We start from the raw sequence: 121896 nt of genomic DNA, 5'->3' as shown, positions 1-121896 counted from the left end.
ATAGCACTTAGCCTTTGGCTTCATGACCCGTGTGTTATTGATAGTTATTTGTGATATTGCTCAATCTTCACGTCAGTCGGCTTGACGTGTATCTGTGTATTAACATAAAATGACAGGCGATTGTGGCATTGGTATTGAGACGCCACGATTATGAGGCGGGGATTCATCCCAAGGTGTTGCTATGGTGACACGGCTTCTGATCCATAGAGTCGAGGCCGCGACACATTTGTCACACTTTACCCTTACAAAAGATCTGTTTGCGTCTTTAATAAGCGAGTGCGACATTCCTGTATTGAGCCTTTGCGGAAAGCCGTGAAATTGGGAGTTTAAATTGAATTCACGCCTTTCGGCACCGTTTGCAATACCGAGGATCTTGCCTAGTTGTCACCTCACCTTTTCCATCCACTACTGCTTAAAATTTTGTCTGAACACCTAATGACCGTCATACATTTAAAGATTATTGTGTTTCTCTTGACTACGAAGAAAATACCTGGGCGAAAGCTACAACTGCCGCACAAAGGATATGACAGAAAGTGGATTTGGCAAAATTATTCGTTGTCATAGGAGCAGATTCTTCTATGCCAGTGGTGTTATACAAAGAGATGTTTCACAAATTATCGCTGAAAAAAACAAAACGGAAAAGCAGGGCCTCTGTCTCCGCATTTACAATACCCAGCATTCATCCTATGTATTGATTCTATCTTGATATGTTTTGTCTTTGTTAATTTTTTCATTTGACAAATTAAAACATCTTGCGGCAGCAAATATTTTCAGACACCTTGGCGGTTTTCTGTGGCCCTTTTATCTCGTTGGTGAGGCAGTGTCGTTGCTAGCCAAACGCGAACCCGTCGTTATGTTTTTTCTTTGTGAGTTGTTTATGAGGAAGACTTTCAGACCACCCAAGAAGGTTTGTACGCATGCGTGATATATTTTTTTATCGTAAAATTTATATATAATAGTTCAAGAGAAGGGGGGCGATGGCGACCGTGTGAGTTAACGTGATTAAAGACCCTTTCCAAAATGTGACGCAAAATGGCGACATTGTCGTTGAAGAGGCACTTAGCGGTACCGGATCAGTTTCCAACGATCGCTTCACGACTTAAACCAACATCTCAGTAGATTGAACATAATTAGTAATAGTGTATCATGACAAGAGAACGTGCCGTTTCACATGAAGAGGAAAGTGTCGCGTGTATACAGATGAATGAAAAAAATCGGGTGTAAGCAGAGGGATGGGCGTGCGACTTCACAAACACCACGCACTCGCAGTGTTTTCAAGAGCGACGGTAGTAAGCCTATCCTGATCTTGAGAAGTACACATATGCTAACCCAGGAATAGCTACAACGATAATGACGACAACGCTAACAACAGCAACAGCAGCAGCAACAACAACAACAACAACAACAACAACAACAATAATAATAATAATAATAATAATAATAATAATAATAATAATGCATATATTACTGATGATAGTGGTGACAGAGACGATGTTGATAATATATTAAATAATCATAACGATATATTTGCTGGTTAGAAGAGGTACTCCACGCCTCCCTGGTTGAGTCCGATGTATTCGATAAGCCCAAGAATTTTACCATTTACTCCATAGTAACTGTGACGCTGAGGAAGTTTGCGGGTGGCATGGTTGAGCGTCAAGGCTAAAGAATCTAACGATCTAACATGAATTGTTAGCCAACGCCGAGTTGCTTTAAAGTTTCCAATATGAAAGAAGTGGCCGCAGTGTTTAGTGTCCTCAACCTGTATCATAAAAACCATGCTAATCAGTGGCAATCTGTCTCAGTATTTGACTTTAGCGGGATAAGAGTCACGGCCATGCTTTGTTTCTCTACTGTAAGTTTCTTCAACGTCAGAATATAATCACCTGTACACTATATGTATACAGAAACAAATACTACAGGAACGAAGGTATATGTATTCATGATTATGACAGCAACTAGACTTTGAACAATGTAGAACAAATATTTTTAAAGTGACTGGCCTTGCTCGCCAAGGCACGCATACAGTTTTAGACATGACATGGGAGATTGACGGTTTGTACGAGTTATTGACGATAGATCGGTTAAAAATACACTCAGCTCACGATCCCACCGGCCACAACTCAGAATTAAGGAGAAAAAGCACCTAAATAAAACAACCTTGAAGAGAGTGTACTTCCAGCCAGCTCGTAGAACGTCTGACGAATTTGAAGAACACCTTAGACTTCCGTTGTTATCGTGTTAGCGATTATCCATTGTATTCTCATTATTCATAGCTATGTTAAATCAAAGGTATGACCGACTTGTCTAGTACGTCATCTGTTGGAAAAGTTTAGATGTCTGACACTGGATGGCACTTTACTGTTTGATTGCGAAGAAAACATTTCCTGTAAAATGTGTGTTTTTCACCGTGTTGGGAGTTTCCGTGCCAGAGACATCGGGCGCCATATCGACATGTAGGTCTACTTGTTGTGCGGACAGGGACTTATCTGTTATTTCGCAAATGCATTTATCTTGCTTGTGTCGTAAACAAATGTCAAGGTCAAAGCTTCGACAGAGCCCTGGATTCAGTTTGCCAACGCTTCCAGAATTTCCAAAGTATCTCTGAAAATGGTTAGACTCCGTAATGATTCGACTAAATCCTTAAGAGTAAGGCATGATAACGCAGGTGTGCCGATTAATAATCTCGAGGTGATATATTGTGAATTTTTTGACTCCATGGATAAACGGAATGTGGTAGAAATCTCTAAATTATGGGAATTATCTGACATCGCGCCCTGAATTATGATTTATATACCTATTGAATTCTTTTAAAATCTTTCATATAATCATATGATGTTTTAATGTATAATGAAGTTGCAAAAAAACATAATAGTAATGAAGATCAAATTATCATTCAAACTACGAATATGGCAACCAGAATGAATGAATTAATAATGAGGAAATTAATAAACGAATGAATGAACCATCATCACCACCATCGTCGTCGTCGTCGTCGTCGTCATCATCATCATCATCATCAGCAGCAGCAGCAGCAGCCGCAACAGCAACAACAACACCATTTCTTCCTTCTCATTCCACTATTCATTCACCAGCTTCTACCATTGACCTCTGTTTTTCTCAGAACATATAGGACCCATGAGGTCTTGAGAATCGGTGGATGCTCGGCACTTCATCTGATATCAGGCAGTCTGTGGGCTCGAAGGATACAATAGAAGTGGCATTGCGTCGAGATCTAAGATAGTTTTCATGTTATCGATACTTGAGACTCGTTCATCAAGCTCATGGTATACGTGCTTATAGATTGAACGCTGTCTGCAAGCTTACGTATTCGTATAGGTATAATGTCAATACATAGAAGTCTATAAAATGCATTCTGTTAAAATAACAACGCATATAATCCAGACTGCGTTGACTCACTTAATAATATCAATCTCGAAATGTTAGTATAGAGCAAGGCAAGAGAGTGTTCACCAAACGGGTTTTTTTTCAAGGTCAATAATAAGCTTATTACAAAATCTATGGAAAAACGAATAAAAAATCACGCTCAACTGTTACTTGTAAGGAGTCTCCTAAGAAAACACGAACGGGTAATCACGATCTCTCGGAGAAATCATGTATTCATCTCCTGTTGAATATTCATTTATTTATGACTCGAGGAATACAAATGCCAGGCAACGAATCGAGAAAGTATTAAAAAAAAATATTGAAAAGCTGGAGTGCAGAATTTGCGCGGCGCTTTAACTGTCATGACTATTGTCCTCAGAATTAAATGACTATTAAAACCTTTTTATGTGGTCTGTCACAGCAATGGTCGAACTAGTTGAATTACACTTGCGTAGGATCACAAAAAAAACCTCATTCCTGACACAAGCATAAAAAAGTCATGTGAGAGCGAATTGATTCGCAAGAAGGAGAGCGCGAGAGATTGTCAGCCGTCATAGAATGCCATATATCATCTGCTATACTAATCATTTTATCAGTGCCATGAAACTCGGGGGTGTCAATTTCAATGGTAAACCATTATGCAGCCCAATCCACACACTGCGTTTCTGACGTCCTTTTGCTAGGAGAAAATCAAATGACCGTTAAAAAGCCGGGCGACGGTAACAACATCTGAATGCTTCGAACCTGGTTGGAGGTAAGAATGTGATTTTGCGCTCATCGCATGATGTCCGTAAACTTTCCATGAAAGGAGCAAGACTGGCGCCGCACCTAAAAAGAGCAATAGTTTATATTATGATCTTTCGTTCCTATCGATGTGACATAAAACTATAGTATTCGTTGTCAAGGCAACGAATTGTCACTGCAAAGTGTCTTTAGCCTGCGATGGCGCGCAAAAAAAATCCTCCATCATATTTTATGAAGCTGGCATGTTCAGACTAATCATTTCTATCATTTCTCGTTTTATCGAGCACACGTGTTTGCGCAGCTAAACCGATTAGTTTTCGAGAGGATGATTAATTTCCATTAGGATGTTTGATGTACATTACAAACTCAAAGTTCGATCACCTAGCTTGTTGTCAAGGCCCTGCAATTCTTTTTTTAGGCTTTTGACCTTTTAAACGCATCATCTTAGCGTGATTTCTGTTTTCCCGTATGGTTTGGACCAGAGGGACTCGGGAGGGGGGACTAGAATTGTTGAGGTGTGTGGTACACTTCAATAAGCCGCCAGTGAAGTTCAAAATCGTCCTGCGAGTCATGGCTATGTGAATTAAATGAATGAGAACGAAAGCGAGAAATAATACCCATGTTTGCATCATTTTGGGACCACGTCTGTCTGATGCATCAAGTTTCACAAAGGACTCGACTTGCAGAAACAATTATCATACCAAGACGACATCGACGAACGAAAACCTAGTACATGTACTCTAGATAGACAAGCCGGATTTTGCTGTGACGATTATGCACAGTGGACAATGATGAAACCGATAATCGTGGATAGCGTACACTGACATAATCTTTTTAACATTTGTATGATCACAAAGTAATTAACATTTGTGGTTCTCTCTCAAAACAGTATTCTGAAAAATATCTCTCCGTACTCAAAACTCAACCCTCAGAGAGTCGGTAGTTGGGCCGCCAATCTCACGGCCCCCAATTATTGAAAAACGCACGGAAACGATGAACAAGACTTCCTTTTTGTTCTCAGTTTGCTCTGTCTCGAAAAAAAATCGTAAGTATTTCCAATTCCCTCTTTTTTGCGCATTAAACTTGTAACTTGAAGCGGAAAATAACTACCACAGATTTTAACGAAATTGGGAACCCATAATGGATTCGTGGCCTATCAAGTGATTTTTTCCTTGTTACAGAGTTGACACATGCACGGCACTTCTGAGAGAGAGGCATTTCCCTTGGGCTGGAAACGCTAAAGTAGAGATCACGAACTTACGATCTTTGGTTACCAGCATAATGGATTTCGGGGGTTAAACGAGCAAACATGACTCGATCGACGAGTTGAGGAAGTGACAACTGACTTGCATTGTGCGTGTAATAGAAACAGCGACACCCGAGGCCAATTCTCTTCCCACTTTGTGACTGATCTCCGGGTCATTAGCGCACAACACAACACATAGGCGAAAAGACCATCTTTGTACAAACTTAGGATGACTATTGGCCGAGGAAAAAAAACATATAATGGACTCTTATGACCTAATGATGTACTTTAAAGAACAACGCTTCAAAACATATGTCAGTTTGTCATGTATATTGCAGGCTAACTAAAGCTCGGTTTGTTTTTTGAATAGATCTCTACAGTAGTGCCGGTGGCGTACTCTCATCAACCACCTGAAACGTGACACGTTTACGAAGTTTGCCGGGCATTTTAATGTGATGGTCACCATAGTAACGCTCAAACAAAGTTTTCTATACCTTATACTCGGAGCATAGATGTACAATTCACATTCCCCTACATCCCGTCTCTTCACTCTGATGCAATTGTTATGTAAGTCATTCTAGTGATTGCAAAAAGCGGAGATATTCTTATACCTGTAAGAGCATTTCCTTGTTCATCGCTTGTGTCTGCCTGGCAGTGTGAACAAAGGTGTCGAACTCCAATGTATTCCTCAAAGGCGATTCTTGCATTAGTAGCACTTGCCTAAAGAAGTAATTGTTCTTCGAGAAGTTCCTCATTTGCTGCGAAAGTGTCCATTGTGATAGCTTTGTTGCCTTTTAAAATCCCCTCTATCGAAATTACACCTTAAAAAGTATGAACTTATAACGGTATTTACAATTCAGTGAGTCTGAGTGAATGATACAATAAAACCCTCGTCATCTCTCCTTTATGATAGTATTTTGAATATGATAACGTCTGCTTGACGCCTCATATATGTATTTGTGTACCACATATATATTTTCGTCACAAACACATACATACATACATACATACATACATACATACATACATACATACATACATACATACATACATACATACATACATACATACATACATACATACATACATACATACATACATACATACATACATACATACATACATACATACATACATACATACATACATACATACATACATACATACATACATACATACATATATACATACATTCATGCGATTTAAAGGTATTCGGCCCTTTTTCCTGCACATATGTGATAACATGGTCAATATCAGTAACGAAGGTAGGCCTTGATACCTTATCTTAGGTTCTAGATACTGTGAGTAGATTGCAAATCATTCAACAGCTGAAGAGGAAATGGTATATCTGCCTAACGATGCTTCAATCCCGTCAATCTGTTAACAGCTTTAAGAAGAATAGAGGCTTTTTTGCACTACAATGCATTTCCCCGTGGCTTTGTTGTTCGGTGGGTGGCAATAAAATTTTGCAATATTGTATTGACGTCCCATCATAAGTATGAGTAACCCGACCTCGTTTATCATTTATGTGTGGTTTATTTAAGTATATCACGACTAGGTCTTAAAACTGTATATAATCTTAAAAAGCACTAATATATATATATATATATATATATATATATATATATATATATATATATATATATATATATATATATTCGCGCAAATTATTGAAGTGCGCATACTACATTATAATAAATATATTTTCGCAACCGTATTACGCTGTGGCAAAGATAATGTCGTTGTCTTGGGTTTAGTTTCATGGTGCTTTTCCTTGTCTTGAATCCTCTGTGTGACCTTTGTGAACCATGTGATTTTTCTCACGAGACCTACAAAGAACCTTACGCTTTCTGAATCACACAACGCAAACAGAGAAAAAAAATTATGGTATAAACAAATTTATGGATGGCGTCGGTCCTATCGCGCTCTGTAAATGTCTCTTTTTCTACAAAGCAGTTGTTGTAGCGACACGGGTATGTTGTTGTGGTTGCCACAGCAACATGTCAGGGCTTTCAAGTTTTGCACACGGCACCAGAGAGTGATGCACGATCGTCATTGTCGGAAACGCGACTTGAGTCGGGACCGAATAAGGCTTTTGGATCGCAATTTTTACATATTTATATTCATTTCTGAAAGATTTAACTTAATTGGAACACACAGTCTGACTTAAACAAACATGCCTTAGCGGCTAAATACAATTAGGCCTACACTTTCTTCAACGGTTCACAGTAAAATAATTGACGGAAATCAAGACAAGGTATACCTGCGAGGGGGGAAACATCGAAAACGATGCTGTAGGATGCTATAGATAGCGGAAGTATTGTTAATCGACTGGCTTAATTTACAACATTTAGTTTTGACGCCAAGCGATCGTTGTCTGCAGCTGGCATGGACATTGAGGGAATTGACGGATAAAAATCAAACACATCCGCCGAAGAGATCAACAAATGTCATAACGCACAACAGCTCTGAACAAAGTACAACGTCAAACGCATGATAAAAATTAGATAAAACATTCCTTCTTGGGAAGGAATCTGATCTAGTGGCCTGAATCTGAGAATGCAATCAAATAAAATGTTTAGTTCATGATTTTTATAGTTGCCAGGTTTTACTCAGAAATAACCGTAGGATATTAGTGGTAGTATAGACCTTGGGTAACTAAAAAGAAACATCGCTGAACCTCAGAAAAAAAATACCCCCGATGATGAAAGGAAGCGAGATCTTATCACATTTTGATTGAGGAGAAGTGAAAGAAATCTTATTTTTTTCAAGCAGGATCGAATTGAGTTGGATGAGGTACATGTATTTATCGTTCACGCGATGTTCTACTCGCTAAGCCTTGATATCGACAGGCCGCAATCACTATGTTTACGCTAAACTAGATCACCCCCTACAAACAACATACTGTCATTGACTTAGTTAAAGTTCACGGACAATTCTCTGAAAATTAGTATTTCTTCATACAAATCACAAACATTTCGGTCGATTTTCTTTTTCCTTGACGATAATGACGCGTCAAAACTAAACAAACTTTCTTTCAAAGCAAAGCAGTCTCATTTCTCGTCTACGAAATCCCAGTCATGACAAAAGTCCACTTGTCAACAATAACAATGCAAACTACACAATGCACAGGCTGAGTTGGCAAGTTACATACTGTGTATATCAATATGCTTTGGGGAGAAGTACACGAAACTGTAGTTGACATTAATAAATTAGAAAATTCATCATAAATTGTTAGCTGCTCTCCCTTTAAAAAGATTTGCCTTCATGGCCTACCAAACAGTGTCTTTGTTGTACAAAATACAAATGTTATTTAAGGACCAGCAGCTGCCGTGAATTCATTTCAGGAACTTCTATGTATTTTTTGTGCGTGAAATACACTATTCGTTGAAATGTATTAAATATATACCCAATCGAGCGTAAAGAAGTCACTGATGTTGGAAACCACACGTACGATTTGCAGGCATATGGAACTATGTTGGTAAAAAAGGGACAGTTGGGAAATGCCAATATGCTCGTAAAAATGACTGTTGGTAAAAGCCAATATGCTGGTAAAACGACTGTTGGTCTAGCCTTTAACATCGCGATTGACGAGTCAACAAGAACATACCGTTGTGCTTGAACGTACACAGTGGATGTGTTTACACGGATAGTCCTGGACATTTCTGTTTTGTTTTGGCGAGAGGAACAGTAAGTCAACAGTTGGGAGCATATGGTAAAATTGATGACAAAAATGATTGACTAGCATGACAGTTGCTGATAGTCTCAACAAAAATTTAAGAAATGCAGAGAGTCCCGGGCGGTCAGCACCTGTAACACGAAAACAGTCTGTTTGTCTGCTCCAATCCCACTTGTATTCGGATGATGAGTTGTTTTACAGTTCCACTGACCTCAATTATATGCCAACTGGTACTCTCACACTCACACCTCTCCCGTCGGGAGACACAGTCGCCATTTTAAAGGCCAAATGAGCCGCCGAGAGTCTATTCCTTTGGCTTTCACCACATTCTAGTGATTATTGGGAGTATGTAGGCGACTGGTGAACGTTGGCAGACATCACGTGAAACTAGACAAACGACACAAACACACACACAGGCACACACACACACACACACACACTTACCGAACACTGTACGTACTCAGGGTGAGACGCTGCACGCAAGAAATTGGACGTCTGGCGGGCTAGACAGGTTTGTGGGTGACTGCACAGGCTCAGAATTAGAAGCTAAGCAACAAGAAATAATCTTACGAAACTAGCCAAACATTTCTTCTCGACACTGCGCTGTATTCGTTAGGTGACGTACAAAATAGCAACCTTGGCGTATTTACTTGTTTTGTCTACAGTACATTACGTCTCAGAATGTTCCATCGATTTTTTCCGATGATGAAATGCGCAAGGCGTTCTATAAACAGCATAATTGTGTGCAACCGCTGCGACATTTATCTCAGTCATTGCTAGCTAATGGTTTGTGTGTTTGTGTAGCTGATTACTCGGACGCTTGATTGATTGGGTGTTCGATCGATCACTCGATTTGACTTCTTGTCTGATATGACGGATTCAGGAAGATAGGCGGATAAGCGTGAGCTAAAATCTGATAACGTATTTTTTCAACGGAGTTCTCCCCTGTATATTGTCAGGAGTTGATTTCGACAAGACGGGAGCCAGAGGGATTCCGCGGATACAAACGCCTGGGCGCCACCTATCACTAAATGGGAGAAGAATCTCCTTTGACGGACTGCGACAGAATAGAAGAGATAGTCTGTATACGAAGTTCAGTCAAGGAGAGCAATAGTTGATGATGACAGAAAGATAGACGCGATTACACTATTGTACATAAGCAATTAGATTGTGACATCATACACTTCAAGCAAACATGCTTGTTCGGTTACAAAACGACTTCCAAGGAGCAAAAAAGACAAGCGCATTTTGTCAACAATGCAGGTTCTACAATTTCCATTCATCCCCATGGCAACGACACTCGAGAGATTAAAAACAAATAAAAATAAGACAACAACTGACAATGGTCATTTTTTTTAATATAGAGAACAGTAAATTGCTTTTCAATGCATCATTAGTACCAACAATATTATATTTCTTCTTCAATTTTTGGACGACGCAGGACCAAGCATTGATCATGACAGACAACAAAACAACAATTTTCTTTCATCGAGACGTTAGAGTTCAGTTTGTCAAAATGCGCAACAAACATTTTTAAAACTCGTTTCTTTAATGTGAACGATGAAGCGTCAAGCGATCCGAGTTCATTGCTATGGCAACAGCCAGCCTATGAAAACGACACATTGTTATGCAAGTATGATGGTTACATCAAATATAGAGAGAGAGACACTCATTCACGTTAATGCCATGGGTTATTGTCAGAATCATATCAATTCCACATGATCTACCTAGACTATGCTCACTTGAAAATGTATGGCGGCTAAACAGCGATCACGTAATGAAAACAGATTACGCAGATGTTAATTCTCCTGCAAGGAAATTTAACGTTAATATATTCCAGGAATCTAGATTGCTCATTCGCCATGTTTTTTGCTAATTACCATTGATCGATTGATAAATCTATCGGGTATTTTACCTGATACCTCAATCACATCGATGTTTCCCCAGCGGTTTGTTTGCGGACTGACCAGAATCCGTTGTGTCTCCCAAAAAACAACGATGATGAGGTGGAGGAGGATTCCGGGCATTTCAATATTGATGACAAGCTCCTGCCGGTGCGCCAGTTGAAAAACAGGTGTGTGTGGTATGAAAGGCTCCGGTAAACCAATTAAGAAAAATTCGTTTGACAGTAATATTTGTGTCTCTACGGCTACCAATGTTTTGTATCTCTATTTTCCGAAGCGTGCAACTCTACCTGAGCAAAAAAAGTGCTGAAAATGGAATGTCAATCTCGTCACCAAGATGGTTGCAACTGCAGAAACGCAAATGTCACTAGTGCCGCGGGGAAGACACGCGCACTGCAAACATCCTATGCAAAATATCGTCAATTACTCGTGTAACGTACACTCCAAGAAATTGCAATTTATGAAGGAGTAAAACTCGCAAGAATTACTCGCATTTACTTCCCCCGACGAATGAATGTTATAATTGTTGAATTTGCGTGGGCAGTGTTCATGGATTCTGTTACCATGGCTACGACAATACTTTGAAACTGAATGTATTTTGAGTAACATTCTAGGCGTTTTAGAGAAGGAGCATTTCGACGCTAGCTAACATCGGGAAAATTTTCGCGACATCACGTCAGGAAATATTGGACTGTTATTATCAGCTTTGCCTTTGGGTGAAATATTGCTATAAACCTGTCACGTTAAAGGTAAAACAGTAAAGTATTTCAGGGTTTTACTGATGTACAGGAAGTAGAATTTTCAATCTGCAGGTCAATGGACTGTATAGGAGATATACCGGACGCCATATTTGAAAACAAGTTCTATGCGATAAAACGCCTCTTAATGGTTGATGAGCAGGATTAAAATGATTAAAGCATTGTTTCTTGACCTTCGCAACGATTGCACAAATTTACACGTCTCTAAATTTCCGGGAAAATGTCACAGTATCGATGAGAAAAAAATGTAGAAACAAAAATCAATAAATTCTGAGCAAACGTCACTGGTGCATTAAACGCGTAGGCAACAGGCATTTGAAGTAAGTAAACACCTTTACAAAGGAGCCGTGACGACAAGGAAAGAGAAACTGTATCCGTCACGATTGAGGCGACGACGGCGACGATGACGACGACGATGATGATGATTATGAGGATGATGGAGATGATGAATATGATAATGATCATGCTTTAAGGTGATGATGGTATTAATATTTCATATGACAAACAAGAACAGGCTATTGTTTCTGACCTGTCCACTATCACCGTTTTTTCACATCATTTATATCGCTCATTTACACGTTTGTCACGATTTTTTATGAATGCATGACTAGTTGGTAGGTGTACCAATATTTTCATGAGATGCACTCTGTCCCTTTCTATCCGTTGGCATGAGGGTTGAAACAGAGAACGACTAACTCAAACACTTTATGAGGTAGCAAAGTCTGGTGAATTCAGTGCAACCTATCTTCAAGAACAATCATATAAACCGGTTTTAAAATTCATTCATTTGTGAGGAAAATGTTATATGTGTAAAGAGTGCGACTTAAAGGAACGGTTAGCAAAATTGTAAATTGTGAACATCTCTAAATACAGGTCCCTTTAACTTCTATTCTCTATTGAGTTAGAGCAACTGAACCTGTGAAATAGTTGCCAAGTTTGGATTTAAAAACCCTTAAATCTACGATAAGCTTTGTTAATTATTTCTACTGTACACATAAATGAGGTTATTCATGGTGACCCTAGGCATGAAATTCAACTTAATATTTATCTCTACTTGATATTCATCCCATTCTGCATAGTACAGCGATTTTGGAAAAAAGAAGACAAGACGTCTCTACCCGTTGTATCGTTACTTTTTCAAGAAAGGCACTACCAAATAATCCGAATGCGTTACTCTAATGACGCGTACCGTCAACTGATTATCTTATTGTGCTATAAAGTCATGAGAGTGTCAGACCTGGGCGACTATGCGTAGTGATGACGTCATGCCACAGACTTCATTTTGCTTGAAGGCCAAAAAAGAGGGATTGTTTCTGGTCAATGCGCGCACGTCAACTTTTTATTACTGTTTCTATGGAGCTGAGACCGATGATGAAGAAAATGAAGTATGTATTAAAGTCGCAAGATGCAGTGCTTTTATACAAACTGCCTCTTCCCTGGCATTATAACCAGAATTCAATACAGCACATAAGAGTTGACAATTAACAGCATGTTTGGGAAGCAGGCTGACTTACCGGAACAAAAAAAATATGCAAATAAAAACAAAATGCACTTGGTCGGCACATTTGGAAGGAAACCATGGCCAGAATCAATTCTCTTTTTTGGCCATGACAGTCGTTATTCATTCACAACTTTCCTTCAGAGGAAGTCCATCAAAATATTAAATATACCGTTTAAGAACGAGAAGATTACACCATATGTACAGAACGACAGTCAGATTTCGAGTTTGTTACACTAAGATCTCATAGAAAGATTAATATGAAACCGGCAGTTGCGCGATGACCCCGGACGGGAGAGTTAACATTGTCAAGATTATTGGTCCGCACTTTCAATGATGTTATTTGATGAACGTTTGATGAATTTTCCACTATTTTTGTTTCTTACGTCAATCGATAATTTCTACGCCCAAAGCATGTTGAAACACTCACTGTTTAGCCTGCAACGACAATGTAAAATACACTGTTATCGTTTGCATTTGCATTTTAGTCAACACTAACAATGCATTTTATACATGTACAAGCTGAGTTGACAAACTGAATACTATATTTCAACACGCTCTTGGGAGTAGAACAAGAAACAGATAGTAACATATAAAAAGATGATTGGAACTAATTTTGGATAATTGAATGGTGAAGTAATGTCTGTATAATCTGCAAATGTAAGCTCATTTGCTTTTCTTTTACTTGTTTTATGAGTAATTTGCAATATTGCGACATTCAGCTACAGGGCACCTAACATTTTTGAGAAATTTGAAAAATATCAAGATCAAATTATCCCAAATCAGTTCCAATCGTCTTCAAAACGAAAATAGTGAAAAAAAAAACCACATTTAAAGTTACAGCTAAGAATCAGCAAACTGCGCTCGCTTAAATCGAAGATAGGTCGTGGAAAATTTGGCACAAATCCGACACATAAGAATTTTTCTCCGTATATATATACAGTAGTCTCTCCAAAGCTTCTGCCCGTCTAAGACTACCTTTCTCCGTTGGTCAGGCCACCTACCTGTCCATTATAATCTGGTCCACGGAGAAAAGCATGTGAATAGTATATCGTGAGGTGTTGACCGACTGATTCAACTCCCTGAGAATGTCAACACGGTAGCTCTCATTAGGCAGCGTTTTTGTACGAATGCATGATGAATTTCAAACCCAAAAAAGCGTTTTTGGACTAACAACAGTGTGGGGTCAAGTCATCAGACACTGCTAAATAAAGATAGAGGAAACCGTTTACTGATGCAGATATCATCAAAAAGATGTTTGAATCTTCGCTATTTTCCCTATGCGTGATTATACCATCTTTCCACCTTGTGCAGTCTTCAAACTTTTATTTTTTACTGAGTGATGACAGAAAATTCTGTTCATGTGTGACATATAAAAACGAACAACATGTACTTTTGTCCGGAAATCTATTTTCGTTGGTGGAAGTACCCAAGGTAATATCCTGGAAACCAGAGCCATTTTCTACATTTTAAAACCCAATAGAGGCACATTTTCAATTAAATATTTCTATTTCTGTTCCTACAGTAGACTCACGTCTGGTACAGAGGCTATGAAAAAGGTCAAACATGGATTCCTTTTAGAAGATGGTCTCTTGCCTCCATGCTCATGAGTCTGACGACTGATATTTTCTGAAGCACGTTTATTTACTGAGGCCGAGATGACATCAGTCTATGGAGCACTATGCTATCATGCATTTGTACAAGGAAGAAGTTATCTAATGAGATTTACAATGGTCATCGGCAAACTGAAGTGAACTATAAATTTCAGGCTGAAATTAACTCTGTTATTAAATATGCTAAAACAGACCTGATTGATCGATGGTCGTTCCGGTAATTACAAAGTACATTTTGCAACGTGTCTGTTGCATTTTCCATTCAACACTTTCTGTTTTGCAGTCTCTAAGATTTGAGAATCTGCAGCGTTCAATGTCTTCCCTGCTGTTCAAGTCAGCTTTTTTTTTAATCGTCATAACTCTCTATAGGTATCGTATTGAAAGGCGTGCGCAGCGGTGAGACCATTGACGTGCTGACGTAGCCGCTCGACCTGCAGGTTACAAAACCGCGTGACACACGGCATCATTAAATCACTTCGCTTCAGTGGACACTGAGCACAGCTACATTCTGTGAAGTTCGACTTCTTCCAGTCTATCGTAGCTCAATTGCCTCTAAAATTCCACCGGGTTCCGCTACTCTGGGCAGTGAAGAATAGATCGAGAGCAATTTCAATTGTCGGGCGCTTGGATTGCAACTTGCAGGCATAACACGCAACGCTAATGCACCGAGGATATTATTGTTAGGCTCAAAATGAGAAGATCAACAAACTGCGGTTATATGTTTTGTGAGCTCTGAATCACCGTACATTTGTACAGCATTTAATTTCCTGTAAGTCTTTACTGACCTTTCGCATGGTAAAAGAATTGCTCAACTGGTGAATGATGTGCCGCCTCTACTGTCGTCTTTATGTTGATCATTCTATAGTGCTGATTTCGATAACAGATGGAATTTTTGTTTTTGTTTTTTGCACAATACTCGATAGTATGATATGGCCCTCCTCTGCAAATTACAAAATCATCTGCATTATGTTCTGATGACATGTCGCCTGTAGTCATGAAGCTAGCCTTATTACTGAGCGTATTTTTTATCACCATTTGCAACCAGGTTGTGTAGTCTGTGACGTCAGAGTGTCCTTTTCCTGAATGCCTTCATCGCTTTCAAATGAAAATGAATGCGAGAATGCGCACGACGGCATGGCAGGTTGGATTGAAACGTGACATTTGTTTATGAGTGAACATCGTGGCACGTGCAGACAACAAAATTGCACATTGTAATTCCTACACGGAAAAGTTAGAGTCGGGTGTTCAGGGCTTGCGGCAGCGCCCAAGCACGTTGCAGTACTGCACTTAGAAAATAAAAATAAAATTCAATTGAAAACAAAAGAATAGCTCTGAATTATAGGGGTTCAAAGCCAATGAAGTCGTCTTAGTATTTGAAAACAGTTCATGATGTTCACAAGCGGGCTGCTTCTAAGAGTTTTTTTAATGAATATTGATTCCTTTTTTGGGGAAAATCAATCAGTGCGTCGGGTTCATAACTCTGCTTGTCCCAACATTGAGCCAACGCTCAGAAACAGATATTCAGTCGTGGTAAACCAAAAGCTTCCTTTGCGCCAGGACGTCACAGTGTGGAAAGAGAGAAAAGTCGAGGAGTAAAGATCGAAAACTGTACTTTTCCGAAAATTGGCCTATTTTCCAAAGATGTCACTGTCACCGCACTTTCTGGTGTCATATGATATTAGCAATAACTGTATAATAGTAACTTTTCTCTACAATACATGCCACCAGTTCTTTGTGCCAAGTAGAATAAAGGAACAACAAATATATTGAGTGAAAGGGTCCAGTGTGAACAAACACCAAAAACAATTCGATGGTATAATATTACACGGAAGTTGGTAGCTTGGTTGGTTTCTTTCACAAACGTACAATGCAAACATTTGCCAATGTTGAGACTAACGGTCGATATTTCGCTTGCTACAGATTGTTCAATGTTTAATAAATAATACTAATTTAGCATACTCTTTATTCTCAAAGAGAACTATCGGGGCAACTTATCCAAATAAAACTGGAATTCACTTTCCACCTTCGAGTAATCGTGTGTACATTCTTCATTTCCTCTGTAGCGGCTCCATATTGCTCTCTTTTCAGTATCAAGCCAATGTAAACAATACGGACAGTTGTTGATGCTGAGCACTATCTTCGCGGATGTATACTAAATTCTTCCTCGACAAAGTGGGACTTTGGTTCGTTAAAGCCAGTTATATGACCACGTCGTTTTGTGTGTGTTGTTTTAGTTCTCACAAAACCATTTTTTACATGCTACACCTGAACTGCGCTGGATCGCTGAATAGCCATGTGTGAATAGAATAGTCCTCTCTGAGCTGGTTACTAATAGTTTTGTCATCCCCTCTTCTTGCATGATATACATGGGAATCCATTTAATGTCACCGACCGGTATTTGACACTCTTTCGCAATCTCATTGTCCTGTATTATGAATAACCCAAGTCCCCCTCAAGGTTCAGCGTCTAAAGCGCGAAGTTTTTGCAGAAATTGACAATACCTTTGTCGTCTTATGCTAAAAATAAATACAAAATAGGCCCATATTAAAAACCTCAGCACAGAGTACGCTGAGAATGAAAGGAGGCTGGAGGCCACATATCCCCTCATCACATAAGATGGCTCTAGTCCGTGTCTCGCTCATCTGAAATTAATGTATTTTATTCACTGCCGAGTTTGCCGACAGAAATTTGACAACGGTCACGTGATTTGTCTGTTAGTTGGTAAGATGGTTTCTTCAGGCAACTGTTTGTGATTGGATTGGACTTTATATCCTTTCTTTACACATTTGTGGCAATGATGATGAAATACAGCACGGTCGGAACATGCGAGAGCTTTTAGCGAGAGAAAAATTCCTATTTTGATGTTTCAAGCCAGAATTTCAACCTTCTTTCATGAAATAATAACAATGGACCACCTCAGCAACCGTTTACGGCTTTACAACTCGGTTTTGACAAATTCACTCTATATATGCCCTCGTTATGGCATATGTCATGAACTGGTCAACATCTCATGGTATACCGACACTGGGTGTGCTGTAAAGCATACATACAATAATAATAAAATTCAACGACACATCAAATAATCTATTCGTCACAAGATACACCGAAATTTCTAATAAGTTGATTTATTTAGGGGATGTGTTTGAGCTGAAACGTTCTTGGGATTTAAAGGTTGTGTACAAATGTACCTAGCTGAGGCGGCGGTTGATCATCACTGGGAATAGAACTGCAACAACAGTCTAATGAAAAATTCAACGTGGCATGTCGGTTCTTGGATAGTCACACCTCTGGAGATACACCCAACCCATAAAACACGTTCCTTGCTAACCCCAGCTCCAACCACGGTCACGTGGGTGACCGTGCTCCAGCTGATTGGTGGGAAGCATACAGGCATCAAATATCATTGAAGTGATGTCCTGTTACCGACGATGTGTAATGATCTTTTGATGCATTTGTATAATTTTCACCATTAACATGACTTGACCTTGCAATGATCGGAAACTTCGAGGCGGTATAGGCAAACTGTTCAGCAGTTCACCACCCCTATATTCCCTGTAAACGGGTCCACAATCACCATTGATAACACTGGGGTTTGGGCAAAACCATGGTGATGAAAGGGTTAAAGCAGGGTAGGGGAAGCAATAAAAAAAGGAAAATAGAATGTTTCTTCCTTGTCATATAGCGTTTATTGAATCAACGTTCTTTGCAACAGAAAATATCTTAGTTAATTTTCATCAAAAAAGGTAAAAACCCCTTCCGATCCACGGGACGTAATTCTAAATCTTAAATATTTTGGCGGCTGTCCGTCATGTCCGATACCCAATTATTACAAATCCACTGAAGATGATACTAGCGTTTAGCAGAAATTGATGTTCAAATTTACAAGTAATTTGACATAACGATACATATCAGTCGATACTAGATACAACGCAGAACCTACAAAACTATCAGCGGTTGCTCTTTTCAGTGGAAAAATAGACCTCAAGTGTAAGTCAGGACGAACAGAAAGCTAGGACGACTCTGTACCGGATTCTTAAGATTTAAGAAAATGCTTTATGAAAGGATTAAATCTCTAATTTCTTTTAACGTTTATTTTCATCACAAGGTACCTTAAAGAAAGGAACGGCAAAACAAGGAAACACGCAATACGCTCTCTCTCTCTCTCTCTCTCTCTCTCTCTCTCTCTCTCTCTCTCTCTCTCTCTCTCTCTCTCTCTCTCTCTCTCTCTCTCTCATTGTTTGCATATACATAAATTTACACATGCATATACACATATATAAACACACATCACACATATATATCTCTCTATACATACATACATACGTACATACATACATACATACATACATACATACATACATACATACATACATACATACATACATACATACATACATACATACATACATACATACATACATACATACATACATACATACATACATACATACATACATACATACATACATACATACATACATACATACATACATACATACATACATACATACATACATATATGTGCATATATTTTTACACACATACAACACATATCACACATGCATGCAGCCATGCATCCCATGAATTCTTCCATCCATCCATCTATCGATACATATCTACATACATACACGTACATACATACGTGCGCACACATGTATTCTAGTTTGAAAAAAATGGACGTGATGATAGTAATAAGACGTAATCCGAAATGTTTCACAAACATTCAAAGGTATCTCTTAAAATTGCCTAAAACAGTTGAAAAAGCTGTTTTTTATATGTATATATTATGACGTTCGCAATGTTGAAGCCATACATTCTCACGCAGAGGGACAGGAGGTCAGAGGTCGAAAAATACAATATTCACGATATTTCAGCAAAATTTGATATAAAAGAGAGTTTATAAATATCCAACAAACGCGGAGAGATTGAACGATTGTGTAAGTTTAATTTGTCCTAGCAGTGGAGATAGATGGTCTCCATGGCAACATGACATCAATTGCAACTACGTTTTTGGATAAAAAATAAGACGAAAAATGTAGGCTTCAAAAATACCCGGCTGGGCCAATTACATCTATTGTCATTTTGTTGCGATGATATCTGCGGCTGCGGCTTCGCAAACTAAAAACCCAGCATTTAATTTGCTGATCAAACTATATTTTAAATATTGCTATCTGTATTTCTTTGAGTGAGCGTTTACATCCACAGATGCCTGACGCAGCTTCCAAGTTAATTGCTTCTTTTTCTGTTTTCGTTTTTTTAGTTAAGAAGAGAGAAAAAACATCCGTGTCAATTGCCATGTGAATATCGTTCATTCTCTAGCTTGAAAGGACAGACAAAAAATTTATGCTATGTACAGAGACAAATTATGCAATATTTGAAAAGATATACGCCATTATAATCTTTTTCTTTTATACATTCCCAGAGGAGAGTATTTACAGAATGTCACAACAAATAAACATTTTTAGAAAGCTCGAAACAAATCTAGCCGAACTATAACTAAGACAAAAAATTCATGCTAAACCGTAAATCCAAATTTACTACTGGCGTTTGCTTCTTAAAGGAGAATCCTTAGCAATATTTCAGGAAAAACTGAACACCACCAAAAGTGACTGAGTAAATTTCCGTTGCATTCCATAAAAATTGGAACGCATTTTCGACAAAATTTAAATATTCATGAATACTGTACAAAGAAGAGCTGTAAAGAATATATATATATATATATATATATATATATATATATATATATATATATATATATATATATATATATATAATAAACAAACTACTTCAAGTACAAAGTAATTGTATCTGTTACTTAAGTTTCATGTATCCTACAATCATCAGATAGATATAATTACTTTGTACTTGAAGTAATTTGTATTATTATTTATAACCCTCTGCTTTTAGCATCGAGCACTGTATTGTATATATATATATATATATATATATATATATATATATATATATATATATATATATATATATATATATATATATGTATATATATATTTTCTCAATGAAAGTAATTTCCAACTTGGAAAGAAAGAATTGTCATTTTCAGGAACGTATATAAAAATAAGCCCTTTTGCATGAATTCCTTGTAGGACTTTCCGCAGAGACATAAAGCACTGTAAACTGTGGATTTCTAAAAGTCTTAGCGCTATTGAGGTATGACTCAACGATAGAAATATTGCCGGTAATTACATAGGTAACTACATATGATCTATTCTACTCTAACCATAATGATACCTGACATTCATTATTCGCTCTTCCTTTTTTTATCCATGGTGTCCATCACTTATCATTCCCTCACTAAAGAATACAATTGCATAGCTTTTTTTGATCGACATTTCGAAACGAATCATAGACGTTCTCTCGTACACTGTATGAAATGAACATCGAGCATCTGCTACGAAGTATGTAATCATTCGACAAGAACACCACTGTTCAGAAAAAAAATTGTAATAGTCCCTGTAAAATTTCAGTAGCTGTAGTCGTGCTTAGAAAGAAGTAAATTTTATAAGGTGCACTTTCGAATTGGACGTTTTTTGTGTCTTGTGTGCTCACTTGCAAGATATCGTCCAATTTGACTCGGCTGATCCCTTCCCTCAAGGCATGGATTTCAGAGAGTCAAGATTGGCGACATTGGCACATTATATATGCAATACTGGTGGTGCCTGTACAACCCAGCCGTGGGTTCAGCACCGGCTCCAAGGCCATGCCATCTTGATCGAACATGGCGAATGTTATTTCGGTGACTCTGCGACCAGACAGTGACCGTCTCATGTAAATGGCGCCCGAGACGACGTCTCGGACCGAACAAGGGTCGGACATCTGGGATATCACTCGCGATGGGACACCTGACTCCAAAGATATGTACAAAACACCATATAGGAGTGACTCCCTTGCATTTATCTTTCGCGCGAAGTCTGAGATATACTGTCACTTCTTCCAAGTCACATTCACTTCTCCGTTTCTTGCAGTTTGTTATCGAGCATAGCAAGCGCTCCCACTCCCTGCGACAGTCCGCCGTTTCGATGGTGATGGCCCATTCCCCGATTCTGCGAAGTTTCGTAAAGCTGTTTTTGCATGACGGCCAACGAAACCTTATTGGCGGCCAAGAAGTCTTTCATGGAGATCATTTCTCCGGACATCCTCCTACCGTCCGTGTCGCTGTCGTAGGTAGAGTCAACGTCGGTCACCTCGACGTTCTTGTCCTTTTTCGGCGCGCCGCCGGGCTGCCTCTGTCTCTGTTGCAAGTGTCCCGGTGTTATTGCGTTTCGTCTCGGCCGTGGTTTCCTTCGAACGCAGCAGCGACAGTCTAGCTTTTTGATGCACCAATTGAGAAATTGCTTGATGATAATTGAAAGCACGTTGAACATTGAGTAAATGCAGAGCACGCCTAGCAACAGGGAGAGAAAATTGCCGATTCTGTAGAGAGGCTGTAAGGGATAGGCAGGTTCCTGACTTGGGACGTAGTCGCCGAATCCTATCGTGCTAAAGGCAACAAAGCAAAAATAAATGGCATCAAGGTATCTCCAGTCCTCCACCGACGAGTACATAGCAGACGCGCAACATGCTATGACCACCGCCGATATCGTCAGAATAACCATGACATAATAAACGGAAGGCTTCCAATTGTCTAGGTTGTCCTCGGAGCCTTGGGAGCCCCTCCTGTCTGTCTTTCCCGCTCCCCCGTTTGCACCTTGTTTTTTCTTCAACTGTCTCATGTGCCAAGATCTCATCACAAAGGCGAGAAACGTAATGAGGCGCTCCAAGAAGATATTGAAATACAGGATAGTGGCACCACTCCCAATGAGGCCGTAACAGATAAGAACGCATTTCCCCAAATCCGTCGAAGGTGACGTCATACCAAAACCTGAAACGAAAAAGCAGGAAAAAAAACAAAGTCAGAAGAAGCGGTTGTGCAAAGGAAATTAATATTTCTGTTGTTCAACATAACTTGTATGTACGTGGGATAGTGATCTGGCAGTGTTACTGTTGTAATACGAGAAAATTGCTAAAAACACTCCGGGGCAAAAAGCACGCTGCTGGAATAATCAATCCTTCTGTTCAGAGTATTTTTTCCTTCAAAGCCGCGTGAAGCTCGACGCTCGTTGATGCATTTGTCCTTTCAGAGATTGGCAAGTGTATACAATCTATCTTCATTGTATAATGAACGTTTCTTCAGACGGTGACAGACGTACTCGCTTGATTTGTTTCAATGTAGATGGTGTCGACGAAATGGTATCAAGGAGAATTTAACGCCACTAAGTATTGCTAAGAACAAACTATTCTCCATTTCATCATAAATTAAAATCGTAAATGACAAAACTAAAATAACACACACTATAACACCGAAAAATGAGATTGCAATTTAGAAATGTTATAACATTTGTCGTGAATATATCCTTATTAAACCAATATGGCGCCTGCCTTTGTTGCGATGCCGTCCCCGACACTTTAACTTAAGCGGTGCAACTGAAATTGCATGAACCGTTGTGAACTCCAAGTATGGGGTTATTATTGAAATTAGAAAAAGTAGATGGAACTGGATTTACAAAGTCAGGTTGGTCTATTAACCGTGCAGACGAGCTCCAAACCGTGAACACTGCTCGAATAATTGAATATTTTCTGGAAAATTGGGGCATTCTCGGATTCAATGGAAATGGCATTTTGTTCACAATCCGTCATGCATTGCGATGAACAGATACGTACATGCAACCTGTCACGTTCACGTGTGAATAATGTTCTCCCGGCAAACAAATCCTCGTTTAACATTTAAAAACGACAGGAAAAGCAGACAAGTTTAATGCAAGTGTCTAATTATTCTCAGCCATGGTGAGCGTATTTCCCGCTGACCAGTCGAAGAATTAAAATAGCGTATAATTACGATAAAAACCCCAACGAAATGGTGATATCATATTCTTTGTCACGAAAATATAATCGGTAAATGTGCCTTATCGGGCCTTTAAATCCTCATCGTATGATTTTCAACTTTCTGAAAGAAAAAGCTGTATGCGTCCGCACTTTTGACATGTATAGTCATATCATTAACTTAAATAATCGACTTTATTAAGCCCTATGTATTCCGCACATGGGCAGCACAACAACCGTTGCCATGACACCCAAACACCAGCGGCTTTGTCTGTAGTTTCCCCGTGCGGACAAGACCGCCCATACAAGAAGAACAATTGAGTTCCGTATACAATGATACACCAATTTACCTTATTATATTTCAAAGGAAATTGATTCAAATGGAGTTATATATATTTCATGTAAAAATCGTAGCTACGTAAAGTCAGACGACAAAAATTGAAACCCTTGATTGAAAGCGACGATAATTTTCTCCCTGAGCGTCACCATTCTGACAAAGAGTCTCCTGTGCAGTTTTCCCTCCTGTTTGTCATGGATAATATTCACACAAGGAAAGCGTTGCTTGTAGAGTTAACTCCCAATTTGGTGACAAGATGATTTTTTTTATTCGTCTAACCGTCCTCATCTCTCCAACTTTAACTGTCTTTGTCTGTCTGGTTTTCATCTCACGCATTTCCATATGAAATTGGGGCCATTATAAAATCTCAATCGAGCTGAATTCGATTATGGTACGTGAATGTTCGATCCAGTGGGATACTGTTCACGTATAGCATAGCATTCCCGACACGACACTACTGAGTCAAGTGTTTTGAATTTTTCATGTTTTTTCCTCTGGGTAAAAATTGACGACGGTTATTGAACACATCATCGACGCAACGAAATGAATACATGCGGGCAAGATGAACTCTTTCCAATCGCATGTTACTGTCGTTACGGCTGGTTGTCAAGGCGACCACTCAGCCGGCTATGAAGACCCAGGTCACACAAATTACTTTGTGAACAGTCGCACTGCACCGAGCATGTCACCATAATTAAGTTCTCGTAGGTTTCTTAATATCACATGAAATCTATTGAAAGCATCGAATGTAAAAAACTAAATTGGCAGCCATATATTAGCATGCGAATACATGGAGCTCTAATGGATACGTCTCTTAGTAACAATGACCAAATATGTCCTTAGTTTCCTCAATATTTTATAAAGCTGACTGAGAAAGAAATTTCAATATTCAATATTCTTCCCGCCACTTCCCATCACACACACAGCAAATTGGGAACGTCCGGTTCTTTCAGTGAAACTTGATCACACATGAGACATTCCATTTTAATGCTAGGGATGGAAACCGAAATCTCCCCAGCTAAGAGTAACGGGAGAATGTTAGGCCTACAATTTCGAAGATAACTTTTTTAGAGTTACAGACGAATAAATGGTTCATCTTGTTGGGGGATTTGGTATGAGCCAGTGAAAGAGATGCTGAAAGACGAGAGTGCGAGATATATCGAAGATGACGCATGAGCAGATGGGTATAGAACAACCATGGCGGATGGAGTTCGCACAGACGCAAAGAAACAACATTTCACTAATTGTAAATGGCCGTAGATGCCTTGATTTGAGTCTCTTTCTGACAGATTTTCCTTGAATTTCGCGGGTTTCTTTCTAGTGTGAAACTCTGGCGTTTAGCGATTTCCAATACGTTTTTCGTTCAGTTTTGCGTCCAACCATCACTTCAAGATTTACGAGTTGTCAACATAACATTATGGACGCATCGACATCTATGGACATGGGACTGTGTTTTTGTTTGCTCTCCAGTATCAGTTGATTTCGACACGAAGATGCTGACAATTTGTATTTTGACATTCTTGCAAGAATCAGGTTCAGTCTACTTTGTTTAATTTAGGGTTGCTACTTGCTAGATGCATGTCGAGACATCGGCTCACGTTACATACGAACGAAAAAGCTGTGACCTAACTTTATACCTCACCATCCGCTACTGAGAGGTAGTTTCTTATTTCCAAAGAGAAATACTCATTCGGTAAGCGCAGATGACGGGATCTTCAAAGTAACGACCGCACACAAAGACATATAAAGTTCGTTGCAAACTACATAGACATTATTTCAGGCAAGCTATTAGACGCCATCATCCAAGATACAGCTTCGCTCATGTCTCGTGTGTCTTGTCGCAAAACCAGGGAGCGAGACAAGGATAGCAAGATAGTTGAAGGATGGGAGTTTGAACAATGGCTAAAAGGTGTAGCCTTTATTATACAGACATGAATTACAGCTTCTGAAGTGATCATAGGAGCTACTATTTGCATGTAACGAATAGTTATTCCAAACCAACACGTTACAAACGCACCACGTGGAATTCTCTTCATTGTTCTTAATACAATTCAGGCATTGTGTTGTTTGTCAATTTTTCTAATTTAGTGAAACATATGTTGTTTTCGTCAACGTTATACTAAATATGAACTATTGGAACTTTAATTAATCAATGGCCGAACTGAAATGTCTCGTCAATATGGAGTCAACAGCCGCCAAGTGTATGAACCTCCATTTAAGATATTCTGAAAGTCTTGGGAATTATCTCTGTAACAGTTCTGTTTGTTTGTGAGTAGCATATACTCACAAACAAACAGTACTATGTTGTTTTAAAGATACAAGTGGTAAAAGCGGGCACAGTGTAAAGGCTGTTCCTGGAACAATAGTATAAATTATCTGTCATGTCGTTTTTATCATCCGTTTATTTCCAACGTGCTCAACAACACGTATTACTGTTTATTTGTTAGTAACAGTACTATGTGTTGTTGAACACGTTGGAAATAAACGGATGATAAAAACGACATGACAGATAATTTACACTATTGCTCCAGGAACAGCCTCTACATTGTGTCCACATTGACCACTTGTAGTACTGTTTACACACGGCATTACACGGGCTCTCATAATCCATGGGCGATCATATACACACCACACACCAGACTGCGACATCGGTGCGATGTTGAAAGTACATTTAAAAACACAGTTTAGCCTTTGTTTGTCTCATGACCTGTTATTTTGTGAAGTAATACCGTAGCCTCGATTTCAAGCACATTTAAAAGGTACAAGACATTAGTCTCGGATATCGTAAAAATCCAGTCATCTGTAACTGTTTGACAACATTATAGCACATATTTATAATTTACTAAAATCGCCTTGAAACGAGTTATTTACCGTTGAATAGACTTAAAAGACTGTACAAATGATTGCTTTTGTCATATTGCCAATATTATTCGATCACTACAGTGAGTATCAAGAATGTCGCGCTTCCCGATCAAAATGAGATTTTACTTAACGCTTGTGAATGCGTAGATCAGCTTGGTTGACATTTTCTTTGAGTTAAAAGAAGTAAAAAAAAGTAGTTAAGTCATCCAACTCATTTCATCAAATCTCGTTTACTGCCGCCGAGCAGATTTGCTGATCGCGAATTTTCATCAAATGGACTTAATTTGCTCAAGTTGTCTCATCTTAACACCTCTCGGAGGCTATGCATCCCTGGCAACATTCAATTCCTGCAACCTTTCAGTCGGCGTAACCCGGATATTGTGCAACATGTACGTGGCGCCTTCCTGTCCGCCAACAGTGCTCTATTGCAAACGCTGATTGGTCAAATATCCCTGCACGGGTCATAGTTCGAACACAAGGCAATCTGACCATTCGCAACGCATACGACGTCCAGGTGTATTTACCTGACAACCACTCCTATTAATGTTTATGTCTTCAACATTTTGCGCGACGGAATATTTTACCACTGTCTTACAACCAAAATATTCCAAACGTTTGAATGATTTATTCAAACACACATCATTCAGAATACGATGATAAGAGGGAAAGAGAAAGGGGAAAGATATTTTTCATATAACGTCGTAATAAACGTCCAGAAAAATATCGTTGAACGGAAAGCATGAAAACGTGCAAATTTTCGCAGACGCAGCTCACGTGACAAGGAGAGCGATTTTCTCCCGTTGAATGGAAACGAATGATGGGAACACCACACAGGGCTCGCTGGATATGGTTGCACTCACAGATTATCAGAGATACGCTACATGGTCCTGTCGTCGCTACGTAGGACTACGAATGGTGTAGATGATAGTAATAAAAAACACAGTAATTTTGAATGTTCTCTCAACGGGAAGTCCCTAATGTACGGTAGTTAAAGCTCGGAAAACCTTTTTTCGTATATTTCATATGCAAAACCCATTAGAGACATGGATGACAAGATCTTGCAGATGGGCGCTGAGACACGGATCACACGATATCTGTTTTATTTTTGAAAGTGTGGCATTCCCATGGCAACACGTCCGGGGGCATCTTACATCTATGGCGGTAGAATTGGCGACACTGTTTTATAACCCTTGATATTATTCCTAGACGGAAAAACAAATCAGGAAAGGTCAAAGTATAGGTTTGGAGTAGAATTGAGTATTGACGTTATTTTCAATAATAATATTTGTTCATCTTTACAGTAAGTATTGACCTTTTTACCACCCACAATTTGTGTAATATAATGATGGATATCGAGAAAAAATAATAACATTTATGAGCAATATGGCAAACTCATGACCCGAAAAATACACTCTAATGGGAAAATCATTCTGAAAGGATATGTTCGAAGTAAAAGATTGCCACAGTTTTCCGAATGCCCGTAAAATAAACACGATTGATTAAATGCACTTGTTAATTCTGAGATAAATTTTTATTTCCACCCCCTCTTTGGTTCGTTTCTACAGCTGTCTCCTCTCAATGAAAGTAGTTGAGAAATATTGGTCATCAAAAACATCATCCCAAATTCCAAAAATTTAGCGGGACAAAACTACAAGTGGAAACAGCCTGTGTATGATTAGCGCCGTCGAACACTGTGAATCACCAGCAGAATCGTATGAGCGCCCCGCCAACTTGTTAAAAATGGTCAGAGAAAATATTATGAATATTTTCAGGGTTTTTCTTTGCGTTTATACAATCTGCGAAAATGCGTTCATCACGTTATGTTGGCAGATAAAAGATGACATGAGATCAAATGAGAATTCATTATCACATCCGGGGAATTGAATTTTTTTCTCGTCAGAGAGAACAGGCACAAAATAAATTCTCATCATTGACAGTACGACCAGCAGTGTGTAAATAATAAATTGTTATTCCACAAATATGAAAGTATTCCCTGATTGCATGGAATTTGATTTCCCCCGGCAAGGGAAGCATAGTAACATGGCAGTGCATAATGACAAAATGTCAAATTATGAATATTCTTGTCACGTTAAGACCGGCATTTGTAGCCATGTAATACTTTATCATCGAATACCAAATACACGAATAAAGGCGATTAACAGAGGAAAATTAAGCCCGATTTTCGCTGGTTGGTGTAATCTTAAGGTTAGAAATTCAATCCGGTCTGTTCAGGGGGATAAAAGTCACCCGAGGGATCACAATATCACGAGATCGGATTTTTTGGAACGATTTTGATTACATTTCGTGTGAAGCAGTTTACACCGGTGGTACGAGAATGAAACAGATGGCGTACCACGCCGGTGTGTGTATTGTCAACGTTTTCATTTGGTAACTAACACCCAGAAACCAGGCAATACAGCCAATGAACGAAGAAAAGAAAGACAGAAAGATACCATAACATGACTGAAATAATACACGGCAATTATGAATCTTGCCCCCTTTTTGACATGGTCGCCATTTTGTAACACAAACCTACAGTGTATAAAGCGACTTATTTGTTCAGTTGCTGTGTACAAACTCGATGTGTCCTTGACGATGAACGTACGAATTCATTTACTCCGGGGAATGGCTATATTCCGCTCGAATTTTATTTAGTAATTAATAGTGCGACACAACACACATACAACAGTTTCAACGACAGCAGAAACAGATCGACGTCCGTCATGAAAGGAAAAGCGAACGCTGATTTTCCGTCGCCATTAAAAATGTGATGCTCACGTCAAAGAAACCGTCTGTTCAGATACGCCATTGAAAATCACCAAGCTTCGAATGTTTTTTTCAACCCTCAGTAGCGTTTGCCGTAGACGATGATCGGCGCCTCTCCATCTACCTCAGGTGTTCCTGGAGGTTTTTAATCATAGACTGTATTACCTCCGCCTTCGATTCTAGTCAAGTGCCCTTTGTGACGGAGGTCTCTTGTCTAATGTGATTTACAAATAGTGATGTGCTATATCGCTGTCGTCGTTATGGGAATATATATATATATATATATATATATATATATATATATATATATATATATATATATATCACTTGTATATGTCTTCTTCGGGAGTACAGTGCTCAATGCAGTATCGCAGAGCTGTATGAACAGAAATATATATCGGTTGATGATAGCAACGTATTTTATAATGACGCAGAGTGTCATGCTACTGCGAGAAGTCGGCGATTTACTAAAATTCGATTCTGATTGCATTGTATATCAGGCTTTTAGCCGTTGAGTTTGAGTCAAACAAACGTTTAAAGTGTTTAAAAAGCGGTTTTGAATCGCAATGTTCCTGTCCTAGTGCACCAAAGCGACTGAAAATCACAGTAATGTTGCAGATTCCAGAAACGAGATTGAATTTTCCGATTGCCTTTTGTCATAGTGTCACACCATTACTGTGATAAGATATATAGACTGAAAGCTAAAGCCTTTTTTATGAAAGCGGCGAAAGATTTCTCTTCAGCGCTTTCTGTTGAATGAGATGTCAGATAAAATCCGACTCTTCTAATGACTTTGTTGTCGTTGTCCGTGGAGAGTGGCGTAGTTGTCATGCTAATTTCCAGGCACCCTCGTTCGAGGACCGCCCTGAATAACTCGCACGCGTTGTCATGGAGATCATTTTCCACGATGGGAAATCCATGTTGTCAAGAGTGCGCTGGTCGGCGACGATCCGTGTAATGCTATTCAAACAACAGGCAAAAGATATTTCCTAGGATTGTAGATCGCATGCTGTTGTGTGTCACTCTTACATGGCTGCATATATGTATGCAGATATTACTCTTTACTATTTATAATTATGCAAAGGTATTTGTTGGTATTGATGTACCAATACAGCTATTTGAGACATGTGAATAAAGAGTGGATTGAGCGCATGAAATTGTTGTCTTCATTTGATGGTTAAATCCGATCGTTGCCATTGCTATCAAACGGTCATGCTTCGCGACTTAGCCGGGGGCAACATGTGATTAAAACGACGACTGCACTGCAGAAGTGCATTGTTCTACTCTGAACCTTTCCACCGATGAAGAACTCACGTGACCTCGGTACACGCAATTTACAACATTAAAGTACTCAGCGCCCACACTTTCCTGACAGACATGCTTGTATGTATGTATGTATGTATGTATGTATGAATGTATGTATGTATGTATGTATGTATGTATGTATGTATGTATGTATGTATGTATGTATGTATGTATGTATGTATGTATGTATGTATGTATATGTGTGTGTGTGTGTGTGTACATGTATGTGTGTACTATGTAAGCATATATGTGTTTGATCGTCTTTAATTTTAGGACAACTACAAAGTCTGTTTCGACTGCCTACTTGTGTGCAACCTTGACTCTATCTCATAACCATAATCAGTTGTCATAGTTCATAGTCAGTGTGATTTTAATGACGTGTCCCTCATCCATTTTCTAGTGTCCACCTTGGCGATGCAGTCACGTTTAAGCTTGAAGGGATGATACAAGTTATGGCTGTAGCTTAATTGCTGAATAAAAAAACAGTTCTTATATATTTAACGTTTTAGAATAAAACCTGAGTGGCTTACACTGAAAATAAAGAAATGCAAGAGAGGTGTTAAGAAAAACAGTCTGGCCCTCCGACACTGACGAGGGACAGTATCATAAATCCCCATTTTTGGACAGCATAGAGCTCCAGTGTATATCGGCAGGCTGCTTAATATGTACACTCTGTTTTCTGTATAACGATTTCATCGTGAAAAAACAACACAAAATGTGGCTTCTGCCTCGATTAGATTCATGTTGGATATAAAATGATGAATAAATAGAATATATTAAAAGTGGCTGTGTCTAAATTTTCGAGATGGCTTCGGGAAAGAAGGAATTTCAGTTCAAGAATCGCGTAATGCATTTTCTAAGTTTCCGATCACAGAGCAGATCTACTCTACTTTCCAAAGTCAAAGAATCATTAAGAGAAAAAAATGATTGATCGATTAGAGCATATGTACGACGAACTGAAACCGTAATATACAGTCTTGCTGATGACGTCAAAAGCTAGACACGAACAATTTTAGTCATTTTTCTTTTAGCAAACATTTCAAGTGTACCGTGAATCGCTATAGTCCCTGGTGATGATCAAATCAAACATTTTCCAAATGGGCGAAGCAGAAGAACGTCTCCAATGTGCAGAATATGCGCATGTAGGTATGCAATGATTTACTACCACATGACAGCGGTGCTTTTCTTCACAATTTTTTTTTTAAATTGCTGAGTTGTCAATGCGAAGTCGTTATGTTAGGCCCCACGTTTCGTATATTTCTGGATCCGGAAAGGAAGTAAGGTTAATGTCAAAAACACTACCTTCACTACACTATCACTATAAACACTATTAAAACACTACTTTCACAAGTTCGTATCGATACCGGTATTAGTTGTTTACATTACGGTTACTGGACTATTCAAACGTACTGAGCCTATACTTCAATATTTTACATATTTTGCTGCTCAAACCATAGACCCTGTTTCTCGAGGGTCTATGCTCAAACCTAGTTAGCATGCATGGCACTTAAAACCCACCGCCTACGCAATTTCTTATTTAAGCTTAAAGAAAGGGGGAAAGTGAGGGTGGGAGTGACAACACTCACGTTTTACCTCATGCACTGTGGCATGATAGATATAAATGGTAAATTTCCAAGGAGATTAACCCAGAGCGAATTGCCTAGCCTAGCCTGACATGAAAGACTCGCCCCAGCGCTCGTTCATCACTAATATTTTATAGAATAATTAGGCTTATTCCGTGATGCATTCTGGGATTGAAGACGTTCCAAGGCTTTGATTTAAAATATTGCCTAACAGGCAGGCAAATCGGTTCAGTGTTGACTTTGGCGCACGAGCTATTCTAAAACCAGCAACGCCTAAGTTAACGATGTTGCTACATGTGAAAAGAGTGTGAGCAATGCTATACTTAAAGTCTTCTGTGTCTTAATGATGGTAATTCCCTGTGATTTACGTTCAGGGCTCTAACGAGGAAGCTATGCAGCGCAAAATCGCAGCTTGCACACCCAGTACAACGCGACTTGGGACTTCAGATAATTCAAGAAAACTACAATTCCGCCCCATAAAAATCGCCGATCGCACACATCTGCAGATTTGAGTGATAGAAAAGATGACTTTACATTTTGACATTTGCGTGGGACGGTCTCATTTTAGCGCGCTCAGAGAACTTTAAGGAATTATTTCTGTGCCTAGTGTGAAATCGATTGAACATGGCGCTATGTGACATATTAAAGCGTACCCATTTGACTTAATACGGATATTGCTACAAAATTAAGGCGGTAAAACCAACGGCATTTTGTAAATGCAAGCACAAACATCTGATTGGCTGAAAGCTTGCTCTACTGCCGGCACACACAAAGAAAAACGTCAAGAAGGTATTCATTAATTTGTGACATGGAAAATAAAGCAAAAAACGGAAAACAAGTATATATATATATATATATATATATATATATATATATATATATATATATATATATATATATATATATATATATATATATATATATATATATATATATATATATATATATATTAAAGAACATTTCTGGTACACGTTCGGGCGAAATCAAAACTGTTCACACTCTTTTATCCAAAAACACTCTCTTCAGCCCGCCAACGGTCCTTTGCACTGTGATTATTAAACGGCAGTAATGAGATTCTGTGACAGTACATGGCATATCTGACGTGTAACATTACATACCACATGTGACACTTGAATATTTACCCACTGTTCGAACCCGTTACATAACAAATGAATAGGAAACCAAAACATAAAACTCTCTCTCACACACACGGTATCCCATCATCAACGGCGCCGTCACCATGGCAATGTCACGCCTGCGTCACAACCGAAGGGAACATAAATGACACAATGAGTGACCCGTTCTCATCGCCAGGCGTTGACGTAGAAACGTAATTCATCACACATGGAGAAAAAGTGGAAACACAAAGCAATAGCAAATGGACGACAAATTACATTTTTCTCAATAGAAACAATCGCGCAAAAACCCACTGTGCATTGATCCAAATATCCTAAAATATTAAATATTAAACAAGCAAACAAACGAAGCGGGATATGATAGTACAGCAACGATCTATGTAAATTCGAAATTCCTTGCCACATCTCTCGCAAAAATATGTATTTTCTCGTTTAGAGATGTAACATTCACATAGTACTTTTAAGGTTGCCCTTATTTTGTGACTGAATTCAGTGATTTGAAAGTTACAGTCTCGGTTTCAAAGGGAATTATGTATGAATTATTAGACAAGATATGCTGGTATGTTCATCTAAACCATCGAATAAATGGCTGAACTGGTAACCATGCAACCTCTTTACGCTGTCCAATTTCCTCGCGATGACTTGTTTCATAGTCTGTCTATTTCACAGTGATGTGTGAAACGCTGAAATGAACTATTTTTTTCGATGCTGGAAAATTGTTATTTTTAACTTTGTAGGGCTGGGTTTTGAAAACGATATGCTTATTCATAACCTTGCATTAAAAGAAATTTGCCAGAACGGAGCCGTTCTTCGACTGATGAGTTATCGCAATAAATGATGTGGTTCTGTAACGTTGCGTAACTTTGCTACCGTAATTTACAACAGTCGACACGGCAACTCAGTAACGGTTAGGAAAACACTGCTCACCTCATGACGTCATCGAAGAGGCCACTGGGAAAAGCGAGAAAGAGTGAAGGCTCAGAGGATCATTACGCGTGATATAAACAAAACGAAAGGAAAGGAATTTGATGCATACAAATTGGCAACCTTCCACACGCTGATTATCTTTATAAGCTGTTTCATTTTGTCAATTTTCATTCAAGGTTGGTCGCTAACCTTTGATATCCGATAGCTTTACTCAATTTTGGAATGATTCAATGTAGTCCAACACTATTAATGTCTTCAATAGTGAAGTGACAGTCCTTCAAAAAAGTCCCCCACGTTGAAAACAACAGAGCTACAGCAATTTAGATCACATTGTGCTAGAAGGCTATCGTCTTCAGAAATCAAGATGCATTGTATTCTGCAGGGCTGTCGATTATGATTTAATTGATAATATTCACAAGCCGCCGATCGCTTTGCCGATATGGCACGACATGTTGTGCACCGCGATTTCCTAGTTTATATTGAACGCGTTTAAAAGTCGAATAGATAGCTTAGATAGCTATCAAAATCCTCTGTCGTCCACTGTCGAACATATCGATCTCGTTGCGTATATCTCCTGCTGAAAACGTTTGCTTTTTTGTTGGGTGAAGGTATTCATTAGCTACATGCGTACCATAGCCTTTCGATACACATATATGTTGATGTATGCGTAGTTTGTTAAAGATTTGTCTATGTCTGTAGGCAGGGTACTTTTTTCATTGTCAGTTAGCGTCTGTCCATCAATATACTAGTCGGTTATTCGTCCATGATGTAAGCTAAGTCAAGTCGGCACGACGTCTTTTATTCTATTTGATAATCGGAAAGGTACATACGTATTTAACGCATGAAAACATGACTACATGTGCAATGTATATTTTTACATGTTTTTCGCGAAAAATAATGGTAGAAGAAATATCCGTTTCAGGCTTTATCCATTGCTTACGCTATGGGGAATGTAAATGTTTACAACAACGACCAGACGAGTGAATTATTGATGGGCTGCAGTGCTATCGAGACAATGGGGAAGCTTGGAGAGAGAGAGAGAGAGAGAGAGAGAGAGAGAAGAGAGAGAGAGAGAGAGAGAGAGAGAGAGAGAAAGAAGGAGATAAAGCGCAAAATTTGCCACCTGAAGGTAGCGTCGCACAAAACCAACATACTTTTTTCAAAGCCATATCTATTATCAAAAGATTACATAACCCCATCACGCTCTATATTTTCAAAAAGCAGAGAATTTAAAGTGTAGTAGGGTAACAATTACTCAAAGGATGAAGGGGTACATATTTAGGGCAGAAAACCTTATTTTGTTATTAATGATAAAATTAATTTTAATCACTAATTTTATTTGTCACTAGTTTATGAAATTTAATATCTCATTTGAAACAAGAGTATATGTAGAAAAAAAACTACAATTTTGTTTCGCATTGTCTATTCTCATCATTTTTAAATGGCAGAGGTTGTAAAAGACTTAAATTCAAAAGTGATTAATATCATGATGAGCAAAATCGAAATGACTCTCATTTATGGTGTGAAACTTTATTGCAAAACATAATAAAATGTCGTTTTGTTATATAGTACCTAAGAACATAATGTGAAAATTTCACCAAATTTGACTCTGCCAGAGTGGTGTTAAATATTTTTGAAAATGTTGAGCACGGGAGAAAAAAAGGAGCCAGGAATCGGGAATTGGCATAAATTTGCATAAATTCACTCTTCTTTCTCACCCATCTTACAACTGCTTGTCATGCTAAAAGATGAACCTACCAACATTATGATCTTGGGTTAACAATTTAATGAAAATTGAATCTTTGCAAAAGAGTGATTATAAGAAAAATTCGCTGTGTTATGTGCTCCGCCACCTTAAACAATCAGTTGCATTTCCTAAAAAATCTATTCCAAGAAAATCACTATGACTTACGAAAGTGGCGACAAGGTTACATAAATATTTAAAGAAAATTCTCCTGTGTAGCGTGACGCTCATACAATCCGTTGCTCACGGCCATTAATCAAAGAATTGTACCCAACTCTAGATTTATATTTAGATGGGATCAAATATGGTCATTATTTCATTTAAAAAGTGCATTGATTAGGAATCGAGATTTAGTCTGACTGAACACGCGTTTCATTGAAAATGTTTTATTTGCATGAGCAGATATCAGTTTAACGAAATCAACTCAAAGATTCTCGAATCGAGTGATTCGGATCAACTTCTACACCTGGCTATTCGGCGAAACGAAACTGAAGTCTGATTGAAAATATCAAATAAAGCGAAAAAGACGATAAGTTACTGTCAAAGAAACACCAGGCCACAGAAATGACCCCTATATTTTTTGAAGGGATACTTCAGTGATATCTGACTGGCTTACTTCTGTTTCGATTGCCATGTTTCAGTGCATTGCAAGCACGAGGCGAGGTACCGATATTCGCCATCGACGCTTCGCGGAACGAGGCCAGGCGGCGAGAATATCGTTCTGCGACTCGCTGTCATTGGTCGATTCGTTAAACGAATGACAGCAATAAATTGCAGACATGTCCACACAATAGTGTTTTGTTGTGGAGTTTTGCTCAAGACAGATTATGATTAAGATAGTATCTTTCTTTTGTTCCGCACGTCAGTCAAATTGGATTCTATTATTGTCTGTGTGGGAACGATTTCAAGGCAATAACACATTCTGGCGATGAGCGTCATTGGAAGAAGGCCGGGGAGGAGTCAACAATTTTTCTTTGATGGCATTATCCTCTTTTGTGAGGTAAAATGTCAGAAGGGAAGTAATTTCCATAATGTGCTCTGCTGTAGATTTCATTGCAGTCAAATCTCTGGTGCATAACGTTCGCTGGGATAGGGCGGATTAATAAGATGCCCATTTCGCTGTAATTAAACGGTAGCGTGAACCATTCTATAGTGAAAGCTTGCAGTCTACACAGAGCGTGTGCTCATGACAACGTATCGGCCTGCTTGCAGACTGAGTCGGTGCCTGGCTACCTCATGCCTCAGTTTTATCATTCATCAATAATTTAACAATAATGGCCCTAATAGTCCACTGATGATCAAAGTTGCCCCCTCCCCTCCTTTCCGGAATTTTTTTTTTTTCAGATCAAGGATATATTTTAGCTGACAATATGATAGGCGACTAAGCACCAATAAAACGCACACGGCCTGCATGAGCATGTAACAAACTTACCCAGAGGTCTCGGTTGCCTATCATACCTATAGATCAAATTTGGAACAGTTCCATGTCTGAACTAGCAGGATTTCCCCCCTTTCAGCATGTACATCAAACAATCTGATTGACGTGTCAGCCCTAATGACAGGGATCAAGTTTCATTAGCAAGATGGTTATCGATTGAAATGAGCTCATTAACTTGCGATGTTTAATTTGTATTTGTTTTAAATAAAATGGCAGTCTTAGTAACAGTGTATCCCCGCATTTCTCATAAATATCGATATTTTCACTGTCAACTTCAATATGCCATTTCTAATTTTGTCCCATCGAATTAGTCTATAATTTTGAGCAACAAAATGAAATTCTTGTTAATTTTCATTCCGATACGTTCCTTTCAGACCAGGTTTCCGATTGTTATGTCCCACCATTTAAACGCAAACAACAGCATGGGATGTGTTGATGACTGAATGTGCCATTGCGCATGGGCAGAGCGCAATAATTCGGATAACTTGCTCTCTACTCATTTCCCATGACACTTTCAACCCCTATTTGTTGATCAACGGGTGCAAAAGAAAATTACTGTTTGGGCAACCAGGCGTGCATAGCTGTGAAACGTGCAGGATACTTAGTTGCTTTGTCGACATGGAAACGAATACTATAATCCACGCCCTTTATGGGGAATCAACATCACCGTGACTGGCACGAGAACACACAAAAAACAAAATTCTAGTTCAATTTTTTATCGTTTATATTTGCGTCGGGGAAGTGCCCCGATTTTACAATTTGCCTTCGAAATCTTTCCTATCGTCGGTAGTTGATTTGCTGCAAAATACATCTGAAATGAGGGCAAGACATAAAATCCTGAGCACCTTTTCAAGAACCGGTGAGGATGCAGAAGTTACAGAGAAATGAACAATAAATCAAAAATCGGATGATCAAAAGTAAATTTACAAAGAAAAGTAGAGTGAAAGATTTATTCCTAGTTGTGTTATCAATGATGCGGCGACTGTTTCCCTCATTTTTAAATAACTGGAAATCCTCTTATCCGTTGTAATTTTTATGTGAGTGATCGCGTCGCTCACGCAATTTTGCGAGTTGCAACCGAAGGGTTAAAGACGTACTAACTTAAGTCGGACATTTTAATCGACCTTGTAACAGCCGCAGCAAAACAAAATCTTGATGGTTTTGATGGCAATATGAAACTGTCATTTCAATGCATACTGGTTTGCGTTACGAAGACGAAGACACCGAGCTAGAATCGTTGAACCAAGAACGACAAATATTTGTTTGTGGTTGGGTATTAAAAGGAGTAGTTTATCTTAAGTAAACGCCGATGAGAAGTCAGTTGAACCGAGCAAACTCTATGCAAAGAAGCTGCAATCCACTGAATTGATATTTGCGAAAAGTAAAATAACATAATTCTATATGAATAAGATAAAATATTTGATCAGTTTTGGAGAAAGATTGTAATTTATTCCCACTAAATATTTTTTATGATCAACGTTACCAAGCGTCCCTGGAAACGGCAATAACAGATAAACCGAGTTTCTCGTTGTCAACTTTGAATTTCTAAGACAGTTTTTCTCGTTTCTAAATGGTAAGGTCTGCCGGAAGCATTCAAAAAGAATTGTTGTTGTCACGCCTTACGCGACATCACATACTTTGCCATCAATATGAAAAAATAAACCGGATGAAAAGCTAGGCGTAGGATAGAAAGGACTATAATTAATTGATTTGAAAGGCTGACAATATGCTGCCACAGTTCCGTCACCGAGAACAACATCCAGTCGCATGGGGGAAGTAATGAAATCAATCGTAATGAACTTACATCTTTCTGAGTCAATCAACATAGAGTGCTTATGTTTATCACCATTTCTATCATGTTGAATTGGGTTATAATTCCATTATGTAATTTCATTAGCTCAATATCGCCGCGTTTTTTTGACATTTGTGTTCCTGACATGATCTCTCTCTTTTATATTTTCCGAAAGGGGAATCTATACAGATAGTAGTACTTCATCGCCTGTTAGGGGCAAGACGGGATATGAAACCGGGTAAGGGGAGGGAGGGAGGGTCGGCCTCAAGGCGAATGCGGGGTTCAAAATTGCATTTGAATGCGATGCGTTATTTTCCGGAACGATTTGGAAGCTTGAATTGACCTCTCTGCTGTGCTCCTTCGACGGAAAATAATTCGGCGACGGCCTCAGGGTTTGCACTCGTTTTGCACTTAGTTTCTATTACTTTCTTTCTCTTTCTCCTAGATTGGAAAAATTTAACGTCAGATTGAAGAGTTGACGAGGAGATGAGTAACGGTACGGTTCGGTGTTGTCCAGGGCTAGTCCCGGCACTCTATCAAAGGCGCTGTGCCATTTGTGAAATCACGTACATACAGTGGGAAAAGAGAGTGGATACATTTGTTTTAGGACGAAAAGAAATATCAAATTACACTCTCCATAATAGAGAGAAAAATCAGTAAACACGATAAATTTAAGTGTTTTTCAAATAGCTGTTCAGAGAGAGAGAGAGTTATGAAACTAAGCTTACAGAAGGTGAATTTAAATTTCTGTTGGTTTTTCCTCAGAAGAGAGGACGTGTCACATTGCGTAACATACATTCTCAAGTGCTAGACAAAACCGGCTACTGTGGATACTATGTCGGTACTACGTATTAATATTGTTCTAAAATGACAATAAAAACCAAACATTGGAAATTGAGAAAAAAATGAAAATGAGGGAAGAAAACGGGTCAGTACAGTGACACTGTCTGGCAAGTCTGAAAGACAGGCACTGCAACACAAACTCAAGTCTCACAGGGAGTGGGCTTGGCAAAATCCGCTAAAGTTCTTACATTTACAACCAGTGCTAAGAGGCAAGACGACTGTGATGAGTGTATCGCTGACATGCAATAGCTTACGGAATGCAGGGAGACGGCGAAGTCGCCCGCGACCTTTGACTTGAAGCAACTTAATTCCGGTTCAAATTGATGGGTTAGTCTTTCGCTGTCTCTTTCCAGGTACTTTGCTCTCAAATGGCATCTCCAGGCATGGAAGAGTAAGCCCATAGATTTGGACAAATTCTCCAATACTTGTCCATTATTGCCCCGGGGAGCTGCACCCCTATGGTACTAATTACAAGCGTACCTAGTAACGTTCGGGTTGTAGGGACATTTAGGACCGAAGTCGGGGGTGATTTTAGTGTGTGTTTCATAATTGCGTACAGTGCGTATACTGTTGTCTGTCCAACTATATATCATGTTACGTTGCTGCTGTCACTTATCCTTTCTGCAATCAGACTGCCATGGAAGGTTTTTTCACCGCGGTGCCCTGGACATACTGATGCAGAATAAAATTGTGAATATTAAAATCACGAAATGTAGACTCGCATTGCGTGAACGATAAGCTGGCTTTTGGTCCGATGATGTGTGGACATGCGTAACTCCGGGCTTTCGTTGACAGTCATGGACATGTGTGCGAGCCGTTTTCCATTGCGCAGTTGAAGAACGCGCGAAAAGGCAGCAAAAATTCGAGGGGACGGCACTCCCCTGCTGCACTTGCCTCATAGCAACGAGCAAAACATGTTGCTTTTGATTATTTGAACTGTTCAGATTTCGTTGATTTTGGCGCACGTGTACCGATTATTCGGCTTATGTTTCACAGATACATCAAGGGTCATCGAGTGCTGCGTTTCAAATATATCTCCACGTAAATCAACCTTAACGTAATCGACTGAAATTTCATGCTTTGAATCCTTTCCCTCTTTTGCATTAAAAATAAATTAAAACGGTGGTGTTTTTTTTCAATATCCAACATATTCCACTGGTGCTGCTGATAATATAAACAATGCTGCATATTAATATGACGAAATTTTATACGTTGCTACTACCATTCTCATTTTTTAAAAAATACTCATTTGTCTCGCAAGTGGCCTTATACTCTTATCACGTATAGCCTTTGATTTTGAACCCAGGGGAGTTCAACTTAAAGGCACTTCTTACGCGACGAGAGAATGACGAAGCCATTAAAACAAACCGTTACAATATATGGAAAAATATGGTGATCTAGTCAAGATGTATGATGATTGACTCCCGTTGCTTAGCGACAGGGATCATCATCACACGGTGCTTATTATCCGGCGAGGGATTTTTTACAGTTTATGTTTTCCGCACGGATTGTACCCGTCTACGATAAAACTAACGTCGCGATGATTATGTCCAACCCACGTTAAAAGTCGCGATGAATAGCGTAGCAACGCTGTAATTTACAACTGATGAGGAAATTTTATGAAAGTCCCTTTAAAATTACATGTATCATTTGTCGAAAAGATGATAGAGACTCACCAGAACTCAAAATGCACATCATAATATATACAACATCAGGTGATGGAAATAAATTTTAGTTTTACATCTCGTCTGTTGGGTTTTTTCGCTGCTATTTTAGCATGCTTGTGAGCGAAACCTCACAGTAAAAAAGATCTCACAGGGAAAAGTCGGCGAATAACAATCAAAAACACTGACTTAGAATTATTGTGTCCTTGATATTTTCCACGTAATAAATAAATGAACTCATAGCGACAAAGGTTGTAATATCCTCTCCGCTTCAACACATATCAATCAAAAAGGCCCGTTCTCAAAGGTGAATTTTTTAACACCGCGCCTTCTCCTTTTTTTCTGTTTCGTATGGGAAGTTCCGTCAATTTTCTCTCATATTGTAGTTTTCGCAGAATTATCACAGTGTTAAAGCTTTTAATCTACTTCATATCGCCATTCTTTTCAGAAATAAAACGCGCGAGGAAACGATCTTGTTTTGCCGATGTCAGTTTCCTAGTTCATTGCACATTTTTATTCAGAGTGGCGGCCCTATAGCCTGGAGTCTAATGGAATCTTTAGTCTGTTAAAATAATTTCTTTGTGCCCTTAAATCGAAGGAAACACCGGAAAACAACCCAATCGCGTTGTTATATTCTGAAACAAACACACCTCCAGGAGCATTTTTTGACGTAAAGGTAGCCAATCTGATAAATGTTGAAATTGGAATTTTTTCGCGTACCCGACCTACAAATCTGAAATTGAGAACATATTGTACGTTCCACTTCGACCGACATCATACAATGGTGTAAGTTTTATAACTTCCAGGATATAGGAACACACGTCGGTGCTATGACCTGTACGTTTGTCTGCAATATGAATCATAATGATGGAACACGTATTCTAGCTTTTTCCGACACAGTCCCACGAAATATCTCAACCGTGAAGAATTGTCTATGTGTTTTTTTTACTTCATTAGATTCTGAAACGCGCCCAGTCGAGATAAACCGAAAGTCGATATGCAATCACCGCTGTCCGTCTGTCAGGGTAGAAAAGCACTGGGCTTGAATCGCTCATTAACGTCAACTGGTGACACACATTGAATCACAGATACGGATACATTCAGCAGCAGTCACCGAGGGCAGACAGTCATAAACTGTGCGTATTTGAAGAGGCTTTACGACATTGCGATATTGCAAATTTATCTCGCCTATTCAAATTTCGTCGTTCGTATTTACTTTGTATGCAGAGTACACATACAGACGAATACGTTCTAATAATGCCATTTATATTGCAGCCATATTGGGAACCTTGAATGTACGCAGCTTGCAGATATATCATCTCAACTCTATTGTTTGTGGTCTTGTTTACATATTTTTTTATTCTCTGGCGCGGCAGCAGTACTTTAGACATAAAAAACATGACATTTTCAGCACTGAGATAATTCGGATGCTGTGATAATGTGATTTTTCTTTCGAAAATTGGAGTGCGGATCCGACATAATGGACACTTGGTTTCGTACGGGATGACGCTCTCATTGCTTCGTAAACAGGGAAATGTGTATTGCCACTCTGAGAAGCAATCGGGAACAAATTGTGTCACATTTCAGCCTTTTCCCCAAATTACATTAGCTGATCATGAAAATGGCGATCACCCTAGCAATCGTGATGGTCTCGTTAGAGCAGTGATATATCGAGGCCATTCATTTGTTTGTGGTGTGGTTTTCCTTGAATAATAGGTTTAGTTTAGAATTTCGTACTGCCAACGGTCCACAATTCAGCGTTTACGAAAGACAATGCTGGTGAACATTTTACACGAGCTGCAGTATCTCTTCAATGTCCCGTGTTTTGTTTAACAGAGGCTTATATTTTCAATTGCGACATGAACCGCTTTCATTCCATGGAGGTTGTTCATCACTAGAGGCATTCTCCATAGGTGAACAGATGGCCAATTGAAATGATTTCAACTTGTAAATTTCCTGTGTCTCATTCTGCAACGGTTGCTATGGCCCAATTCAAGCCGTGTCTGCGGATAACGTTTTCCCCCCTTTTTTAATTCAAAGCACTCTCGTTCGTGCGATTGTTATCGATAGTTTTTCTCCTGATTCACATCTGAGCACATTCGTCATGTGACTTCTGACTGTCCATGGATTTTCGTTATTTATTTATTCCTGTATTTTGAATTAATCATTTCTGTACATCATCATCTTAGTTTACGTAATAATGCAATTAATTTGGGCCATTTTAGTTTAATTTTGCAGTTTGCAGTTTGTTATATTTTGTTTTGACAAAGGCGTTCATGGTCGAAATAATGAATCATGGGTCACCACGTATATCTTTCACGATTTTTTAATATTTTATTTCAATATTTCATCTCTTTTTAGTAAAGATTCCCTACCCGCGTATTCATTTGTCTATATCTCTATTTATCATTCAGACTTTAACTCAATTTATTGATTAATTTTTACTTTCGTCGCTGCGCTATAACTTTGCTGGAAAACACCAAGGCGGGAGGCTGTATAACGTATCACGGCAACCGTCGTGTGATGCAAACCGTGAAAAAAAAACAACCGCGGTATTGCGCCATTTTAGGCTTCGATTCGAGCGAAAAAAATGATTAAATAAACCACCACATAAAATAGATGAAATTCCAAATTAAACACAAGTTGCGTGGTCACCGGTCTCACAATTTCCCTGTGAAAAAGTAGTTCATGTATTTTGGTATTAGACAAGAAAACAGAGTTGTCATGAGGAGAGAGATACGGGTACATTTTTGGGCGGGCTCGTCCACACACATACTTTCGTTTACACGAATCGACGCAGCGACCACCTGTGAGATTAAAGACGGATACTTGAATGAGAAATAATAAACTGAAGACTTTAAAGTCATCTCACTTACCTATCGTAGAAACTACTGTACAAACAAAATAAAATGATCCGGAGAAATCCCAACGATCTCTCTTTTTGTTTCGAAGGAGTCCCTTCGCCGCCGTTTCTGCGTGCAATGATAGAAAATTCTCAAAATCTTCTTGAAACTCCGTGAACTCAGTCACGTTCATAGTCCTGTTCCATTTGGATAGAAACGCCTGCTTTTGCTCTTCGTAGTCGATCTTATCCTTCTTTTCTTGTTCGTGCTCTATTGCTGAAAATATTGACGCTCCAATTAGTAGGTAAATAAGGATAAAGATCATCAGGAGTACGAAGCGGGCATTGTCCTCCCGAAGGTGTATGATGTTGCACCAGCCACCGTTGTTCCGCGCCATAGTCAGTGGCACACTCCAAAACTGTGCGTCAAATTTGCGGTTTGATTTGGAAACAAATCGGTGAATTGAAAAGCAGAGAGGCAAGTCCCCGTTTTTCAATTCAGACTGTTGCCCTTGTTGGGTTTTAGTTTGTCCGACTAGTCAACGGCATCCATGTTGATCCGTCAATAACATTTTCAATGTGAACATTTTTATAGCCAATACAAAAATGCCATGAATATATAATGAGTATTCTTCTTTTTTGCTTTCGACGTCTTTGGTTCGAAACTCCTCTTCGTCAAAATTCGCCGCCACGTCTGTGAAATTTCATCTCGGTACACTTTCCGTTTTAACACACTGATGTACCGCCAAAAGAACGTGCTCAATGAAGGCCATACTCCTCTAGAGCATATGGTCGACAGCTCCAAACGATGCCAGCACTGTTGTCGATAAACAAGATGGCGATAAGCGGCAAGAAGCAACAACCACAAATAAATAGCTATCCCTTCGTCGTTTTTTGTTCCTCTTGAATACTGACTAGTAGACCTCTCCCGCGAACATTTCGAGAAGATATTCAAAATCGATGTTGATGAGGATGAAAAATGTCACCAAGGTTCGGGTGATGATCTCCCTGAAATAAACGACAGTTACAATCAGTGAATATGTAATTGGTCAAAATGGCTTTGAGCTCTCGCGAAAAAAAGGGGGGTTGTGTTTAAAAGAAAAAAAATAATTGCCTCAGTATTGCCATGGAAGCAGAATGGAGAGCCAACATAGCATATTCCTACCCCTGAGATGTGAGGCTGTCCCTTTCAATTACAATTAGCTCGCTGCAATTCGATTGGCTGGTGTGGGTCACAGGCTCTTCTAATCTTCATTCAGCGTCCCCTCGCAACGGCGTTCATATACGAAAGAAGATACGTTGTGCGCGTGCGCCGTTTCCACACACGCGAAAATTATTTACAAAGTCACAATTTCTCATTTAAAGCAGTCCCAGAAAACTCCAGGAACGTTTTCCAGTCACTGGTAGAACAGGTGGCAAGAAAAAGTCAAGGAATTCCGATAAAATCAGTGTTCTCTGAGAAAGAATCGATCGCAGACAGCTGCCATTTAAGGCCTTTTCAGAAGAGAACAGGTGCAGCTGACGATGAATCGATCACGTGACTATCACCACGCTGTTAGTATTAATATTAATTTCTTGTGTATGCTAATCGCAATACGTTTTCAAATACCTCAGCACACTGAATATCAGCTCGATTTCACCTGAATTCTGAGCGATAATATTTCGTCAGCTATCGTGTCATGGTTGTAGTCAGGGCATTCGGTCATCCTGTCATCCACTTTAAGGAGCCCACATCCTAGCTAACGAAAAAAACACCGGCGGGAATGAAGTCATTGTTGCGATAGAATCTCGAAACAAACCGATAGATGTCGCTGTAGTTTGAATTCACCGACTTCTGCATACTGTCTGCCTCTGCGTGAACTTTGATGCCGGTTCATGGACACCTCGTTTTCACGGAAAGAGTAACACATGAAAATTCCTGAAGTTCGCACCAGGGGATATCCTGTCAATCTTCTTCGTTTTCCGATGTGAAATTCATTTGTCAAAGTGTAATAAATAATGCATTTAACTTAAACTCTACAGAATGTGTAATACTAATGACTAAAACTAGTTTCTATGATACGGGTCTTGGATGGGTTGGAGTCTCCAACGAATAAAGAAGGTTGTAACCTCCACTAAGAAACAAAAATAAAGCGACCAGGGCTTATAATCTTGACAGTAGTGGTTTTGCTTCCCCATTTTGCTTTCTAGCGTACCAGTGGACTTACAGGAACTAACAAAGGTGGTAACATGCAATATTTGGCGTCATTGACAAGACACAAGGGCAGATGAAAAACCATGCGATCAATCAGGTTCATGTTTGCCTTCAATTTTAATGTATAGTAATCCATGGACCAGAATCAAAGTCTGTTTGTCGATGTTTTTGATGCAGTGTTGAATACTCATTTTTTGTTAATTCATGAATTTTCATACTCTGGAAGTCATGTCAAATGGAGCGTATCGTGGGACATTGTTTGTGTTGCTAATTGACTCAGGATTAATCGATTCTCTGATGGTGTAAATGAATGCTGATCAAAACTGTGAATGTCCTTGCAGCAATTAACCTTTGTTCTCATGATCATATTCATCAGAATGGGCAAACTAAAAATTAATTGAACTTTTCGCCCACGCGAAAAGGACAAACGTTTGCTTATTTGTGCGGGAATTGTTCTCGCGGATATGAATTTTGGAAGGAATCATAATATTTGCATCTATGGAAAAACATGAAAAATCATCGTTCAGACCTTTCAAGTAAGCTATCATTAAGCAGTGCGCAAAAATTACAATGACAATCAAATTGCCATGAGCTTCTTTGAGATTTCAACCATGTCTCACTTTTTTTATCAATTATTGTACTTTTGTTTCAGTCGATAATGCATTCTTTTAAGTAAATTTTTGATCCTTTATTACCTTTATTAGTACGGTATGCTTAGAAGCAAAGCATGAAATTAAATTTGAAAGACGAAACAAAACAAAACGCTGTAGGAATGTCTGAGAATACAATTATCAGAATTATTGCTCATCAAATGATTTACAAGGAAAGTTACCATAACTGTCGACGTAATTCTCCACGTTTTCTTTCAAATATTTCATTTTGTTACTTCTATAGGTATACCGAGCTGTTCAACATATCTTTCATGGACATCGTTTGTGCAGAAAATTGAACGCGTGACCAGAATTAGATCTATTTTTGGCGGTGTAGTGTTTGTGAGATGGATATTAATCTTATCGCAAACTTCCTGGTTTTCATAAATTTTGTTTATTTTATGGTTCGCGCTGAAAAAAAATGATCTGCATCGTAAATTCCAAACACGCAGAGAGTGAAAAGACAAGTCAGTTCATCATAATCTAAAGACTGAATTATTTATATGATATATTCAGAGAGAGAGAGAGAGAGAGAGAGAGAGAGAGAGAGAGAGAGAGAGAGAGAGAGAGAGAGAACTAAAGGTATCGCCACATCTTTTCATTATAACTTCTGTTTCGAACCATATAAATTCATATTTTTCTGTCAAGATCAAAGTTAATTGTTTCCTTTACCAGCCACAAAGACCATACCCGGCTTTTCATCGCACAAGACGGAGTTGTGAGCATCAGTATCAAATGAGATTCCTTTCGCTGGTATTTCCCTTTTCTAGCAGCCTTGCGCTTCAAACCCTTTGCAAATTACACTGCGCAAGCTTGTAATGTACATTGCCATTAGCTTGTCATACCCGGATCATGAAAGTGAATCACCGTTTTACAGCCTGCGGGATATTTATCGTTTTTTGATACCATCATTGGAGTAAAACAAATGATGTCACCGCAGCTCTAGTTACTAATGCACTGAATAGCGCCACACTTGCTCTTGCCGTCTGGTAAACTAGAATGTAACATTGTTGATGGAATTTGAAGTCTTTACAGTTAAACTGGGGATTAAGAGATTGAATGACCTCGTAAATGCATGCTTTGCTACGTTATCAATGTCCAAAGAGCGAAATTACGTGAAGTATCTCTTCTCACGATGATATTTAAACCAACCACTACAACGCAGAGAAGAATATGATGCGTACAATTGTTTCTATTTTCTAGTGATGAGGTGGCGTGTCTTTTGTTTATCAATGATGTTAAATTAAGAAAAAAGTACGATATTTTAGTTTCAAACTATGTGCCCGCGAAAGCGCCAGGAATAGCTTTTGAAAATTACCCGCATATAGAGATATTAAAAGATAGATGTTTGCAAATATGGGGATGTTTTCCGGTGTGATATTCACCTATATTTATCAAAAATAGCTCTTTATTTCAAAAGTTCCAAAATTGTGATATTACTGTCTGACTTTTCGAACGTACGGGCGTCAGCTTAAAGTTAGTTTCTCAAACACTCTAAGCATGTTGTGACCTGATGGAGTTTCCGATGGCAAACCATCCCATCCCATGGAACTTCACAGTTAGAATCTTAAAAACAAAACCTTCAATGATTGCGTCTATGTGCCTCTAAGAAAATATTATTTTTGTACGATTTGACCATCATGCTTTTCGCGTTGTGACGATGTAAAAGCCACAGGTCAATTAAATGGGCCATAGGGTCTGTAAAGGATTAACTTTTGTGAATATGTATCGAGTCAGATAAAGAAGATCCATTTGCGACACAACCTGTTATCAAATATTGATATTAATATTTAGGCTAATAAGACTAAAAGCATCACGGAATTACATTGAAATTCTAATGCATTGAGACGTGGACTAAACATACAAAAACACACGTTACCCAATTATAGGCAAACTCAATAAGCACAAAAAGCTAAAAGATCTAGTATTGCAATCAGAAGGATCTGAAAATCTCGGATGAAAGTGAAAATGTAAATTTCAATGCAAATACTATTCTGTGTTTGTGTAGTCATATTCTCCAAAAAGGCGAAGAAATGTTTCCTGGCTCGTTGTTTGTCAGATTAAAGAGGCAGTAAATTTTGATTATATTTTTATTACTTTTGTTCTTTAAATCAAGACTTTGTGCGTTTCTCATTCTTCTCCCTAAAGCGTGATTAGAGATAAAGTATCAGCCCTTCTCACACTGCGTACAGTATGTAGTGTCCTTGTTGGCAAACACGCCAAGACGATTTGACCGACTAACTCAGCTGTTAATTTTTTGCGGGAAATTTTAACTAACAATGCTTGGTCAGATGACATGGAGATCTGTTGGTGGAGATTGTCCATGTTAGCGGGAGGAGATATGTGCATGTTCTACCCATTTGTGTCAGTACCGTCACAAAAGAAGGCAATAATTGTCAAGACACTGTGCTGCTGCGGCATATTTCATAGCGCCCTTGATGAAAATTGCCATCGGTACCCTGGATCGGAAAAGAGTACTTACCCTTATTATTATCATTATTATCTCACAACAGGTGATCAGCATTGCTTAATGAACAGGTGGCCTTGATACATGATAAATCAACTTCGTATTTATGTTCATTGTGTAAAGAAATGTGCACTTTACTCAGCAAATGTAGTTGGCATTGTCTTCAAAACAGATGTTTGGAGATTGAGATTGTTTGGATACAGGAATGGCCTAGAGTATCAAACGTACACCCCAAATAACAGTATTAAAACAGACGATTTTCACAAAACATTGTATTTAATTCGGATGTTCAGAACTCAGTGACCAAAATTTTTTTTAATTAGCCTGTTACCAATGAAGACTTATGGGTAATAAGTGAAACCAGGAATTCGAACGCCACGGTAGTAAACACCACCACGTGCGATAAATAGAAATAGAAACACGCGTAGTACTATATAGTCCTATATGTCTATTTGTTTGTGCCACTATCACGTGACTTCTTCAACTTCTTCATGAGTTTGCGAGCAACATATTATTTTGGAGTAGGCCTATCATTGTTAACTTGTCCGATTGGCAGGTTGCTACCATGGACCTCATATCAAAGTGAGCCTAAAACAAAAGCCATCCAAGACAGCTGGCTACAGGTTACCATTGATGCGTAATGGGCCTCACTACGCAGAAATTGTGTTCTGAAGGTCCGGTCCTAATATCCGGTAAAACGTCTTGAGGTAACCCGTCACGTGTATTCGTCAGAACGCAGTGGAGGGACTTCGGTCAGAACATAAATTCAGTTGTAAACAACTTGTCTACACGCATACATGTTGTGTTCACAATGTGAACACAGGGCATTTCGACAAGACTTGAGGAGCATAACAAGAAACCGCATTTTGCTAACATGAAGAGTTCTCTTGAAAATACAGGACAAGTTACAACGAATGGAACATTCATTGGTGACTTGCTTTATTAATTGAATATTCTAGGTTTACGCACTTATGATTAGTTGCATTATTCATTTTCCGTTTGGAGTATTTGGCCTCGGGAAATGAATTTTTAGAGCCCTAGCAAACAGGCAAACTTTAAATCACCTTGGAGCACATCTGTATCACTGTTAAAATTAAAATAATCCGAGTCAAGGCATTGTATAGGGTAAACCTTGATTAAATAAAATAATGAAAAAACTTGGTTTCGGTATTAAAATTCAAGGCTGTAAACGTATTGTCTCTCTAATCCGTAAGTCAACGAACATGTCCGAAACATTACGATAATCTACATGTTAAAGGTAAAATGCGCCTCGCTCGGGGACACATATTCAGACTCTGAATTTTTTCATAATACTTGTTAGTCAACCACTTATGAGGGTTCATTTTGAAGCTTGTAAAGTGCTCTAAGTAAAGTTTTCCCCAGTTTAATGTTTGTGAAATCTAAAATTGTATTTTCCTCACAGAGTTCACACAGGGATGTGGCGGCCATTTTGTATTCTAAATATTGGGTAATTTGTTTCTCTAGGTCCAGATTTTGCATGGTGACCCTCTTCCTTATTCTTAATTTTCAAAAGGGAACGAGTCTTTCAATTTCGAGGGGCGTACTACATTAAGAAAAATCGTTACACCTCTTCCGTGTAATGCCCTTTTCAAGTCATGAGCGATCTTTTGAATATAAGGACTAAGGAACAGTGTGCCCTTGTTTGTTGTCATTCGGCAATGAAAGCAGAGAAATGCGTGGAAAAGGGGCCCTCATCAGAACATCTGCAAGCCCAAGGTCCTGTATGGAAAATTGAAATCTGCCGGTGAATGATACGTTTTTCTTTCTGAAATCACTCAAATTTAAGAGGAGAGCGCTAATTTCTTATATCCACTGAGTCAGAAGTTTGGAACCTCAAGAACAGTTAACATCAACGACAACAGAGCAATGAGCACACGTAATCTCGCGAAGTGTAATCCAGGAAAAATGTTAAATTTGTTTTTTTTCCATCTGCATTAAGACAACAATATTTGTAGAGAATGACAATCCCACGGTCATATCAAGTATCACAAAACATGTACTTTTACAATAGCTACAGTTAGACCTTTGTTGAATCACAAATTGCAATTCAAACTGATAACATATGTCAATGATAGACCACAAGCAAAATTACATCCAAATGAGAACATGACTTGTAAGCACTCTAAAATTTGCAAACAATTTCTTTAAATTTACGAATGCAAAACTGAAATAAGCGTCCAGCATAGCTAGCTAGGCTACTTTTACGGCCGCGGCCCTATTTTCTTCGCTTTTCCTCACCGGTTTCACTGTTCTTTGGTCGACCGTTGAGGGCACATATAGCCCAATCACCAATCCAGCGAGGCAAGTCTAAGAAATTGGTCACTAGACAGCCAAATCGACCAATATAAGAGTAAGAGAAGATAACAGGAATGCACGACTTTGCATTCCTTTTATCTTCTCTTACTCTTATATTGGTCATGGTTTCTAGTTCATATAAAGATATGAAAAAATGGATATATGTTTGTGATTTGAAATACTCATGTCATTCATGAAATCCATGATCGAATGCTTGTTGTGAGTCTACGTTTCAGGAACAGCATGTCCCTGACGCTGACACAACAATTTGATGGTAAGAGTGCTTGTCGGTTTGATTAGGGAACGAGCACAATTAACGGCGAGGGGGGGGGGTGCTGGAAGAGAAAATATGTGGTGCATATATTTTTTACAGGCCCCCTAACACCAGCAAAAATTTTAGAGGCCACCCCAATCACTGGCAACAGAATTTTTGTGGCCCCCTCCCCAAAAAAGAAAGATTACATGGGTACAAAGTTGTACACATATATATAATCCTTATAACTTTTAATATATGCTTTAGTGAAAACAACATTATTGCATTCTTGAAATAAATAATAAACAAATAAATATATAAATAATAAACAAACAAAATAACATATGTTCAAGTTTTACTACTTGTAACACCTACAGCTACTTTTCAGTATTGTGTTGTGCTATTTTAATCTCAAAGAATGATGAAATTACCAAATACCTTATAAACAATCTACAAGTTCATTCAGTGCTGTTATAGTTGTTATAATTGATTTAGACATGAATTATTTTTAATGATGACAGTGTGCACTACACATCTCCAAGTTAGTCTAACAAGCTCAATATTGTGCATTTCATCATACTCTGAGTAAAATAAGAACTTCAAGTGAAACACACAGAACACAAAATACTAAAAAATAGCCAAATTATGAACAGCTACTGACCCTCAATACCTTTCCAAATGATGCATACTCCAAAGCAGGAGATCAAAATAGAACACACTTTGAACAAAAAGAGCAACAATTGTCACTAAAGCAAATATAAACATGAATGGTCTGGAAGAGGTACACAGCATAAAAGCAGATACCAAGTACAAAGATGTTGGGAGAAAATGTATAACATGACCATTGTGATTTCAATGCACTTTCCACAACCCAGTGTCTGCCTTTCTATGACTACCCAAGATATTCAATGTTACTCCACTGTAATGACAGTCTGCCATTTGAATAGTCCTTCATGGGCTCACTATAAAAGACCTATTAATGCCATTTTTTCTCCTTTTTTCAGTATTTTTTTCCTGTGTGTCTACTACGTATTCTAATTCTTCCTATAGCATGATGAAATAACCAGTTTCAACCTAGCCTCTGTATCATTACCAACCATTATTATTGTTGACAAATGAAGTCAATTTTCAAGAATAATATTGCTCATTTTACACATAACAACTGCATTGTGAGGTTTAAGACTTGGTATTTCATCATGCTACAAGAAGTTTAACAAGGAACTCCAGCTTCAACAAGGAACAAAAATGCTGAAAAATATTCTCTGTCTGTCATGGTGTCAAAAATTTTGGTGGCCCACCCCATACCTTCCCTGGAATTTTCATGGCCCACCTAAAGAACACTCAATTTTTTTCGTGGCCCCCCCCATTTTCACTTCCGGACTGACATGGATATACTTATATTCTCAAACCCTGTCTTTGTTCCATGAAATTCCTTAAGTAGTAGGCCTACTGCATAACTGAATGGGCGAATGAAAGAACAAACGCCGACAAAGCAATCAATTAATCCGATATCAAGCATAAATTTAGTCATTTTTCAGCTTGCGATTATTTGCAAAATTTTGAAAACAATGTGTGATCTAGTACACTAGGGCTGAAGGTACATGAGATATACTGTTTGCTTCCAGGTAATCTACAGAGAGTACAGAATTAGAAATGGTGACTACCCAAACATACTAAAACACGACTCTATGGTATAGGATTAATGATATCAGCTGTTACATCGTGGTTTTGAAGTTGTTTAAATGAGCTAAGTCGGGTGTGAAGGAGAAAGAGCATTGATTTTGAAGTTGAAAGAAAACATCTTCAAGCATATCCTTGAATGAAAGCTGGCCGTCGAACTCTATTTCGCTCATAGCTGATGAGAAGTGATCAAATTTCTTCGTTTTAATTGTTGAGATGGGGAGCCAAGGTTTGTTGTCAGTTTTAGTTCCTCAGTTACGCGTAATTATAGTCTTGTTCTGCAGAAAGAGGTCGATTATATTTGATATTTGATAGACATCAGCTCACAGCCACAAGTCACACATGTTCATTCAAGTACAGGAAAACTAGGTGCCCTATTAAAATATTGTTATGAAATGTCAAGCCCATCCTAAAGTACTTCAAGCTGTCACGTTTATGACAGGTGAATTTGGCGACTTGAGATTATAAACCACACAGGCATGCCAACTTTTCACGTGTACTCTCACGTGCGGTGAGGCACAGACACACCACACAGTACCACAGGGCGATGCCTACGTGTCCGTCCCCAGGGGTGGGTAGGTGTTTCGTTGTATTGCTAATAAAGATATTTTCTACCAACCTTTGGTGTTTTGGTCTTAACTTAGCACTGCCCTTGACAATCTTGCGTTAACGTTTTATCAACATGCTGTATCTATTATCTGATAAGTTTGAGTGCCTATAATTGGCCAAAGTAAGCAAGGGTAAATTACTAAGCTGTGGACGCTGTCACCGGATTATCACCGGATTAAATTTGACAAAGTCAACAACGAACGCGCCAGTAAGGTATCTTCACTTATACCTTACTGGCGCGTTCGTTGTTGACTTTGTGGAATATTGCAAGGAATTTTTCCTGTCGGCTTCGAGCTGTGCATGGTGTACCTTATCTCAAGGGACTGGACTGAAATTACAGGAGGAGGACCGGTGTTTTTCAAAATGACGCTGCCCGAAAAATAGTGACCCCTCATAACCGTTTCCAAGAAAATGAGTATGACCCTCCCAAACTTTCATGTGCAAAGACAGTAACTCTCACCCTGCGACAGACCATATCAATAATATTGTAGTTGAAATGCAATTTTTCATTTGAACTTTGAGATTTAAAAAGCATAGCCGACCTTTTAACCTTCACCTACAATCACTTTTATGCAATGTTTACCATCATTTATAGTTTTGCTTGTAATTGTACAGAGAGCACTATTATTGTTTGTAAAGAAACTTAACAGCCTTAAAGTAGATATTTAACAACATAATGTACGGACATAGCAAGTTTTGTAAGGGAAAACGTTCAATAGTTTACTCCTAGACTACCATGAGAAGTTAATTAATAGTTTGGGTGAAATCCAATGTTATATTTGTTGTTCACATCTGTACTTTCAAACACTCTATTCTGATTTTTTAATATCAGTTTGTCAAACATTTATAAAAGCACACAGATTGAGCTAGTTTTGTATTAATTGTAAAATTATTCTTCATAGTTTTCTCATAGACTGCCATGTATAGTGAATCAACATTATCAGTGAAATTCCAAAATCAAATTTCTTGTACACGTGTGTACTTGTAACTAGCCTATTTTAATCGAGTTCATTTATATCAATTATCAAATACCTATAAATGCAGTGATATTGCTAGTATTGTATAAGAAAGAAATGTTCCGTAGGCTTATATTTCTCTTAGACTGCCATGTATAGTGAATCAACATTTTCGATGAAATCGAAAAATCAAATTTCTTGTACACACATGCACTTTTTTACCTCCCACTTAAAGCAAATTACATTTGTATCAATTATCAAGCAACTATAAATGATATAGCTTTTGAAGGGTAAAATTGTAAATAGCTTGCCCTAGAGACTCCCACGTATTATGATTTGATACTTTTGGGTGAAGCACTATATCGGTCATATCTTGCCTTCTTATAATTGCCCCAAAATGGTGAACCCCTCCAAAGGCATGCGCGGAATTTCATGACCCTTCAAAACGGCTTGCGCGAAAAATGGCGACCCATTCCCCCCAAAAAACACCGCCCCTTGTAATTTCTGTCCAGTCCCTAACTCTGATCACTGCGTAGGTTACCTGTTATCAGTGCTGCCTGTGAACACTGATCTCCAGTCTTGCCTATAGTCGTTTTGAATCACCAGTTTCAAGTTACAGTTTGCTTACATACATTCATTAACCATTAATATCTCGACAAGAAGCTTTCACCTCCGGGTTATCACTGTGTTAAGTCGCCCTTTCGATTCCCCCCAAACACAAAAACATTGTGTAATTCCTTTAGAGGTCAAAATCATGTAGTTTTACAAAATAGAGACTCGACGATAATTTATGCAATATTTTATGTGAAACAACCATTCATTGGTGAACTGATAATGTCGCACGCACAGAAACCCTGTCAGTAAATGTAAACTTTCGATATATCCTCTCGCATAGAAACAGCCATTTAAATTGTTATTGCCCCAGACTCTCTTCCGCTGTCTTCAGTAGCATCTCTACACAGCTTGATAACTGTTGATTTGGAACCGCTGACCGCGAATTTGTTGTTTTCGGTAGTGGCCGTTGATGTATACTTCCAGTTTTTTTAGACTACGTGGCGAACAAAAATTATAGGTAATAGCACAAATAACGATGAAAGATAAGATAGCCGGTGGTGTGGAAATTATTTTATGAGAAAAAATCTGTTGTCGTTGATTTTGAAAAATGACAACAGACAAGCGGTAAAAATCGAAGTTAAAAATTACAAGGTACTTGTACTTCGATATACTCGGAGTATTGTTTTACTCAAATGTAATAACGCTGCTTCTGTTTTGGGGAATTTAAAATATTGTGGTATCTTCGAATGGGCGGAAAATAGACTATTTGGGATATATTTCCGCCCTTTGGGCTTCAAGATCAAGACGTTCTCTGGCAACAGTGTCGTAATTTTGATAGGGAACAACTCAAAGAATGTCTTCATTGACAAAAGCGGACAGTTAGTTAACAGGTGTCGGCGACCATCGATACTTGGAACATGACGATCACTACGACTCCGCCTATATGAGCAGCGTCGTTTCCGGAGGGCCATGCAGTCAACTGTGTTTCTCATGGCTGAATCGAGAATAGGTCAAGCAACTTGTCTGAGACACAACTCGACAGGAAGGGTTGGATGAACATCACTATTTTGTTGTGTGTATGAACTACGCTTCTTTAATCAGGACTGCCAAACCAATGTGTGTCAAACACCTCGACTTCAGCTGTGTTCATCGCTATAGGTTTTGTGCTTGCGGCGTAATATACAAGTAATAAATTGCAACCACACTAACATGCTAACGAAGTCCAAAAAGAAGTCCACAAAAAGGTACAACATAACACAAATGTGTAGTCTTTATACACACACACACACACACACACACATACACAACACACACACACACACACACACACACACACACACATATATATATATATATATATATATATATATATATATATATATATATATATATATATATATATATATATATTAAAAGTACACATATTTTAACATAACCAACTATATATGTCTTACATTTACCGTGTCATCATGAAGCCTAGGACAACAAGGCGGAATAGTGCATTGCAATTAGAGGAGCGATCAGGTAAGAGGAAAATAAGAACAGCACAGGGTTCATAAGTAAATAAAGCTACGAAGTGAACTTTCTAACTCTAAGATCAAAAGTCTATGTCTATTGGCTTTGTACGGCAAGACATGAATCTCGTGTAATCATTGCTTGTTATCGAACACATGTAGTTAGATTGGGATTGAAAGATTGGTATTAAACTACATTTATATATAAGTTACTAGCCAAGCTACTCACCTGCAGTTGCTCTGAAAATGGCAGACCGTGATTGATTATCGCAGCCTTGTTTACGAACCTAATATAAGGATATTTTACGTCACAGAACAAAAAGTGGAGGGCGTTATGTGGCGAAAGAGCGAAAGTCAAATTCCAAGCACGGGTCCAGCAACGTGAGCTAAGAAAGCTAGGCAATACGTGAACTTGCAGTAGCGTACTCTTCGAATGCCGAGGTCGGTAGTTTTTTCAAAAGAGGCTCGTTCCTTTACACGTGACAAATTCATTGCCATATAGAGCTGTTTGCTAATTTAACATCTCTGTCGCACACTTGACGGGCATAAGTGTTAGAACATATTTTTCTATCGCATGTTACGAGCTATTCATAAATTGAACTCGGACGTTATGCAAAGTATACGCTTCACGAGGAAAGGCCGCGTCTTCGTGAAAAACGTCAATATTTACTACGGATGTGTTGTGAAACTTAAAATCGATGTTGTCATTTTATCAGTCTGTCTGTGTCGACCGTACTATGACAGTGTAGAGGGTTTCCTTCCGTGTGAAAAATTTAAATTGGAAACCTTAAATCCAAGGAATTGGCACACATTTCAACTCTCCTTCGCCCCTTTCACTAACAATCACACAACGTCCCTTTGTGGGGTCGTCTGCTCGTTTGCAAAGCTGATTATTTAGACTTGTGAATACATCAAACGCTTGCATTTACTGCGATCTAAACTCTTCATCAGTTTCATTATCATTGCACAGAAAGTGGGTGTCATTTTGAATTTCTTCTGAAATAAAACCCTCTCGAATGTGTCTCACCAGGTATTCGTGCGCTCATATATAAAACAACTGTGACATTGGTTCAATCCTTCGAAAATGAGAGTTTCACGTTAACCATATACCTGACAGGGTTCCTGTTGTTGGTGAATGAATGGGTGACGTCATGAATGTCCCTCAATTCTATGTTGCTCTTTCAACATCGTAAGGTCCTCGCGATCAACAATTAATGATGACTTTCAACTTCTCTAACCCAATTGTCTAACGATAGTTTGTAAAGGTAAGTTGGCAAACAGTGTTTTATTATCAATATCTAACATTTTTTTCAGCCTTAGGCCCCTACTGGGCCTGTCATTTGTTGTTATTTATCACCTGTTGCCTGTCACAGCAAGGATTAGTCGATTGTACTGTGAGTTTTTAGCACCTAATCGCTCATCGAAATACAAAGACTATTGTATTTCAATATCTTGAAGAATGTCGATGAGTCTCATCAGAACACAAGACCAAGCTACAACAATCTCATCGGAACAACCCAGAATTTGACAAATTTAGCTACACCACCGACAACAACAACAACAACAACAACAACAACAACAATAGGATACTTGAAAAATGAACAATGCGCATAAATCGAGAGAGAACCCGCGCGTGAAAAATTAATAACAAAATCATTTTGAGACAGGATTTGGTATTTCTGTGTTTTATCAAGACCTTTTAAGGCACAATGCATACCTCTGGTGCCATGCCGTGTTGAAGAAGATCAAACGGTCTGACAGAATAGTAAATTATTCACGAGAGTATTGCCTCACTTTCTCTGAATATATTCGTTATTGTCTCAATCGCCTCTGGCGAGTTACAAATGAGTAACCTATACTAAGGATCCGTTTACGCAGCTTCATGATTACAAAACACGTGATATGAGCACGTGTTATCCATTACTATTATTCACATGGCGCCATGCTATTTTTGCAAAATAGAAGAATCTAGGATTGTTGTTGACCCTGAAGGAAAAGAGGCAGGAAATAACCCATAACCAATGGCTGACTGTATAAGAACCGGAAATTGCAGGCGATACGCTGTATCCAATGTTGGATTCGCGGCTACATGGGCGAACATATCAAAAGGAAACCTGTAACGGTCTTGTACTATCGGTAATTATTGTGTCAATTTGGCAAAAACTGAATATTAATTTGATGCATTGATTTGAAAACAAATACAGCCCATGCGTCTTCTGCATGCGTCTTCGCCATTTCTCCTGTATTCAGCCACCGTATAGTTCACATGTTTACAGGTAAATGCTTACAGATATATTTATCTTTGAAGTTGCTCAAGGGTCTTTCATAACCTTGTCGAGCGGGAATGTCGTTCGATCTGTACACATTGTACCGTGTTCAAAAGCGATTGATGAACATATTTACTGCACGACTCGCATATATTATTGCGTGTTCCGGCTGCCATGTTATGTCTCCGAAATGATTCATAAAATGATATCCACCAAAACGAAATTAGAAATTCATCCGTAAATATCTCGATGAATCATTCCATCGATTACTTCATGGCGAGACATGGACAGTGCAAGCGTCGTACTCGGGTTATTTGCACGAGGGCTTGCCGTGTATTCTGTGGCCATCACTAGAATACGCCGCAAGATCGAGATAACTCTGCTGCATAATACATATCAAAACTTTCAGAAATGTGATCTTCTTTACAATAAGCGTTGTCGTAGCTATTGTCTTTGAAATCTTCCGTGCCGAAAGTTGTTTCTCTTGCGAAGTAGTACAGCTCGCAGATGACCTTTTTCGGTTTGCTTATCCGATACCAGTTGTTTACAAACAGAAGTCCAGGTTACAAGTGCTCGATAACGTACGGTTATAACAAATTGCATTGCAGTGCAAGTACCGATGGTGCGCGCGATCCGATGCAAGTAAACTGTGCTTAAGACAAGAAGAAAAATATTCCTGCCTTCGATAAGTTGATTAAATGAGCTTGCATCGCACGCAAACAAAAGCTAGCTTATGGAAGTAATTCTTGGAATATCACAAGTTAAGCCTGAAATATTATATGTAAAACGTTTTCATGGTTTGCGATCCATTTTATACTATCGCTCTGTTTTAAAACCCATCAGCTGCAACCTTTTACATTTTAGCAGTGATTTTACTTTCAAGCTAAATCTTTCCACGTAAATGTACTCTGTGGTGGATGATTACAAGAGAGGAACTGCGTGTGCGAGATTATAGAAGTAAGCAGCAAACGACTGCCTCATTAAAACATGCTCACAGTAGACCACGCAAATATGCAAAACATGGTGATCGAAATGCATGTATGGAATCATCACAGAAACAATGTGTTGTCATTCATCGGAACACGTGACATCGAATGCCAGCGATAGCGACATTGTGCGATATCGCTTCATTGTAATATCACCAGGTTTGAAAGGTGCGGGAAATCTGAAAGAGAGCGCAAACGTAAATATACTTGCTCATTCTGGCACGAATGAATGTTGTTGCAATGTGGGAAGAAGATTTTGTTGTTTGAATGTTAAAGTCAAAAGGATATAAAAATATAGGGTATTTCGATGTCATCAATGGAGTGGAAGAAAGTTGCAGCTTATGGGTCTGAGTGACAATTATAACATTTCTAACTGTCGTATACTGACGAAAAAAATGTGCAATCAGACACCCCTTGCAGCACTATATCCATACCATAAACAAATTACCTGAGATTAAAATATGGAACACGCTGAAAAAAGCTCGTCGCGATATCCTAAGATGTATTTCAATATTTGCAGTATGAGTCTTTCTCTGGGGTTTTCATAAATGTCACGAATATCCTCAAGAAGCACATAAGGTATTATCAGTCTTCCAAACATAATTAGCAACGTCTTTTGTTGACAGCATTATTGGATCAATCTTTGTCTAAGACATACGCTATCTTAGGCGTTAAACATTATCAAATTGATTGATCAAAGAAATGCAATTGATAAAGAGACGTGTTTGGGTCGGCAATAGATAATCATAAGAAATTATAAATTTACGATTCGTTTCGTGTCAGTGAAATCACTGTTCAATGTCCAATCTCTGGATGAAGGTACCATTATCATCTTGGTGATTATTTTTGACAATGACTAAAGCGCACAATGTGAAACGTGAGAGTAGAACAAGAATTAATTGAACATGCTGCCCAACAAACCAGCGAAATCCAAAAGAACGTCAATACATGCACTGTATCACTGCCCATGCCCCAATACTAAACTCACGTTGGAGAACGATTGGGACAGGGGAGGGGCATAAACATCTCGTCGTAATTGATTGAGATAGTATAAGCTTACTAAAACGAATATAGCAATTCATAGGACCATTGGTTTACTTTTAGGCCAAATGGGTAACACATGAACTTATGAATTGCCATATTTTTCTAAGTATAAGATTGTACTTTATGAAATGAGAAGTGCAACTATAACTTTGACCTTGATTTTAACGTTGCCATGAATGTAAAACGAAGAAGTTCCCGTGTCTGAGAGTGACACCCTGTAATATATCGGGATGAAAAATAACAAACGACGTCTTAAGTTTGGTTACGTTGAGTCCTAGTACCAACCTTTAAAGAAACAGTTTCAGCCATCTCCCAATGTGTGATTTTATTATAGTTCAAAGTGATTTGCATAAAGTAAACATATAATCATCATGTCATCCCTATACAAATACACATCATGCGCGATTAGACCTCTCACACTGTAACATAATCATTTGAGGGTTTATTTTCTGTTTGCTGGCGAAAGGCAAGTGTAGTGGGCGGAACGTTTTGATACATTACCCAGTTGTGCTATGGGCGAAAGATAAAAGGTGTATGACCTTTTCATGATAATGGCAAAGTTGACATATTTGTCACGTGTTAAAGTGAAGTACCTGTGTAGCATTCTTAACACATTGTGCTGCCCATAAAAAGTTAGTTTTATGCAAGGGTTATGGAACTCCAGTTGGCGACATTTCCCATGGATTTGCTCAGTGTCTTATTTTGGAAAACTGAAAATAAACTTGTTCCCGCTACGTATCATATCGTTTGTTTCACCTAATACAGTGTAGCATGATCAACAGTACTATAGAGGGTGCGTGTAAGGGAGGAAGCACAGCAGAACGTGTTTCGTGTACTTTTAATAGAATTAATAATCTTCTTAAGCCAAGAATCACGCAAGCGTTTGGATACTGATATTGTAGGGACCGCCTACATATCTATTTTTCAGGTTTGGGTCACCTCTCATCGGAACTTTTTGTACATCTCATATTCGAAGAAATGTCAGGCAATTCTGTGGACGTGAACTTTCATTGCATGTAATAATCACATAGCATCCGACATATAGATCTATAATTTTACTTTGCGAATGACTTTACTCTAAGATAGTGTAGCTTTAAAGAGTTTCGGTTTGTAAAATATCTGTTTCATCCTAAATTGTAAAAGCTGAATTTACAACTAAAATAATCGCCTTATCCAAACAAGACTGTGGCGCCGTGATTGCTGTACTAGTACCCTGCCTTAGACAACAACTGACAACCCGTCGTATCCTTCTATTTTACCATGGAAACGGCGATGTGGCTTCAGTGACGTGAAATATACAAGGCAGGGCATAGCATGAGGTCTGACTGTTCATGAGCGTAGTTCGTCGCCGGAGCATGCGAGAGAGATACAAGTATCAGTCGAAGAACTATTTGCATATTACCGTTATGATAGTAATATTTCATTTTACAAAAGCTGATAGTCGGTAGAAAATATCGTACAGTGCTTTTAGATCTGGCCAACTACTACAAAAAGTTTTACTCCGGTTGAAAATGCGTCACTGCGTCAGAGCGACAGAACAGTATTCTACACATTAACTTTGTATTTGTTTTATGGTAAAAAACCACCAAGGTTGGAGAAACCGGAGTGTCGGTCAGTGTCACCGTCCGACAGTAAGCAGGTTAAATTAGAATTGCCATCAAACTATGAGTAGAAACGGCATAAGCCAGAGTTAAAGTACGTCCTTAGTTTTCCGTTCGTGTTCGTAGATTTCGGAGTTTCCAGGGGTGTGGGGGACCCTTCAAACTTCCTCGCAAAATGTTCCATTGTTGACGATATTCTGTCCCAAAACAAAGCCGTGACTTTTAAATTGCAACAAATTACTCCGTTAGTTGTCTCATATGATACAGGTTGTATTATATGAGACAATTGTCAAATAATAGCGCATTGACTATATATTTAACCGCTTACTCGCCCATCTTTCGGAATTTTGAAATGACGAAAAACGAAGAATTTACATACCCTGGCGTTATACCTGCCATATGCCTGTCAAAAATCAAAAATATAGTTATGTATGTTCAAAAATGAGACATGTAAATCTGGTGACCTTCGCCCTTTTATAACACAATTTCTTGGGTTGTCTATAACGCTCTCCTAGTTTGGACAAATCGGTTGATCAACATAAAACTTTTTCAGTGTTTTTAAGCATCGGGCGACCTGATAATTTTTTGAACCATGATGGATTGCCAAGTACATGAACTTACAAAACTATACATGTCATACATATCATCATCGAAATTAATCAATTTTAAAGATTGATCGAATTTCCTTTATCAAGTTTAATCTAAGAGATATTGAAAGTGCAGACGCTCTTCAGCAACTCCTGTCCTGTTTGAATGAATATAATGGACAGACCAAGATGATAAATATGGATTCTGTAGGAAACGATAAGGTATTATGTCACCTTATATATAGCTTCTGTTCAGCTGATGCCTAGCCTCGTAAACCTCATATCGATAATCTTTCGCTTCCTGTTCACTAATATATTGCAACAGTTTCTGGTTAACTTTTTGTTTGGCCGATTTTGCCTGGTAACAATAAAAATGTCGATAGAATGAACAAATGGTACGACAAGCGTTGACTGCCAAGGGCATAACCTATGTGCTCCTCAACAAAATATTACCTTGTACATATATTCAAAAAAGAACGCTTCCATGACTTCATGAATTGTTGCACATCATTTTGAGTTGCGAATGAAAACCGTTCCGTTCGACGGCTTTGTCGAATATTTATGGGCGCAGGCGAGAGGAAAGCCAAAATTTAACGGGCGAGGCCAGGCTTGCCGAGCCCTTTGTCCCGTTATCCCGTACTCAGGATGCACTCAAATGACTTAATATTGAAGCTACAAACACAAACAACGCCGTATTAAACACAAAAAGTGATGTGTCCCGCCTTGTTATACGGTATGCAGATTATCAACCTACACACAAGCGTTATGTCAGTCAACAAAGGATGATTTATAAGATGCAGTCCGGATCACTGTCCCTATTTGGACAACCTGAACTCATAATATTTAGTCTCACTGGAGGCGAAATCGTCTAAAATTGGTGACATGTGAAAGAACAGATTCATTTCGTCCCATGCGAACTGAGTTGCCTTACGGGCGGCAATGGAGATGAATATCCATGAAAATCTATGCATACGAAGTGTAGGACAGGGCGTGCACAACAATACTTTTGTCTTTGCGCATTTTATGACTCTCTGCCCAATCCAGCGGATTTAAAATCATACTGAAATACACAAATTGAAAATGGGAATTCCAGTCGTCCGCCGTAATCCATACAAGGGTAGCCAACCCACCTGTTACCAAACACCCTCTCCCAGCAACGTCCAGGGGTAACGACGTCACTTTCAATTAGAAGGAAGTCGAAGAATTCCTCAGCAGTTGCACAAAGCAAGCCTTATAACTTCGAAATTTCGACCCTCTAGAGTTTTAAAGGGAGAATTTGTTATTAGCTTTATTGATTAACTGAATACAATTTTGAAAGGAGAACAAATGGCTGAAATCTTTTGAATAGTCCATGTCAATTAACAAATAGTGACACGGGAACCATATTTGAGAACTAGTTCATCTTTACGTATTCAGTTAGTCTAAATCATTTTCGGGGGACAGTTTTATTTTACACCAGAATTAATGACGCTTTGCGATAAAACGTTAGTGCAATCAATGTCCTGGTGACACATGTGCCGTTCTATTATGCAAACAACCTGCAGTTAATGGTCACCTACGCAAATCTATCATGGTTTGGGCAGGAATGCCCAATGACAGACGAATTATTGCGCATATGCTAAAATGTATATAAATAAATGTGCAAAATATTTATACCGCCAGCGACGGATATATCACAAGATTTTTGTGTTCAATATTGCCCGTGCGTATTGTATACGGAGTGAACTGGACAAAAACTTCGTGGTCTACCCTCGCTTGGTTGGTTTATTGCTGCCATAAAATATCACACTAGGCTGAGCCGATAAGCTCGCAAAGCTATGTCGTTTCATTGAAGTGACAGTTCACTGTTCGAAGTAGATGAGTCTGGATAAAAGTATTTTGAAGATACTTCTCTTCGCCACAGGTGTTGATAGCCTCGCTAGCGACGCATGCATGCGGAAGCTCTCACAGACCGCCTACTCAGGACCGCAGAGTACTTTGTGGAATGGCGGTGATGCTTGACACGCACGGCTTCTCGAGCTATTATAAAGAACATTAAAATTCTGCCGTTCAAAAAAGTTTTTTATCAAATGACACCGAGAATAAAGTTTACATCCCGATGGGCCCCGAAATACGAATAATTACATTTGACTGATGTTCTGAACAGCTGACATCAGGTTATGTGCGCGTGCCAGTGCCTGCAAGACGCTAGACGCGCAGATGCAGACGACATCACGATTATCCGATAATTTGTTTGCATCCGCCAGAAAAATAAATACAGAATTATAGTAATTATTTACTGTTAATTAATTTATATTAAACATTTGTTATTTTCATAGATATATGGTTCTACTCAGGAATTCAAAAGACGCAATGTGTTCTACAGACTCAGTACGCCCAAGAGATCACGTGATGACAGTACAAACAAACTCACTTGCACAAGCAAGAGTGGAAATATTACACGTAGTCGTAGGCTGGTAGGCGTATGTCTGTGCGCCACGTGCTTTTGATTGTACAGTTGTCCATTCGAATTCTGGGTTTAACCTATTCCCTTCTCGATAACTCCCTTTTCTAATTTATTTATCAAGTATTTATATAGTAGAAAAATTTTTCATCTGGACAAGTTCCAATGGTTATCTTTGCGTCTTAACCAATCAGAGCGCTGTATTTTTTGCTGTCAGGGTAATTGATGTACTGGCATAATTAAGCAATGAATCACCCCAAGCAACGGTATACCACGAGATTTTAACCAGATCATGGTATATATGCGCGATTGATAGCGAATGCATGCATGGAGTTATCTGGTCACAAACCGTGGTATTACCCATTGCTGATTTCGTTTTATTAGATCACATTACATGAGTATTTTGCAATCCCTGCGGGAATTAATAAAATAGGGCTTTTCCCTATCTGAGATCTCCAACTATGCTATATCGCGAACATAACACTATTGCGTTCACGCTTCTACCGATCAGATCCGATTTCGAGTTTTTTTGCCATCAATTTACTGATGTAATATTTATACTATATCAACTGTGAATGCTTAAATGCCGCCACGAAAACCTCCAAACCAACCGCAAGCATTGGTGTGGCCCAAGTTATGAGTGCACACACTATGAGAGCATTTTAACCCAAATATAAAAGAAACATCTGTCCATCTGATATTTGATGTATTCTCATTTTATTGTGATATACCCCCCCAAACACATACAATATTGTGTTCTAATTTTATTGTGATATATGTATAATAAATCTTTATATATATATATATATATATATATATATATATATATATATATATATATATATATATATATATATATATATATATATATATATATATGTCCTCGTTGGAAATTACAGTGCTCGATGCGTAAAGCAGAGCGTTATAAATAATAACACAAATTAATTCAAGTCCTGAGCAATAATATCTGTTACTTAAGTTTCATGCATCCTGCAATCTTCAGACGGAAGATATCCCCAAGTTTACCGGTTGAATAATTCACCTGTCCACCGGAAGTTCGGAAGTTGGAAGCAATCAACTAAAATCCCAGCCTAAACAACTGCTATAGTCTAAGAATTTGAGTAAGTGGATTTGCTCACCCCCAGATTTTATAGAGATGTCACTTGATTCCAAGTCCTTGCAAAAGTATAATTTCTCATAACAAACTGCTATAGTGCCAGAATTTAGTTTTACGATCAGATGTTACTATTGCTAATATAAGACACGGACTTCATGATCCCATGTTGAGTTGAATGCCCTTTGCTATTACTCGAATCCTTTGACCGTGGTGATTTAGTAGAATCATGTATGCCATCAAGATCAGTCTGCGTGGAAATTTGATAGCAATATGATGGATCTTCGCTGAGAGTGGACAGATCTCCATATTTATCATCCAGGCGACGACACATCACGCGAAAGACAGGAAGTAAAAAGCGAATCATGTGTGTGTGTTGTATACAACAAACTATATCGGATGTAAAATGCTTGGCGGGAGAATGGGGGAAATATTAACTTTAGTAAATATAATTGTGTGCGGGGCAGTGTGCTCTGACAGATGACCGATAACTCGTTGAGGGATGCCCGGATATAACCTTCCTTCAGCTGTTCACAACAAAACACCACACCCAGATGAGAAACGATACCAAACAGAGAAAATTAAAAAAACCACTCTACGCCTGCTCTCTCACCAATTTCCAGATGACACACTCAAATTACATAATTTGAGTAGTTCTAACGATCACAAGAGAAATGGACCTAAATATTTAACTTTCGTCTGCATCTAAGCTCTTGTGAATAATTACACGGGCCACATGTGTTTAAAGGATTGAAAACAAAGAGAAATCCTACATTCTGTAACGTAATCCGGTTTACCATGAATAAATTATCGCTCAGTTTATGACACGCTTAATGCACAGGGGAGGGGGCTCTCTGAAAAAAATAGGCTAATATTCGTCCGTAATGAATACATGAAAATTATGTCCACTTTTAGAATATTCTGATAACGAATCTCGACTTAATGTTCATGTAATTATGTAACCTTTTGCTGCGGTTTTGATGCGTCGTTAAAGGGCCAGCTAATAGTCACTTTTAATGATTTTCTTTCACTATTGTTGTTTTAAATGTCAACCATTATTTCTTGTTCTACTTCCATTCAGCTTGTCAGCCCGGACTGTCCATGGGTAAACTGCGTTATTGTTGACAAGTGAATTAAAGTCCGGACTAGAATTCAAATGTAAACAAGCAGAGTGCACTTTATACATACACACGCTGTGTTTACAAGCTGTAAGTAGAAGGCGTTTCAACATATTTGTGGGGTAGAATAAGAACCTCCACATGGCATACAAAATAAAAACTCGCAAATCAACAAAACCTTACCCTCAATAAACACAGTGAATGGATATCGTTATAAATACGGCGAGTGAATTCATAGCCCATCTTCAGTATAATTACCTTTTTGAAAACAGGCCTTGGACAACAAAATAAGCAATCCACAGTAAAGGGATTCTAACCTACCCCAGTTTCGTTTCTTGGTCTTCTCTTCTTTTCTTTTGTAACTTTTCCTCTCAAAAATACAGGCCTCCGTTTTGAATACACTCAACGCGAGATATTTGGTCACGTCTACATTTGAGCAGAGTCACGTCATACGGTGCGTGTAAATTAAATGGTCATGTGATCACTGTCATCAGATGCCGGTGGTACCACTATTGTCATTCAAATAAATCATTAGGTTCAAAAGACAGATAATTACGAGTGCTCGTTATTTATCCATTATCAATAACAGGCTTAATAATTATCATAAAAGGCATACCATCAATATTCCCCCATACCCACAGACCGGTCACTTCAGTAATATTTTATTACCACGATCCCAGTTTTAGCGACCTAGAATTCACATAAGCACTTGAAAGGAAAGGAACGTACACTATTACTGCGATCACTTGCTACAGATCTTATGTTTGTTATTGTTCTTCGTGTGGATGTTTTATTGGGCTATCTAGAGTAAACACACTATGTACCTGTGTACTATCAACAGGTCTACTGGGTGCTAACTGCGGGATTCTCTCGAACGCATAGATTCAGTAACCAACCTAACCTTTTGCACATTTCTTTCTCCTGATGTTGCCAAATGTAATAGAACAATCCATTTTTGTCTACTTTGTATTGTATTTTATTGAAGGGACCAAATTCAAAAAAGAGGGACAACATTTTCTTTTGAATGATCCAAGACTTATTTGGGCTCAAAAGTTTCACATCAATCTGATATCGTTAAAATACCGTGGATATGCGAGAAAAACTCCTGGCTGATCACAATTGTTGTTCATTTCAATATCGTTTGGTCATCACTACGCTGTGCACAGTTCAAGTTGCTGAAATATGACGAAATAATGGTATTTCGTTGTTCAACGAAGCTTCTAATATTGGAAGTAGATCTTTGATTAATGGTTGCCATGCTCTTTTGTTGATCACTTCTTCAATTTCCAAAACCATTACAAAGTGAATGACATTCTAACGCTCTGAAGCAGAGAATATCACGTGGCTCGGTGAACAAATGAGCAGAACCTTGCCCCTTAGTACATGTTCATGGCAACAACACACGCGTCATCACATGATTAATGTTTATACCGATACTGCAATGAACACAATCACAAAGACCTGAAAATGATTAAACGGGTTGGAATAGAACATCTTTGCCATCTTTGCACTAGCCTCTCTCGTTGCAAACACCAGAACGGTGAAACCAATTTGTAGAGTCCGGGAGATTATAGAGAAATGCCGGTGGAATACGCTAGATAACCAATGATTGTTTTCATATATGCTGATTCCTTGTATATATATATGGGAGAAAGGTTCTTTTATATCGGACGTCAGATGAAACCCGGACTGGCAAATAGTTAACAATAAACACATAATTATTTATTGAGAACACTGGTGTACACTGCAGAGCGGATCTGAATTCCCCAAGTTATATGCAAATCGACCATTAGAAAAACGCGCTTAAATCTCGCTTTCGTTTCCCAAAACATCGGGGAAGGTAACACAGAACTATTAGTCCAAGAATAAACATGCAAGTCATTGACTAATATGTCCTCCAAGGTCATGCGTTGAAACAACCCCTATTTTCAATGACGTTCGTATGGTGACGTCAAACAACTTCAGAATGCTATTTAATCAAGCTGTACGAGGCAAATACGAAGGTTATAAAATATAACAAAAAGCACTCAATAATTTTAATCTTTGACGACAATACCTTTTGTTTTTACACCTGACAAACCCAGAACAGAATACCTTTTCAATTATTAATGAATTTATTACAAGGACACTGACTTTATGACAGCTTACGCCTACTGGTATGCGCCTCGAAATTGAAAGACTTGAACGTTTGCTCATTCAACACGATTGGAACTAATTTGGGATAATGATCTACAAATGTAATCTCATCTGCTTTTCTTTTTACATTACACTCTTGTTTTTATGAGTAATTAGAAATATTGCAACATTCAGCTATACGGCACCGAACACTTTGAGAAATTTGAAAAATATGAAAATCCAATTATCCCAAATTAGTTCCAATCGTGTTTGACAAGCTTTCCTTAATTAAACTTTCAACCTTTCTCTCCTTGAATCATGGAGAAATATCATGGGTCACCATGCAAAGTTTTGGTACTAAAGAAACAATTGAAATTACCTGACATTAATTACCGATATTGAAATAACAAATGTTCACCATCCCTGTGTTAGCACTCATGGAGAAAAACTTAAATTTTCGACTTTCAAAGGACTAAGACGATAAAATTTTTTATTACGGACTGTGACACAAAGAACTTTTGAAATAAGCGCTAGCCCCCACAAGTGATAGATCAGAAAAGAATTGTAAAAGTCAGAGAGTCCGAATATCTGTCCCCGAGGTGCATTCTACCTTAAAGATTTCCCATTTTTAAGGACTCTAAATTTAATAGTACCTTTACTGGTCTGCTGCATTTGCAAAATCATTTGGAATTCTGTAGAAGAAGTATCACCATCCTGTTTAAATGAAAATCGAAATTTAATTTTCCCCATTGAGTTACCGCAAGGAGTTGCGGCCATTTCTAATTTCAAATATCGGCAAAATTTATGACATGTTTCTTTAATTTTCGAAACTCTGCACTTTGAATACTGATTTATAGTCTTGATCATGAAAGAAAATGGTCGAAGATTTCCTCAAGGAAAGTTCAATGAAAACTTCAAACCTGTTTGTCATTTACAGGGGTAGACGAGGTAGCTGCAATAAGGAATCATAAAATCGCCGTATGCGTTCTAGCGTTTGACGTATATTTTACTTAGTCTTTTTATCTCGATTCATTCTATTTAAAAGAACACGATTGGAACTAATTTGGGATAATTGGATGATGAAGTGATATCTTTAAAATCTGCGAATGTAAGCTAATCTGCTTTTCTTTTGAAGTTAACACACTTGTTTTCATGAATAAATTTGTAAGATTGAGACATTCAGCTAAAGGACACCTAAAATTTTGAGAATTTTAAAAAATATGAAGATCCAATTATCCCAAATTAGTTCCAATCGTGTTAAAGGAAAATTTAATGTGCCATGGGCATTTGAAACGAATTCTTCCTTTAGAATAATGAACAAGACTAGACTAGAGCAAATGACTCACCAATCTTTTGACATAATTGCGACAACAAAGATGGCAAGAAACCAAAATGTTTTGTGTCATACGACTAGATGAAAAAAATTGCCTTCTCGAAGGGTATCCTTGCAGTCCGGTACATGGTGAAATACAGTTCAAGTCTCCTTGTATATGATAATGTTTATTAAAGGGGATTTCGAAATCATATACCGCCAGCAAAATCTTATTTTCATTAGTCATAAATACGTCATATCCGGACACACTTTGCATTGCGCGTAAAATTTGAAGATATCGCCAAATATATTGCTTTTCATATAATGCTACTCTCTCAAGCAACATCTGTCGTTAAATGGTAAGTAACAACAAAAGATGCCGGTTAAAAGAAACCTCAAAACCTCAATTATAAAAACTTATCGAAACTGAACTGTTGGGTATGGGTTCTAAGTGAGATATGGCAAGATCGTGAAAAGATGTGCACATTCGAGGCTAGGCCAGAGTGATTTTTGTTATAGTTTTCGACAGTCACTTTACGCATTCGTAACAACAACAACAATAACAACAACAACAACAACAACAACAACAACACTATTACTACTACTACTACTATTTACTACTACTACTACTACTACTACTACTACTACTACTACTTCTACTACTACTAATAATAATAAGTCGTCTGTGTTACAACGCCTTGTGTACGAAAAAAATGAATAACTGCAAAATAAAATGTAAACGATTGTAAGCGGATGAAACATTTAATTTCGTGTCACAGTAAAACATCAGTCGTTTTTGCTCTTCAATTCTGAAGCAAATAATTGAAACATTATAATTCATATACTGATATGCCCATACCCTACGTCATCGAACAAAGCTATCCTGTCAGAGAAATCGCACATATCGTATAAATTATGGCAGTTTTCCATTTTGATTAAATTTTACGAGCTACACACCTCAAATACTTGACCCTATGATAACAAAAGAAGAGAATAAAAAGAGGAAATGCAGTTTTAAGAGACTGTGTATATTTGGAGCGACGACCTCAGTAGCGAATCATTTCCTCTGAGTAACCGGCGTATCCCTTGGCGACCCGTCCAAGGGTCAACGCTCCCTTGTTCGACAGCGCAATGCATGGTGAGTTAATGTATGTTGCAAACCTGAGGCGTCACAGAGGGCATTGAACCATGGACATGACGTCATGCCGGCAGTGACGCTGGACGCACAGTACAGGTACAGGTGCTTGTATATCGGCTGTATTCTTGAGGAACTTTGCCGTGTGTTTGTTTCATAGAGACAACAATTTGCTCATTTGTTTGAACATGCCTCAATTTTTGTAACAAAAGCAACTATGACAACGCAAAAACGAGGAAAATGTTCAGTTGATTCATTTCACGTAATAGGCTGTCACACCTCACTCATTCAGCGTGCACTGCCATTGGTTAAACACGACTCACGTGACATGTAAAAGAACGTGTTGTAACACACCTCATCCGCAGTCTGTATTCTAATTCGCCAATTGATAGTCACGTGGGATGCGTTCTTTTTGTGCTGATCCACGTAAACGACGTCATCAGGCATCATTCGTTTGAACTGTTGCCTGCCAGGCATCAGTTCTGAAAAATGATGCCCGCTGACGTCAAAAACGATATTTGACGCGAACGCGGACCGGAATGTAAACAAAGATGTCGTCTGCGGCCGATCGAAACGATAATCCAGAAATTTATTGGTTTATCCTACTTTCTGAAGAAGAATTGAATGCTTTGGTTTCCAACAAGGACTCGATACGGACAAAAACTATAATCAAAGGTGAATTGAACGTTTTGGAGAAGTATTGTGGTCGTTTTAGGAAAAACTTTTTCTTACTGAACCACTCCAACATATTACATCATAGCCCTACATGCGACAAGTTTTGTGTATAGTACGTTCTTATGCATGGCTACGGATGAGGTGTGTTACAAAACACATATTGACTGGCATGAGGGCAACAGCATACGTCTTTGACCCCTCGGGCCTGTGAGTCACCCCCCAAAACAGACTGTTTCCCTCGGCCTACGGCCTCGGGAAACAGTCTGTTTTTGGGGGTGACTCACAGTCCCTCGGGGTACAGACGTATGCTGTTGCCCTCATGGCCAGTCAATATGTGTATAATGATGCCCTCTGCGAATGTGATGATGCCCTCTGCGAACTTGATGATGCCCTCTGCATTTGATATTACATGGATGACGTCATTTTACTTACTGCGCATCCTTTCTGCGCAAAACAAATTGTCGTTCGCTTGTTGTACTTTGCAGTTGGCAACTTATGGCTGCGAAACGTCATGCAGAGCTGTCACCGGCACAGTTAGACGATATTTTGATGCAAGTAAACAGCAAACGAACGAAAATGGCAACAAGGAATGCAATTTCTGTGTTCAGCGACAAAACAAGCAACAAATTTGGATACGCCACCGAGGAGATCGGCAAACTTTAGCGGCAAACCTAGACTCGGCACTGACAACATTAACGCTGAGGTTCGGACTCAGAAGGCGAACTGTACTCGAAGAAGTCTTTGTGTTTTTGTTTCTTTGCATGTTTGCTTGTTCGGTGTAATAAAAATAATAACACATGAGAGCTTGGGCAATATCACATTTTTTGCCTGCCCTCGGGCTGGTGATCATGATCGAAATACTTACGATGATGCCCTCGCCTACGGCTCGGGCATCATCAGCATTTCGATCATGACCACCATCCCTTGGGCAGGCAATAAATCGTGATCTTGCCCTCGCTCTCATGTGTTATTATTTAACTGTCGCACACATCATGATGTATCAGCGGCCAAGGAGGTACGATATGATTCAGAAGACACAAAATTATACCATTACTCTGGGGAGGTAGCCCCTCTTACCCAAGAATATTTGAATCGCCGGAGATGTGTGTGAAAAACATGTACATGTGCTGCCGTTAAAACGGCTCTGCATGACCCAATGCAATAAAAAGTAGACGTCCTTAGCGTTGATAAAGTCAATATTTTCCCATCAGAAAGGTGATTCAGTGACTTGATTAAATAATATTTCAAAGTTAAACAGTCTATGTGCCCAGATATGGCGGTCATTCCAGTGGTAAAGCACTTGTCCTGAAAGACAAAAATAATTCCTATAAGTTGATAACATATCCGCGGCTTTTATGTTTCGCTACGTTTTCACGAATTGAAAGGTCTTTCTGATCATTAAAATTTCAGAGAGCATAATAATATATATTTCAAGCGATTAAGAGAAGTCTCGAAATGAAAATACAAACCCTGAAAACTCCAAAGATGAGCAGCTCAGTACAAAGGGCATTCATCTTTGTGAAGAATTAAGTAACCGCAATGTTTACATATTCGATGTTCATCAGTCAACAGGCTTCTATCTGACATGAAAGTCAGAAGATAGACAGTCATAGGGCTTAGAATCAGCCAGGTTAAAATATAGACCACCAAAGACGTTTTTTGAATGCCTTTTATGGTAATTTCTTTTCGACAATTAATAACGGCCACTTGAATGTTTTTGATATTAATGATGCTCAAATAAAAATATGGAACCAATACTTATTTATGATATTTTGATGGAAAATGTTTTAGCCAAACAAGCGCAATTTCAATTTGGGATATTGAAATGGAATTTCATGGTAACAATGATGAATACAACTTGTGGATGCTCGCTAATAAAATCAATGAAGAATCATAGTTACATTTTTCCATTGGAAATTCATGATACGTAAAGTGCCAAATGGTCTGAATTATTCCTTTGGAGTGTTAGAAATTCTCCTATGTGCGATTCACGTAAAAGTGAGTTATACATATAATCATCTATATTGGGACTGTATAAGTGCTGAGAACATATTGAAATATGTTGAAAATATTTTGGAAAAATACTGAGTTTCAAATTGTCACTGACTTTAAAGTTATTGAAGGAGGAATTTAAAGGATAATGAAAATGGCTAAATTAGTGCATTTCATTATTTTAATAGGAAATGGGAGATAAATAAATATAATATAAAGCCGAATTTAAAGTACTCCATTCCATCCACAATAGTGATAAAATGAGCTTTTACAGAAAGCACAGGTACATAATATGGTTTTGCGTGATGTGTTATGTTAAGTATTTCATATCATACATTGTAAGTTAAAAAGTGTGAGTTATTTTACTGTGATCTTTAGAGAAACAGTTATTGAAGTCAACTAAAATATGTAGATAAAAAAAATCGGTCAGCAGTTGCACGGTACTGTGAAAACTCTCAGGTGAAAAATAAATCATGTACAAAAAAATTAGGAGTGTGGCACAGTGATGCACACTGCACGATACTATTTGTTCAAAAATAACCACAACCTCCGTCATATCCTATTTGCAACATACGTATCGCAGAATCAGTAAGGTCAGTGAAATCTAAAAACGCATACTATGCATTTGTAGGTCTAATCGACACAAACCATCGAACAGTCTTATCACTCTTTTAAAATTGGTTTTTGATGATGATATAAATGCATGCACACAAACTCAGTCTTCAAAAACACCGGAGGGTCGTTATTTGCTTGGGAGTGGAATTTATTCGGGGTCACTGAAAGTCATAAAACACTTGCGAAAATATCAGAGTGTCTAAGCCACAGTTTCCGTCCCATAAAAGTAATCTTTTTTTACGGGCATCACCTTTTCTGAAGAGCGCCGCCAATTTTGTTTAGCAGTGTAACGACATCATCCCTGGATGAGGTTCTTTGACCTAGCGTATGAATCTCTAGACTAGGGAACTCGAACCTCAGTCGGTACATGATACGGTTATCTTACTTTCTAGACCACATATATTTCAGAACCGACTGGACACCAAGCATGATAAAAATATCTCCGTTATTTTTAGATCTGTGAAGCAACAAACACCTATACAGAACATATAAGATAAGAAGAGCGGGAAATCGAAGGATTTTTTGCAGCAGAATGACATCATCCAATATCCTTCAAAAGTGGAAGATAAGTACATGGACTTACAGGCCTTCCCCTTGCTTCACATTTTGCGAAGGTGAAGGTCACAGGAAACAAAATTATGTGAAACTATGACCTCAAGTGAATGAACTTTGCAATTGATCTGTTTTGTAGATGAGTTTTGAGTTTTAGATTTAACATAGCAATTACAATGACATACACTGTGAATAGTCTGTGAATGATCATGATAAATATATCGACGTTAAAATACGAAATGATGACATGTTGTGAAAAACGTCCCTGCTGACAATAATTGCGCGCTGATGAAATGCGAACTGTGACGCTGCTATGTGTTATAATTCCATTTTTCACTTCATTTCCTTTTTATTGTCAGTTTAATCTGAAATACCTTCGTTGTTTTAAATGTATCATCATCTGAACTCAAGTTCTTGGTCAGATATCCTATATGGCATAACTAAAGTGTTCACATCGAAATCTTTACTCCCAGTGTCCCACCGATTTTATGGCCGTTCAAAGATATGTTGGTAATACCGATTATAAACACATTATTAGACATTATTTTATTGAAAAAGATTTACCGAGTACATGACTTATGAACGTCTTAAAAGCCATTCTGTTTACTCAGTAAGATGGAATTTCCAAGAAATGCCAATTTTGTTAATTTTTGAGAATCTGCAGCGATTGTTTCCACGGAAACCTGCTCCGGGAGGGCGTTCTACACATTCTCTGTATGGAGGTGTGACTCATTCAACGGTATGTCAACCATTCTTTTTCGCTGTTAGAAATACCGACGCTTTACAAGTCTTCCCCGAACTTTTACGAGCTGTCACGGTACATAGTATCAATCAACCAAGCTATGCCGTCGATACCACAATGCAAGGTTCATAAATTTCGGTTGATGACTCTTTGGAATGACTCAGAAAAATCCAGAGAAACAACCGCGGAAAATTTTGTCAAAATATTTTTAGACCGACAAAATGTATCCTCGGTGCAGCAGAAAGGAATTAAAAAGACTCAGTTGGAAAAATATCCCGCTACGAAAACCTGTTAGTAAGGCTTGGCCTTTTTGTGAGGCGCCATATGGATCGTATTTTTGATGTGTGAAAAGTATACTTTTTCATCGGTCATCGGACGCTAGCCATCTCCTTGTTTCCTCATAAGTTCTACCAAATACCTATGGAAGTAATCAACATTCATTAAAGTCGAACCTTTGTTTTGAACCTTCGCTCTTACTACTATCATGAAATAAAGTCGGATCAGCATTGCGCATGCCACTATGGTGTTTGAAGTCCAGTTGCAAAAATTTCGGAACCCAGGATTTGATGTACTATTTGAAAATTCCACGGCTTCCATTCTGTATGTCCCTATCGAGAGAGCAGATCTAAAATTAAAATGGTTCCACTGAAACTAACAAGGTCATTGAAATGAAACTAACAAGGTCATTGAAATGAAACTAACAAGCTCATTGAAATTTCATTCGGCGTGACAGGTAGTCTGTGCAATACAAATTTAAAATACGTGAACTTCACCTTTGCATTACACTTTCTCAGTCGGTGTCTTTGCGAAAAATTCCTTAACATTCGCGTCTCGTTGCTTTGTAAAATCAACTGCGTAAACGCGCCATAAACTTGTCCATTACTGTACACGTACCTTTTGGACACCAGGTACATCGTGCGTACGTGCAGTCGCTCCTGTGCTACCCCCCCCCCCGGTGCTACTTCTCTGACCGACTGTAGATCTGCATCACAAAACAACAGGGCTCTGCCAATTTTACAGTTTGATTGGGATACTGTACGTAAAGGGCAAACAGCCGGGTTCGATGACTCCTGAAATGAAAAGGACATTTCTCAAACGATTGTCTATCTGTTTGTACTCTTCCCAGTAAAGCAACCGGAGAACATAACAACGCAATCACTCGATGAATGTAACCCATTTATCTGACCGTTCGCAAACTCGTTGCGAAGGAAAACTATCATAGAAGGCAAAATTCCTGACATATATCCGCTCCATCCATCGTTTCGGAAAAGAAACAGAAGCTTTACTGGAAATCAGGATATTGACGTGACAGTAACCTTTGTCCGTGCCTAGTGTATCAATCGATGAAAGAACACGAACAGTGGGATTCTCGCTTAAACCAGCATAGATAACATTAATGGGGGTATCGCTAACGCAATATACATTTCCCTTTATTCTTTTGAAAGGCTCAGAGAAACTACTATCCAAAAAGGTCATTGGAATGATCATCCCGGAAATTGAGGTTGCATGAAATCGGGCCGATGGCGGTGTCATTGAATTGATATAGCTGCAGTCTGGCTAGTCTAGAAATTTAGCCCATTATATCAAGAAAACCCGTGAATTTATTCTCACTGGCAAAGAAACCTCATTTTCGCCTTTGATCAACAGAGAACTTGACCTGTTGCTGGAGGGGAAGAAAAATCTCGCCATGATTAATTCATAATTTTCAAAAGCAATGATGGAAAGGGATCTCGACAATTATAACTTTGTTACGGCCAGGGGTTATAAATTTCAACTTTGCAACGATGAAGGCGAAAATCGTTAGTACATCAACGTATGCTGACTGAAGCCAATACTTTCTCTATGACATCGTTAGCGGGCGCTGCGTATTGATAATTTAGAATTGGTACAATGGTAGAAGGAAGCATCCTATTTTATTAGAAGTGATCAAAGAGTAAGACCTTGAGGCATAAAGATATCTGGGATGATAACAGAAAAGACTGACTTCAACAATGGGAAATAAATGCAAACATTAGGGAAGGTAAAACATGCAAGAGGAAAATAAGACAGAGTATGAAACACTTTTCGATTCAATTCCAGATTCCTGGAAACAAATAATCAGTTCAAACATCCACAATGAAGAAAGCTATGATATTTTACACTTAGAGAATTATGATCTGACAAAAAGTGATGTCAAAACCGTCACTTTATTGGAATTTAGTTGATAAGAAATGGCATGAAGTCGAAGGTCAAATTGGTCAAAAATGGGCTGAAAATCTTACTCTCACCAACAATTACAAAGCTTCTTTGTTCAGTCGTCTCAATTCAGAAGGAATTGTAAGCAATTCAGTTATTTCACAGAGGTCTATTTACAGGAAGCATGGCCAAAATTTTTAATTTAAGTGATGGGAAATGCCATATTTGTGGCCAAGAAGAAACCCTGGAAAAGATCTTACTTGAGTGTAAACATGATAAAGAAATCAGGCAGAAAATGCATTTCTTTCTTTGTCAGAAAACACATTTTGATATCAATAGTACCAATATCATGCACAGATCAGCAATTGCAGAAAGTGTAAATGACAATAATGAACATCAGACATTGTATATTTCATCACTTCCTTTGTAAAATACACAGTTTAGTGTATTAGAAATTCAGCTACTCTGGATTAGATTAAAGTTCCTACTACAATCTTATGTTATGCAATTAAAATGTTATCTTTCCTCCCGGATTAATACATTATATTTCACGTATAAGATGATAAACAAAGCTGAAGATTTTATCACAAAGTTTTCAAGCCTTGTAAGACTTGAAGGAGAAGAATGCGCCCTGAATGCATTCATATAGTAATTTTTTTTATAACTTTGTGTCTTCTTTTTTAGTTAAATGACGAGTTATTTTCGTTCGCTCGACACATTCAGTTATGTAGATTTGCTTTATTTGCCACTTTGTTGGAATACATTTATCTTTTTCAAAAAAATGATAATGTCTAGCAACTTTTGTGGAGTTTGAGGCAGGGGTTCTTTATTTATAGTGGAAATTGCTTAAACTCCTTAAATATTCAAATTATAGCAATTTTTTCTTTGTTCTCGATGGTAGATGTCTAATAGTATGTGCACAAATAACATGGTGTTTGTTTAACTATATTAGGGTGAAAATTTAAGAATCCGATCGTGACCACCCCCTCACAAAGTCTAATGGTGCGTCCCTAAGTGAATTGTTCTGGCATTGGGAAGCAAACTCAACATTACAGGATTTTATTAGAGCCAGTTAAAGGGCCTGAGAGGTAACCAACCTCAAGTTACCATTCAATTTTCGCAGATATTCATTGCTATCTATAAAATTTTATGGCAGAATAGGCGAAACAAAGAAAATATTTTTTTTAATTTTGCCATTTTCCAAAGCTTGCCATACTATTTGAAAAAAGGGTACAAATGGAGTGGATTCCTGTCCCGTCCTGAAGTAGTTTCCACCATGTTGTCTTTGTAAAGATGGAAAGATTGCACATGCACCATTTTTGTTGTTTATCATAATTGTATGGCAGTACTGTGGCCATATTTGGGAGGAGAACCGGTTGCCTTACAGAAATCTATCCATGTAGTTCAACTCAATGGATTATACTTGAATAAACATCGCAGAGTCAGAACATTTCCATGTACTAACTTTAATATAATAATAATCAAAAATATTCTCAAAAGTTGTGCAAAATTTGCATCAACTTAATGAGTGTTTGATATAACCTACTAATCTATGAACTGCTAGACAAACTTTTGAACTGTTAATCAAGTGTCAAACATAGCACCAGAAATCGAAGCACAATCTGGAAACCTTTTTGAAAATAACACAACTTGCGAGTTTTTTCCTGAGGTAACATTAAAAACACAACTGAATTAACTATATTATCAAACAACATGTGCACTTATTACACGTAACTCTCTTGACAATTGGGTTTGGAAAAAAATACAAGATTTATTCACTAAACGAGTGGTAACCTACACATGTATGAAACTATTGAACACGTTTATCAAACATTCATTATCTATACAAGTTGAATAGTTGTTTGAATGGAAATTGTCAGTGAAACATGGTTAATTTGCCATTCTATATGAACAATGAGAGGAAGTGAAAAACACAACATAATTGGCTTTTTAGGTTATTTTTATGACAATTAGCAAAATGTCACCACAACAGATTACACTGCATTTTTACAATTGATAGACTTGCTTTGTTTAACACTGCAGGATTACTGATTAATATAAGGCTTACTGTCAGGAAATGGCCGAGTTAGCACTAATTTGGTGTATCCACACGCAGATTCTGAAGTGATTGCATGCATGCATGCAAGCTGTTGTAAAACGATTCATTGACAATGACATAGTCCCCACTTGTAATAGGAGTATTAGTCTTGATGGGGCAGGGAAATGTGGCCATTAAGAAGTACCACTGAAGTGTACATGTTGAGATCTATGGGCACGTAGGTCTATGTTGTTGTTCCCAATTTGAAACATCAGGCATGTCTAAGTTCTGGTTCTAAATCGGGAAAAAAGATCAGACCTCTAGCTGTATTAGCCAGCCAAGAAATACATATATGAGGTACAAGATGTGACATCTTAGGGTCTAATATCTTAGCCAAATTGAAGGGTATAGAACTTGTGGTTATTGAGTTATGCATATATATGTATAATCAAGGTCAAAGGTCATCAACACTGGACAAAATGCTTGATATGCACTTAGCATATTTACATATATTGACATATAGGGAACACAATACTAATTGCATATGCAGCGTATATTTTTGTATATGGAACATTCCAATACGTTGATATGCGTATCGTATTTCTATGAAGATCATGAGTATACGTAATGCAGATCTTTGTACACTGTAGTTTTGCATTTTATTAGCATACGTACTGTATACTCAATGTATTTGACACATGTACAGAATCAGTATATGTGTATATATTGTTGTATATCAAGCATTTTGCCCAGTGCAAGGTCACGTGACATTTTGAAAAAAAAACATTGTATTGCTAATTAATCCCTATATGCCAAAAGTCAGACCTCTAGCTCTATTCGCTTGCCCAAAATTAGATAGGTGCATAATTAATGAGGTAAAGTGTGTGTTGTCATAAGGTCTCCCATCCTACTAAATATAAAGAACATAGCACTTGTGGTTACTTATTTAATGGCATAAACGTATATTTAAGGTAAAAGGTCATCGAGGTCACATGACATTTTGTCAAAAAAATTCTACCCTATAGTTATCCCTATGTACCAAAAATCAGACATCCAGCTCTATTGGCTTGCTCAGAATTAGATATGCGCATAATTAATGAAGAACAATATGTGGCGACATAAGGTGTCCCATCATACCAAATATGAAGGGTGTAGCACTTGTGGTTACTGAGTTGTGGACAAATATATATATTTGAGGTCAAAGGTCATTGAGGTCACGTGACATTTTGTCAAAATAATTGTATTGCTAAGTTATTCCTATATACCAAAAATCAGACCTCTAGCTCTATTGGCTCGCTCAAAATTAGATATGTGCATAATTAATGAGGTACAATATGTGGTGTCATAAGGTGTCCTATCATACCAAATATGAATTAATGAGGTACAATATGTGGCGTCTAAGGTCCCAGCATACAATATGAAAGTTTACCACTGTAGTACTGATTGTGGACAATGTGTGTATTTGAGGTCAAAGGTCATTGAGGTCACGTGACATTTTGTCAAAATAATTGTATTGCTAAGTTATCCATATATACCAAAAATCAGACCTCTAGCTCTATTGGCTCGCTCTAAATAAGATATGCGCATAATTAATTAGGTACAATATATGGTGTCATAAGGTGTCCTATCATACCAAATATGAAGGGTGTAGCACTTGTGGTTACTGAGTTGTGGACAAATATGTATATTTGAGGTCAAAGGTCATTGAGGTCACGTGACGTTTTGTCAAACAAATTATATTGTTAACTTATCCCTATATACCAAAAATCAGACCTCTAGCTCTATTGGCTCGCTCAAAATTAGATATGCACATAAATAATGAGGTACAATATGTGGTGTCATAAGATGTCCCATCATACCAAATATGAAAGGTTTAGCATTTGTGGTTACTGAGTTATGGACAATAATGTATATTTGAGGTCAAAGGTCACCAAGGTCACATGATATTTTGTCAAAATGTCTGAGATATCTGCATGAACCGATGGACTCACTGATGGACTCACGGACGGATATGACCCAATCTATAAGCCCCCTGGACTTTATCCGTGGGGACAAAAAACAGTGTCACTGCATCCTTTAGGCAATATGAATACGATGAGAAACTAAATTTTTATTTTTCTTGGCCTTATACATGGGAGTCTATGGAGAACTGCCTTATACATGGGAGTCTACGGAGGTGTAAACTAAAAAGTCCTCCAACACGGCTAAATTCGATCGCATTGTGAAACAAATCGACGTGCATCTGTATGGGGTTGGGTACTATTCTTGTGCAAAGTTTGAAAGAAATTGACTTGGGCATGTCTGAGATATCTGCGTGAACGGACGGACGGACGGACTGACGTGACCAAACCTATAACTCCCCCAGGACTTCGTCCGTGGGCACTAAAAACAACGCAACAGTTATTACAGCTACACCGGCGGTAGGCTCATATATCCAGAGCCCCGTACGGTCTGCCGCTGTCGTTTTAGACTTGGTTCAAGTCGGTGAATTTAAAAAAAAATAAATCATTTATAATAGTTTCTCTTGTGTCTCTCCTATTTCGTACAAACCTATACGGAATTTGGCAGCTCACGCCAGGTTTTCCCAGCGATTGAATGCGTCACGCTTGAGTCTGCACAGTAGTGAGTTAGTTTCTGCTGGATTGCATTCCGGGTGAAACACCGCTGTATAGCGTTCACCCAACTCATCGCGTTTTCCCTACTCATTGCGTCCACTTACGCACGCATTTCACATTTCACATGAAAGCAAAATACAAATCATTGCGTTCACTCCACTTAAACATCACAAATCACAGACTTGAACCAAGTGTACTGTCGTTTGAAAACAATCTCATAAACCTGGCAATATGGGTAACTGTGTATGGGCAGCTGGATGCTTGACTTCCCGGAGAAGGTGATCGAGCTGTCACGTTCAAGCTCAGGATTATTTGTCGATCAAATTTCAGTAAATTTACCTTACCTAGATGAAATTTTGTCTATAGGCTGAAATTTCGCCGAAGTTTGACAAAATTACATCGATTTTTCAGGTTCATATCCGACATTTTTGAGTTTTGAGTGCAGACAGAAATAAGTTTTGAGGCAACATGGCTGCGACCCCATGTCGACCCCTAGCCTTGCGTACGATGCCATTTGCTACAGCTAAAACACAGCATCGTACGCAGGACTAGCAAGAGAGTTGCCGACATCGACGGTATTTACGAGAAGTGAATAAAAGAGTGTCATTTTTGGAAGCGATCGAGTAGCTGAGGTAGGCTGGGATAGACTTGGGCCCAGAACACTGAATTTCGGCAGTAATTGGCTTTTTACGTAAGTCCCAAAATGGATTTGAAGTCACCGACCCTACAGACGGGTCTTTGCAGGGCTGTGGTGAGCGGGGCGATTAGCTGTAGCGGAACACACAGCATCGTACGCAGAGCTAGTTGACCCCAAGTGAAAATGTGTTCGCGATCAAATCTTCCTATATTTTTTCAGAATTTTCAACAAAATCATTGCTTCTTACATCTTTTGTAAAATATAAAATACTGAAATAAAAATGCGATGTGCCATGTCTCCAGATTTCTAAAATATCGTTCGTTGACCTTTCAACGGAATACTCATTTCGCAAACTTGTGACGCAGTCGAAATTCAATACTGACCGCCAAATAATCTTAATGAGACGAGATCATTCTAGACATCCTCCAAATTATCCAACCATTCGCGTTAGAGTTCAGCTCGCTTAGAGTATCATAACATTCTTTTAGATCGACCCTAATCTCTCCCATTTAGGAAATAAATACACAAGCTACCTTGACAAAACTTCGTGCACCATCCAGGACCAAACGCACTACAAATCTGTCTTGACGTATGACGTCATCATCTCCTTACATGGTAATCGGCATACCGTATTTTTTAGCAAAGGAGACACAGAATACGTCGGAGTATTCAGTTTCAAAACGTACTACATCGTGTGATGTTGTCAAAAAAAGGTAATGTTACTGCAGTGGTATAAATTACAAAACACAAAAGTTCAAATCAGTTTATTTTGGACTGGCTTTACCCAACATTTGACCACGTGCTTACTGGCGACCCTTTACATGCAAATTTTGTGTCAAATGGTGTGTTCTCCTGGAAAAACAAATGTACGATTTCTAAATGAAGGAGGCGAAATTTGCCCTCAAAACTCGAAACCACCCCTTTATGGGGTGTACCTAGCTATTTTGAACGAGCTTCTCGAATCTGCAGCTCTATTTCGAAATGATGGTCTGGTTTTCTCAGCTCAAGGATAAGTGTTCTCCATCGCTGTGGGCATTACTATTCTCAACTGGGGGTACAGTTTCCAGTCGTAATGTTTTTCATTGTGTCCGGGATATAAAACCTTTCCTTTTCACACTTTTACTTTGATTAACACTAGTCCACATCTTGTCAGCGATTAAACATGTTTCAAGTTTTAATGTTAAATTCTGGTCTCGCGCCCCCTTGTTCGACCAAACTGAAATTACCCCTCCCAACTTTGGCTCGTCCAGTGGGTGTAGCAAGGGTCGTGCCATCGCCTAGGAAACGGAGGGTGCATTAATTGTTGCATTTCGATGCACATTTTGATTATATTCAGAAGATTTTGTGGCAAAAACTCAGAGAAGCATTAATATTCACATTTCACTTATTCAAGACTGGCTGAGAGCAGCACTTCCATTCACTTAACATCATTACGCCATTTATTATGCCAAGAAAGATGAAGCCAAGACATTTTGCCCTCCCTGGTCTCAGCCAGAAATGGTTATACCTTACAGAGTTTTTCCCCACGGAATGAAAACAAATGTACTTGGGCTGAGGCCCAAGTACAATAATAATAATAATAATAATAAATATATGATGATGATGTCGATAAGTATGATAAGTGTAAGTATTATGAGTATAAGAATAAGTATGAAATCCGATTAACAATATAAATCTAACAATATCAAGTTCATGCGTTGGGGGCGCCATTTCCTAGTATGCATAAAAAAGTGTGTAGAAAATATCGTAGATATTGGCATGTATTTCTGATATCACAGTTATTTTTACAGCTTTCACTGACAAATAAATGTAAGGCAGTAGGTATAACACTTGAAAAATAAACTTCGGTTTTATCTCTATCCTTATCAAATTATCAGAGCTTGACGAGCCAGTCATTGAAGCCGTGGTTGTCTGCCTGGCGATGAGGGCGCTACCCTACAGAAAAGCCTGATGGTATATGACGATTTGTTGTGAGTAACAGAATTCTGTACTGTCCAGCCTTAAGCTGCATTGTCGTTAACACATTGACCTCTTTACGACAGTTACTTTGACACATAATCTCGTTACTGACGCATGCCTGTGGTTGTACAACTACCGCTTAAGACCACAGAACACACAACAGATATCAGAGATGACAGATATTGGACAAAAAGTAATAATATTTATTAATTTACCCAAAACTGGACTCCAATGAAAATCATCTCAGGCGATCATCTCTGAAAATGCAAGCCCTTTGCTTCATCCGCATCAGCACAAAGTTCCACAATCACAAATTCTATTCTCGATTTCTTGCGAGACGCAAAACTTTCTCTGTCCGGCTCGGGATTTAATCCACTTTTATTACAGTTGCATTACAAACAAAAAAATACGACTTTCATTTTATTTGGGTCACTTTCTACAAAATAAACATAGTGAGATTATAGAGGACGTAGATTGGAAACCCATGGTAAAAATTCTATCACAGGAAAGTGCTTCAGGAGCGAGCAGATGCAATTAATAATCCAGAAGGAATAAAGTTGCTGGCCAACATTGTGAAAAGTATTCTGCTGAGTGTAGCGTGTTTGGCGATCGTATGCATGACTTGTAACTAAATTCACTACATAGTTGCTGGGACGTACCAGAGAATTGAGCTGCATTTTCTGAAGCTGGTGACCGAGCATGTTGGAGTGATCTATTTGAAATAAAAGCGCTCATAAGCCCTTCCATGTACATTGAACCAAAATCAGCGATGTAATACAAAAAGGAGAAACTTTGAAGAGGATAGTCGCAGATTTTGATATTCTTCCATGTTAAGGTAGAGTGCGCCATGGGGACAGATATTCGGATTCTCAATTTTTTACAATTTCTTTTTGATCTAAGCTTACCACCTTTTGGGACTTGTTTTAAAGCTCTTGGCGTGAAATAATGAAGTTAATCTTAGTTTTTCGAAAATAAGAAAAATATTTTTAAAGGAACGCGGCCATTTTGAATTGCAAATATCAGTAGATGTTGTGTGAGTTGTTCTTTAATATCAAAGTTTGCGCAGTGACCCCTAATTTTTTTTATATTTGTTGGGGGAATGGTTGAAGGTTTAATAGGAATGTTTCAGCAAAGGTTTAAATCTTTCACTTTCAGGGCGTGTACTACCTTAATGAAATAATGAAAAAATAAACACATTTTAAAACGAACACGAATGTCAATTAACAGGTAGTTTCGTGTACCGTACGGTAAAGATGACTTGTGTAGTAGAGTAGCTGTAGGATTTATACCATACAAATCACTTCTGTCTGTGAGCCGAGCCCACACTGTTCTGACTACCGTAGATCATTCAGAATGCATACAGGTAATATAAGTAATATGCCCTAAGATTTGGTCCTTCAAACTTTGCCACTCTGAGAAAGTTATCTGTAGTGTATGTAAAGCCAATTATAGTTGTGTTTCTATCATCGCTAAACTACCATCACGGCCGTTAATTGGTATGTCTAAAAGTCATTCTGCCGAGGGCGTTAACTCTGACTCAGTAGACTATACTCTAGGATGATAAGCCAGCCTTGCTTTCAATACATGACTGCAATTACGTTGGACCAATGCAATCCTCCAACAAAACTCTTTCCCTCTCACACCGGTAATCCCCTAAAGGTCAAGTTGGATGAATTCTACTTGGCCTTGTTAGAGTGCGGAGAGAGACAGCTAGGGTCTGATGAGTCATTACGCATGATTACTTTACTGTTGAACATCTGGCTTGGTTATATGGTTACCATAAATCTACAGTCTTGGCAGAGCAGCGATTAACATCATAGATTTCATCATGCTCAGCTTTCCCAATAGCATAATTCAGTTTCGCAAATTAAAGTTCCTGTAGCGGCAGACATCAGTGTTTGAAGCGACGATTCAATGACAAATTATTACTTTTTTTGTATACATTTAAGGACTGCTGCCGCCACATTCAGTTTACATAAAAACACAGGAACTCACAATAAGACAATATGTAACCTTTGTCATAGTTCGACTACCATGTGATATAAAGTAAAATTACGCGATCCTGTTCTTACATGTTAGTGGGCCAGTGGCAGTGATTGGACGTTTTTTTGTGAATTAATGATATAAACTGTTTTGTCAATACGTTGTTGAAATGAAGTCCACGCTCTAATTCCACCGTCAGTAGTGTACATATGTATAGGATGTTCAATATTTCGACAAGCTGAATACTGGCACGTTGGGCGTGCTTTTGAAAACTTATAGGGCAAGTTTGGAGTCCGAAGGAGTGTGAACATACTTGTCCCCTATTGTCTTACACAAACAAAAGATGTTCAGTGAAACTCCCCTTGTTTTTCGTTCGCATCGCTTGACATTGACGTCATGCAGACTTTCAACCATTTCCTGTCATCATTTTTACTAGGAGAAGCGTGTCATTTGAACATTTTGCAAATTGAAAGTATTCAATACATTTAAAGGATATTCATGGTGGAATATGACAAACTATTCACAATTATGTTCAATCAACACCCCAGAGAATTAAAGTTCCATGGGTCCTCATGTATGATGTGGCCCCTATGCGCTCGAAATGCTAGATAAATATTGATGCTATAAGGTTTCCGTTATACCTATGTTGCCTCTTACAATGTGGATATAGTTCATGGAAATTAAAATATATGAAAATGTGACTTCATATGAAGAGTAAGTTTGCCATTGGTATCTCATTCTGTCCGCTGGCCTCAATCAAGGCCGTTAGTTAAAGGGACAGTAGCTATAACTTTGATAATATTTGCATATGTTTTGTTTTGAATGTCAATCACATTTGATTTTCCTATTCCCCAAAGCATGTTGAGATACACAGTATTCAGCTCGTCATCTGAGCCTGTACATGTGTAGACTGCGTTATTATTGTTGACAAGAGACTTTTGGTCCCGACTAAAATTCCAATGTGAGCGATAAGAGTGCATTGACATGTCGAGACCCTTGGTTAACAAGCTGAACAGTTGGCGTTTCAACATGCTCTGTGTAGGACAAGAACTTATGGTTGACAAACAAAACAAAAATAATGAAAAATAATAGTCAAAAGTTACAGATACTGACCCTTTGAATGTAAAGCTTACCATAGCCATCTACACACAAAGCTTACTCCGGTCACCTAGTCAAAAATGAAATCGTCCTCAGATTTAGTATGCAGTATATTAAGGCAGGCAGCTTTGCAGACTCATTACTCACAGGTTTTGTGAGTAATAAGTCTGTAGATGTCATGCAAATGTATACAATACTATATTGGATATATTCTCCAATTGCTTGCTCTTAATATGAGCACGTCAAGATATCAGTTTATAAAATCACTAAGACAATGGCTTTTAAACTACAAAATTATTTAAAAAGTTGTCACAATATAATAACTGTCACTGAGCGCTATAAAATTTAAATATGAAATGTATGCAATTAAGGGACGGGGGCCAGACTGGAATACTTTTGGGTATTTTTCTGGCCGCAAAATTGTCGTTTTCTGTACTTGTTAATTTCATATGTGAAATTGACGCTATAAAATGTATAAATGGTAATAAAGAATGAATGGATGAATGAATGAATGGATGAATGAATATGGATTTGGATAAAAGGGTTCCCAACAAAAAACATTGTTATCAACATTCATATTTCTGTCAGTGAAGATTCCCTAGCCTCGTTCAGGGAACCAAAGACCAAAGCAAAAGATATCCCCAAAAGACTCAAGCAGAGTATAATTGTTGATGCTGGATTATTTGTCGATTACTAATTTATAGAAGAGCAAATTGAAACACACATATCCATTTCGTTTTTCAAATTGTATGAGCTCTCAAGGGACGATACGGGCTGAATAAAACTAGAATTTGTAGGCTAATAGTAAATCAATTGGAAACTAGAGATTTCCAATAAAGCCAATTGGGCATAACATCCCTGTAATAGACACGAAACTAGGGCTCTGCACGAAATCGATGGTGTCCGGAGGGGGAGAGAGACAGACGCAGAGACACGGACAGACAGACAGACAGGCAGGCAGACAGACAGACAGACAGACACAGACACAGACACAGAGACAGAGCCAGAGCCAGGGAGCCAGGGAGCCATTAACTGTTCTGCAAGTTTTCTTCGGTCTCCATAATTATATAACAAATGCATTTTCATTTCCAAGGATCCATCAACGACCTGCTAGATCTTGCTAAGTCCTTCATATTAGGTTATATATGCATCACCAGGTTGTTCGTCTGCCGACTGGCGCGTGTGGAGAATATGTTGTTATTATATTGATGAAACTGGTTGACATGCTGTGTGCAGTATATGAATATATCCTTCTCACGCTATGGTTATGTTGTTTTGTGTGTGTGTGATATCACCACATCCCACTTTTTGAAAGAATTTGCAAAAGGAGAAAGAAACAAGCTTGAGATGTGAGAACTTGATTGTACAGCAACATTCAGCAGCTCGTAATACTCACAAAAGAAAGATTTTCAAGTATTTTACTTATTTATTAATTTATTTATGTATTTCAGTTGGCCCACTTGACGAATTCTGATTTGGGCTCTGCACGGGCTTTGCATAACTCTTCAGAAAAGTGGCAAGAACACATCGTTTGTGCCCCCAAAAGCAATCACGTAATGGCAAGAAGAACAAAGAAATCCAAGCCTGGATAAAGCCTCGAGGAAGTGACCTTGAAAGCTTACTTCCATTGTAAGGTCATCATCATCTCAAGAAGAAGCTGACCCGAGGATGGTGTTCCTCATTTGCATCGAAGTGCATTCTTTGAGTAATGTACACAAATAGCATTTTTACTATTACCGGAATCCCTTTATAACATGTAGAACTCCATCAGCCCATCTAAGGTAATTCAATCTCAACCCCAACACAGCAATACAGGAATATTCTCACTAAGATGTATGTATCAAATCTCAGAGCCCCAAGGCTTAACATTTTAATTTGTAACACTACTCTTTCTCGTCTGAATTACATGATTTTCAAGAAAAACCGTGATAGGTTTTGACAGTCGAAGATAATGTTTCCAGGTAAGATTTCCCAGGGCGGTGGATAACTGAGAGAGAGAGAGAGAGAGAGAGAGAGAGAGAGAGAGAGAGAGAGAGAGAGAGAGAGAGAGAGAGAGAGAGAGAGAGAGAGAGAGAGAGAGAGAGAGAGAGAGAGAGAGACAGACAGACAGACAGACAGACAGACAGACAGACTGTGTGAGAATAAATATCATGCGTTTACGTCTCAATATTCCATGCCAAACTCTCAACACTGAATACTCAGGTCTCCATCGAAATTCTTATTTACCAGTACATTGCATAAAATTAATTAATAGACATGAAGTGTTGTTTATGATAAGAAATACATCATAGAAGGAGAAGACGAGGCATTTACTTTCCATAATTTTCCTGGATATTCTAGATGTAGCTGATACTAAAGTAATGTTGCTCCAATGTGTTCGACTCTCTTTCCACAACATTTACTGAATTCAGGGTATTATTATATTCCTATCAACCTTGTCACGTGACTTTTTAGTCCGAACACAAATTGAAAATATGTTGGCAGTCATTTTATCTTTCAGTTTATTGAGTGAAAGGTCACCGGTGTGATTCATACCGTTTGGTAACAAATTTAATTACTGTGTGTGTTATTCGTAACAACAATGGTCGTAAAGTATAGAAATGTGTGCCACTGTATACATGTAACATTTGAAATGTCTGCGACTGTCAATTCTAACACGACGTTGATACTTATAATGACTTTGCCGACGACGAAGACAAGAACGGCGAAGACGACGACGACGATGATGCTAACGATAACGAGGAGTCGACTACGATGAAGATAATAATGATGTCTATTTATGATGATGACAACGATGACGACGATTATAATGATTCTACTGCTTGTGATGATGATGATGATGATGATGATGATGATGATGATGATGATGATGATTATGATGATGATGATGATATATCATTTGATTATTCTAAGCGAGTTTACAATAATAGTAGTAAGGTAGTGGACGAAAATCGATGACCCTTTTATTAGTTATGTTAACCATAGGCAGTTGCTGTAGCCCCAGCTAGCCTCAAGTCAACAAACGGGCTAAGTGGTGATATTAACCAACATAGGAGTATTACTCAAAGCCATTGAAGCAGTATTCCTGCCAACCGACGGCATTTTTCATACTTTCAGAGAGAGAGAGAGAGAGAGAGAGGAGAGAGAGAGAGAGAGAGAGCTATTGCAAATATCGCGGTCGGGCCCTGAGCTAGCCCTTACATTATTAACACGCGACGAAGGCTACAAAACCAAATTACAGCGTCAGTCCCGCGGAAGGGACCGCTTCACGCAATGCAATGTCGATTGCATATGTAGCGTTTTAAATATATGTTGACTATTAAAATGGATGGAAGTATTTTCTGTTTTACATGAACAGGAGCTTTTGATTAGCTCACGCATAGCAAGTACTCAATTATTTATTAAATGGCGGGAACAAACTCAATGCAATGCAAGAAGTGAAAGGAAATTGCTGCGGCAGTCCCAGTCATCCAAGCTAGAGAAAGTGGGATCCTTTTTACTTGCGGGTTGATATAGCCACTGCAAAGATGAAAAATTAAATTAAAAATGTACACGGCAAATGTTTCTTCACAGTGAACTGAATTAATTCACACTATCTTGCTACAGGCACGTGCATACACTTACATAGCCTTAACGCGGAGAAAAATGTTCGAAAGCAGTTTTCCGTTTACCTTGTCGATAAAAGTCGACCTCATAAGTGGGTATTACCGCAGCTTATTACTGGCTTTAAGAACACCACAGAGCCGATAAATCTTTGCTTCCACAGGGACTGGCGAGTGTAACTTTTAATCGACCGTATAGTCAGACTGCATTTTCTCATCGTTCTCCCAAAGTCATGAATAATTACATGTACGCTGGTCCAGACATTTTTCATGTTGTGTCGATTCCCTCTTCAAGGAATCAAAAGTCCTTTCACGACAGTTTTTGTAACTTTTTGCAGTTACAGTGATTCCCGTGATTCGCGAATCAGCGTGCATATACGATCTAATGTTAAAACGGTTCCTGTATAAACATATAAAGATTTCGATCTGCTTACTGAACTACTCGCACTCTCCCTGCACTTGTACAAAGACACATTGGATCATATAGATCTTCATTTGCGCATGTCAGATAATTTTTCTGCCAATACAAAGGATGATTTTGTCCGACAACATGCAATGATGAAATAGAAGTTTCCAGTCAGAGTCAGTGTGGTAGCATCTTTCGATGCAAATTACCTGTCACGTGATAGTTATGCAAACAATGGTATTACTGTGGTTACCAAAATGTTCCCCTATATCTAGGCTTTTAGAAAATGTATCATTTACGGGGGTTCTGAGCTTATTAACCACCAGAGAATTGTTAGATTAAAAAGGTCAATTTCTTGCCTTGGAACCTTAACTCTATGGGGAAAAATAAAATTTTCGAATTTCGAAAAAATAGGACGGTGAAAAACTTCTCATACACAAAGAGCTTTAAAGTGAACCTTGCATGTGGTAGATAAGAATAGAATTAATAAAATTTGAAAGCCCGAATATCTACCTGAAGTTGAATACTTAGCATTTCTATTTTTGAGAAGAACAAGAAATGGTATTAAATAGCGGGAACAACAAACTTGACAAAACACTAAAACTTACAATTTTTTGTTGGGTAGGGGAATCGCTTTTAGAAAAAAGGCAATTACGGGGCCTACTAGACGACAGCAAAACCCTCTGTAAGAAAATCCACGGGGATTTTCCAACGAACGTGAATTGATCATAAAATCAGTAGGGAGTTCGGTGAAGTAATAATTGCCGAGATGCGTCGTAAGGACAACGTCGCTTCGCATTGCATTAGTATGGAACCCTCTTTTGAATGCCGATCACGTGAGAAATGCACCCTGGATGAAATTTTCCATCAGTAGCGGAGGAATATGTCGTTCACATTGACTGCTGAAACAATCCATCAATACATAATTAATAGCCGTTCATGAAACATGGGCTATCGCTGTCAACCGAAGGAAATTTGCTGCTTAAATATTTATGCGTGAATGCAGCCATTTGACGTAAATTTCGTTCAACTCATTCTCTTGTCGTGACATTCTACATACCACGACACTAGTATTCATGGAAAGTCCAGGAAAGGAAGGCATATCTGAACTGAATGTTGCAGGTCGATTTTCGTCACCGAAATTTATGACGCCGGCTATTTCATGAAACAGAATGAAGCCCCACCTAAGGCTGTTCCTGTGCACACTTTACAACGTGTTGAGCGACTGGGTAGTTTTCCGAGCTGCAATTTATCAAGTTAAATCTATTGATATTGTCAGTAAATTCTAGTATAGTCCACACATCTTTCATGACTGAGTATAAATTCGTACCAGGTTAAAACCGCGATCAACTGACGTCAAAATGCTAGTTTTAGATTTCGAAGTATCGAATTGGTGTCCCAGGATGCTGACTATAAATCGATGGATGCCAGACGCGAAATGAATATGTGAGCGTACATTTTGACCCGCCTCAACAGAGACCCAAGGCCATAATTGATGGATTTGATGAAATATATACGGTATATATAAACTGGCGTGCGAGGTCATGAGAAGAAGACAGGCACAGTAACCTTGTCGTTTCTCGCTTGTTTCATTTATCGTGTCAGCCACTTACTCGCAATAGATAGAAACTCAGATAAAGGTGTTCTGTACTACATTAAACGAAGAACAGAAGCGCGCCCAATGCGTAGCAATTTCTGACAATCTGGATCCTCGGGCTGCTCTTTTCATTATCGTTCGGAGAACACACAATCACTATGATTGACGTCACCGTGATTAGGTATTCAATCTGACCCTTGACCGACAACTATTTTTGACGACATTCAATTTGTAGGGGCAAAATCACTGCAAATTCAACTATCTCCTGCGCAATGGATTTTATCGAATCACACAAATAAGGCCACTTTTCAAGTTAGCTACGATCGGGTAAGGTAAACGAAAGAGATTTAATTCTATCAGACGTCGTGTTCACTCTTAGAGCCAGCCTTCAGCGGATAGTTTTGTGGATGGTCTGTCCAAGACTCAAGAGGGCCATCCCGTGCCTGCAGTTCGTTCGACTCGAACACAAATCTTCGTCATTTAGAAACCCAGGTGGTTTCCATGTATCAAGTGTTCGACTCGCAACACACGAACAGATATATTTTCGCGGGAACTACATAGACAAAAGCTCACAGTTTGCAGTGTGCGTGAGGTGTGAAAAGGAATCCAGCCTATCACAAAAGTACACACTTCCCAAAGGCGCTCGAGTACTTAGAAGCATTGTCATATGGAGAGAAGTCAGACGCACTTAGTAAATGTCACACAGCTGTAAAGAAAATTACCAGGCGAGACCACATTTGTGACAACGAGAAAACGTGGAGATTTTATTAAGCTGTTTAATCCAAAGTTTATGTGAGCCTGTCTGAGAACAGTGCATCTAAATCGACAATGATAGGAACGAACGGCGTGATGGGGGAATTACTTTCCCTTGTAGATGAAATTTGATAATTTCCTCTATACCTCGTATTCCCATACTTAAATTGTCATCCCAGCGGCGAGGCAACTGTCCACTTTAATTGAAGCGAACAAGCAGCCGTGGGAAGGCAGACTGCGCTTTCTCCGATCATCCTCATTATCGCGACAGAGTCGGCCATTCAAGAACAATATTAACTCCTATCAGGACATTAAGGTGTGTGCTGGTGTTGACTAGCTCATTGTGTCTTGTCACAGATTGTATGAATTGTGTCTAGCAGATGCTGGCTGTGCCATCTCACCGGTATCAAAAGCTGTGGACTCGCCCATTATGAACCCTCTACCGCACAGCCTGGCTATGCCTTTCTATTTGTTTTAAATTACTCAAGGTTAATACACAGGTAGGCTGTCTGATTACTGTGTGAAGTTCTAGATGTGCCAAGGAGGATCCCGCGTCGGTAGAAATAACCTTATTTGGTGATTGGAGTGCATCGTGCTGTGTCGCTTGTGGATTGCTGTTCAAAAACATCCTGGATTATTTTTTTACCTTATGAGTTACTGGCAGACTGCAAGATGCCGCGTAAGTGAACGGCACATTGTGTTCTTCCTCTTGGAAGCGATGACAGACTAGGCTTTACAACTGGAAAAAAGCCGACATCGATCAGACTCCTTTTGAGTGAAATAAGACGGGGGCCATGATGAAGGAAATGGTGATGACATACGACCAACCAGTGGTCACCGAGGCTGTATCAGTGAAGGCAGAAACGCCGAAGCCAAGCCAGCTTCGGGCTGCCATTCCAGCCATGCATATCGCTGCTGCAATCACATGCTTGGTGTTCAATATATGTATACCGGGTTTAGGTAAGTCACGGTAACCGTTCTTGCCCACCTTCCGCTTTTGATCTCGTATGAGAAAAGCCGGCCTCCGTGACAAACGACTCCAATTCTGTCCACAGAGTCGTTTACAAAGACATTTTTGAATATTTCCAGCCTGTTTTGAAATGTCATTCGACTGATATTAACTGATAGAAGTACCTGAACACATATAGCCCGCAAAAGAACGATGAGCTACTCCTGTGTGCTTTACTGAACATCGCTTGCTTTTACAAACCATTTTCTGAATCAAACGAGAACGTCTACACCAGCAGAAATCGTATGCTCCGATTGTGAGGTTAATAAGGACACAGAATGACATATTTCGATAATGTTGTGCAACTAAAGTAAACTCAACCATATCTGATATATTAGTACGCTTTTAAAAGTGTATTATTGTAATGATTTATAATAATAAAGTAAAGGACTTGACACTATACACACACACACACACACACACACACACACATATATGTATGTATGTATATATATATATATATATATATATATATATATATATATATGTATAATATTCAGGTTTAACATAAACGTTACTCATTTGAATGCTTAAGCTGTCTGTAAGTCGTGATTATGTAGATAAATATTTATATTTTCGACGCTCCCGAGCCAATACATAGAAACCCCAAACCGGCAGAGCAGTGACCTATTATTGTACCCTACAAGTAAGTGAAATCATTATGTTAATAGAAAATGGTTTGATGTGCACGCTACATTACTGTAAATCGTTCTCACCCTGATTGAAATCAATTTTGAATTATGTGGCCATAATCTCCATTCGAAAACGCGGAGCCTAGGCGGGAATGAAAACACTGAACATACTCCGGGAGACCCGCGTTGTCCTGGTGATAGTTCCTAATGGCATGTTGCACGAACGTGCCACCGTGGAGATATATCGCCACAAATATGAATGAAAGATTGTTGCAGATTTGTGTACATTACACTGGGGATTGCTTTAGCTGATATACTGCTTTTTGCCCCAGGTGAGACATTTATTGCCTGACTCCCAAAAGAGAAACAGTCGTTGAATGGTTGCAACAAGAACTGTACCAGGGTGTTAACATTACAAGAGCGTATAAAAGCCAGGAGAGCAAATAAGAACATTGTTGAATGTACTAATTAGATATTATCCCTAATATTTTTCTTCGTTCAGCGAAGGAAAATACGAGTGACGTAATGACCGTGTCACCACGAGTCGAAGACGAGTGGTGACACGGTCATTACGTTACGAGTATTTTCCGAGCTGAACGAAGAAAAATATTAGGGAATAATATACTTATCACATGCACAAGCCAAGAATTCGTTATTTTTTGCAAAATAAAATAAGTTTTCCATGACGATTCCGCGTTTAAACTTTTGAACTACTTTAGGAATAAATATCAGTACGCCGTGCACAAGTTGTCAATCATTCCCAGTCGTCCGCCGCGCGTGTGCGCTAGTGCTCACGTCAGTTCGTTCGTGTGTGGAGCAAATGACAGCTCTCGGTCTACACGTAGGCTACCTTCCGCAAAGTTATACTCCATTTCAAAGATAGCATAGTCCTAGAAATTTATCACAGACGAAGATACGCTATTTTTCGGGAACAAATATCGACTGAATCTCGACGGCGCGAACACTGTAAACGTCGCGCCTGACCCTGTTTGCACAGTGCGTACGGAACCCATCGACCAGCTTCGAGTTCGTTGTTTCCGCAAATATTCACGTAATTCCTTCGGAATATACAGGCGATACACTCTTGTGTTTACATCGTTCGGATTAGTAATGTCGTAGTCTGTGAAAATATCGATTTCATTACATGACTTTTGATCGTGGGAGAAACATCGACCGCCATGTTGTTTGTTTACATATTTACGAGCACACCGAAGATCGACAAAAAAAAAAGGTCCGACGCACCGAAATTGATGACATAGACGCGGGTTGTCGTGACGTAGAACGACCAGAGAATAAATCCCGTATTTTTTGTTCGGAGACGACAAACTTGGCTTGTGCATGTGATAAGTATGATTATTCAGATAGGGTTTCCTTCCTCGTTTGTAAACGTTTCTAAACAATATTCCTTTGTTTTTCATTTGTTTTGTACTGTTTTTGCAAAGCATAAACATCCTGTCCAGAAGGTGGCATATTGAATAGATTCAGCGTCATCCAACATCACTATGACCGCCGACTAATCAATCATTCTGAATACTCTGCTGCAATGCACTCCTCGTTTGCAAATGTCAGTTAAAAATCAATCTGTAGATTGAATGCGAGGGACCTCCTCATGGAGATAATTTCACTGTGTGACGGAGCCAGGGGAATTTCACGGTGGAGATCTCATCACTTTTCGACAAATTTATATGCGCTCTGCGAAATTTTCACGACTGGCGATGTGAGATAAGGATATCAATTGCGCGACGTGTAAGTCCGATTAGTAACTATACAGCAGTAAAGTATATGAGAAATCAATAAAAGATAGCCCAGCTCGTGCTAGGCAAGAATACCTAACGACCAGTTTCGCAAAATATGCAGATTGACCTCACAACAGCATTTTGCACGTCTCTTGGTGTAATCCAATTCGCACTGAAAAATCTAATTTCTTTTGACTTGTAAAAATTCCATGCAATCACCAACAGCTGCACTGCCAATGCCGAGTCGGGTTCCTTTTGTGAGTCATCTTCAACGGGATTATGTCAGGATTAACTGGAGTGTGGTGAATCGTTGAAGACCAGTAAATTACCCCCACAGGTAACAACAACAACAGCGAAATTAAATTCTCATACCATCTCTTTTCACCCAGGCACAGTAGTTGCTGGCCTCTCTGTATTCTGCTGCGCCAATCCCGGTCAGACTGGCTATGGTAAACTGGGAACGTGTTGCATTAATTTCTGGGTCGGAGTGGTGCAACTCGCCACATGCTGGATATTTTTCATAGGCTGGATCTGGAGTGTGCTGTGGGGGATAGCGTTTGTTGCCATGGCAGGTAAGCAAAACCACGACCTTTCACCTCAGCTTTTGAAAGGTTCAGATAAAAGTTCAATGTCTCCCGTGTTGACATGCCAAAATAGTGGGCGGTGGGGAGGGGGGGGGCGGTACTCAAACCTTGTTCCTGAAACCATATAATATATATATATATATATATATATATATATATATATATATATATATATATATATATATATATATATATATATATATATATATATATATATATATATATATATATATATATATATATATATATATATATATATATATATATATATATATATATATATCCTTACATAGCCCAGTGTAATAAAAAAACCTTGGAGTAAATCGAGACGAAAGGTACCTCAATTCAATTGATTTCTTCTGGGAGTTGGTTTTAGAAAGTTTCTTGGCTTCACGGTTTAAAAACAGTCAAAAATTGCATGGCAGTCTGAACCTGAAATGCTCTGTCTATTTGAAGACTTTCACAATAAACCACTGACATCATCTAATATAGCTGAATAAGGGGCTACGACCATTGCATTAGAAAAATATGCCGTGTTCCCTTTTTGACGATGCTTTTCAAACAAAATGCGATCTCCCATTTTCTCTTTCACGTGTTCATTTTTGAATAACCTCTTTTCAAAATTTACTGGCTATGATAGATACAAAAATATCCATATCTCTCGATGAAAACTAAGATATCAGTGCGTGTCCAATTGACTAGCTAGCACTGACATCTCGGATATGGTAGATGCGATATCAAGATGGAAACCGTGACTACAGCGTTAGTGAATACAGGCAAATTGCTACCGAAAGGAGGCAGTTTCAGACACAAAATTACAATTGTTCGTTTCAATACAGCACAAGCATTCTGACGAGGCTAATAAACTTTGTAAATAACTGAACAGGCTGGTATTGAAATACTAGTATGTATTCAGAGACGGCAATGATCATAATTACACGGCTAGGTGAACTTCGGTATTCACGCTCCATGTCCATGCTTTTCAATCATGTTGTCATCTGTGCACTTCAGTATTTTGCTCCTTGCAAGAACGTTAAACCTTTCAATGGCAAAAATTAGCTACGTCACGTGCTACTCTATGCTCTGCTCTGCTCTGCTCTGCTCTGCTATGCTATGCTATGCTATGCTATGCTATGCTATGCTCTGCTATGCTCTGCTATGCTATGCTATGCTATGATATAATATGTTATGATATGATATGATATGATATGATATGATATGATATGATATGATATGATATGATATGGTATGATATGAAATGGTATGAGATGGTATGATATGATATGATATGATATGATATGATATGATATGATATCATTCTCATCACATAACGTCATATCATATCTGCTCATCGCGCTATCCTATCAAAACTCTTGACGACATGATTATTTCTTGTTTTGTCTTCCGCGTCTTGTGTTTTGTCTTCCGTGTTTTGTCTTTCTTTTTACATTTGGTTGTTACGTTATCTTGTCACTTTTTTCTTATTTTATAAGTCTACTTCATGATCGGTGTGTCACACTATTCAGTCTGCGATCCGTACGCAGATCCATACACGAGCATCTCATCTTTTCCCGTCTTCTCTTCTCTTATCTTATCCGACATTTATCTCATATGACACGAAATGAAATGAAATGAAATGAAATGGTATCTTGATGAATAAGGCTGACAGGCGTTGACTGTAATTTCGATGAAATGAATCATACTCCCATATGAGAACACCATGAAGAAAACGTTCAAGTTCGAGGTCAATCCTGATTAGTATTACTGAAAACGAAAAACATGATTACGTTGGAAAACAAAAGTGGCCGCTAATGTTCACTGAAATTAAAAAGAAAATTTACTGCCTTGCTGACATAATTCCCATAGACTTTATAGATTGTGCTCCTAAATCAGACAAGATATCACGGAGTAATCTGTCACGAAAAACGTGATGCAAGACGACCAAATTATTAAAATACATATTCTGATATAATATATAACTTGTCGATGCATTTGAATATCAAAGTACTAATTAGTAAGATGCTTAGAGGACCCTGAAGTGTGAGGAGATTATGGCTGGCGGCGCTCATTGGGAGGATTTCGTTTCCTAAATTCGCCGTCTTTATGTAATAAGATGCCATGATAGAAAATGCCGGTTTGAATACATAGAAGTGCGACAATTGTGAAACGATATCGCTTTTGTAAGATTACTGGGATAATTGAAGTCAAGAAAGTACGACCAATGCTTTGCAAGACGAAGCTTGTAACCATGTGATTCTTTAAAAGCGAGAAAAACATGGATCACGTTCGAAATAGTTCGCCCTGGTGCAACCAAGACTGTCGGAATAATGTCACTAATGATGTTATCGTGACGCTTTGAAGTCCGTTTACGGTAGAATGCGCCTGAGGACAGATATTCAGACTCTCATAATTTTACAATTATTCTAATTTTGTCTACCACTTGCTCGGGCTGTTTTTGAAGCTAGTGGAGTAACTAAAGTTTTCACTATCTTATTTGTATTGAAAGTCGAAAATGCACTTTTATTCTCATTGACCTAACAGGGATGGCGGCCATTTTGAATTTCAAGTGTAGGCAAATAATGAGTAATTTCTCTCATACAAAATTTTGCACGGTGACCCCTGACTTTTATTCTCGATTTCGAAAGGGAAGTGTTAGGTTTTCCTACTGAAAGTTTAAGTCTTTCAATTTCGAGCCGCATACTACCTTAATTCAGCTGTTTATTCGGTCAAATCTTTGAACATTGTATTGACGCTGTATGGTACGTGAATAGGCGTCTCTGATTCATTGTAGTATCGATTAGCAGTGTCTTTCACGAAATGGTTAGGAAGAGTTCCAGCGGCGTGAAAAACAAACAACATTTTTTTATTAAAACACGCCTTCAAGGACCGATTTGATGGCTAGTTTTGATATTTAATTTGTACCTATAAGTAATTCCGATTGAATTTTGTCATTTTATCTTTAAATGAGTAATTAACAGCGAGATTGTGCGCTAAACTTTCTAAAGAAATATCTTTGCTGTCGGGTAATCATTGGGATTCCGCATTGAGACGCACCGATATCTAAGCTTGCTCTTTTAACCTGTAGATTTCATCACTCAGACAGCCTCTCAACGAGGCGAACACAAATGCATCATCTATAGACGAGAATTCACAAATCGATAGCAAAAGCTATACATAACTACGGCTACTCCGGGAAGGACTGTATTCTAACCACTTAGCTGTGTTTTGAATATTCTTAGAACTTACTCTTATACTCTTATACTCTTACGATGATTTTGTTTCAAGTGATTGACCCATTCTTGTGTATGGTTGTGAGGTATGGGGACACGAGTGTACTTCCAAATTAGCTATAGAAGACGTTCACCTCAGCTTTTGCCGGTTCTTATTGGTAATTTCAAGAAACACATCAAAACTTGCAACATAAAGCGAACTCGGTCGTTATCCCATCGAAATTTTCATTCAAAAACTGATGATCAAATACTTTAATAGACTTAATAATAGTGAGCGCTGTCTGTTAAAGGAAGCATTCTTTGTTAACAAAACTCTGAAAAGCAAGTGGTATTGTAAGAAAGCAAGTGGTATTGTAAGAAAGCAAGTGGTATTGTAAGATTGAGTCAATCTGTACTAATATCGGGGAAATGCAACTTGTTAATTCCTATCAAATTTTCACTAGGTCTGAATCGACCGAAATTTATGGCAAACTTAAAGGCACCTACGATGAACTGTGGGAAAGAGAAATCCAAGATGATAAAAGAACGAATAAAGATGCAAAAATAAATTGAGAACATACATAATATTTAAACAAAGTATCGAGCTTGAAAATTACATTACTACTATCAATAATATCGATCTCCGAGACAGTCTTGTCAAATTTAGATTAAGTAACCATTCATTAAAAATTGAAACAGGACGCCACAATAAAATTCCGGTACATGAAAGAATCTGCGAACTTTGCAATAGTAAATGTGTAGAAGATGAACAAGATTTTATCATTTCTTGCAAATTTTACACCAGCCAAAAAAAATCTCTTGTTTGCTGCAGCTGCAAAATATATCACTGCATTTTATGATATGCCTAACAAATTTGAACTCATAATGAAAAATACTAGCATATCAATTCCTTTAGCACAATACATATCTACATGTATGATATTGAGAATGGAATGCCTATCAGAAATGTAATCATCATTTGATTTGGTTTTTTGTATGAATTTATTTCTTTTTCGTATTATAACTTCGAAACACTGTTTTGGTTTTGTTTGAGTAACTTCCTCATTTGTTTTTGTAGCGCCTTTCTTCCCTTCAGAGGGAAGTTATGTGTTTAATAAATATATATTCTTACTATATAACGTACAGTATACATAACAGTGTATTGTTGCACTTAAAGCAGGGCAGTGGGAAGACTGAAATTAAGCAGACATTTGGGTTTGTCATCCGGTGAAAATTCGATGTTACGGTGGTTCTGCTGGACCACAGACCCTAGAAACAGTTTATGGGGTCTGTGGTTGAACCGCCAGAAACCCAAGTTCGGCGCTTATAATCTTGAGCAAGACTAGTTGATGTAACTCTTTAAAGGGAAAGGGCCGCTATCTTTTCAAATTATTTCGGTTACAATGATTTTGTTTCATGTGATTAATTATGTTGTTCTGCTCACTGAAACATGCTGAATTATCAGTCATAGGAGGTTTATTCACACCTTACGTATACACATAACATGTAAATATGCTGATAACATAATTTGTTACACTAATTAATACCCGGGCATCGAAACATCCATTGTTATCCGACTTCTGACAGTTTAGCATGTTTCAGTGAGCTGAACAACAAAAATGATTAGTCACATCAAACAAAATTAACCAAAATAATGCCAAGAGATAGTAACTTTATCTCATTAATTTCTGTCCAGACCGTTTTGCTGTTCAGTAACCATCCCTTCATCTGATTGGCTAGGGTGGCGGCGCAAGCTTCTTTCGGCTCGCGAATTATATTTAAGTGGAAACAATTTGCTTGGTTGGCTTTCAGCGAACAACGATAAACTGCTCACTGGCCAGTATTATAGCTTAGTTACCAGTAATACGCAGTAACCACTAGAACCAATCTCCAGCTCTTAAAGCGCAGTCATCCCCTTTCTTCGATTTAAACAGCCTCAAACGGATGCTGAAAAGTGTGTAAATAGGAAACCAATCATCAAAGGCATTTATCAGAAATATATTGCTTCTCGATCTGAATTGCCTAAGACAATCTGTCCAGTGTCATGAACGAAATGGCAGTAACGCGGTTGGATAGCAATGTGTGGCATTTTACTCACTATTTTTTGATATTTCTCAAATGGCCTTTCTTAGACGCTCGAATTTCTAATGTGAGAAATGACGCGCAAACGTGTCAAGTTAGACCAAGTAGGGCTCTTATTCAAGACAGTCGTGAAAATTAACACCAGGCGTAAATGTTGGCCCAGTTTACGAAATAACAGCCTGGATGTGGTGACGTAAGAAGGATCTAGGACACAGAAGCGTATGAAGGATATCGTATAGTTGGCTACGATACGAAGGCTAACAATCAAATATATTTTACGTTTCTAATGACCACCGTCAAAATAGTATGGCGGAAAATAGAGAGGCAAGATGAATAAGAATACATAGAATAGGACTTGGAATTTTGTTTACAACAGATGGGGCCATAATTAATATGATCAGTATTGGGATTTTGAATTAAAATGCGAAAATTGACCGGCAAAAACCTTTCCCGCTCTCCTTCGAGGTAAACTGCTCACCGACATGTAATTCCCAAATTAGTTCGGCTCCGATTAACTTGCAGACTCTGCCATGAAACGCATTACAACAAATTTGTCAGGCTTCCCTGCCTTTCTTCTCTAGCGGAGCGATGCCCAGGTCCCTTAATTGTTTCTGCTTTTAACTTTTTTGCCTCTCTTTCACTGCAAAGGCGAATACAACCCCGATAACAAAGCCATCGTGACGATGTCTTCTGTGTCACAGCCATCATCCGGATACGCAACGCCCACATCGAACAGCGAAGAGGTGCAGTTGTATCAGGCCGGATTGAAAACCTACACCTAGCATGACGAAAGGGACGACGGTATTGGAAGCCGCAGCTTTTGCATTTCGGGCTGTTCTGTAAGTTCGTCCCTTAATTGCCCGGGAATGAGGCAGCGGAAACTCAATTTAAGCGCCGAGAAGGACGCTTTTCAACATTTCATCAAGGGTTGATTGGTTTGCAATAACTTGGCGAGTTCTCAAGTAGAGTCGAGGACATTGACAGAACACGAATCGCCATATTTGACAAATGAAAAGTCACCTAATACGATACTCAGCGGCAAAGCTACTCTAAAGATACGAGTTTTCGTCGCCTATTTCTTATAATTGGAAAATGAAGGCGATCTTAATGTCGGAAAGGAGGTGATGCTGTTTCTTCCGTCGACTGTGACGTTTCAGAGGAAATTACGTCCAGACAATGTTTACACTAAAGGTCACAGGCACTGCATTATTCATATTTGCTGATCGTAAAAAAAGGCTGACTTCAACAATTCACCATGGTAACAGAACATGTTTTATTTTACAATAAGTAGCGATTAGCTTTGAACATAACGCTTGTCAGGAAGAAACAATGTATCTTGCGATTTCAGAGTTAAAGTCATAGTTTTTCCCACTTTTCCTACCATTCTCAAGGTGGCCGTGTGATTTTGGCTCTTACGGTTTTTCTTCAAATTACGAAATTCACGGAGCGACGAATTGGGCTTGATACGAAATCGTAAAATATATAGGCTTCTTGGATTTCACCTGCAGCTGGAAAGCCGGTGCGTGTATGCTTCAAATGCTTAATGGCTGCTTTTATGCGGACAGGTTTAATACCGAAGTCCGGAATTCACTGAAATGTCATCGGCTTCACTCATGTGTGCGTTCCTTGTTTATGATTATTTGTCACGTATGATATAAAAACCGAGTGCCTGAAAAGAAGCCAAATTTTTAGGGCAAACGCTCACTTTCTTGTCTTGCTGATCCATATCTCACCGAGTCTTGATAAATATTTGAAGCAGTTACACCGCCGACGGGCATCACCCTTACATATTCTTTGATGTTAATGGAGCGACCTTTTTACATTAATTCATTTTTATTTCCTTGGTTAGACTATAGAGCGTTTCCAATTATATGTAATAAATTTATAAAATTCACATTACATGTGTCCTTGTTTCAGCATTTCATACGGTAGACACGCCACACAGTCCCCGATCAAATACGAGAATGTGACGTTGTGAATATCAAATTCGGGAGACGGTGGAATTTGAACATAGTATGTCAGATTGTCGAGTATATTTACATAACGTTCGCATGACTTTTTGATATTTCTGCCGACGCGGTCGTACGAAGCTCTCAAAGAGTTTTATCTGGTAATCAAGCGGTTTCTGGCTGTCTCAGCACCGACGATCACAAATTACACTCAGCATGGATTTAGTTTGATGACATCAGCGAGGATTCGGTATTTGATCGGTATTTGATCATTGAATCACCATGACGCAGACAATATCGGCAATATCTGGGGAATAGCACGTGTCTACTTCTTTGCATACCGTCTTTTTCATGGCAAATATAAATTTGACCAAAGGGATTTATATTCCAAGGCGGATGTAAAGCTGCTGAGAGTATTAACCTTGGGCATGTGAAAACATTACACACTGGCTAATACAATTACAATACATACGGCAAATTGACACCGACGGATTGACTTTTAGAATCTATATAGAGCGGCTTATTAGCAAATCAATCGACCGACTTAGGTATGTCCTTTTATGGATGTACACGTGACCATTCTAAAAATGAAAGTTGTCCGGTTCCTTAAAATATAGTTCAAGTCCATGCAATGTGTATATGTCACGCGTTTGGTTCATACTTATAATGTCACTGTGAAATACCGGGTCCCGGAGTAAGAGACAGCTCTGGCAGTTGAAGCGAAGCGACTGTCTACGGAGACAGCTAGCGTAAGGACTAATCACAAAATGTCTTCAGTGTGTGTAACAAGACAGGCTTCGGGTTACATCGTACGAGAATCGGATGATACTCGTTATTAAAGGATTAGATCTGGCTAATGCGAAGTCGCAGTGTATATACACGATTTAAGGGCGCTGTAAGTTCTACCATGGATCCCGGGAACAGGCTCCATGGTTCAAATGAACAATTTTAACAGTGTGAGCGCGAATCTAAAATAACATTACACATTTTGAAGTGCAAAGTGAAGCCACCGCCGAGAATTCAAAGCTGGAGCAGCGATTGGGAACTGCCTGATTTCTGATTTATGAGGAAAACGACGTGCACGTATATTAGCTGCAGGTAAATGTGGAATGCATGACTTAAGTCGAGTTCAGAACGACGAAAATGGCGATTGCAGCTCACGTCAAAAAATGAAAAAAAAATACAACTCATCGTGTGGTTGTGCATAAGAATCAACTTAGTACGAGCTTCGCATCTTCCGACCGTTTAACTGCAGAATTAATTCTATAGTGTCCCCGGGGTATGCGTCTATATCATGCAACTGAAAAAAGCTCTATCTTTAAGCTTACGTTTATTACGAACCTGTCAGCAATTAGGCGAGAAACGTTACGTTGTAGTTTTTTTTTACCTTATATATTGCTGTCAAGACTTTGAAACAGGTCCCGTTATTCAAATGGCGTTAACTTTATCTTTGCAGTTTCAAATTGCCAGCGTTTCTGCAAAGTCTTGCTTTTTACGACCAGTCGACCCAGGGTTTATATACACACACAAATTAAACTTGGGCGGTATAAATCGTCAGATTATGCATATACTTGACTGTAATAAAGGACCAGGCAATGAATGTTCTGGTAAAATATCACCCTTGGAGTAACTGGAATCGATACAACAGGTCGGTAACTATTCACCTGTACACAATTGTAGATCCAGATCACGCTTGATTACAAGCTATAAAATCTTTAGGATTGTAGTGATCATAAATCTAACTGCCTTTGAAAATTGCCTTCATTTCACCCGCCAACTGCAAAGGCACTCTCCATTCGTCTCTTGAAAAATAAGAGCTTCAACGCTTAAATCTTATGTGAACAACCCTTTTCCATTGGCTGAAAACTGTCACATGACAGCAATAATTATTCATGGTTTCTCATTCCCCTTCATTTCACTAATAATATTGAAAAGCTAATTACAAACGATAGACTGGAACTACTCTTTTAGCTGTAGGCTGTAGCATGCATTGCGAACCGGACCAGCAGACGACATTACCCCTGCGGAGATTAATTGACCTTTTCTCTCTCTCGAGTAGCTCCCCTGGTTGACGCATCGAATTATTGGTATTGCACGAGGATTGCCCGACGTTAGAGCGTCCAACTCGATATTTCGCTCGATGATTTGCATCCCAATTTCAATGGTTATGAGCGAAACTCTACTCACAGTAACAGTCTTGTAATGAGGTAGACGCTCCACTGCCTTCCGAGTTTGCTCGAAATGGTCATCCCTACACGAAGTCCTATTTGACAATGTCTATCCTATAATATAGATTAGATTTACTCGCGTTCCTTGAGGCGATATTGTTAGAGCGGGGAAACATTCTATTTCGATAAGTAAGAGGTGTGCATTTTTTTTGACGTGGCAGTATCTGGGTAACCAAATGAACGTTATTTAATTTGAATCAACCTTTCTCCATGGAAACATGAACTTTACATAACAGAACCAATATTACTCTCGGCCGCTGGGAAATGAATAAACTGACATGAATGTCTCTCAAGTTTGAGAATATTTGCCCGCAGTGCTCCTAACGGTCGCTAATTACGTTGCCTCGGAAAATAATTGCAGTATCGAGGCCAGCGACTGTGACGATATGAAATCCAAGCACTTTCCCTTTAGTTTGTCATTACCAATGGATCTCCAGTCCTTCAGCCATTTTCTAACAGTTTCCTTACGGTGTCGAGTTCAAGACGACATAACGTGGCGCCAAGCTTGGCCGACAGCCGTACCCCATTAATGGCGTTTTTTGGACAACACGCACAGAGTGACGACAACGTTAAATTGTGAAACACGACATCACGTTTTCAACGATTTGGGTTTACAGTTTCACACACTTTGAAAAAGCCAAGGCATTGTGCAGTTTTCTTTATATGTCTCCGTCACTTCCCATACTGCATTTCCCCTGAAAGTATGAAACTAGCCACAGAGACCATGCACTAGAGTGTTGTCACACTCAACATAAGCGTAAAGAAGTGCGTTTTTGAATCCTTTATAATTCCATTCCTTTAGTATCAAAAGCTGATTCCTTTGCTTTTTCCATCCTGATTCCTTACAAAATAGTCCATAAATTAGACTCACTGCTATCTTTCAATTCTAAGCATTTAAAGAAGCGACAACGCTATGCAGGGACACATGTGACGTCATCATTTAACTATACCAGGGGCCAAAAGTAAAAATAAATTTATACATTCACGCTTATGGAAAATGTATCACAAACAATTTTTATTGTATATATATATATATATATATATATATATATATATATATATATATATATATATGATATATGATATATGATATATGACATATGACAAAGGTACGCTAATCGTACCGAAACGCTGTTGATCGATAGTTCTCGAGATTTGAAATAAGACTGACTCGAACATTACATCAGTTCATCCAAGTAGTCACTTAGTCACTCTACACGCACAAACATGATACATACATACATACAAATATATGTTACATGTACGATGGTATACATAAGATAGACATATCAAATATGTTATATCTAGATAGATAAATAGATCGATCGATCGATCGATAGATAGATAGATAGATAGATAGATAGATAGATAGATAGATAGATAGATAGATAGATAGATAGATAGATAGATAGACAGACAGACAGACAGACAGACAGATAGATAGATAGATACACCCTGTATTTAATCAAGTCAGTAACAAACACATAACTACATGGTTTTTTTTCAATATTTAATGTTATCAGCATGATTACTATGAGTTACTGGATGTATGGGTTCAATATCTCGTTCGTTTTCTAATTCTGTATTCTCCACGTGAACAGGCTCCGTTGACAAACAGCTGTTAAGTTACCCTGTGCTGTTCTTCTAGATGGCGCCCCGATTCGAAGCTTTGTTTCAATGCAGGCACCAAGACGATTCTATCGGAGTCCGGTGGTACAAAACCAGCTCACCTGGTGGTAAAATATTTAAAGAATAAGTCGTCATCTTTGTCTGTCTTGTCTACTCCTTTCCCCCGACTGGATATACATTTTGATTATTTTTCCCTGAGACACACACGTATGCCATTTCTACTTGTTTACGTCGATAGCTTTGCGGAATTTATTTTCAATCGTAAAACCTCAGTCTTCATTCGCAACCCCTATTCGACTACCACTAAATCTTCGTCGCAGTCGACATTGCAATAAACCTCCCTCGTGCGTTCACCTTATTCCCGTGCTTATTTTGTCTGCTCCTTATTCACATCTCACGCATTGACCCTTGATATTTCATCATGCCACGAATATGACTGCGAATGCAATTCACATGCTGCCTTGCATCAGCACATCGCCTTCAAGTTTCCAAATTCACACTATCTCGAGTGCAGTTTTCCATGGGTGTTTTTTTTAAATTTTGTTTTAGAGGCAAATGCTCTGAATGACATTTTGTTCACATCACAGTAGCCGCTAACTTTTAAGGTATTGCCGCACAATGTGTGAGTGCTAGGCGTGAATCTATAGTGCACTAATGAATAAAACCAAGACATTCTTATAAAATCGTCTGTCACGTCGCAGGGAGATTTAACATGCATCTCATTGCGGTCCCATGATTGTTGTTCAGCTTCCATCCGGTTTTACAGTCTGTTTGCTATTCCATATTTACTCTCCTTTGCTATTAGCTTCTTATCGGTTTATCACTGTAATTTCACTGCTCATACCTAAACCATCGCATCTTCTAAGGGGTGGTAAAAATGAAAATATTCATTCCAAGATTTGACATTTTCTCCGAATATGCGGTTATGCATGCTTCTTTCCAAAATTTTACTTTCTTTTGACTTTTACGGTAATGCGAATGTATTTTCTCTTAGTTTAGAGCAGCATTCTGGTCAGACTTTAATTTAAATTGAAGATTTCTGCTCCACAGATAACCCGTTTTAGTTACACCCTCCTTACATTTAATGGGCCATCCCCAAGAGCTCATAAAGAGGAGATAAGGAGCGACAGTACACTAATCCGCTGTGGCAAACAAAACGTTGTTTCGAAAATGAACATAACGTTCACCCTTATCAAACTATGAAATATTCCCGTAATTGCAGTTTTGAAATCTCAAGAATGGTTTTAACTTCCCGTGTTTTCTATTCCAAATTCAGTTTGAGAGATTTCATTCATCTTTTCAAAATGGCGACGCTAGATAAGCTTCCCGCTGCAGGGGAGAAACGCTGAGCCGCAATCTTTTTGGATTACGCGCAGGGGCCGCATTTTATACCGCGGTGATTTCCTCGAAAGATAAAAGAAGAAAATGTCGTATTATTTATTTCTTTGAGATTGCAACACCTGGAGTTGTTCAGAAAACGGCACACTTGAAGTCAGGAAAATTCGCGCCAACAAATCGAGGGAGACGTGTCTACATGCACGCTTTCCAACAGGCATTGAAATACCCAATAGTCCAGAGATGAATCGCTGCCATGGAAACCGAAGATTAGCTAAATCACCGCAAGCTTCAATCAGGAGAGTGTATATGCTTGACAGTTTTTCTCTTATAATTGTTTCTTGGTAAACGATCGAGGAGTCAATTTAGCCTTGACTTAATGATGATTCTGTCAATTTCTTTTCTATGCCTGAACGTCGACATCTCTTTCACACTTCCATGTTTGTGATGCCGAACGTCTAACTGTATGGAGCTTGTGTGTAGTTGCTTCGTCCGGCGTATTGAATGCACATAGCTCTTGTCGCGGACAATTAACACAACTCTTTCACTGAAAATTCACAAACGAAGCCACTGTGCTCGCGAGAGTTGTCAGCCGAATTAAGCTGGCACGAGAGTGCTTTATTAGAGTAAAATTTTGCAATGGCACTCGCACATGCTTAGGTTTATTTCTATTGAAATATTTTTTTGAATCACTTTTTTTGCTTGGCGTCTTTGCGCTTTGATTCCGTCGACTTGAACAGCGAAATAGTCATCGATGAATCCTATCTGGAAATATTGCTATCTTCTTCTTGTCTGTTCCCTCGGCCCTTCAGACTGTCTCCTGATCGCCTGATTTGCGGTAACCCCTAAGTATACACTGCGTGAATCGCCATTATTCAATCAGAACTCAGCTATCCGATCGTCAAAGTATCTGTCATACAAAACTGATTTCAATTCCTGATAAGCGCATCATACCTTCTAAGAAAAGAACGAACTTTCGACATGGAATTTCTCGGCGAAATTACTACATCTACATGAAATCTCCCGATGCGGGATTGCACAGAAAGCTTTTGCATATTCCCCACTACACTTTGGATTGATCCTGTGCGCCCCCTTGGCATTGCGATCACTCTTTCTAAAACTTATGATACACGTATCAGCTGTACTAAATTTAGACATTCTATAAGCCGGAGAGTATGAATCATCGAGTGTAGTAACTTGAATATACGCCTTGGAAAGGTACTGAGCGTAACTGATCGGCCAAAACAAATAAGACTGCTCGTAGACATAAATAGCAGCAAGGGATTGATTTATAGATCAGAGTACGTTGGAATATATATGCAACATGTATTTGTCTTTTAAGTCAGACATTTAATATGTCCAAACAATGGAGTGGTATAAATCATTTTCAAAGCAATCTAATGGCTTGAATTGCAGACACAAACATATATGTATCCTATGCACAGTCATTACGTATAATTTCAGTAGTTGTCGGGGATATATTACATCAAATCAAATCACATCAAATCACATCACAACACATCCCACCACATACATACATACATACATACATACATACATACATACATACATACATACATACATACATACATACATACATACATACATACAAGTCAATTATGTGTCGTATTATCCATCTGAATCTTTCACACCGGAAGTGAAAGATTTCGCCTCCCTACATAATAAAGAGAACCGCCCTGTGCTGAATTCCTGCAATCGCACCAGGGGAGGGACAGGACCGAACACTGTTTATTTGAGCTCTGTCAGCACAGATTGGCGAAATCGATCCTTTAAATACTCACCACCTCGTTGACACCTATGGAAGTTTTGCATAATCAGATTTCACTGTTGATGTATTAGAAGAGGGCGTTATGAGAAAAATCGATTCAACGGCGATAATTTTGTGTTCATTCTGTGAGTTTTGTATTATTAACCTCGGGTGATGGTTGTGTGATTTCTATTCTGAGACCGTAGTGCATGAGACTCAGCTCAATTGAATCAATAGCGGGTGAGACTTACATGTTCGAGTGATACAGAGATAAATAAAAGAAGTGAAAGTCGAGGTAGAAAATTGCCAAGCCAGTCCGCCAAATTCTGGGTAAAGGAGTTTAAATATTCGCTTTGAAAAGTATCCAGTGGTTGTAGAGAGAAGCCTTGCTGAATGGCTCGGATTTTACTCTTCAGAATATCTGAAATAAGGTTTAATGTAAGGACAGCTGAAGCGAGCACGAAAAGGAAAGCTTGTATTTTTGCTTGACGAAATAATATGATTAACATAGATAAATCAACAGGTATAGACTTGGTTCAAGTCGGTGAATTTTAAAAAGATAAAATCATTTGTAATAGTTTCTCTTGTGTCTATCCTATTTCATACAAACCTAATTGGAAGCTAAGGCAAGGTGTTTCTTGCGATTGAACGCGTTACCTTTGAGTCTGCGCAGTAGTGAGTTAGTTTCTGCCGGATTCCGGGAGAAACTCCCCGGTGTAGCGTTCATCCCACTCAAGCGTTTCATATTAAAACAGAACACAAATCATCACATTCATCCCACTCAAACATTCACAAATCACAGACTTGAACCAAGTTTACAACAGGCTGTGCAGCTGGCTGATTCGAATGATCCGACCTTGTCAGTTGACAACTTCCCCTTTTCCACATTTGACTACACCTTTCTGTAAACTTGATTTGAGAAAGCAAGTTGGCCAGGGTCATATATAATTGAAATTTATTTCCAAAACCGTATACTGTTGCCAAAGCACGGCGAGAGATTAATTTTGCCTATGATGATACTCAATTTGGTGTCCGATCGAGGTAATAGGTTTTTTCAACGTCAGATTAATATAATCACAGCTGCATTGAAGCATCGTAACTAAAACTGTCCCGGTGGTTAGCTCACAGCATGTCTTGTAATAAAAAGACGCTACATTGAAATTATCTGTATTTTGTTTATGCGTTGATAGATTGCCCCGGATGTGAGGAATGTAGGAAGTTTACCCTGCTTTTTTAAATATAGAATGCTCCTCGGGGACAGATATTCTGACTCTTAAAACTTTTACAATACTTTTTTTGGTCTATCACTTCTTGAGCTCATTTGGAAGCTCATGGAGTAACTTGCGTTTTTTATTGTTGTGAAAATCGAAAATTTTATTTTGGGCCATATAGTTAAAACAGGGATATCGGTAAATTTAAGGTAATTCGTTTCGACTCTATCGAAATTTGTGATCCCCCAATTCTTGATTTTGAGAGGAAATAGTTGAAAGCTTCCCTGGGAAATGTTTAAGCTAAGTTTAAGACTCTAAATTTCGAGGCGTATACTACCTTATTTTTCGAAAAGTCTTGTCGCTCAAAAGCGTCACAAAGCCCTCACACCGTTCCATAAATCAAACCATGGGTCTACTCTAGATTTAAATCAATCTGAAGCGAAGGGACATCATCCATATACAAATAGATGGCTGGACAATCTTTCCTGTTAACCGTTCATCTATAGCGGCACTGATTATAAACTATTCGTACACTGATCATACGATTTCTTGTGAGGCAGGCATGAATTTTCGACAAGTATGTACAACCATAGAATGCAGTTTCTCTGGCGTTTTTATAATAGTGTTTTCACTGACAAAAGTGCGTATTAAGATTTCAGCAGAATACACGATGCGATGTCATCCATCTTCGTCACTCTTGTGTGTTATTTTATTTGACAAATGACTTTCTCTGAGTAGAATGGGGTGCTGTAAATCTTGATTTGAAATCTCGTTGATGTACATGAATTTCCTTTCGTTGCCAGTCGTATGAGGTCAACTGCAGGGCAACAGTTGTTTGTCAGAACAATGTAGGTTTTATATTAAGAATTTTGTTTCATCAAAGCGAAATTTCTTCAGTTTGAACTTTCAATTCAATCACACTTCGTCATTTTTTTGCCATGAAAGACATTTAAATGTGAAATTATGGATATATCCATTGAACGATATTCGTGGAAGGTTTTAGACAGCCCAGCTGCATGTATTTTAATATTCCCATAGGAAGTAGATTTCTGTCCGTTTTTTTTTTTTTTTTTATTATTATGATAATTTAAAAATGACCTTCACATTCGCAACGGTAACAGTATTTACCATCCAATGGATGAAATATTGAGTCAATGATGCCTGGAGTAGATCTGTAATATCGAAATTGATCTGATTTAAATAATATAATTGCATTTGTATGTTCGTCATTTGACACTTACAGCTTATACCTACCCCTTTAACGTTTTGGGGGAAATTCATTTTTAGATTTATCTAGTTCTGTCGGCATGAACTAATTCAAGTGATGAACTTGGACGTGTACTTTGGACAGTATAAGTACGCCAAAATACACGTGAATCATGTGTCAGCTGCATTTCAAAGACGGTTTCGTCGAAAATTTTATAGAATTCTGTAAAGGTAGTATTTTTATGACTTTAGACTGTCACTTGACAACACGTTGGAATATGATGCAAAAACCTATCCAATCACACTATAAATTTCACCGTTTATTGTCTCTAAGCCTATTTAAAATGTAATCTTTAGAAAAATATGTCTGAGTTAAGGCTTCAGGCACGAAAAAATAATCAACTGATGATCATAAATTATCCCAAAGTAATTTTCTGAACGCTGAAGCATGTATCGCACAGCGCGCTGTTCATGAAATTGTGTTCAGCTCGAACGGCATCATAGCTCGGTATATTGCGAGGCGTGTCTGTGAAATGAGAAAAAGCTAATAACAGTACATGCTGTGAACGGTCACTGTGTCGGAAAAAAATCACTCAGAAAATAAACTGACATGCTTGTGGAAGTCTCCATATGTTAGCCCTTTGACAAGTTTGAATGAAATCGACCGCGCGAAGGCTTGTCTTGTGCTTCGGTGTAGTTATTGGTTCTTCTAGTTAAATATTAGGGCAAAAAAGGCAACCTCTTTTGATTACATATGTAGACGTGTGTAATCGTGAATGAATGAGCGTTTACGTGTGTTGCTTAAGGCTAAAGATATAACAGAATTTCGGAAAGAAGAGCACATTATAGCGAGTATCTTAAATAAATTGATGTGTTGTGCATGCGTAAGAAACTGTATGTTTGTGAAATCAGCGAATAATCAGTCACAGCATGTCTGTGAACAGGACGCATGCGCAAGTATTAATATGAAATGGAGATAGAAAAAGATTGCGTTTTCACTTATTTGTCATTTATTGCTGGTTAAGGCATGGTTATTTTGTTTTCAGTACAACCCCATAAAAAACATACCGTTTCCTTTTCCCTACAGGCAGTGTTGGAAAGATTAGAAAATGCCGTAATACGGATAACATTAGCATACAATCTCTATCGCTGTGTGCAGTCTCCCGGTCAGAGCAGTCAGTCACCTGTGATCGGTCTATTCCGCTCGGCGTCTATTCCCCATAGACGTGTGTCTATTTCTCAGGCATATATACACACGTCTATTGGGCATAGACACCGAGCGGAATAGACCGATCACTGGTGACTGTGGAGCAGTGGACGTTCTGAGCCAAATCATGATCTCAATGACTCACTAAAACAATGAAATCACAGTAAAATCAATATTCGCAAAAGGTCTCGAACAAGTTCACACTTTATCATCAAGGCACATACACAAATCTACACACACAGACACAGACACAGACACAGACACAGACACACACATACACATCACTCCATGTCGTAGGCCAAACCTATAAGTAGCCTTGGCTGCCTATCACACATGTCAAGTCTCTCGAGGTTTTAGCCTTTCATCGCACAAATGTATTCGAATCAAGACTGCTTCATTTCTTGCCGAAAACTTCGGATTAAAGTTGACGTGGTTAACTGCTGTCCCGTGATGGTCACTAATACTTTGTAATAAACCTGACAGAATTAATCCCCACTCTCGCGTTTGTTAACTACCGTCGAAATTAGCCGTATAATGCGAAAGGGGACAAATTTCACCTTATTCCATGCATGAAATTCATGATATGGACGAGAGGTGATTCGGTCGGCCGTGCACAAGTATTCAAGTTAGTGCGTTACGGAATGAATTGTCAAAACGCTCGCTGACCAGTTATCTCACCGAAGTTAGAGCATTATCATATGTAAAGATGGAAGACCGAAACGACTCTCTGAAATGAATTTAACATTGCCGAAAATGTACACATGTAAAGGTCAATCGGCAATGTCTTACACGGGTGCTCAATTATGGAACTCGTCACCTAATGTAATTAAATCTCATACTTCCAGGCATAGCTTCACAAAAGCACTGAGAAGGTATCTGTTACAGGAATACCTATACAGTGAACTAGTTAAATCATAATAGTCGTCACATCATTGTGTAAGAATTTTCAGGAATACCTCGCTCTGATATCGAACTTGTATCATATAAATATAAAATAATGCTTGTAGAACTCTTTGTATAACAGCGTACATGTTTACCTAACTATTAAATTTAAATTTTGTAAATGGGCCAGGCTCGACTAGCGAACAGCTATATTTTCTGGCTCCACATTACCACTGAAATGTACAGTTTGTATTTGCCTGTTATGACTTGTGAAGTGTACTACTACTTTTCATGGTAATAAACCAACTAACAAAGCTTACACCCGCTGACGCTCGGTTGGTTCAGGTCTAAAAAAAACAAAAAAAATCTCAGCTCGGGGAAAAGCGACTAGCTAGCCGAACAAAATGTGCGTCGACATGCGTTACAAAGTTCTCGATAATCGACAGAGTGAAATAACGGCAGAGTCAGTCACGAAGTTTCTGGTTTGAATCAAAATGCAACAAACGTGATTCTTGATTGAGCAAGACAGGCGTACTAGATAATTATGTTTTACAGAGTGAAAGACCTGCAAGATTAAACATCGCCTTTGCAGGATGTTTCACAAATGTATTTGACACAATGACAACGGTGTAAAGGTTTGTGTGATGATAGTAGACTTTCACACAAAGATAACTCGCATGCAATTCTTCCTGATGTTAACTTGGTGTTCTTCGCAAAACTCGGAGTTCTTAGCAAAAGTCTGCTCTAAACGGATTGAAGGACTTAGATGGCCGAGTTGCAGACTTGTGAAAAATTCGAAATGATTGGTAGCCGACATCCATCGTGAAATAAGTGCTTGCTTTCAGCTCATTCAGCATGTCAAGTCGCGTGTTGATGGCCGGCGGATATTGGAGCGGTTAGCGGTTTTCCACAATCAAAGTAAGTCATTTTGACAGAAGCCGATAGTTTCTCTTCGCGTTCGATAATACACACACTGATGGCTTTCAGACGGCATTAAGGCAAAATGTGCCTCGGGGACCGATTTTCTGATTCCCAAATTTTCATAATACTCTTCCGATCTACCGCTTGTGTGGGCTCATATGAAGCTCATGGAATAAGTAAAGTTTTCACCAGCTTATTTTTGTGAAAATCTGAGATATTATTTTCCCCATAGAATTAACACAGGGATGGCGGCCATGTTGAATATAAAGTATCAGTAAATATTGGATAGTTTCACGGTCTCTCTATAGTTTATGTCACTTGTACTAAATTTTGCTGGTGACCCCTGAATTTTATTCTTGATTTCGAAAAGGAAAAGTGTAAAGTTTTCTTACAGAAAGTTTTAGTAAAAGTTTATGTCCTTCTTTTTAGAGGTGCGTACTGCTTTAATAATAATAATTATTATTATTATTTTATTTCTTAAAAGCGCACTACACTGCGTCTCAGTGCTCTTTACAAGACTAAAAATGTATTTCTGAAAAGATAAACATAAAATAATGTCTGTCTCGCAAATAAAAACAAAATTACACTTTGTAATATTCCTTTAAAGACTATGTCTTTACACTAGTAGACGCTTAAAAGAATCAATAGTACAGTTTATGTCAGCATTAAAAGGGAGACCATTCCATAAAATCGGTGCTGCGACTGAAAAGGCACGGTAGCCGTAGTAATAATGCTAGAAGCTTAGATGTTATGTAGTTTGTTATGAACTTTAGGCACCTTTTGGTCAAGTAATTATAAAGAAAGACCAATCAGATCTAGAGACACTAACCTATCGAGACCACTACCCATCGCCTCTAGATATAGACATGTGAAGCGCTTCGACAGTTGCGATATTATGGTTCCATATTGCTGCACGTTTCCATAGACTTTGACTGTTTTCACAATGAACTGGCCAATCAGAATCTTGCGGCAAAATGCTCTCGTCAGTAACAAAAAATAGATTAAAAT

At 38.5% G+C, this 121896-nt stretch overlaps 2 protein-coding genes across 3 annotated transcripts; one reads left to right on the top strand and one right to left on the bottom strand.

The window, feature by feature from the left end:
* Positions 1 to 20577: 20577 nt before the first annotated feature.
* LOC139149397 (potassium channel subfamily K member 13-like) lies at positions 20578 to 69749 on the bottom strand. Of its 2 annotated transcripts, none has more exons than XM_070721132.1 (3): positions 69621 to 69749; positions 44980 to 45953; positions 20578 to 22708 (listed from the first exon to the last, which is right to left on the bottom strand). In XM_070721132.1, the coding sequence occupies exons 2-3, from the start codon at positions 45341 to 45343 to the stop codon at positions 21792 to 21794; spliced, it is 1281 nt and encodes a 426-aa protein (XP_070577233.1). In that variant the 5' UTR covers positions 45344 to 45953; positions 69621 to 69749; the 3' UTR covers positions 20578 to 21791. The 2 variants fall into 2 exon arrangements, with proteins under 2 accessions (XP_070577233.1, XP_070577234.1); XM_070721133.1 differs by lacking the exon at positions 69621 to 69749 and adding an exon at positions 46111 to 46443.
* A 27001-nt stretch (positions 69750 to 96750) lies between these two features.
* On the top strand, positions 96751 to 108451 carry LOC139149396 (protein SPEC3-like). Its single transcript, XM_070721131.1, has 3 exons — positions 96751 to 98260; positions 101067 to 101249; positions 107201 to 108451. The coding sequence occupies exons 1-3, from the start codon at positions 98095 to 98097 to the stop codon at positions 107332 to 107334; spliced, it is 483 nt and encodes a 160-aa protein (XP_070577232.1). The 5' UTR covers positions 96751 to 98094; the 3' UTR covers positions 107335 to 108451.
* The last annotated feature ends 13445 nt before the right edge of the window (positions 108452 to 121896 follow it).

This window comes from Ptychodera flava, chromosome 14 (assembly GCF_041260155.1).
Source record: "Ptychodera flava strain L36383 chromosome 14, AS_Pfla_20210202, whole genome shotgun sequence".
Classification (NCBI taxonomy): Eukaryota; Metazoa; Hemichordata; class Enteropneusta; family Ptychoderidae; genus Ptychodera; species Ptychodera flava.
The sequence above is the reverse complement of the archived record's forward strand: the minus strand, read 5'-3'. Positions and strand labels throughout refer to the sequence as shown.

Coding starts and splice junctions, on each gene's coding strand:
- LOC139149397 (XM_070721132.1), bottom strand. CDS start 45,343: ATGGCGCGGAACAACGGTGGCTGGTGCAACATCATACACCTTCGGGAG. Junction 22,709..44,979: donor TACAGTAGTTTCTACGATAG/GTAAGTGAGATG, acceptor TTTTCGTTTCAG/GTTTTGGTATGACGTCACCT.
- LOC139149396 (XM_070721131.1), top strand. CDS start 98,095: ATGATGAAGGAAATGGTGATGACATACGACCAACCAGTGGTCACCGAG. Junction 98,261..101,066: donor TATATGTATACCGGGTTTAG/GTAAGTCACGGT, acceptor CTTTTCACCCAG/GCACAGTAGTTGCTGGCCTC. Junction 101,250..107,200: donor AGCGTTTGTTGCCATGGCAG/GTAAGCAAAACC, acceptor TTCACTGCAAAG/GCGAATACAACCCCGATAAC.